Source organism: Saimiri boliviensis, chromosome 3, assembly GCF_048565385.1.
Source record: "Saimiri boliviensis isolate mSaiBol1 chromosome 3, mSaiBol1.pri, whole genome shotgun sequence".
Classification (NCBI taxonomy): Eukaryota; Metazoa; Chordata; class Mammalia; order Primates; family Cebidae; genus Saimiri; species Saimiri boliviensis.
In genome coordinates this window covers 81535047-81639302 of record NC_133451.1, presented here as the reverse complement: position 1 = coordinate 81639302, position 104256 = coordinate 81535047, and the positions used below count along the sequence as shown (strand labels likewise).

Below are 104256 nucleotides of genomic sequence, written 5' to 3'. Positions count from 1 at the left end.
CTACTGCTTTGTTTTGGAAAGGGCAGATTCAAGCATTGGAATCTCCTTTGGGACTATCAATGAATCTGTAGTGAAGATTTGCCTTTTCTAAGATTCATTCTCAGAGAAATTTAGAATTACATTTCAAACCAGTACAGAGGTGACAGGGTAAAGGGAAGCTCTGAACTGCTTAGGTCACCATCCTATCATCTATCCCAGAATTCCAGATGTCAAAGTAGGCAAACAGTCCATGCTTCTTGGGTCCCTAGTGACACTGACTCGTAGCAGTGTAAATAAATGATTATATTGTGCATATTTCTAATTTCAGATTTTCAATATTCAGTTAAAATGTCATCTAATCAAGAGATCAAGCTATATAATGACTGGAATAGTGGCTGGATTCTAAACTCGATGAGCTTTATGTTCCATGTGCACACAAAGAATTTTTCTTTTTTTCTGAGACGGAGTCTCGCTCTTATTGCCCAGGCTGGAGTGCAATGGCATGATCTTAGCTCACTGCAACCTTTGCCTCCTAGGTTCAAGCAATTATCCTGCCTCAGCCTCCTGAGTAGCTAGGATTACAGACATGCACCACCTTGCCTGGCTAATTTTGTATTTTTAGTAGAGACGGGGTTTCTCCATGTTGGTCAGGCTGGTCTCAAACTCCCAACCTCAGGTAATCCTCCTGCCTTGGCCTCCCAAAGTGCTGGGATTACAGGTGTGAGCCACCACGCCCAGCCAAGGATGTATTTAAATGACTGATGAGCAAGCCAATTTTTTTTCTCCTCCAAATGGCTATGGATTTTCTTTTTCTCAGTGAACACTGATCTTGAATATGCTCAGAGATGTTAAAACCCAGCTGTTTCTCTTTGTGAATAAAAAGCATCTTAATTACTTTTTATAACACATACATGCCTTTCACTTTAGAAAAGTGCAACACTCAACAAATAACATTTTAATTAAAATCCAGTGAATGCTTTTTCCTCTTCTTTTTCTCTGTGTATTGTTTTGCTCCATAGTTTCTGCAGCTGATACACAAGGGAAAAGCATCTTTTAGCAGGTTTCTGATTATGGATGGAACGGTGGACTCAGACAGTTCACAGTCTTCATCTACCAACAGGATAGTAAAAAAAAATCCTTTAAAACAATAATAATTAATGGCCAATTATTTGGGATTATAGTTGGAGAAGGCAAACTGGGCTGTAAAGTTTCCGTGGGTTGTATAACAGCATTGATTGCTCTGAAGTCTGTTAATATTCTTCATTTCCCTGATTTTTTATGACAAAAACAGGAGAATTCCACGGTGAAAATGTGGGAGCAATATGTATGTCCTTCTTCTAATTGTTCAGTAACTAAATTCTCTAAAGCCTCCAGTTTTTCTTTTGTTAGCAGCCGTTGCTCTAACCATATAGGTTTGTTTGTCATCCATTTCAAGGCAATAGGCTCTGGAGGCTTAACAATGGCCACCATCAAAAATAATAGCCCAAGTCCTGGAGAGAATTTGGTCCTTTAATTTCTAAAGATTCCCTTGGGCTCTGCAAATTTTCTTCCAATCCCATCCCAGGCACATAGTCCTTATCCTGCATCATCTGGTGGCTTGGGGGACTATATGATTGTTCAGGCATTAAATCCTGAGCTCCTAATTGCCGTAACAAATCTCTTCCCCATAAATTAATGGGGATTTGTATCATAACAGGCTGAATAGTTCCAGGTTGTCCCTTAGTCCCCTCGCAGGTTAAAATGCGACTGCTTTGATAGACTTCAGAGGCCTGCCCTGCTCCAAGCACATTGACTTGAGCACTTTCCATGGGCTGAGAAAGTGGCCAGTGTTGGAAAACAGTAATAAAAACATCTGTTCCAGTATCTACCAATCCTTTAACTTTCTTTCCCTGGATCATAATTTCACATGTAGGACATTTACCAGTAATTTCATTTACCCAATACACTGCTCTGTCTTGTTTGTTTGTACCTCCAAATCCTCTTGTTCTTTTAATTTCACTTTTTCCTATTTTTTCATATGATGTAACTAAAAGCTGTGCTATGCATTCCCCAGGCTCAGCATTCCAAGGAATGGAGGAAGACACTACAATTTGAATTTCCCCTATAAAGTCTGCATCAGTACCTCCTGTATGAATTCTAACTCCTTGAGCAGTAAGACTAGATCTTCCTAGAAGTAAACCCACAGTTCTGGGAAGTGAAGGGCCACAATCTCCTGTAGGTATTTTTTATGATGGCTCTGTTGGTAAAATGCTTACTCTTTGAGAGCTGCACAAAACTACTGCTGCACTCCCAGCTGTGGTGGGGAACAAGCATCGTATAGGGATGAGGGAATCATTCATACTGGATAGGCCCCAGTTGGGATCAGGCCGAAGCAGGCCCCTCAACCTGTTTCCTGAAATCGGATTTTCTTCCTTTTCTACATCTGGGACATACTCCAGGCTCAGTACCCTTTTGCTTAAAAAAAGGTAAATGCCTGCTTTTTGTCCTTTTCTACCTTTCTTTTAGATTTTTTTTTTCCCAAAATTATAACAAGCTCCAGGGAAAACCGCATCCCCTTTAAGTCCAGCCATAGCTTGTGCCAGCAAAGTAGCTGTATGCAAACTTGTCCCTATTCCATCACACACTTTAATGTGATCTACTAAGTGAGCTTTCCCTTTAAGTGGCCATAAAACAGCCTGGCATTCAGAATTAGCATTATCAAATGCTAGTAAGTGTAAAACAATATCCTGAGCCTGTGTCTGATATGGCCTTTCTTACAACTTCTTGCAATTGAGCTATAAAGTTGGCATATGGCTCTTTTGGCCCCTGCTTAATGGCACCAAAGGAAGGATTTTTTTCACTTCCTGATATGATTTTTCTCCCAAGCTCTTAAACACCTTTCCTAATCTGCTCTATGACCAAATCAGCCATGATAGCTTGTGCCTGCAAGAAGCCCATGCACCAGTTCCAGTGATGATGAGGTTTTTTTCATATGTTTGTTGGCTGAATAAATGTCTTATTTTGAGAAGTGTCTGTTCATATCCTTTGCCCACTTTTTGATGGGGTCGTTTGTTTTTGTCTTGTAAATCTGTTTAAGTTCTCCATAGATTCTGGATAGTAGCCCTTTGTCAGACGGGTAGATTGTAAAAAATTTTTCCCATTCTGTTGGTTGTGGTTCACTCTATTGATAGTTTCTTTTGCTGTGCAGAAGCTCTTACATTTAGTTAGATTCCATTTGTCTGTTTCGGCTTTTGTTGCCATTGCTTTTGGTGCTTTAGTCATGAAGTCTTTGCCCAGGCCTATGTCCTGAATGGTATTGCCTAGGTTTTCTTCTAGGGTTTTAATGGTGTTAGGCCTCATGTTTAAATCTTTAATCCATCTAGAGTTAATTTTTTTAGAATGTGTAAGGAAGGGATCCAGTTTTAACTTTCTGCATATGGCTAACCAGTTTTCCCAACACCATTTATTAAATAGGGAATCCTTTCCCCATTGCTTGTTTTTGTCAGGTTTGTCAAAGGTTGGATGGTTGTAGATGTGTGAGGCCTCTGTTCTGTTCTGTTAGTCTATATCTTTGTTTTGATACCAGTACCATGCTGTTTTGATTACTGTAGCCTTGTAATATAGTTTGAAGTCAGGTAGCCTGATGCCTCCAGCTTGTTTTTGTTTTTTGTTTTTGTTTTTGTTTTTTTTGCTTAGGATTGTCTTGGCTATGAGGGCTCTTTTTTGGTTCCATATGAAGTTTAAGGTGGTTTTTTTCCAATTCTGTGAAGAAAGTCATTGGTAGCTTGATGGGAATAGCATTGAATGTATAAATTACTTTGGGCAGTATGGCCTAAATGAGCGAATTATCTTTAAAGGATCTATCATAGTTCCTGGCATAGGACTCTGAATTATTAGTTCCCTTTCCTCTCTGCTTCTTTCTCTTCCACTGACTACATTAATAAGACATATGGTTTAAAGTAAAGTATGAAGGAATGCATTTATATAAAGGAACAAATTTCCTGACAGTGTGCATTTTCTAAGATTAAAATAGGTATATAAAAAAACAATAAACAGGTAAACTAAGGAATTTAGGGCTTAAGGAATTTCTCATTTCCTTCAGTAGCGATGCATTTTTTAGAGGCAGTCCATAGATGGGAGAGAATTAAGTGAAGTCTTATTGGAGTGAGGGGAGAATAGAAGAGGAGTCTCATGATTAGGACTTTCCATTTTAAAAAGCTTAGCTCATGTCTAGAAGCATGACTTCTCATGTTCCAGTATCTGATTTATAAGCTACAAGAGTGGAAAGAGAACAGGCTAGGGAGGCAGTAGTGTGCATCCTGGCCATGTGTGAACTGGGATGTATTATTTCACTTCTTTGAGACTCACTTTACTCCATTTATAAGTCAAAGATAATACTTGTCTGCCAAGTTTGTAATTAATTACATGAGATAACATAGGCATAGTGCATCATGCTCAATAAACAAATAAGGTTTCAATAAATCTCAACTGTCCTTCCCACCCTCTTCAGGGTGTCTTTCCTTATTTCTGTGCTGCACCCAGGTACTGTAATCTCTCACCTGGTTTCCTTAGCTCTTGTAAAGGTATTTTTTATGAATAGATAGTTGTTCAAATTGATGTTTCTGTGAGAGGATGAGGCTGGTCCATCCTATTCTTCTATCTTGCTAGCATCACTCCTAATGGGAATATTTTAAAGACTGAACAGCTAAGGAAAATAAAATCAACTCTAGCAATAATTTATGAGTTTATAATATGGAACATAGTCCATATTCAAAAATAAATTTTTTTTTGAGGCAGGATCTCACTCTGTCACCTAGGCTGGAGTGCAATGGCACAGTCATGGCTCACTGCAGCCTCAACTTCCTGGGCTAAGCCTCAGCCTCACTAGTAGCTGGGACCATAGTTAAGTGCCACCACACTTGGCTAACCTTTGTATTTGTTGTAGAGATAGGTTTTTGCTATGTTGTCCATGCTGGTCTCAAACTCCTGTACTCAAGCAATCCACCTTCCTTGGCCTCCTAAGGTGCTAGTATTACAGGTGCGAGCCATTGTACCCATCCCAAAAATGGTTTTTGGGATAAATCAATAAATATAATTATGACATGTCTGTTCTGGGTCTGCTGTTTAACTGAGAGCCTAAAACCCTCTGGGGGTTTTTAGATCAACAAAAAGTTTTTTTTTAAAAAGCAAGTATAATTGAAAATAAAAGAGTAAATAAAATTCCAGTTTTATATATCTAGTTACTTTAACTATATCCTTCATTTACTTGTTCAACGAATTTTTGATTGGAAATTGGAGAAATGAACAAGACAAAAATCTCTATCATTAAAGAATTATGTGGGAGAAAGACTAGAAAAGCAACCATTGCAACACAGTAGATGTGGGGACAAGGGGCAAACTGTGTGGGGCATGAAGTGCATTTGAGAGGATGAGAGGATATGTTTCTCAAAGAATGATCTGGTGTTAGAAATATTAATAGTGACAAAGGCAGATAAATCCTAGGCAGACAGAAGTGGATCTCCAGTGAAACCCCACCATCAAGCCAAAAACAGCTTGAAACCTGAGACCTGAAGTGAGAACTTCTTTTCTTGTTTGCCTGTTCTTTCCCAATTGGTTCTTTCTGAATAATGCTTTTTAACCAATCAAATATTACTTTTTCCAATGCTACCTATGGCCCACCCCTCCCCATTCTGTGCCCATAAAAGCCCCAGACCCTACCACACTGGAGAGAGAAACCACCCAACTTTGGGTGGTTGACTATCCATGTGTCCTCTCTCTGCTAAGAGCTGTTTTGTTGCTGAATAAAATTCTTCTCCACCTGTCTCACTCATTGAGTGTCAGTATATCCTCATTCTTCCTGGACATGGGACAAGAGCTTGGAACCCACCAAATGTGGGTACAGAGAAGATTGCAACATCATGCCCACTGGTGGAGGACAGCCACCCCAAGCAACAGAAGCAGTGGTAGGGCCAAGCCAGCTCTGGAGCTGCAGGCCAGGGCAGAACAATGGGCTGACAGAGCTGTTAACATGCTGCCATCCATCAGGCTGCAGACAGCAGCACTAAAAAGCTAATCAGCATGCTGTTACATCCCCTCTGGGGCTTAAGGGGCATGGGCACCCTGCCTGGGCATCACCATGTTCCTGTTGTCTGGATGCTGGAGTCCAACACAGGAGTGGCTTGCAATGCACCTGGTCCAGCCTCAAGCACCACATGGAGCCCACTTCTGTGCCAGCACTTAGAATGTCCAACCAGGCCCTGCACTCATTTGCTCACACAATCCCTCCTGCCAGGGGCTGAGCACAGAGTTGTGGCAACTTCTGGATCTGTGCCAGGGTGCCACTGGGCACAGCATGGTAGGTGGAGTGGATGGGGCATCCCCTGTGATGAACTGAGCCCAAGAAAATCCTGGGCAAGGGCATTGCTGGCCAGGGGTCACTGGCTGACAAATGACAGAGAAAAATTCTGTGTCAGTTGTAGAGTAGGGGAAAGAGAGTACCAGCACAGCTAACTCTAGAGAACAAGACACTTTTGGAGTAAAGCATGTGACTGCAATGAGTATGAGTCATAGTGAATGATGAGACTAGAAAGGGAAAGGCTTTCCATCCTGAAAAGGCTTTCATCCAAGGGCTTTCCAATCCTAAAATCCCTTGGATGCTTTGCTAGAATTGGACATTATTCTTAATATAATAAGACTACACAAAATGATTTTTAAGCCATTCAATGAAATGATCAGTTCTATTCTATATTTATATACATATATATACTTGTATACATGCACACACACACACACACACACACACACACACACACACACCCCTATATAAATATATCAGTGCTGGCAATATAAAGAATGAATTTCCACCAAAAACATTTGGTGACAGAGGTTGTTTTAGGAATCTAGATGATTAGTAAAAACCTAAGTTAATACAAGGTAGCGGTGATTAAGAAGAGACTTATATTAGTGAAATTTAGCAGGTAAATTTGATTGTATTTATGACTACTTATTGAGTCCATGTGATGAGCCAGGCTAACTACTAAGGAGATAGAAAAGAAAATAACAGCTCTTAACATTAAGTAACTTCTATTCCAGTGATGGATGCAAACAGTTAAACCACTACAAGTCAATAGGGAAATCATTATGATAGAGGTATAATCAGATACTATGGTTGCCTAGCAAAGATGTGATTAACTCAAACTAGGAAAGAAAGGTAAAGGAATGAAAAGATAAGGTAGGGAGTGGAGACAAAAAAAAAAAGAGGTGGGTGCTTTGAGATGAAGTGAATCTGGAAGGGCTACGTGGAGGAAGGGGGAGATGCATGGTCATTTTGCAAAACTGCAAATAGCTTGCTATATGTAATATAAGGTACACGAGAGCATGTGGTGAGAAATAATGCTGAAGAAACTAAGATAAGAATAGAAAAGATCCCAGTGCTTCGGGAAGCCAAGGCAGGAGAATTGTTTAAGGACGGGATTTTTAGACCAGCCTGGGCTGAACAGAGTGAGACTCTCACACTACTGAAAAAAAAAAAAAATACAAAGGGCTGGGTGCCATGCAGAGAAATTTGAAATTACTTTGAAAGCTGAAGAATCATGGCAGACAGGCAACAGGATCTAATTGGTGTCTGAGGAAGATGGAGGTGGTGATAGAGTAGAAGATAGATTGGAGAAGTAGAAGGTAGTAGAAGATAGATTGGAGAAGCCGGATCAGTAATAATAATAGATCTGAATGCAAGTAAGGGATTAAATGAAGGCTAGGATAAAGAGGTAGAATTTATAGGACTTGTGGCTGGTCTGTTGGAGAGGTTTTAAAAAAGGAGGTAGCTGTTACCACAGTGATTATTTTCACTTAATAGGCTCTCATAAATGCTGATAGAATGTAAATAAATAGCTTTTTTTCTTTGAATGGATTTGTTTCCACCAAGAAATTCTTTCAAAATAAGAGTATTTGTTCCTTTTAATGCTGCTAAAGAGTGTGGTTTTAGAGCTATTAGGGTTTACTTCCATTTTATTCATGTCTTAATCCATTATTAAAATGTTTGCACAAAGTTTTTGGACAGCTAATATTCAAAATGATTGCTTTGCACAAAGGCACTTGGGGTTTAGCAGCTCCAGGACATCTCCTATGTAATACGGTTGCTCCTACCTGGGATGCTTCATTTTTCACTGAGGGATATGGGAGAATGGCAAGATGTTTGATGAGGCTAGAAAGATTTTACATATCATGCCAAGGAGTTATTCTAGAAAGCAAACATCAATAAAGCAAAAACAACTGTGGGTCCTTTGTCATACTTTTGCAGCTTCCAACATCATCAATTTCAAAGCTCCTTTAACTCTTCTTCTGATGCCTCTCCCAAAATCCAACCCAATTATCAATTCAAAATAAGAGTATTTGTTTGAAATATTTGTTGAAAATTATGTGCTACCAAGACAGAGCCTCTTGTCGCTTAGTAGAATTGGTATTGCCAGGATACCATTTTAAATCCTTAGGAGATGTTTGCCATTAACAAGGTTTCTTCCTAACGGTCTTATTTTTGAAGAATTTATTAAGCACCACATGGCCATTTTAACAATTTCATTATTACCCCCTATTACCCCTTACCAAATATTTCTCATAAATAGGAATCTGTTAGCAAATACTAATTGCATTTCTAACAGCATAGGTTTATTAAAGGCAAGGATCCTAAGGTTCTCCTATTTTCCTACTTAATTGTTTTCATGAATTTCATCCTTTACTAACACCAAAATAATTTTCATTCTCTTTTCCCATGTTATTATTTTAAGAGTTCAGGACACTTGAGAAAAATATTATTGTCAAATGTGACAAGTTTATGCTGAGTGTTTTTAGTTATTTCATTTACTCTGTTTCAACAACTCTGTTGTTTACAAGCAACAAAGACCCTTTCAAGTTAGCATATGTGGAGGAATAAGCAGACCAGGAATTCATGGAAGTTCAAGAACTGACGCTGGATATTGGTTTTGGACTCAAACTTATTCTAGAAACCTTAGATGCAGGAGTTAAAGAATCTTTCCTCACAAACTCTGCTGTTAGTGTCACTCAGCTCTATGCTGTGTGTCTACTATTTTGTGCTAATAAACTCCTATCTACTTATAATTTCTATTTTTTCATAATTATATTACATGTGGTCCATTATGGACTCTCAATCTTGGGTTCTGTCTTATAGATTTTTAGCTAAAGCATTCACCAGTAATAGACAAATTCACTTTTGTTCCTTAGGTCCAATTCATTAGGAAAATTCATTTGGTCAAGTTAATTTTTTTTGAATCTGGCCTTAGAGGGTAAAGATTACTCTCTCACCTAAAGATGAGCTGTTCCTGAGACAGATGGTTAATCCAGTCCAATAGATGTGGTTGGAGGGTAGGGAAAGAGGGAAGACGTCACTACATACCAAATATGGCTTCTGAAACAACAGGGCCCATTAGCAGGTCAGTTTCCCTTGGGGGATGTTATGGACAGAGCAAGCACACAAAAAAGGTGTCCAGTAATTACAGATGAGACAAAATGTAACCCTATTCTTTGTTTAATGCTTATCTCTATTTCATCAGATTTTATTATGCTGTTGTGTATTAAGTAACAAAACTGTTTAAGAGAAGAATGTAACAACTATAAATTCTTTAAAAGATTATTTACAGTGTCTGTGAAAAATCCCTAGCTAACATCATCCTTAATGGTGAAAAACAATGTCATTCTCCTAAGATCCGGAACAAGACAGAATGTTTGTTCTTGTCATTTTTGTGCACATTGTTCTGAAGGTTCTAGAAAGGGAAATCAGGCAAGAAAATAGAATAAAAGGCATCTAAATTGGAAATGAAGAAACTATCTCATTTGAAGATGATATGATTTTCATATAGAAAATACTGAGAAATCTAGTAAAAAAACCAAACAAACCAATGCACAAGTTCTGCAAGATTTCAGGATACAAGATCTATGTGTAAAAATCAGTTCTATTTCTACATAGTAGCAATACAGAAATTGAAAATGAAATAAAAAAAAATCCATCTACAATGGCATCAAAAAGAATAACATACGAAAAGAAAAAATTTAACAAAAAGTGTAGAACTCATACTGTAAAAACTACAAATCATTGTTAGAGAAATTTTATAAGACCTAGATAAATGGGAAGACATCCACTGCCCATGGATCAGAGGACTTCATATTATAAAAATGGGAATTCTCTCTACCAAAAGTCCAGTGGGCTTCTTTTCAAAAATTGACAAGATCCTAAAATTCATATGAAATTTAAAGGGACCAAGAGTAGCCAAAACAAGGTCATAGAAAAAAAGAACAAAATGAGAGGACTCACACTTTCCAAATTCAAAACTTACTATAAAGCTACAGTATTGAAGACAATGTGGTACCAGCATATGTATACATATATGGATCAATGGAATATATTTGAGAGTCCAGAATAAACTCTCACATTTGCAGTCAACTGGTTTTCAACTAGGATCCCAGCACTATGTATTAGTAATAAAGTAAAGGATAATCTTTTTAATAAATGGTGCTAGCATATACAAAAATTAACTGAAGGTGGATTAAAGATTTAAAAACGTAAGACCTCAAACTGTAAAAGTCCTAGAAGGAAACCTAGGAAAAACTTCTGGACATTGGCCTAGGCAAAAAAACACATGAGTAAGATCTCAAAAGCAAATGCAGTGAAACAAAAATTGAGAAATGGTACTTAATTAAACCAAAGAGCTTCTGCACAGCAAAAGAAATAATCACCGAAGTAAACAGACAACCTACAAAATGAGAGGAAATATTTGCAGACTATACATCTGATGGAGGACTAATATCCAGAATCTATAGGAAACTTAAAGAAATCAACAAGCAAAAAGCAAATAACCACATTAAAAGGCTGGCAAAATACATGAACAGACACTTCTCAAAAGAAGACGTTCAGGCAGCCAACAAACATGAAAAACTCCCCATCACCAATCATCATAGAAATGCAAATTGAAGCCACAATGAGATACCATCTCACATCAGTTAGAATGGCTACTAAAAAGTCAAGAAATGACAGATATTGACAAGGATGCAGATAAAAGGGAATGATTATACACTATTAATGGTAATGTAAATTAGTTCAGCCCCTGTGAAGAGCCATTTGGAGATTTCTCAAAGAACTAAAAATTACTCTTCAACCCAGCAACCACACTACTAGGTACCTACCCAAAGTAAAAGAAATCATTCTATCAAAAAGACACCTGAACTTATATGTTTATTGCAACACTATTCACAATGGCAAAGCCATGGAATCAACCTAAGTGCCTATCAATAGTGAATTGGATAAAGAAAATGTGAGCCGGGCGTGGTGGCCCATGCCTGTAACCCCAGCACTTTGGGAGGCCAAGGTGGGCAAATCACTTGAGGTCAGGAATTCAAGACCAGCCTGGATAACCTAGCAAAACCCCATCTCTACTAAAATACAAAAATTAGCCGGGCATGGTGGTGCATGCCTGTAATCCCAGCTACTAGGGAGGCTGAGTGTGGGAAACAAATTCACTCATCGAAACCCAAAGAATGGACTCAGAGACACAAAGAACAACGGAAAGGAGACATTTAATGGCAGTCTTGCAAGATAGGATGTCTGCTAGACAGGCACATCCAGAGCAGTCACAGTAGGTAATTTACCTCCTAGTACACAAGTCCCTCCCCTAGTTCCTCATTGGTCAAGTACTATGGGGTTATAATCTTCCCAGAGGTGACCTAAGGTTCATTGTCCCCTTATAAGATCATACCCCGTTCCCCTTTCCCGCTTAAGTTTCAATTTCCCAATAAGGAAACTTTCTCCCCTACTCCTTTTTTTTTTTTTTTTTTTTTTTTTTTTAGAGGGAGTTTCTGCTCTTGTTGCCCAGGCTGGCGTGCAATGGTGCAATCTCGGCTCACCACAACCTCCGCCTCCCGGATTCAAGCAATTCTCCCGCTTCAGCCTCCCAAGCAGCTAGGATCACAGGCATGCACCACTACTACGCCCAGCTAATTTTTTGTATTTTTAATAGAGACGGGGTTTCTCCATATTGGTCAGGCCAGTCTCAAATTCCCTACCTCAGGTGATCTGCCCGCCTCAGCTTCCCAAAGTGATGGGATTACAGGTGTGAGCCACGAGGCCCTGCCTCTTCCCTTTTATGGGTTGACTCATCCTCTACATCCTGTTTGTGAATCCTGTCTAGGTGCATGAGCCATGAGGTTGGGCACATCCACAGGCTGGCTGCCAGTACTTAGATTTCTATGCCTTGAAAATGGACCATTTAAAATGTTTTCTCACACTGAGGTAGGATAATCACTGGAACCTCGAGGTGGATATTTCAGTGAGCTGAGATCAGGATACTACACTCCAGTCTGGGCGACAGTGGGAGACTTCATCTCAAAAAAAAAAAAAAAAAAAGTGGTACATATGCACCATGGAATCATGGAATACTGCATAGCCATAAAAGAGAAAGAAATCATGTCCTTTGCATCAACATGGATGCAACTGGAGGCCATTATCCTAAGTGAATTAATGCAGAAACAGAAAATCAAATACCACACGCACTCACTTATATGTGGGAAACAGACAATGGGTTCACAGGGACATAAAGATGAAAACAATGTGCATTTGGGGACTCCATAAAGGGGAAAGCAGGAAGAAGAGGAACGGCTGAAAAACTACCTGTTGGGTACTATGTTCAATATTTGGGTGACAGGTTCAATAGAAGTTCAAACCCCAGCATGCATTATGCAATATTCCCATGCAGCAAACCTGTATATATACTCCATGAATCTAAAATACTGCTTTTTTTTAAAAAAGATACTATTAAGTTAAAAAGTAAGGAATATGTAAGATTTATAATATAATGCAATTTATTAAAATTAAACATGCCCCACAAAAATGGTGCTAGGACAAATTTCATCCATATGCAAGAGAATAAGATTTTATTTCTATCTTACTGCATGTAAAAAACTTCACTGACCATGGTTCTAAGGACTAAATGTAAGAGATAAAACCATGAAACTCTTAAAAGAAAATATAGGCATAAATATTTGTGAATTTGGATTAAGCAATAGTCTCTTAGATATGAAACCAAAAGCACAAGCAACTAAAGAAAATAATAGAAAAACTGTGCTGCAAAGAACACCATTAAGAAAGTGAAAAGAGCCACAGAATTAGAGAAAATACTTGCAAATCATATATCTGATAGTGGAATTGTATCCAGAATATACAGAACTCAATAATAACCCTTAGAACTCAATAATAAAAAGACAACCCAATTGAAAAATGTGCAGAGGATTTGAACAGACACTTTTCCAAAGAAGATAGACAAATGGCCAATAAACAGATGAATAAAAGATGCTCAATATCTTTGGCTCTCAGGGAAATGCAAATTAAAAGCACAGGAGATACCATATCATACACACTGAGATGACCATAATCAAAGAGACAAGATAATAACAAGTCCTTGCAAAAATGTGGAAGAATTAAAAATCCTCATATATTTCTGGTAGAGGTAAAATGGTGCAGCTGCTTTGGAAAACAATCTGGCAATTTCTTAAAACATTAAACACAGAGTTATACGGTCACCAATTCTAATCCTAGGTATATATTCAGGTGAAATAAAAACATGTACATATATAAAAAAATTTGTTCACAAATGTTCATAATAACATTATTCATAATAGGCAAAAATTGGAAACAACCCAAATATCTATCAACTGATCACTGGATGAATAAAATATGGAATATCTACACAATGGGATATTATTTGGCAATAAAAAGGAATGAAGTACTGATACATGCTAAAACATGTATAAAACTTTAAAATATTATGCTAAATGTGGCTGGACACGGTGGCTCATACCTGTAATACCAGCACTTTGGGAGGCTGAGGCAGGCAGATCATCTGAGGCCAGGAAATCTAGACCAGTCTGGCAAACATGGTGAAACCCCATCTCTATTAAAACCATAAAAATTAGCCAGACATGGTGGTGTGTGCCTATAGTCCCAGCTACTCGGGAGGCTGAATGGCTTGAACCCTAGGGGTGGAGGTTGCAGTTAGCCAAGAACATACAACTGAATTCCAGCCTGATTGACAGACTCCATCTCAAAAAACAAAGCAAAACAAACAAACATTAAGCTAAATGAAAGAAGTCAGTCACAAAAGATCACATACTGTCTGATTTCATGTATAGGAAATATCCAGAATAGGCAAATCAGTAGAGAGAAAGTAGATTTGTGGTTGCCTAGGGCTGGGAATGAAGTGAGATTGGGGAAATGGGTAGTAAGTGCTAATAGGTATGGGATTTCTTTTTGAGATAATGAAAATGTTCCAAAGTGAATCCTAGTGATGACTGTGCAACTCTGAATATACTAAAAACCATTAAATCTTACATTGTAAGCGGGTGAATTACATGGTGTGTCAGTTTACCCTAATAAAGCTATTCAAACAAATTTATAAGTATAAATCCCTTTGATATTTGTTATGATAATGCAGTGATTAGCTACTTGTTATACTCTCTATCCAAAAAATTGTAAGACAATTCTTATACCAATACCCTAGTAAAGAGTAAAAATTAAGAACTGGAATTTCACTAGAGTAGTGACATTTTATCTGATAAGACCAACTAGTTTAATAAAATTGTCTATCATTTCATTATTAAACATTGTCTTAATAGTGTCTTAAACATTGCATTATATTATATATTGTATTATATAAGTTTGGGATGAAAGAAAGAAAAGAAGGTAAAGGAACTACTGAAACATGGTTTCTTCAATGTCTGTTGCAGAATTTCAATTACAGACTAAGAAACAGTTTTTAAAAATCACCTTAGCCTAGCAACTATGTCACATGTGCTAGGAGAATGTGACATGTTATTGAAGAATAATAACCCCGGGAGCCTATTATTTTAATAATAACAAGGTCCAAAACTTATTTTTGAAATTTGATGACAGAGACTATTTAAATACATTAGATTCATCTGGCGTTAACAATTCCCAATGAGTTTCAATTTGTATAGTGCATGAAAACAAAAATAAAAACAATCACCTGCACAATTGAGCCATATTATTTTATTAAAACAGGTTACACATGCATGAAAGGACTAGATTAGCCAGGCATGGTGGTGCACGTCTGAAGCGGGAGAATCACTTAAACCCAAGAGGTAGAGGCTGCAGTGAGCCATGATTGTGCCACTGGACGGCTTGAACCCTAGGGGTGGAGGTTGCAGTTAGCCAAGATCATGCCACTGGATTCCAGTCTGGGTGACAGAGCGAGACTTTGTTTCAAAAAAAAAAGTCGAGTTATCTTCAAGCATAGGAAAAGAGAAAGAGAGAAACCAGCCTGAGTGACAGACCAAGACCTTGTCTTTAAAAAAGGAAAGAAAGAGCTGGGCGTGGTGGCTCACGCCTGTAATCCCAGCACTTTGGGAGGCCCAGGCAGGTGGATCACCTGAGGTCGGGAGTTCAAGACCAGTCTGACCAACATGGAGAAAGCCTGTCTCTACTAAAACTAAAAAATAACAAAATTTTTAAAAATTAGCCAGGCGTGGTGGTGCATGCCTGTAATCCCAGCTTCTCGGGAGGCTAAGGCAGGAGAATCGCTTGAACCTGGGAGGTGGAGGTTATGGTGAGCCAAGATCACACCATTGCACTCCAGCCTGGGCAACAAGAATGAAACTCCATCTCAAAAAAAAAAGAAGAAGAAGAAAGAAGAAGAAGAAAAAGAAGAAGGAGGAGGAGGAGGAGGAGGAGGAGGAGGAGGAGGAGGAGGAGGAAGGGAGGGAGGGAGGGAGAGAGGGAGGGGGGAGAGAGGAAACAAAGGGCTAGAAAAAGCATATAAAAGAATGATTATTACTGAGTGACATTGACATAAACACTACTAGATTTGGTAGTCAATAATATTCAAGTTCTCCTTTTTCCTGGCATATGGATAGCACTATCCTACCTCACTGAAGTTAGATACAGCCTTATAACTTTTTTTGACCAATAAAAGTGCAGTGTTAAATGACATGTGTACTTCTTAAGTTTCTTTCCTTCTGCCAAGGTAACCAGCAATATCCTAGCTGGTGGAACCTCTGTTAGACTGTGCTTCTCAGTACAGACAACATAGAGCAGAGGCCCTAATCATTCTGTGATTGATATGGATTACATCAATCCAGATGAATTTGCAGTATCTCTAGTTAAAAAATTGTGAAAAACTGGAAATTTCAAGTAATTCAACCTAACAGCATAAACATGAAATACGCCTGTTCTTTTAAGCCACTAAGAATTAGTAACTTTTTTTTTATTGTAGTGTACCTAGTCTATACTATTAATAAGTGATTTTTTCCCCTAAAGAGCAGTGAAGTCTCTTCTAAAATATTTGGTTGAGATTCACATTTATACCACTATTAAGGAGGATAGAAATATAAAGAGCACTTGAATAATCACATCTTCATATTAGGATAATTTTACATTGAATTTTAGTTTAGAATTATTCCTGAAAAACATTTTTTTAGTTCAGATTTAAAAGCTCTTTATAGTCGAGTTATCTTCAAGCATATGAAAAGAGAAAAAATATATTTTTCTTGGAGCCATCATTACTTTACAAATGAAACAGATGTGATGGTGTATATCTTTAGTCCCAGATATTCAGGAGGCTAAGTTAGAAAGATCCTTTGAGCCCAGGAGTTTGAGACCAGCCTGGGCAACATAGTGAGACCCTTTCTCTAAAAAAGAAAAAAAAAATTATCACACATAATTCCCTAATCATTAAGAATTCTTGAAATGCTGAGGTGATAGGATCACTTGGGCCCAGGAGGGTGAGGCTGCAGTGAGCTGTGATTGTGCCACTACACTTCAGCCTGGGCAACAGATCAAGAACATATTTCCAAAAAAAAAAGAAAAAAAAATTCTCAAAAGGAATGGTTTCCTTTAAATAATTAAACAAATTTAAGTATGTGCTGTAAAGTCTATTAAGGAGCGTATGAAACCTCTCTTTAAATCCTTGTAAATTTGGTAGAATAACCAAAACGTTTTTTATTTTATTTAGAAAAAAATTTTCTTTTTAATTTTTGTGGGTACATAGTAGGTGCATATATTTATGACTGGGATACATGAGCTGTTTCAATACAGGCATGTAATGTGAAACAACAACAACAACAACAACAACAACAACAACAACAACAACAAAAACGTTTTATACCAAGCCAGTGGAGCTGGAAGAGTAGTGGTATGGATGGGACTGTCCCCCACTACCATTCATATATTGCAGTCCTAACCCTCAGTGCCTCAGAGTATGACTCTATTTGGAGATAGGACTTTTGAAGAGGTAAGAAATGAACTTAAAATGAGGTTGTATGGGTGGAACCTGATTCAATATGACAGGTGTCTTCATAAAAAGAGGAAATTGGGACACAGACATGTACAGAGAGATCACCATGTGAAGTCAACAGAGAGAGAGACAGCCATCTATGTATAAGCCAAGGAGAGAGGCCTTAAAAGAAATCAACCCTGCCAACACATTGATACCTAGCCTCAAGAATTGTGAGAAAACAAATGTCTGTTGTTCAAGCCATCCAGTCTGTGGTACTTTGTTATAGCAGCCCTAGCAAACTAATAGGCAGCTATCGCCACCATACTCCATGGTGTACAGTGCCATCTCAAAGAGCATCACAGTGTGAAAGGGGTCTTTAGTAGCTGGATCTAGTGAGGGAAGGAAATGTACTTGAACTGCACAGTTCCTTTACTATGATGCAGAATGATTTGAAAGAATAGTTTAAGAACATCCCATTGATTGTGTTAGATTTCTAACTCCACAAAACAAGTAAATATCCATCCAATCACCTGTACCATTTCAATATAGTTCTCCCGTAAAGGACATGTGGGTTGAACAAAGAAGCTGAGAGTCAGGACTCACAGCTTTAACACCAACATAAGCCTATTCTTTGATTGTAAAGTATGACTAATAACAAAGGACATTATCTTCCTGTCAGAGGGTTTTTGAAGAGTGATCTTGCTGTGAGCCAAATGCACAATGTCGCAGAAACATTTCTGCTGCTATTCGAGCTTCATCCCCCTGAGGAGCTAAATGCAGATCTCCCATCTACTTAAGGCTTTAATATTCAGCACTATGGATTTCAGAGCTACATCTTGTTTTTATAAATAATTTTGCAGCTAAAGCACTAAAAATGTCAGAAGATCACCATTTTAAAGTCTTTCAATTTTTATATGTAATTTTTAAGAAGGCCAAATAACAGAACTACACAATTTCAATTTAGACCACAGAGGAACACTTGGTCTCTCTTTTATTTAGCCTTCAATAAAATCTCATCCCTGCATGCCACTTATTAATTACATGGAGGAAAACAGTAATTTACAGTAGTGACAACTTACAGGCACCACTTTAATAAAAGGATCAGAGTTAGCATAATCAGTAATACCTCTTGGTAGGATGCATATTGTATGAATAATATTGTATGAATATTAATTTCCCAATTTTGATAACTGTCCTGTGGTGAGGTAAGAGAATATATTTTGTTTTTGTTTTTGTTTTGTTTTGAAGTGCTGAAGTGTAAAAGAACCTCATGTCTGCAAGTTACTGTCAGTTTTTTAAAATCTAGCTACAAAAAGCTATTAAGAAATCCAGATGAAAGTATATAAGAATTCTTGGTTGTATTTTTATAACTTTAGTTTATGTTTTAAAAATATATAATCTCAGGCAAAAAAGAATTTAGAAGGCAGATCTGATAGAGTACTCCTTCTAGCACCTCCACTCTAACTTACATTACTCAAAATTATAATCAGATTGGGAAAGAGTTTATATGTTCTGAATTTCTCTAAATTGAAAAAGAAATATTCATTATGCTTTTCTTTTCACAGGTAGCTAGATTTCCAGCAGATTCTATGACTGTGTGATATTTTTTTCCTGTTGGCAAGTTAAAAGGAACATTTTATGCTAGACATATTACGTTAATATTACAAATGTTTATTAAATATTTACTATGTGCCAGTCACTGTGCTAGATTTAGGGATATAGAAATAAAATACACACAGCAAGTGACCTAAAGGATCTTCTAGATTAGTATAGGAGATAGACATATAAATGAATACTTGTAAAGAAGTAGTAAGTGTTATAATACAAGTGAGTGAGTGAGTGTGTGTGTTGCCGGGCGGCGGGGGCGCGTAGCTTACTATTGTATACGAGGGATTGATGGGCAATTCCCAAGAAGCAAGGAAAAGAGAAAAATTCTAAGATTTTTCTCTTAGAAAAATCTTCCTAAGAGACTGTGTTTGAATTGGGTCTTAAAAGTTAAATAGTGGTTTAGATGGAAAAATGAAGTAGAGATATTATGGGCAGTTGAAATGGCATGAACAAAGGACATGGAGCTATGAAACAGGCTATTATGGGGACAGTAAATAACTCAGAGTGGCTGAATTCAAGATGGGAAGTGACCACAGTGAGAGAAGATGCTGGAGATAGGCAGAGACCAGTTTTTGGAGGGCCTAATAGGCCATTGTGCCAGAAGCTTTTGCACAATCCTAGATAAATCATCTGGGAGCTCTTGGCCACTTGAGTGCATCTGTGAATAATTAATTTGTTAAACTATCACATGCAAAGCAAGCTACACTGAGGTAAGTCATCCTAGTCCCATGAGATGATTTGTGTTTATTATAATAAGGGAATGGAACCAAGAATGGGATACTCTCCGATATTTATATCTTATATTAGACATAAGAAACATTTGCATTCTTTCTACTCTGTAATATTTCTGTAAGATATTTCAGTAGTGCTGTGGTTTGAATATGTTCTCCAAATTTCTTGTATTGGAAACTTAACTGCCAAGTTCATATGTTGATCGGAGGTGGGGCCTTTGAGAGGTAATTGGGATTAGATAAGGTCATTAGAGTAGGAACTCCATGATGGGACTGGTGGCTTTATAAGAAGAGGAAGAGAGACCTGAGCTGACACACTTGCTCCTGTCCTCCTGCCATGGGATGCCCTTCATCATGTGATTGGATGTGACTGAAAAAATAAAGTCTACCATGACTTCAGACCTGGGCCCAGATGATTCAGTGTATGGTGGTGTCATTTACTAAGTTTAATAAAGAGGAAGGAGAGTTTACTGGGGAAGTGTAGGTGAGTGGATAGTAAGTTTAAGAGGATCGTTCTGATTTAGTCACCTTATATAACATTTTAAAGTTTGTGAATTCTCTAAGTTGGTAACTAAAGTACTTTTCAGTAAGATCTTTATCTTAAAAGAAAATTTCCCCAGTGACTAGACCAAACTCAAACTGCTCAAATATTTCCATTGCAATGAAATCAAGAAGAAAGCAGTGCAGAGTGGGAATCCCAGGGCAGTGCCCCAGGTGCTGGCAGGCCAGGTGTAAGTTCAAGATTGGGCTCTGAGTCAGCCAAAGATGCCTGCCTGACAGGCTTAGAAAACTAGGAAAAGCAAAATTTCAAAAACTTGGAATTGTGACCACAGTTTCAGTAAAAATACTAAGGACTCAATTTACTTTCATCTAGTCATAATTCTGGTAAAAATCATCCCATTTTTTAACATGCAATAACTGTTGTGTAAGCTACATTGCTGGAGAGTCAAATCAAGTTGTAGTTGTCAAATTCCTGACTCTCCTCAACTATGGAAAACACAGCTTTCTATAATAAAAGACCTTTTAAAATAGCCACCATCTTCCTCATCTGAATTTAAAAAATACTTATTTTAGAGGTTCATTTCCTTTTACACTATGGACTAGTTGATTGCTCCAATCTGAAGAGTCATTGAAAACACACACAAAGTAAAACACCATTGATTACTATTTTGAGAATCACTTCAATTGTTTTCTAAGGCACCATAATACACTAGCTTAAACATGGATAATAAAAAAGTCATATAGGATCACACATTTCAAGGATGTAAACTTGCTGTCTTGATTTTTTAATCATTTTCTGAGAGTATTGACAGTATGAGGCTTTTTTTTTTTTCCTTTGGAGACATAGTTTCACTCTGTCACCCAGGCTGGAGTACAGTGGTGTGATCTTGGCTCACTGCAACCTCCACCTCCCAGGTTGGAGCAATTCTCCTGCCTCAGCCTCCCAAGTAGCTGGGATTACAGGCCCACGCCACCATGCCCGGCTAATTTTTTTGTATTTTTAGTATAGATGGGGTTTCGCCGTGTTGGTCAGGCTGATCTCAAACTCCTGACCTCGTGATCCATCCTCCTCCGCCTCCCAAAGCACTGGGATTACAGGCATAAGCCACTGTGCCCAGATGAGTATGAGGCTTTCAAAATCATGTTAATGCCATGAAAAACTCCATTCATAACTTTGATTTAATAAATTGGAAAAGGAGGGTGGAGAGAGATCCAAGATGGCTGATTACTAGCAGCTCAGGATTGTAGCTCCCAGTGAAACTGCAGAGAACGAGAGGACGCCACACTTTCAGATGAATTTTTGTTACTCACGGACCAGAAGATTCCTAGCAGAGGAGCCCCACGGGTTGCCAGGGCGACCCTTGTGGCCAGCACGGAGGTTTTGCCAGCACCCTGGCACGGCGGTTCTTGGTACAGAGTAAATGGGACTGGGTCCCCTTTTGGTTGACATTTGGAGCTCCAGGAAGGCAGAGTCGCCTATTCAGCTAATTGAAAAAGGGACTCAAGAAGGAGGTCAGACCGGAGATTCCCGGGCAGAAAAGCACCACAAATCTTAATGCTGCTGTTTTGGCTGGTGCAGTGGGTTGCTCAGATTCCGGGGCTGCAAATCAACAAGTTGGACATCCACTCTGAGACTAATTTGAAAGGACAGGTGGATAAATTTACAACGATGGGAAGAAACCAGTGTAAAAAGGCTAGGAATACCCAAAATCAGAATGCCTCTCCCTCTACAGGGGATCACAGTTCCTCATCAACAAGGGAACAAGGCCTGATGGAGAACGAGTGCGTTCATTCACAGATTTAGGCTTCAGAAGGTGGATAATAAGAAACTTCTGTGAGTTAAAAGAACATGTTCTAGCCCAATGTAAAGAAACTGAGAACCTTGAAAAAAGGTTTGACGAAATTCTAACTAGAATAGACAATCTAGCGAAGAATATAAGTGAATTAATGGAGCTGAAGAATACAATACGAGAACTCCGCGAAGTATGCACAGGTTTTAACAGTCGAATTGATGAAGCAGAAGAAAGGATATCACAAGTCGAAGACCAACGTAATGAAATGAAACAAGAAGACAAGGTTAGAGAAGAGTAAAAAGGAATGAGCAAAGTCTCCAAGAAATATGGGACTATGTGAAAAGACCTAATTTATATTTGATAGTTGTACCTGAATGTCATGAAGAGAATGAATCCAAGCTGCAAAATATTCTTCAGGATATTATTCAAGAAAACTTTCCTAACCTAGTAAGGTAGGAAAATACTCAACTTCAGGTAATACAGAGAACACCACAAAGATATTCCTCAAGAAGAGGAACCCCAAGACACATAATCGTTAGATTCACCAGGGTTGAGATAAAGGAGAAAATTCTAAGGACAGCTAGAGAGAAAAGTCAGGTTACCCATAAACAGAAGCCTATCAGACTTACAGCAGAGCTCTCAGCTGAAACCCTACAAACTAGAAGAGAGTGGGGGTCAATATTCAATATCCTCAAAGAAAAGAACTTTCTACCCAGAATCTCATATCCAGCCAAATTAAGCTTCATAAATGAAGGAAAAATAAAATTTTTCATGAACAAGCAAGCACTCAGAGATTTCATCACCACCAGGCCTGCTTTGCAAGAGCTTCTGAAAGAAGCAGTATACACAGAAAGGAACAAGCAGTATCAGTCATCCCAAAAACTTACCAAAACGTAAAGACTATCTCCATAATGAAGGATCCATGTCAACTAATGGGCAAAATAGCCAGCTAGCATTAAATGACAATATTAAACTCACAAATATCAATATTAATCCTAAATTTAAATGGATTAAATGCCCCAATCAAAGACACAGGCAAATTGAATAAAAAGTCAAAACCCATTGGTTTGCTGTATCCAGATCCATCTCATAAGCAAGGACACACAAAGACTCAAACCAAAGTGTTGGTGGAAGACTTACCAATCAAATGGAGAGAAAAAAGAAAAAAAAAGAAAACAGGAGTTGTAACTTTCGTCTCTGACAAAATAGACTTTAATAGTAACAAAGACTTAAGGAAACAAAGAAGGACATTACATAATAGTAAAAGGATCAATGCAACAACAGGAGTCAATGATCATAAATATATATGCACCCAATATAGGAACACCCAAATACATAAGCCAAGTTCTTAATGACTTATAAAGAGACTTGGACTCCCACACAATAATAGCGGGAGACTTTGACACCACATTGTTTATATTTGACGGATCAACGAGATAAAAAATTAACAGGGACATCTAGGATTTGAACTCAGACCTGGAACAAGTAAACTCAGTGAATAACACAAAGACTCAGAACAAAGGGATGGGGAAAGATTTACCAACCAAATGGAGAGCAAAATAATAATAATAATAATAAAAAGCAAGAGTTGCAATTCTCGCCTCTGATAAAATAGACTTTAAGGCAACAAAGATCAAAAGAGCAAAGAAGGACATTACATAATGGTAAAAGGATCAATGCAACAGGAAGAGCTAAAGATCCTAAATATATACGCACCCAATACAGGAGCTCCCAGATACATAAGACAAGTTCTTAATGACTTATAAAGAGACTTAGACTCCCACACAATAATAGTGGGAGACTTTAACATCACATTGTCAATATTAGACAGATCGACGAGACAGAAAATTAACAAGGATATCTAGAACTTGAACTCAGACCTGGAACAAGTAAACTTAATAAACATTTATAGAACTCTCCACCCCAAATCCACAAAACATACCTTCTTATCAATACCACATCACACCTACTAAATAAATAAATAAATAAATAGGAAAAGGAAATGGTAGACTTTTGGGGAAAAAAAGTTTTGCAATATGAGATCATTTTAGTCACAAGAACTAAGAGAGGGAAGAGGACTGGGAAGTTTCTTTCTAGAAAAAAGAAAACAAAACTGTTAGACTCTTAGAAGATGCCACTGGGTACTTGCAGTGTTTAAGATCATTCTAGAACAGGATTTTTCAGCCTGGTCACTGTTGACATTTTGGGCCAGGTAATTCTTTGTGGTGAGGGGCTGTTCTGTGCATGGTAAGATGCTTGGTGGCATCCCTGGCCTCTGTCCAGGAGCACCACCCCAGTTGTAACCATCAAAAATCCATTTACACATTGCCAAGTATTCTGGGGTCCAAAATCATTCCTGTTCAAAAACCAGTGTTCTGGAGGCTTGCTACTAAAAATGTGGTCTGCAATTCAGCAGCAGCAGCCGGAAGCTATTAAGAAATAAGAATTTCAAGCCTCCTATTCAGTATGATCCTAGTCATAATGAGTCAGAATTTGCTTTTTAACAAGATTCCCAGGTGATTCATATGCATATTCAAGTTTGAAAAGCACTGTCAGATGATATGGATCATATTTATCCATTAGCAGAAGGGTAGTAGGGAAGAAGGAGGAATGGGAGGTGGAAAGAGGGAGGAAGGGAGTTAAAAAAAAATAGAAGCTAAGAAACCTCATTGATATAGGAGATACATAGCACTTTAAAACCAAGCGTAAATAACTTGTTTTTGTGAAATTTTGGACAAAGCTGCAGTGAGAATGATAAAGAAGAAACTTTTATTATTGGGATTTTAAAGGGAAAACATCAGAAAATTAGAGATAAAGAAGTTAGGACTGTATATAGTTAGCCACAACTTGAAATCACTGAGGCCTAGATTAGAATTGTGACTATTAAGATCAAAGCGCTGAAAGCCAGAAGACTTACGAAGAAACAAATTGTAAGAAATGATGACCAGCCGGATGTGAAAGAGAAATCACAAAGGCTTTAGGCACGCTGTTTCTCACATGGTCATCTTCCAAGCTAGTCTGCATCAGGCCAAGGAAAAACTTGAGAAATGGCAGGGGATAGTACTATGAGTACCATCGAATCACTCACATAGGTCTCCCATCACATGGTTTTGCCTCCTTTTATCCCTTCAATTTTATTTATAAAATCTGAATTTTCTATGGTATGATGGTTAATAATGTGTCAACTTGACTGAATTGAAGGATGCAAAGCATTGTTCCTGGGTGTGTCTGTAAGGGTGTTGCCAAAGGAGATTAACATTTCAGTCAGTGGACTGGCAGAGGCAGACTCATCCTCAACGTGGGTGGGTACCATCCAATCAGCTGCTAGCATGGGTAGAATAAAGCAGGCAGAAGAAGGTAGAATGAGCAGGCATACTGAGTTTTCCAGACTTCATCTTTCCACCATGTTGATGCATCCTGCCCTTGAACATCAGACTCCAAGTTCTTTGTCTTTTGGACTCTTGGACTCACATCAGTGCTTTTGCTAGGGACTCTCAGGCCTTTGGCCACAGACTGAAGGCTGCACTGTCGGCTTCCCTAATTTTGAGGTTTTGGGTCTCAGATTGGCTTCCTGGCTCCTCAGCCTGTTGTTGGACTTCACCCTGTGATTGTGTGAGTCAATTCTCCTTAATAAATTAGCTTTCATATATTCATCTATCCTATTAGTTCTGTCCCTCTAAAGAACCCTAATACATATGGTATTAGTACAAGAGGTAAGTTATCTTGCCTCTTCATCAAGCTCTCCTTCGAATCCTTACAAAAAGAAAACTCCCCACATTGTTTATCTAAATATTACAACTCCAGCAGATGATTGCTTTCCTGAGTGCTTCTTAGTACTTCTACTCTTTATTGTTTTCAGTAATTCGGATCAGGATCTTTTATTTTCTATTATAATGGGCCAATGTGATGGTTAATTTTATGTGACATCTTGACTGAGCTGAGGGATACCCAGTTAGTAGCTGGTAGTACATTATTTGTGTGTGTGTCTGTGAGGGTGTTTCTGGAAGAGATTAGCATTTTAATTTATAGATTGAGTAAAGAAGATTTGCCCTTACTTAATGTGAATGGACATCATCCAATCCTATGAGGGACTGAAGAGAACAAAAAGGTGGAAGAAGGGTGCATTTGCTTCCCATTTGAGCTGCGACAGCCATATATACTCCCTACCCTCAGACACTGGTGCTCTGGGTTCTAGAACCTTTGAGCTCTGATCTGGACCTACACCAATGGCTCCCCTGTTTCTCAGGACTTTAGACTCAAACTGAGTTACATTACCAGCTTTATCCAGCTGGTTTTCCAGCTTGCAAAGGGCATATTATGGGACTTCAAGGCCTCTGTAATTTTGTAAGTCAATTCCTGTAATCTCCCATTTTATAAATATATCTATATAGATATTTCTTATTGGAACTGTTCCAGGCCACTATTCTTTACTATATATAAATCACTATTCTAAGTGATTTACATATTTTATTCAATGCTCACATCTACACTCTGGAGTAGTTTACCACTCAGGGTTCAGTGTAGCAAAAAGAAATTATTCTAGGTATTTCTAGGATATAGGAATTTTAATATACAGAAGTATATGTTTATAAATTCATTAAAATGGCCGGAAGAGCAGAAACAGGGGCTGCTTCTGGAGTTTTGGTGTTAAGCTCATGCCCTCATATTTATGACCAAGAAAGCTACTGCAACCACTGCTGTGGTTGTGCTGCCCTGTGCTAAGAAGACACTGTCCCTTGCATAGAGTGCAGCATTCAACCAACCCATTTAAACCCTGTGTCTGTCAGAGCCTGCATGTCAACTCCCCCTGCTGCAGGAAACTCATCTCTGCCTCCCTTTCAAATTTCACATGTGTGTATCTAACTGGCAGAGTCTATTTCATAGCCAGAACCCTATCTATAAGGGAGTCTGGAAAATGTACCTGTTTGTTTTCCAGCTTCTTCAAATAGGAGGGTTGAGCAAGCAACAGCTCATCTTCAGATGGAGGTTGAGAGAGCAACAGCTGCCCCAGATTTCAAACTGAGTTGGAAAGAAGTGTAATTTTTTCTTGATTTCATTAGTTATAAATAGACAAATTAATATCACATGGAGTGGCTTATCTGGATATTTTCTTGTGATATATTCATAGTTTTAGTGACCTCTTTTCTTGTTTTTAAAGTTTATATTTCAAAATATGTATGAATAGGATATTTTAAAGAACAAAATAGTGGTGATGACTCCCATTAGGAAATACTATTGGCTGCACATGGTGGCTCATGCCTATAATCCCAAAACTTTGGGAGGCTGAGGTGGGAGAACAGCTTGAGGCCAGTTCATCTAACCTCAACATAGCACGACCCCTGTCTCTACCAAAAAATTTTAAAAAAATACTATTCCTTCCATGCCTTTAATCCCAGTACTTTAGGGGGCTGAGGAGGGCAGATTACCTGAGGTGAGGAGTTTAAGACCAGCCTGGCCAACATGGTGAAACCCCATCTCCATCAAAAATACCAAAAAATTTAGCTGGGCACCGTGGTGCATGCCTGTGGTCCTAGCTATTTGGGAAGCTGAGGCCAGGAGAATTGCTTGAACCAGGGAGGTGGAGGTTGCAGTGAGCCAAGATCGTGCCACTGCACTCCAGCCTGGGCAACAGAGTGAAACTCTGTCTCAAAAAGAATAATAAAAAAAATACTGTTCCTATTTCCATATATTCATATCTTGATCATGTTGAACTTTCAGGCTTAATTTCAAATCTGGCCATTTTTGTGATCAGTTTTGAAATATTACAGAAGCCATTTAAAATGCATATTAATATGCAGCCCTACAATATCAACTCAAGTACATATCATTCACTTTACCTGAGCAAACTTTTATAGTCTGCCTAGCAAACTCTTACATTCTACTTGCAAAGTTAAAGTTGTTTTTGTGGATTAAAAAAAGATTATAAAAGGAGATAAAATGGGTGTCTCCTGAGGTCTCAGTAAATAATTTGTTGAGGCTATCAGACCCATACTGACACTCCCTTAACCTTTCCTTAGGCCTTAGGCACAGCCTTCTTTGTGAGCTTCATGCACAGTATAAGTTCAACAAATGTTGAATGAATACACAAAATAATGTAAATCTGAATTTTTTATTTAACTGTATCCTGTGCTGTTTACCCCACTTAAGATTATAAACATCTTGAAAATAGAGATAGTATTTTTTTCGTTTTGTTTTTGGAGACAGAGTCTTGCTCTGTTGCCCAGGCTGGAGTGCAGTGGCAGGATCTCGGCTCACTGCAACCTCCACCTCCCGGGTTTAAGCAATTCTCTTGCCTCAGCCTCCCGAGTGAATAGGGTTACAGGCTCCACTACCATGCCCAGCTAATTTTTTGTATTTTTAGTAGAGATGGGGTTTCACCACGTTGGCCAGGCCAGGATGGTCTTGAACTCCTCTGGTGGTCCACCCACCTTGGCCTCCCAAAGTGCTGGGAATACAGGTGTGAGCCACCATGCTCAGCCAAAATAGCATCTTATATGCCTTTATACCCCTCTTTTTCACCTCCTAAAATAACATGAGAATACAGGAAATAATTAATATTTACTGAACTGAATCAATAGTTTTGATATAAAGTATACTTTTATCAATTTTGAACTGGTAATGTTTATATTTTTAAACTACTTTATTAAAGAAAAAATTTTAAATAGAGAAACACTTAAATAACAATTCAGCAACATTTCAACCAGCTAAAGAGAACGAACTTTTCTTTTCTTTTTTTTTAATAGAGACAGCTTCTTGCTCTGTTGCCCAGGCTGGAGTGCAGTGGTGCCTTCATACATTCCTATAACCTCAAACTCGTGGACTCAAGTGATCTTCCTTCCTCAGCCTCCTGAATAGCTAGTACTACAGGCACTATCACAGCCAGATAATTTTTTTATTTTGTGTAGAAACAGGGTCTTGCTAAGTTGCTCAGGCTGGTATTGAACTCCTGGCCTTAGGCAATCCTCCTGCCTTGTGCAGTATTATAGGTATAAGCCACAGCAGTCAGCCAACATTTTGGTTGTTATTTGTTTTTCTCCCCTATGCCAAAGTTCTTGGTTTAAAAATATAATTATAATCATTGTCCATTCGCTTTTTGTGTCCTGCTTGTTTTTCACTTATTATAATTTTGTTATAAGTTTTTATTTTTAAATGTTTATAATGGTGCATGCCTGCCACATAGTGGGCAGTCAATAAATTAATAAATGAATTAAATTTTTAAAATATTTACTTTTTTGATAGATGTGAAATGGAAACTTCTTCGATTTTTTAAAAAATTAACTTCACTTTTATTTATTGAAGAGTAAAATAGTATACTACCAAAACCTTATCTAATAGAGAGAGAACACCAGAAGTCTTGTGAATGTGATTATCAGCTAAGTGACTGGTTGAAGATAGGATATAAATCACTGGATAATTTTTTGTGGAAAGACAGAAAAAATTGATAAGGCCCTTTAATAAAGGTATGGAAATGAAGCATTACCCTTTGGAGAAAGAGCACTCTGCAATTCCTGTAGCCACCACCCTTTGTCAAAGAGAAACAGGGTTGTGACAAGGGTCCCATGAGCCTGGACATAGAACTCCCTTCAGCTTGTCTCTTGCTTCACTTTGGAGAGCAGACTGGGCATGACATAGAGGCCACAGACAAATTTGACAATAGGAATATGCACAAATTCACATCCTGGCCCCACTCTTTGATCTCAAGCCATTAGTTCCACAGTTTCTCTTGGCCTCTCATTTTTAAAAAGATGTCCAAGTATTACTGTTACCACCTTGAGAGACGTGGCTGCTGGCATCAGTAGGTGAAAGTTTGTCTTGCTGACTGAGATGGAAAGTCCCTGGCCAACACCTTCTTTTCTGGTTGTAGAGGACAGCATCCCAAAAAGCAAAGGGATGGGGGGAAGATAGTCCAGCAGGTGACCATTTAGAAGCTCATGCTATGAATAGTTTTGGATTTCCAGAGATGGAATGAGTCTCCCCCAGCACAGGGCAGTTGCAGGTCACACCCCCAGGGCCTGACCGGTTTTATCAATCTGGCTGTTTGGGGTCAGTGCAAAGGACACCCTCACCATCTGGATTGCACATATACATGGATGGTGAAGATTCTGCTATATAGCAATTGGAGTGAAACTACAGTCTTGCTTTTGCATAGCAACATTTCGCTTTTGGCTCTGAGGGGCAAGATGCTTGTTGGCCGCTGGTCCAATCACTCGTGCCTTTTATACCACAACAGTGCAGAAACGACTGGATGGAGTCCCACATCACCGTGGTGCTATCATCCCAGTGGTAATGGTAAATGCTACCAGTCAGGCCCTCAGCTACAAACACATTCAGCTTCTGTTCCTAAACAAAGTGCAGGATGGATGACGTCACCTCAGCAAGGAGGATAATCAGCAGCAGAATGAACAAGGACATAAAGAGGCACCTGTTTATCTTGATAGAGCCTATGCAGCTCAGGAAGACAACCACCGTGATAACAAAGCCCATGATGAAAGCACATTGCCCAGCGTGAGGAAGGGGAGCTTATGGAAGAGCACTCCCTAGCTGTTGCGGATCAGTGGGCACATCCCCCAAAATGTAGCAGCCACAGAACCAAAAGAGAAAGTTGTGTACGGCTACATATGGTGGCTCATGCCTGGAGTCCCAGCACTTTGGGAGGCTGAGACAGAAGGACTGCTTGAGCCCAGGAGTTCAAGACCAGCCTGAGCAACATAGTGAAACCCTGACGCTACAAAACATTTCTTAAAAATTAGCCAGTTGTGCCTATAGTCCCAGCTCCTTGGGAGGCTGAGGTGGGAGGATTGTTTGAGGCCAGAAGGTCAAGGCTGCAGTGGCCTATGATGTAGCCACTTCACTTCAGCCTGGGAGACAGAGCAAGATCTATCTAGAAAGCATGAGAGAGAAAGAGAGAGAGAGAGAGAGAGAGAGAGAGAGAGAGAGAGACAGAGAGAGAGAGACAGAGACAGAGAAACAAAGGAAAGGAAAGAAAAGAAACAACAGGACATACTTCCGCAATTTGAAGCTGCTTGTGCCCATGGTGGGATATTCTGGCCTTTGCAGGCACTGGTCCTCAGTCCTTCAGACAGAATTTGTGATTATCCTGCAGATAGCCAAAACAAGGCTGGTAACATTCGTGTCTAGGGTTATTTTGAAACTTCGATTTTTGAAACTAGCATTACTACTTTACTAATGAGGATAATTTTTTAATGTGTTTATTGATCAACTGCATTTTCTCTTTCGTGAATTTTTCTTTTGAAATATTTTGTCCATTTATCTATTGGAAACTTGGTTTTAATAAGCTCATTATAATTACAATAAGACTTTCATAATTTTTATTTTTAAAATAAGTGTTGGACTGGGCACAGTGGCTCATGCCTGTAATCCCAGCACTTGGTGAGACATTGATCACTATCTGTGGAGGTCTGACCTGCAGACCCTGACTCAACGACGGATGAATGAATGCACTCTCACACCTATTTCAGTGATTCAAGTGAGCTAGGGATGGTTGTCAGCTGCTTTCAGAAGGCAAACTGCAGCCAAGCAACAAAGACTCCCTCTCCATCCTCACACTTATTCAGTATGAATTTCATAGCAGAGGTTTTAAGTCAACATGCTTGTGGATGATTAACATGGTTAAGAGTGGTTTTATGAATGATAAAAGCTTTAAGTTCTGGGGCCCAGAATAAACACCATTAACGAGTAATTCCCCTTTGACCTCCCTTGAGAAGGTCATCCAGCACAAAGTTTACATGAGTAAACAGAGTAGAGACAAAGTGATGTGGGGTAAGCAGATTTAAACTGGGAAAGCCTCTTATTGTCCCTATCTTTTCCCTAACGTAATGGACTGGCCGCCTTCAGCCTGTTCCAATAAAAACTTTCAGCCTTCCAAAAGGTTTGAGAATGTAATTTATAATTTTCACTAATATTTCCCTAATAGTTTGCCAGCCACTCCAAGTGAATCGCAACACTTTGGGAGGGCAAGGTGGGTGAATTGCTTGAGTGCAGCCTGGGCAACATGGAACACTATCTCTACAAAAAAAAAAAAAAAATACAAAAATTAGCTGGGCATGGTGTCATGAACCATAGTCCTAGCTACCCAGGAGGCTGAGGTGCAAGGATTGCTGGAGCCTGGGAGGTGGAGGCTGCAGTCGCTCACAACTGCACCATTATACTCCACCTTGGGTGACACAGAGATAATCTGTCTAAATAAAATAAGTGTCGTCAAATTAAGAAAACAATTGGCAAAACAAAAGTAAATATTTGTGATCACATAGAGAAAAGACTGAGCAGAGATAAACGTTAATTCAAATACTAAATGATGCCATCTAGTGGAAAATTTATTTTGACTCATTTCTCTGAATTATAGGTTCACAAATTTTAATGCCCCTAAATTTGGAATTTATGGGTTGTGTTAAAATACATAGTCCAGCCCCTCTAACTCCACGTGCGTGATAATCCAAGAACTGTGTTTCAATAGTATCCATATTGGAATTAGGAAAATTCCCTTTCAGTTAAAAAGAATGTCCCAGAAGTACCTTGTGCTTTCCCTTTTTATCAGAATGTTTACCGGTTTCACCATAATAAATAATTTTATTGCTAACAACATTCTTTTAATCTGTTAGCCCCTGTGCTAATTGTTTTACTTATATTGTTTTATTTAGCCTGCTCAAATGCCATAAGTTAGATATTATTATTACTGTATTTCGCAAGTGAGAAGGCTGAGGGGGAGAACTTAAATACCTTCTCCAAGGTCACACAGCTAAAACTGTACCTGAGCCCAGAAACCATCAGGTTATTGTTCACAGGCCTATGTGACAGGAAAGGTCATAGTCATATGAATAGTGAAAAGGGACTAACTTTTAAAAAGACTAGTTCCAGTCCCATGAGCCTATATACTGTCACCTACATTTAGCTTAGTATACTACAGGCAGAAATGAATCGTTATTTCTTCATTACCAAGGGCTAATATTTAGGGGCATTTTGCTTTGATATATTGCAACTTAATATGCACACGGTAAGACAGTCACACATTCAGATGTTCCTTAAATATTGGTGTTATAAATTTGGGATGTTTTCAATACTTTGTTGTTACGCTCTATTCTTCCCCTAAACAAGATAAACCGAACTGCTTCAAATCCTCTATATGGAGGCAAACTGAAACTAATTTATTTATAACTGGTTAGAAAACCCAGCTGATAGAGATCTGCAGCCAAGCTAGCTGAGGCTTAAACATAGGTGCCTTCCCCTACCCCGCAAGGGCCAAGGGTTGGGCCCACTCAGGCTGGCAGAAGTCAAGTGCTGTTTCCCCTTAAGCAGAAACTTATCTTTCCTACAGCTCATCCCCTCCCTTGAGCCCAAAGTATCGACTGACTTCGACTGAAAAATTAATTCCTGCTACTGCCCTACTCAGAAATAGCGTGAAGGAGACCTAGGAACTTTGAGGGTATGTCCCTGATAACTGCCCTATTCTCTAGTCCATTAGTGACTCTAATATGGAAAGTCATAACTTCAAAATATTTCTTTGTGCGGGAAGAAAGGCTTGGTAACCAGAGATTTTCATTATCTTTTAAATATCTACCCAGTAGAAGTGTTTCTTTTTTGGTATCCTATAAGCTACATTAGTCTTAGAAATCTTCAGAGTGTTAGTGAACGAAGAACACCAAAGAATGAACTTAAAAAAAAAAAAAAGGATGGCCCAAAAAACAAATATGTAAACAAAAAATCAGGATGAACACAAAAATTTCTCAATTTATTTTTAGATTGGAGTGGAAAATAAATTTGAAAATGTAAAAATATTTTTGTATTCTTTACTTCCACCCCCAGGAACTCAAAGTGTTAAATGATAATGCCCCATGATGCAAAAAAAGTTGAGGTTGATATTCAGCAGAACGGAGGGAAAAAATTTATGACTAACAAAGAATCTTGGAGTCTTCTCACATGGAAAAACTAGATGAAATAAAACTAAAAATAGACAACGTGAATGGAGCATTTTAATTTGTGCCGGGCACTTTTCTAAATGTTCCTTGAATGCACAATCCCATTTATCCCCTACCTTGAGGGGAACTCACAAGGTAGGTACAATTATTAATCTTATTATACAAATGAGAAAAATGAGCAGTTAAGTCTTTTGCTGAAGTCATCAGCTACTAAATTGTGGACGGGGAACCGAGCTGTCGGGCCCCAGATCCCAAGTTCCCACCTACTAGGCGGTAAGAAAGACCTAACATGGCGTCACTTCCTCAGAGAGTCGGAAGCAAACCCGGGATACAAATTAACTGAATGGATCACCCATTTGACTAACAGACATCCGCCTGATGACACAGGTTTTTAGACTCCTTGCGGCCTTCAAGTTCATTTATAGAGGTAAATTAGTTGTGCTTTATTACGCAAATACTTTACAATGACTGGGTCTTGGGCGGGAAGAATTTACATAATTTGGAGGGTCAGAGACCCAGGCCATTCCTTTCAGGTTCCCAGTTTTTTTAATGAGAGAGAAAAAGCCAAACAAGATTACAGAAACTAATGGTATAGTAAATATGTACCTGAAACAAATGAACGCTTTCAATACAGCCAATATGATAGTGTGTTTGAAAAGTCACCTGGCTGTAACCGCGTAGGTCCAAGCCTAACTCCCCACAACTCTGAGGTCCGGCCACTGGCTTCCTAGCATCCCTGCGACACGACCCCGTGAAAACCCAGATACCTCGACTTAAACACTGGTTTAGTTTGTAGTCGGGTAAGGGGGCGGGGCACCACCCATCTGAGACCTCTGCCCTTGGGGCTGTCGTCCGGACTAGAGACGCCCGCGGGAAAACCAGTCAGGGCAGGAGCATCCTCGGAACCAAAGCGCCCGCCCCGCCTACTCCCCGGCAGCGTTTCCAGGAGCACCAAGGGGCGGGGCCTGGCTGGCGGGGCGGGCCAGGAGGGTAGCCAGGAGCTCGGCCCCAGACGGCGGAGACGCAGGGAGGCCCAATCTCCGGCTGCTTGACCATGCTGAGCGGAGCGCGCGGCAGGGTCTGCTCAGCCCTGCGGGGAACACGCGCGCAGCTGTCCGCAGCCGCCGGTAGGTGCCTGCACGCGTCGAGCTCGCGGCCTTCGGCCGACCAGAACAAGAGGCCGGAAGAGACGCCCCGTACCTTCGATCCGGCGCTGCTGGAGTTCCTGGTGTGCCCGCTTTCCAAGAGGCCGCTCAGGTGACTCGCTGGTTTGGGCCCTTCCTTCGCAGCTTCCCGGTTGGGGGAAAGGGAGCGGTGGGCCGCGGTCTCTCGCAGCCACTGGGGCCTTGTAGGTCAGGCAGGTACTCTCCGCTGCCATTTTCTTGACTCTGGGCCCGCAGGACTGGGAGACCGGAGGCCAGGGGAGCCGCGTCCCACATCTGCCCGAACACATCGCCAGCCTGCGGGAATGGCTTGAAGCGTTTTAGGTTCGCCACCGGCTGCGCATTGCAATCACCCGGGGACCGTTTTTAAAATGCCGATTCCCCGGCAGTCCCCAAGACCGGCAGATTCGGAATGTCCGAGGGATGAGACCTGAACATTTGTATTTCCTTTTTCTTTTTCTTTTTTTTTTTTTTTTTGCTATTAAGAGACAGGGTGCTCCCTACGTTGCCCAGGCTGGCCTAGAACTCCCGCTTCAGCCTCCTAAGGTGCTGGGGGATACAGGCGCCACCCCCACTGCCACGTATTTGTGTGTTCTTAAACGACCCCGAAATGATTTCTATGAACCACTGCGATTCAGGACAAGGCCAAAGCCTGGTTTTTAAGCCAAGATTATGAAAAGTATTGTTTTACCCTCCAGATTCTTGGGAAAGTGTCGTGTACAGCTGGTGCTTGACAGTCTTAAGCATTTCACTTGTGTATGCTGCCCAGTGGCTCTTAGTGGTGGACCAGCAGGTTTCGTAGAAGCGTCTTTAACCTAGTTTTTGGGAAAACAGCTCTACACTTTCCAAGCTACCAGAATTGAATATCGACAACACTAACACTAGTATTACAAATCGCATAAACAAAACACCAAAATGTTATCAGTGATTATCTTTGAATGGTAGATTGCCAGCAGTTTTTTCATATTTTTTTTCCCATAATAAGCATGTTATTCAATTTTCTCAAACCTTGAAATTATTTGATTTACCTTTATAACTAGCTCACTGCAGACTCACTGCTTTCCGGTGTTTTCTCATTTCTGTCCTCTCACCTTTTCCAGTTACTTCCTTCTAATGGATTAGTTAAGTTTCTCTATTTAGCATTTATTCTAAAATGAAAAAGTTGATTTTTCTCTAGTGTTTGTTCCAGTAGTAAATTAACACAGATGGTTTGAGGGTTGACCAAAGTAATGAAGGAATATTTGGATAAGAGGGGGATCTTTTTTGACTACTATAAAAACAAAAATAAGGAATAACTTGTGAATAAGGTGAAAAAGAGAATATGAGAGAAACTGACTAAAATGGGAATAATTATAGATTCTAAGAGTTTTTTTTTTAAGATAAAAGGTTGAATTGGCTATTGTTGCTTTTAGAATTGAAGCAGACTACTCTGGGATTAACTAACTGTATACCAAGAATTGGATAAATGGTGGTATTTGTTGAAAATCAGGCTCTTCAAGCGTTTTATTTTTCACAATCCATTTTGTTCTTTTTTTTTCAACCTCAGATATGAAGCATCAACAAATGAATTGATTAATGAAGAATTGGGAATAGCTTATCCAATCATTGATGGGATTCCTAATATGATACCACAGGCAGCTAGGATGACGCATCAAAGTAAGAAGCAAGAAGAACTGGAGCAGCACTAGTTCATACTTTAAAAAAATAAAAAACCCAACGGCTAACTTTTCTTAATACCGTATACCTTTTAAAACATAGTGGAGGGTAATAAGTGGAAGAGAAGAATGTTTCTGTCTCTTCCTACCTTGACTGTTCTTATTCCACTGGTTTCTTTAGCAGGACTGTTTTACTCAGCCTCTGTGGAAGAAAACTTCCCACAGGGCTGCACTAGCACAGCCAGCCTTTGCTTTTACAGTCTGCTCTTGCCTATTACCATACCAGTGTATGTGTTCTTCCACCTTTGGACTTGGATGGGTATTAAACTCTTTAGGCATAATTGATGCAACTAGAGCCAATATGCTATATTTATTAATGATAGCTCTTGAGCATCTATCTGTGAAAATTCAACTGGATGGAAGTTTGCAGGAAGGAGGCTTTGCTTTGTGTATATCGGGCTTAGGGCTGTGGAAGACTTAAGTTGCAGATGCTTCTGTTATTGTACTCTTGCTCTGCCCTTGTGTTTTGAAGGCTCTGACTTAAAACTGCTATATCAGAGGAAACATTTTGACAGTGTCTTGTTGGAGATGAACATCCCCAATTGTCATGTCATGACTATTTCTTATTCTATTTATCTAAAAGTCATTGAAATTTTGTTTTGCTTGTTTCTTAAGTTTAAGGTCTTTGGTAAAGTCACATGTTAGGAATGACTGAAATAATTCTAAAGGAGTGATGCTGAAATACTCTCTCTAAGGGAGACAAATGCATTTGAACAAGTATGATATAAAACCATGTAATCAAACAGAAATTTCAGGTACTTACAGAAATTGAGTTTGTAATATTGCCTTCATTTCTTTGACATTAAATGCTTATATTAGCAATAAAGATGTTGACACTTTACCATAAAAGATAAAATAAACCAGTTTGCAGTAGTCATTTGTTTGGTCACAGAAGTGTGATTGATACCGAGGGAAGTTGTAAAACTGCACTAAATGTAGGCATATTTAGAGAGGTACTTAATAGAATCATTTCCCAGGAAAGTGAGGGGTGGGAAGACTTGCAAGTAGCTGATTGTACCCTGTTGAGCTTACAGCCATATTTTGAGCCACATTTCAGTTTATTTTCCCAGGAGACCGAATAACACTACTACGGGCATGAGCATCAGCATGAATAGCTCCTGATTTTCCAGAACTTTCAACAAGACTGATGGAGCATAGTACAATACTTTTGAAGTATAGTGTTAAGTGTTTCAGTAGTTAACCCAAAGAAACCTAAAAACCGAATACAAACTGTATTTTTATTGGAATCTTATTTTAACAGAAATCTTAAACAGTTTTTCTAACATGTTAGATCTGTTTTCTGTTGAATTAATTCAAAGTGTACTATAGTAGAGATGTTTTAAAATTACCCTATGGCAACATGCAGATAACCTGGAAGACTACAGGTTCCCAGTTATTTCCTGAAGAGTTGTTCTTTTCAGTTAACCCTAAATCTCACACTTAACCTTAAGTCAGTGAAAATGAAATAATTCTTAAAAACAAGTAGATACTATGTCTCAAGAAATCGATTTGATTTCAGCTTTTTGAAGTTTGGCACTTTACTTGACAAGCATGCCCTGGGGGAGTTTAGTATTTAACACCATCCTCTCACTAATAGAATTTATTTAGCAATTAGTTGTATAGTACAAACATATACCAGATACAATTATGAGCACAGTGCTGGTGTCTTCCTTAATCTTATTACCCTAAGGAGTAGATAATACTAGCATCATTTTACAGATAAGGAAATAAGCACAGAGAAATTAAGTGACTTACCCAAGGTAACATAACTAATAATTGGACTGAAATATAAACTAGCCATCCGGCTTCAGTCTTTTCTTAACTACTATGCTATGTACCGCTTTATTTTGTGCTATTTGGCCCTTTCTATTTACAAGAAAAACAGGAATTAAAATGCTTAGTTTCTAATTCTTATTCAAGACTAGACTAGGTGACCCTGCCCCCCCCCAATTTTTTTTTTTTTTTTGAGACAGGGTTTACTCTGTTGCCCAGGCTGGAGTGCAGTGGCATGGTATGATCATGGCTCACTGTAGCTTCAACCTCCTGGGTTCAAGCGATTTTCCCACCTCCGCCTCCCAAGTAGCTGGGACACATGCCACCATGCCTGGCTAATTTTTTTTTTTTTTTGTAGATGTAGTTTCACCATATTGTCTAGGCTGGTCTCAACTCCTGGGCTCAAGCGATCCACCCGCCTCAGCCTCTCAAAGTACTGGGATTACAGAAGTGAGCCACTGCACCCAGCCAGTGCCCTTCTTTTTGCTTAGGGCACCATACGCTTTATTCTAGCACTTAACCTTGTGCTGCAGTTGCCTGGTGTTTGTCTCCTGTCTATACAGTAAGTGCTGAACATTTTAAATCTAATGTTTAGCACAGAGTAGGCAGTAAGTACCTCCTGAGTGAGCATATGGCTCTGATAAGCCTTATAACTTCAGCCAAGTTACTTGGCATTCTTGGCCTCATTTTTAGGGCTAGAAATCTTTATCCTTGTTTCATAAAATTGTGAGGATCAAATACAATTTTATATGTGAAGGTAAGAACTAATAAGTGATACTTCTAGAGACCATGTGAGGAACTTTGTGGACCCATCTGCCAGTGAAACAAGCCTAACTAGTGAAAAATATAAACAAAACAACCATTTATACAGTCTGGAAATTGTCCTAAGGGCATACAGCTCATTAAATGAAGAAACATTCAAGGAAGTCTACTAAGACAGTAAGAACAGCAAGTTTGTGGCATTTGACCTACAAACTACTTACATTCTCCCTCTCAGCTGGGCAATGGCCACTCCAGGAGCCTGTAACATGTGACATATTTAGTATTAATATCACAAAGGAAATTGAGGTAAGCAAAGCTGTATTTGCAGTACGAAGATGATACCATATAGTAACTTGAATTCATAGGAATACATGAAGAGAACCAGAAGAGATAAATAAGATTAATGTAATGAATGCTATAATATATACTTGCTCTCCTTTCATTTCTCAGTTTAAGATACAACAGATTATATAAAATAATTATAACTAAGTATTGGGTTTGTAACATGCAGATGTGATTGCAGAACAGTAGCACAGCAAGAGAGAAAAGGGAATTGAGCAGTTGATACGTGGCTATATAAAAGTGATACTTCTATATCTTATCAACACTTTGTTTTTTGAGATGGAGTCTCACTCTGTCTCTCAGGCTGGAGTGCAGTGGCACGATCTCTGCTCACTGCAACCTCTGCCTCCTGGGTTCAAGTGATTATCCTACCTTAGCCTCCCCAGTAGCTGGGATTACAGAGGTGCACCACCACACCTGGCTAATTTTTGTATTTTTAGAAGAGATGGTGTTTCACCATGTTGGCCAGGCTGGTCCCAAACTCCTGACCTCAAGTGATCCACCCTCCTCGGCCTCCCAAAATGCTGGGATTACAGGTGTTAGCCACCACGCCCACACTCTTATGAAGGGATCAGCAGTTTTAAGAGACCTCTTAAGCCTTCATACACTGCTGGTGAGAATATAAAATACTGCAGCTTCTTTGGAAAACAGCAAGACCTCAAAAGGTCAAATGTAGAGTTGCCACATGACCCAGCAATTTCACTCCTAGGTATATTACTCAAGAGAAGTGAGAACTTAAGTACTCACAACAGCTTCTATGCAAATGTTCATAGCAGCATCATTAAGAATAGCCAAAAAGTAGAAACAACCCAAACATCCATAAACTGATAAATAGATAGATAAAATGTGATATGAAGATAATGAAATAATATTTGGCAATATAAAGTAATAAAATACTAATATTTGTTAGACTATGGATGAACCTTGCATACTAAGTCACAAAAGCCAGTTACAGAAGGTCATATAGTTTGATTTCATTTACATGAAATGTTTGTAATAATCAAATCTCTAGAGACAGACAGTAGATTAGTAGCTGCATAGAGCTGGAGAAGAGGGGGAGATTGTGCAGCTGTGGCTAAAGGGTACCAGGTTTCTCTTTGGGGTGATAAATATGTTCTAAAATTGACTATGGTGGCACTTCGGGAGGCCAAGATGGGAGGATTGCTTGAGTCCAGGAGTTTGAGACCAGCCTGAGCAACATAGGGAGACCCTGTCTCTACAAAAAATAAAAAAATTTAGCTTCTCATGGTCGTGTATGCCTGTGGTCCCAGCTACTCAGGAGGCTGAGATGGGAGGACCCAGCCCAGGAGGTCAAGGATGTAGTGAGTCATGATCATGCCACTGTACTCCAACCTGGGAAAAGAACGAGACCTTGTCTCAAAAAAAAAAAAAAAAAACCCACAAAACACAACAAAAACAGAAAAATTGACTATGGTGATGCACAATTCTGTGAAGATACTAAAAAACACTGAGTTGTATACCATATATGACTGAGTTACATGCTATGTGAATTATATCTCAATGAAGTTATTACAGGAAAAAATTTAAAAAGCAGTATCTCAGTGTCCAGCCTAAGGCTCAATGATTCCAGGTCACTTGCTGGAGGTCAAATGCTGGTTAGAGGCATGGCCAAAAGTGAATGCAGGTCTTACACCTTCTAAATTTTGTCCACCACATTCTGCTACTTCTAGTGGCCCTATGAAATACAACACCTGTATTGGGAATTCAACAGGTTTCTAGTGTTCTTCCCCAAGCTTCTCACTAGCAAATCATTCTGGCTTTCTGTCTGTTCATAGGGACAAAAGCTGCCCATTATGTACCTCATGTTGCACGCCATGGCTTTGACCCCACCACTTCCATTTGTTGCCCTGTAAACCCACTATGAGGAACACTTATTCCTACACTGATGAAATTTTTCCTCACTTTTCCTCCTCGATAATTCACTGACTTGACAATGCCAGGGGACCTACTTCTTCCTTAGAGACACTTAACAAGATTCTCTTTTTAAATGCCCTCAATTGCATCACTAACAAATCATCTTTAACTACCCTGTTAATGAGATCCTTCCCACCAGCTCTAAATGAGAAATTCCCATCATGAGGGAGCAAAAACTTGCCTATTGTGACCTACTCTTTATTTGCTGCCAATCCTGAAAAGGGGATTTTAAGGAGTCCCCTCTGAACTTGAGACTGCATCTAAAAGATGAAAATGATGATACCTACTTCAAGACCAAGTGAGAGTTTTAAGTTACATAGAAAATGTGAAAATATCTAGGAGAGCCAAGAGCTACAGTAGATTCTCCCTACTGTGTGTAGCGGTGGAGAAAGGCCTGTCTAGTATTCCAAGTTTTGTCCCTCTTAATGAAATGCTCCATTTGGAGGCGATTGTTGTTGTCTCCTTTTGCCACTAGATGGCACTTTTGGTTAACTCATGGGAGTTAACCACTGGCAATTGAGCCCCTGGAAGCAGAAAGAGAATAGGTAGCTTCCACCAGAATAAATGCAATGACAGCTGAAGTGAATCCTGAAAAATGAATAGGAATAACCAAGACAGAGGAGGAGGCAGAATTGAAGAGAGGAGGTAAGGAAGAGGGAGAGAGAGTGGTGCAATGGGCAGAAGGTTCCAGGCAAAAGAAAAAGCATATGTGAAAACACAGAAAAGAGACTGGCCCATTCAGGGAACTGAAATAGAATCATGGACTGCTTAATGTTTCTGTTAACAACAGACCATATATACAATGGTAGTCCCATAAGATTATAATATTAGGAGCTGAAAATTCTCATCTAGTAGCATCATAGCTGTCACAATATTGTAAAGCAATTGCTTTATTTTTTAAATAAATTAATGTAGCCTGAGTGTACAGTGTTGATAAAGTCTACAATGGCATAATACCCTAAGTCTTCACATTCACTTACCACTTACCTCGCTGACTCGCTCAGAGCAACTTCCAGTCCAGCAAGCTCCATTCATGGTACCATTTTTTATCTTTCATATCATGTTTTTACTATACCTTTTCTATTTTTAGATACACAAATATTGACCATTGTGTTACAACTGCCTACAGTGTTCCGTATAGTAACATGCTGTACAGGTTTGTAGCACTGTGCAAACAACACAGAATGTACTTATAAACACGGTAAGTATACTCTGATGTTTGCGCAGTAACAAAATCGCCTGAAACAGTGGGAGATGAGGCTGGAGCTGTACACAGGGCACATCAAGAAGGATGTGGGAGGTGTAATAATAGTGTCAGTAAAATCAGACTTTATTGCCTGACTTTTTAATTGCTTGGATTTGTGCAAGACTCCTTACATGGAGTCAGAGCAATAGTAGGTAATAATTGTCCAATGTGAAGAATAAAGGAGGAAGCAAAAAGGCTCCAGTCAGTTGAAAAGATCCCTTTAAAAAGCCTCCTCAGGAGTTTTGTGTGGGGCTGTGTCTCTGTGGAGAGGGATTGGAAGCTGGGGCAGTGAGCAGAATAAACACCACACATGACCAGAATGGCTGCTCCAGTAATAGAGAACCCCTTTTGGGGTGTAGTGATGCACATGGAGGGACTTGGAGCTTGCTATTGGTGGAGTTTTCTGGGACGAACAGCAAATGAAAGACAACTTGTAAAAGTCAAAGCTGAGATTCACAGTTGTATAAGCTGTCACCTGGAATGCCTTAGAAACTGTGAGGTGGCTGTATGAACAGGTAGACCTCATCTATCAGCTTAAAGAGGAGACACTTCAGGCCCAGCTGCTCTATTGGTTATTAGGCCAGTTCAATGGTCTTATTCATTAACTGAAGTGCACCCAAAACAAAGATCTAGCCAATCAAGTCTTTGTGCCTGGAGGGACTGGACTGTTTGACCCTTAAGTTGGAAGATTCAACTGTCCTGCTCTTCAAAGCAGACACACTGCTCTACATGACTATCACCACATTGGGGTTTCTCAAAACCATTCAAATTCCTAAGCACTTCATGCCTCATGCTAGTTCATCAAGTATCAGGCCCTTCATGGAGAAGAGAGGCTATATGCTAATGCCAGAGCAGAAGTCAGCATCTAGCATCACAGATGTCCCTCTCAGCCAATGGCTCCTTGGAAGCAACCATACCAGCGGTCTTCAGGAACATACCCAGGAACAACCCCCCAGGACGAACCCAAAAGCAGACCTTGGAGAACAGACTTCTTCCAGAGCCTGAAATTTCTTCGGTAATGTCTGGGGCAACCTAATGGGCTTAGAAAACTTGCTCCTAAAGAGTCAGCAACAGGAAGTTTCTGAAAAACCAAGGTATTCAAAGTGACGCCATTTTACCACCAGTTCTTTCTCCATTGAATTGAAAAGGTAGACGATCTAGAGCTTTCTGATCAAGATGAGATGGATCTATCTGGCTGGCTGGTGACTCCCCAGGAATCCTATAAGCTGGAGAAGCCTGAGAATGGTAGTTGTGAAACCAGTGAGAAATGTAGTAAGTTCTTGTTCCCGTCCTACAATGTGAATGATTGGCTTGTCAAAACCAACTCCTATACCAACTGTCAGGGCAAACAGCCCAGTGGCATGGAGACTGAAAAACCTGGGCAATGTGAAGTGCCTCTGTGACTACTTGGAGTCCAAGAAACTGTCTACCCTCAGCATTGTTTCTGACGATTGACTTGTCCAGAACCATCAGGATACATGTAAAATAGAAGACACATGCAGAGCCAATGAGCCCTGCACAAGCTTTGCAGTGTGTGTGTATGAGAATTGAGAAGGAAGCTCTGTGTAAGTGGCTTCTAAAGAAAGATGGACAAAAAAATGGGATGCCTGTGGAACCCAAATCTGAGCCTAAGAAGCATCAAGATTCCCTGAATATGTGGCCCTGTCCTTCCAGAAAAGAACAAGCTAAGGCACCAAAGGCAATGGCTCCTTCTAGAATTGCTAATTCCTTCCAAGTCATAAACAACAGTCCCTTGTCAGAGTGGCTCATCAGGCCCCCATAAAAGGAAGGAAGTCCCAAGGAAGTGCCTAGTACTGAGGACAGGGCTGGCCAACAAAAGCTTAAAAGCCCCACAGTCCTTTCCTGGTGTCCCTTTAATACAAGTGACTAGGTCCTGCCAGGAAAGATGGGTACCCTCAGCCAGTGATCCTCTGTAGAAAACGAGTGGCTACTTCAGAAGAAGGGCTCAGGAAGTATTACTTAATCCACCCCTACGGAAGGAACACAACTTCCTTCAAGACCATGATAGCTACCCTGCAGTTTGTGATCTCTTTACCTGTATGAAGCTTAAAGTCGATAAAGAGAAGTAGTTCTATCAAACTCCTCTACAGATGTGAAGGAACAGACAAGAATTCAGCAGCTGTTCTGCAGATTATCACATATCCACGAGCTGAGTGACTGTGGCTTGCCAAACCATTGTGTTTCTGGGTCTGATCAATTAGCTTTCCTGCCTAATTTTGAACTAGTGATGCAAAATAAGTCATCACGTTATTATGAGTTACTATTTAAAAGAAAAATGCGATTTGATGCTGAGGTGATTCTGTTCCTTCCTTTTTACAGAAGTATTAATTCAGTCCCACACTAGAAATGTAGCATGTTGGTGGAGCTTTTCACAAGCCTCTCAGGCTCCTTAAATTGGGTTATTACTAAAAGTACATTAAAACACTGTAGTTTTAAAAAGGAAGTATTTCTGTAATTGAAGTGTATTGTATTCTAAAGCTAGTAAACTTCCCTAACTTTTAATTGCCCTTTAGCAGCTTCTCTTGCTGTGGGTTTTCTTCTATTAGGGGCTCAAACAATTTTTCCCTTCTATTAACACATAATATATTTTATACACAAAAAAATCTTGCCAGTAGTGATTACCAAAACATGTACAAATAATCTTGGTAATTTTTGACATTAATTACCAAACATTTTAGCCTACATGTTAATTTTACAGTCTTTTTCTTCACTTGAGAGAAACTGAGCTACTACAAATTTTGTCTTTATTTCTTTTTCTAAATCAAGCTTGTCCTACCCACAGCCCACAGGCCCTAGGACGGCTTTGAATTCGGCCCAACATAAATTTGTAAATTTTCTTAAAACACAAGATGATTTTTTTGCGATTCTTTTTTTTTTCTTTTTTTTTTAGTTCATTAGCTATTATTAGTGTATTTTATATGTGGCCCAAGCCAGTTCTTCTTCCCATGTGGCCCAGGGAAGCAAAAAGATTGGACACCCCTGCTCTAAATGTTATTAGAGTATCCAGTGAGCTCTTTTAGAAGGGCTCTGTATTAACACCATTTTCAAGGTAGTTTTAGTAGACTCTTGCAAAATATTCTATAGATATATATATGGTTTAAAAGTGCCCCAGTGCTGACTAAGAGCAAATAAGCAAGACATGTTGGAAATGTAGTATGGTACTTGAACCACTCACTATCCTAGGGATTACTGGTACATCCTCTGTAAATGGAAGCTGAGCTTGATCCCTGGTGTTTTTAACTAGGGATAAAGGTGTCCTCTCACTGCAAGCACAGCATACCTGTACCTCAAGTACAATGCAATGACATCTTAGTTATCAGGCTGCTTTCAACACTGGCACCTTGCTTTCAACACTGGGTATTCATTGAAGCTTTATGAAAATTACTGACGTTTTCTCAGTATCCTCAAACTCATGTCCATGCTTTAAAAAGTCTGCAGGAGAGAAATGGGGTTTATGTTTTAAAATTCTCTAAGATATCTTTACCACTTTCCAGACTTTGAAACTATGAAGCTTTTAAACTGCCTATGTTATAGAAAATACTTTTGGGAAAATGTCATTGTCATATAGCTTCACTACATTTCTTTGAATCACAGCTGAAAAGAGCTTTGTATTATTCTTTACACTCCACCCAGATATCATTTAGAACTATTACAATAATAAGGTGATGGGTAAAAACAACTTAAGAGCCTTTCCAGTATCTTCAGTTGAAGCTAACTTTGTAGTTTCTTTCTGGAGCCTAAGACACTATATTTTATGTTATCAAAACGTAATTTACATAAATCACTATGTTAATGAGCATATAAAACATTCTTTTGCATGGATGGATTTTGTACCTAACTCCATTAAAAGCATAACAGCCATTTAAATAAAAAAGCTTCCTCAGAAGCTACTCCCAGTGACTTTCACCATTGCCACCTGTCCCTTGAAGAGAGGCTCGGCAATGTATGATTTTAAAAGACTGAGCACAATACCACTATCATATAGGGAATCTGTACCAAAAGAAGGGGAGAATAGATATTAGGTAGATAATTACAACTTCAAAAAAATACTTCTAAGCTAAAGGGTCATTTAAACATCTGTGTGAGAGACACAGCTTAATCTATATTATAATTGATACAGCTTACACGCAATGACAGTAATTCCAAAAGAGCTGGTAAACACATTGAGTAGCAAATAACACTTTTATGTTAATTTTTGAATTATTTTATTTTTGAAAAATATTTCCCAAAAGAGGTAAGGAATATGATGTAGGCACAGGGGTGTCCAAGGAAGAGAATACAGTCATGGGTTCTTAGTTTCTGTTTCTGGTTAGGCAAGTAAAGCCTCTTTTTCATCTCTCCTTCCCATATATCACTAGAGACAGAAACAAAAAACCATGGCTTCAGGCTGTTAAAAGCCTGAAATAAAACAAAGCAGAGTAACAATAACAACAATAACAACAACAAAATAAGGACAAGCTCGCTGGTCAGCCAAATCCTCTGTTGTTGTTGATGGCTACTTCAAGTGCTTCTTCTACCCTTTCCATTGTAGAATACTTAGGGAGGAAGAGAACACTGAAACATGTCAGTGCTCTCATAGGGTCTCTTTCATTCCAGTTTTCAGGACAGCAAAATGTTATTTTCATATTCTTTAAATCTTTCATTTGTATTCTATCAGTTCCTGTAAGAAATACTAAAAGAGAAATAAAATAAGGCAATCTGTTTTACATAGAGACCAAAATCTCTTTACAGAGAAAAAAGAATCTATTTGCAAAACTATTGTGAGCCCATGTGCAGTGTCCTACATTTGACAGTGCATTGGAAATTATATTATGACAATGTCTGTCACATAGTCACTGCCCTCAAGCAGCTTAAAGTCTGACTGGGAATATTAGATTCTTGTGAAGAAAAAGACACATAATAGCAAGAGAAAAGCTGTAAGGTATACGACAGCCCAGTCAATGCTGTGCTTGAGAACAGGGAGAGAAAGCCAGGTGGGATGACTGAGGGGACTTCCAAGATTTCACAATTATGCCAGACCTTTAAGTATGGAAAGGTTCAGAAAGGCAACAAGGAGGTAGGTGAGGTTCAAGGCAGGAGAAAGAACCTTAGAGAAAGGCCTGGAGGTGGGCAGATGCAAGGTAAGCTCAGGAGTGTTCAGACAATAGGATTGTTTGGTTGAAACAAAAATTTCCTCTAAGAGTTAAGACTAGAAAGGTAGGCTGGGCTTCTGTTAAGTCTATATATCTTGTAACAAACATGTTATCTACAAAAATAAAAATAGAAGATAAATGTTTCTCAAAAGTAAGGAAGTAGAAAATGAGAAAGTCATTAAGCCTAGAGTTAAAGATACAAGTAAAATAGCTTGTGTACAGTAATAGCAAACACAGTATTAATAATATAGCAACAGTAAAAATTAGCCAAATAAACTATCTTAGTTAATTCCACAAAGGGTGAATAAGTGAATAATGACAGGGCTACAGAAAAAAGGCTTGATATTTTAGCTTAGATGAAGAAACAAAAATTTTAAAAGCATTAAGAAGGGATGAAATCACAGGAGAAAACATTGCTTATATATATTAACATTTGTTTTTTGATATTGGGACAGAGAGGATGTTCAATTGGACTAGGTATATCTCTGACACTCTCATTTATTACAAATGGTATCTATCATAAAGGAAATTTTTATCCCATTAAAAAAACCCACAACTACAGATCTATTCCTTGATATAATACTTACCAAGGAATTTTTTCTTTTCCTCCAGAGTCAATTTGTGGAAAGCCTCCCAAAACATCACTATGGTGGGATGTGAACTGTCATATTCTGGTTTATAATGTGCATTCTAGAGAAAATACAAAAAGAAAAGTTACTGAGGAAATAGGAAGAAAAACTGAATTTAATTAACTTAGACTTTATGATGTACCTTTTCAAATGTTTTCCAATCATAATCTGTATTTCCAACAATAACATCCTTCAGTTCTTCAGGATGAAATAATTTGATAATGTCCTCTTCACACATTTTGTAAAATCCTCTCCGAAATTCTTCATAAACCACCTTTACAGAGTCATTGAAAATGTAATCTATATACTTAGAAACATAGTCTCTCCTATAATAAAACAAAATGTTATTTCCACTTAATGCAGTATCCTGAACAAAACAGGGGCTAAAAATAAAAGCTACACCACCTAACAGTTTTTGAGTACTTACCATGTGCCATGGACTGTCATAGTTACTACTTAGAGATTATCTAATGTAATTTTTATAAAAACTCCATCATATGCTGCTTATAACATATATAACTTAAATGTGGAAACATAAAAAGATTAAAGTCAAAGAAGGGAAAAAGATATACTATGCAAACACCAACCAAAATGAATCTGGTGTAGCTATACTAAAATCAGACAAACATGACTAGGAAAGAAAAGTACATTTCCTAATGACAACCAGGGCATATATCAGGAAGGTAAAAAAATTCTAAAATTTGTTACATGCTTAGTAAAACAACTTCAACATATACGAATTAGTAACTTAACAAAACTTAAAGAAACAGTCATATCCACATGTATAGTATAGATGCTAATATACCTCTTCTAGTAACTAGCAGAAAAGTTGCTGGAAGTGGTGGCTCACGCCTTTAATCCCAGCACTTTGGGAGGCCGAGGTGGGCTGATCATGAGGTCAAGAGATGGAGAACATCCTGGCCAGCATGGTAAAACCCTGTCTCTACTAAGAATAGAAAAATTAGCTGGGCGTGGTGGCTCCTGCCTGTAGTCCCAGCTACTCGGGAGGCTGAGGCAGGAGAATCGCCTGAACTGGGGAGGCACAGGTTCCAGTGAACTGGGATTGCACCACTGCACTCCAGCCTGGTGACAGAGTGAGACACTGCCTCAAAAAAAAAAAAAAAAAAAAAAAAAAAAAAGAAAAAAAAGAAAAGCAGACAAAAAATTTTAAGGCCCTAGAAGATTCAAAAACAATAAATGATCCAAGAAAGTTATTTAGAATACTGTAGCAAAATCTCTACATAGAAAACTAGATAACATTTTTTTCAAGAGTGACTAAAGACAAGCTAAACAAATGGAGATTCTATATTTATAGATTAAAGACTCATTATTTTAAGATGTTGCCAGGTGTGATGGCTGGTACCTGTAATCTCAGCACTTTGGGAGGCCAAAGCAGGCAAATCACCTGAGGTCAGGAGTTTGAGACCAACCTCGCTAACATGGTAAAACCCCATTTCTACTAAAAATACAAAAAATTAACTGGACATAGCGGTGTGCGCCTGTAATCCCAGCTATTCTGGAGGCTGACGCAGGAGAATTGCCTGAACCCGGGAGGCAGAGGCTGCAGTGAGCAGAGATTGTGCCATTGCACTCCAGCTTGAGCAACAAGAGTGAAACTCCATCTCGGGAAAAAAAAAAAAAAAAAAAAAAGTCAACTTTCCCAAAATTGATCTATATAGGTTTAATACAATCGCAGTTGTTTTTTTTTTTGAGATGGAGTCTTGCTCGGTCACTGGGGTGGAGTGCAATGGCACAATCTCAGCTCACTGCCACCTCCACCTCCTGGGTTCAAGCGATTCTCCTGCCTCAGCTTCCCTAGAAGCTGGGACTATAGGTGCGTGCCACCACGCCCAGTTAAGTCTTGTATTTTTAGTAGAGATGGGGTTTCACCACGTTGGCCAGGATAGTCTTGAGCTCTTGACCTTGTGATCTGCCCACCTGGGCCTCCCAAAGTGCTAGGATTACAGGTGAGAGCCACCACACCTGGCACAATCACAGTTAAATGAAAAAATAAAACCTGATCCATATCTTGCATCTTACTAAAAAATCAATTAAAGTGGATTGTAGATCTAAATATGAGAAATAAAATAAGCTTCTAGAAGAAAATATAGGGCAATATACTCATAGCCATAGGATAGGGAAGTATTCAGAAAATAGAAAACGGAAAAACACTAAGCATTAAGGAAAATATTGATTAAAGTAGACTACATTACAACTTCAAATTTTGGTTAATCAAAAGACACATTTAAAAAGTGAAAAGACAAGCTACAGTATATAAGAAGATATTTGCAGTACATATAACCAACAAAATACGTGCATCTAGAACTCCCATAAACTGACAAGAAAAAAAAAAAAAAGCAACAGAAAAATAGACTAAAGATGTGGAATAATTATTTCTGAAAAGAGGATATTCAAACAACCAATAAGCATATAAAGTGCTTAGCATTAGTAATCAGAGAAATGGAGATTAAAACCACAATGAAATACTACTATATACCCACCAGAATGGCTAATTTAAAAAAGACTAGTAATACTAAGCATTAGAGTGGATATGGAGCAATTAGAACTGTCAAACCCTACTGGTGAAAGTCTGCCTCCGTTTTTTGTTTGCTTATTGACAGCTTTCAAGTCCCACTCCTCCTCCTTTTTCCTCTTTTGCCTACACATCTGCACAACACAGGCTTGCTCCCTGGGCACCTACTGATGGCTGTATGGCTTAAACTTCCTCACGCATGCTCTGGGTTGCACGGGAACCCTGACCCTGGCCCCATGCCTGAACCACCATAAAAACTAAAGCCACCTGCCTCTCTCTTCACTTAAGCCAAACAGACCAACTTGGATGCCTGCCCAGCTCTCCTCAGAAGACCCTATTATGTACTAAACATTTTCAAACTCTCTGGCATACATATGGCATCATCCATATCAATATCCAAACGAATTTCAGGTAGGAGGGTTGATCCTGCTCTGCATGGGGCAAGGGGCAACCACAAGGCACTGAGCACTTCTCCCAGTTACATACCAACAGAAATGCTTGCACATAAACAACACACATGTACAAGAATGTTCACCATGGCATTATGCATAATAGTACAAAACTTGAAATACTACAGATATATAAACTGTGATGTATTCATACAATATACAACTATACAGATGGAAATGTTCTATTTCTTGATCTGGCTAGTAATTACGAAGGCATGTTTGCTTTGTGAAATTCACTAAACTGCACATTTATGATTGGTGCAATTTTCTGTTTTACAGATTACACTTCAATACAAAGTTTTTAAAAAAGATTAGGAAATCATGGAAAAAGATGTAGGCCAGCATGCTTCCTAGTGATCTCTTTGCTACTCTGACCAACTATCAAGGAAAAGTTCTATAACCCCAACTCCATGGCTTTCAATGGCATTCTGTAAGATATTGGGAAGTCAGAATACCATAGTAATGTTTTCAACAAATACTTACTACGTGCCTGCAATGTACCAGGCACCACTGTAGACTACTCTAGGTACTGAATCTACAGTGATAAAGAATACAGACCAAGCCCCTAACACATTCACTATCATGGGGAAAAAAAAGGAGAAATAAATAAGCAAATAAACTCTAAGGGTAGGTGATATGTGATATGAAAAGAAAAAGTAAAGCAGAGTGAAAGGATGATGAGGGATAGATGTTGGTGTTATAATTTTGGAAAGGAAGAAAAGGAAAGGTCTCTATGAGAAAGCCATTTCCATTCTTTACCACAATATAAACTCCATGATATGTATGTAAAAACACATATAACACACACCAAATTCTCTGCCTTGGTGAAAAATGATTAATGAGAATGAAAAATTACAAGAGCTAAAAGGAATTTTTAGAGCTCAGTGAAATAAAAATAGTATATATAAACCAAATATTTTATTTATTTGTACCTACTTGTTAGTCTGGTTGACAATTATGTTACTTCCATTAGGAATTAAGTCGGTGTCATTTCTGTCCCAGTGTACCTGTAACCACAAATGAACTCAGATAATATCTCCAACATAATTTTGAACAATCTGTCATCAACAAAAACACTTTGGATCAACAAAAACCTTTTCTAAAGAATTTTTTAAAATGTTTATTTTTGTCACAAAAGATAGCATGGAATATACAAACAAAAAATTATACCCTATCATACTGAATAAAAATGAATTTTTTCAAAACTTGAGTTCTCTTATTGTAACTGATCAAATTAAACAAATTGGAAAACTGCCATATCTCAGTACTCACTTCATACTGTGTAGACCCAGTATGGTAGATTTACAAAAATGGCCACAAATTCTTCCCATCCTGGTTCTCCTGCCCTTTTGCCTAGTGACTTGCAACACTTCCAATCAAGTGGGGAGGCTATCTCTTCAGCCACTGAATCTGGGCATGGCCATGTGAAGTACTTTAGCCAATGGAACCTAACAGAAGCAGAAGCTTGTGTGCTGGAGCTTGCTATCTCTTCCTCTCTGTAACCCTAAGGCCACCATGTGAAGAACAAACTGCAGTCTTGCTTCAAAAGCCTCAGCTAGCTTATTGGAGAATGAAAGACCACAGGGAACCGAGACAAGCTGTTCCAGTTGATACCCTTTAACCCAACCAGCCTCTGCCAGCTACTAGGCATGTGAATGACACCACTGTAGAACATCCAGCCCAGTTAAGTTGGCCCAGTTTGGAAACTCACAAAACTGTATTTGTTGTTTAGGCCACTAGGTTTTAGGGTTGGCTGTTATATAGTAAATCTAACTGATGCACCCAGATCATGATGAAGAACAATACCTTTCTCACTAATTCGGGTTTTTAAAGTAAAAGTTGACATGTTTGGTTAAATATGTTGAGGATTTATCAGATTAAAATTAATCTGTTATCTGCTTTTATTGTTACTCACATTAAAATGGATGTAAAATACTTCTTCAAAGTTATCACCTTCATCATCCAGAATTGTTTGCAAATTCCTAAGGAAAAAATAATCTTGCCTTTAAAAAGGTAATAACTGTGATCACTAGATATATCATCTAAAATAAAGAATGTATAGCACTCTGAAGGTAGGAGGTCACATATAGTTCACAGCACCTCTTTCTCTGCATACTGATAGTCTAAACAGGGCCAGACCTCAACTAAACTTGTCAAATTTAGGAAGTTTATCTTCAATCTGCAGGCTGACTGCCTACTTTACAGCTCTCTTCCCTTTACCCTAAATTCCTTACCTAATGATTGTAGGTTTCTATTCAGAAAAAGATTCATAACATGTTCACGGATACTGAAAACTCATTCAAACTGGTGTTACCTTTCTACAGAATAGGTCTCATATTAAATATCAGGTATCAGTAACTCTGAGGAGTAGGTGGGCCAAATGACCTTCTCTGCATCTCTTGTCCCAATATCATCAAGCTTAAGAAACACCTGAAATTAGACTGCCTTAATAGTTTCAGGGCATTTGTGAGAATAGAGGTCACATCAAAATGGACAGTAACCAATCTTTAAATATTTCCATCCTGTCATTCTATGATGCTTTATACATGCATTGAAGTAACATGTCTTGTATTTGCTCATTCACTCAAATATTTATTCAACAAACATTTAAGTAACCCCTATTGTAGGGGGCACAGGGGATGTAAAGTTGAGACTAAGATATTACTGCCAATAAACTCTAGAACTTGAAGGTTAGGTATGCTGATGGGAGTTCCACCTACAATACAGTGAGGTATGTGGGCAGAGAACTATGGAAATCACACAGGTATAGGCTTAAAAGAGCACAGTCCACTAAGGCAGTACCTAGTAGAGTCATGGGGGTGAGGCTGCTCTAGAGACCCCAGAAGAGCCCCCAGTGTGCAATTCTTGCCTGAGGGAGAACCACAAGCACTCAACACTAATGTGTAAGAGCTTCCAGGTGAGCTGTGCCCAACAAAGCCATGGGGATTGGGCAGCCTGGAAACTTAGGAGCCCAACCCCAACCCTAGTATGTCCTGAAGGTGAGACATTGAGTCAAAGATTGTTCTCAAGTCTTAAGATTTAATGTTGCATGCCATGTTGGGTTTTAGACTTTGTTGGGACCTATTACCCCTTTATTCTTTCCTATTACTCCCTTTAGAATTGGGAATGTCTATCCTCTGCCTTTTCCATCATTATATTTTATTTAATTTATTTATTTTGAGACAGAGTCTCACTCTGTGGCCCAGGTTAGAGTGCAGAGGTATGATCTGGGCTAACTGCAATCTTCACCTCCCAAGTTCAAGCGATGCTCATGCTTCAGCCTCCTAACTGGAATCACAGGCACATGCCAAATCTTTAAGTTCGGTTTCTTTTCTAATAATAAATTCCACTTTAAATAATTCTCCCTGCTTGCATTTTGGTATAAGCAGTCAAGGAAAGCCATAGTGCTCCTTTACTACTTCGCTTAGAGATTTCTTCTGCCAAATATCCTGTTTTGTTGTTAAGAATCTTACTTTCCACAAAACACTAGGATACAACACAATTCAGCCATATTCTTTGCCACTTTGTAATAACAAAGTTCACCTCTCTTCCAGTTTCCAATGTGTTCCTCACTTCCATCTGAGACCTCTTCAGAATTGCCTTTATCGTCTGTGTTTCTACTAACGTGCTGATCACGACCACTTAGGTAATCTTTAAGAAGACTGGGGATTTCCCTACAGGTCTTCTCTTCTTCTGAGCCCTTGCCAGAACTGCTCTATAGGGCAATACAGGATTTTTCTAGCATGTATCTCAAAACTTTCACTACTTACTCATTACCCAGTTCCAAAGTTGCTTCCAACATCCCACTTCTTGGTACCAATTTCTTAGTCCATTTAGGCTGCTATAACAAAATACCTTAGACTGAGTAATTTATAAATAGAAATGTATTGCTCACAGTTCTGGAGGCTTGGAAATCCAAAATCAAAGTGCCAGCAGGTTTGGTGTCTGAATCTAAAGAAAATGGGTGACGACCCATTCCTTTTCAATGGTGCCTTCTATGTGTCCTCTCATGGTGGAAGGGGCAAACAGGCGCCCTTGAGCCTTGGACCTCTTTCATAAGGGAATGAATTCCACTCAGAAGGGCTCCACATTGGGGATTAGGCTTCAAAATATGAATTTTGGGGGAATATATTCAGACCCCCATAGCACCTTGTCTTTTGCATTTTTCTAATACCCTCTTGATGAAAAGAGAAGTTCTTTAATCTTTTCATAAATTTATTTTTTCTTTAGTGCTGGTGCACTGCAAGTATTTAAGAAATATCAAAAGATAAATCTTATATATTTTCATGATTCTTGCATTTAATATCTAAATCCTTCATCTACATGGAGTTGACTATCGTATATGGCATAAGACAAGGATCCACTTTTATTTTTTCCCTAGGTAGATATCATTTTTTTCCAGCTCCATTTATTAAGTAGTACTCCTATTCCCCTTGATCAAATATGTCACTTCTAATAAAGTTCCATATAGGCATGAATCCATTTCTGAGATTTCTCTTCTGTTCTATTGGAAAACCTGCACCAATATCACACTGTCCTAATTAATACAGCTTTCTAATAATTCTTGATAGCTGACAGACCAAGTTCTCCATCTTTATTTGTGTTAAAAATTATTCCTGGCTATTCTTGGCCCTTTGTTGTCTGTCCATATAAATTTTAGAACCAGGTTGTCAAGTTTAATAAAAAGCCTCCTGGGATTAAAATTGGAGTTTTACTGAATACAGAGAACAGTGGATCTGAGCCAATCCAGTAATTCTTGGGAATCCTTGGGCCTTTATAGTTAATGAGGTCAAAACTATTTTTATAACATCATTAAGATGTTCTTTGCCTCTTTCCACATTCTGTTCTGACAAGAAAAGAGTTTTCTGCCGGGTGCGGTGGCTCACACCTGTAATCCCAGCACTTTGGGAGACTGAAGGGGTGGATCACAAGGTCAGGAGTTCAAGACCAGCCTGGCCAAGATGGTGAAACCTTCTTTCTACTAAGAATACAAAAAAAAAAAAAAAATTAGCAGAGCATATGGTGGGCTCTTGTAATCCCAGCTACTTGGGAGGCTCAGGCAGAGAATTGCTTGAACCCGGGAGGTGGAGGATGCAGTGAGCAGAGATTGCACCACTGCACTCCAGCCTGGGAGACAGAGCGAGACTCCGTCTCAAAATTATACATACATACATACATAAAAATAAGAGTTTTCAAGAGGCTATATGATACTGTGGAATGCTCTGATAGCTAACAGAATGAATATTTGTATATTCCCGTGTTTAAAATATTTAATTTCTAATCTTGTATATATTGACAGATGTAACCAAGCTAAGTAAAAGCCCTTTGGAGTCCTCAATAATTTTTAAGAGCATATTAAGACCTAAAAGTTTGAGAAACAATGATATAAATTTAAAGATCTTTTAGTTCATGTATATTGTTATTAAGTTTATTAAGTCTTCTGAGGCATAAGCATTATTTATGTTATCTTCAATGTTTCCAGTAAAATAATGACTAACTTACCTTTTTCTTTCTAAATCCTGTACTTTTGATATTTTTTCCTTTTGTCTTATTAGAATAGTTAGTGTAATGATTAACAGATTTTGCAGCCAGACTGTGTTTAAATCATGGTTCTGCCATTATGGGGCCTTGAGCAAGTTACCTAACCTCTCTGTGTTTTACTTTCTGAATCTGTAAAAGTGGGATGATAATAATACTAAAATCATATTACTGTTCTTATTCTTCTCTTAAAATGGAGACAGGGTCTTCTTCTGTTGTCCAGGCTGGAGTGCAGTGGTATAATCATGGCTCACTGCAGCTTCGACCTCCAGGGCTCAATCTATCCACCCACCTCAGCCTCCTGAGTAGCTGGGACCACAGGCATGTGCCACCATGCCTGGCTAGTTTTTTTTTTTTGTAGAGATGAGTTCTCGCTATGTTGGCCAGGCTGGTCTCCTCAAACTCCTGGGCTCAAGTAAACCATCTACCTCAGCCTCCCAAAGTGCTAGGATTACAGGGATAAGTCATCATACCTGACCTGTTCTTACTCTTTAAAAAAAAAATCTCTGTAGTATTCCATTGCATAAGTATACCAAAAAGATATCATTCACTTATTGAAGGACATTTAGGGAGTCTTTATATTATAAACGATAAATACAGTGTATATTAGCATACACCAATCCTTGCATGGCTGTATATTTCTGGAAGTTAAATGTCTAGAAGTAGAACTGTTGAATCAACAAGGCAAACACATTTTGATTTTGATAAATCCTGCCACACTGTTCTCTGAAAAGGAGTACCAATTTATATTTCCACTAATAATACTTGAAATTAGAATGAAACTTTTCAAGCCCTTGCTAATACCACATAGCATCAACACTTCAAACCACTGTCAATTTCAAGTATAAATTAGCTTCTCATTTTAATATGCATTCTATGAGCACTGGTGAGATTGAAGACATTTTTATTTAGGAGGCATTGCTATTGCTTCTTTCCCAAGTTGCCTTCTTCGATACTTTATCAAGATTTCTTATGGATGTGTAGGAATGCTATACACAGCAGGGATATTAAAACTCTTCTGTTGCCATTTTTTTGTGAGGTGGTGGCTTCTCTTTTAACTTAGAAATGAGTTTCCATTTTAAAGGTGATAACATGAAACAGCATTTAATACAACCATCACTAGCAGATTCTGCACCAAGGTGCAACCCATGCTCTGTGCATGACTGCTTCTACACAGAAAAAGTTGAAAGATTAGTGCAAACATTGAAGACTAGTTATGGAAATAATCAACACTTCTTAATAGAAAATGAAACTGTTATCCAACAATTCTTGTCAAAGTTAAAACTGGACTAAAGTACCTAAAATGCTGCTGTTGAACATGAAAATATTATGAAGTGTGTGAATTTAAATATTTGCCTAAATATATGTTAGATAGGGTCCTTTCTCAGGAACTACATTTACTTACTTTCCCAAATCAGGACTGAGTTCTTTTAAATCTTCCAATGATGGCATTTGGTCCAAAAGTTTCTTAAACAGTGCCAGTGGGAAAGGGAGGTTGGCAACACTGCAATTGAACAGGGAAAGTCCACATAGCACCCCAAAGAAGAAGTATCTTTTCTTCTCAAATTTAGGCTGAAAAGCAAAAAAAAAAAAAAAAAAAAAAAGGTCTTAAAGTATTATGAGTTTTTATCAGCACAATAAAAAATTTATATTAAATAAATCTTTGTTCCTGTTTCATAAAATCAAATCTCAAATTGAAAAATTTTAAGCTCAAGATAGGAATGTTTAGGGTTTATATTAGGTTGGTGTAAAAGCAATTGTAGTTTTTGCCATTAAAAGTAAAGGCAAGGCCTGGTGTGGTGGCTCATGCCTGTAATCCCAGCACTTTGGGAGGCTGAGGCAGGCAGATGACCTGAGGTTGACAGTTTGAGACCAACCTCACCAACATGGAGAAACCCTGTCTCTACTAAAAATACAAAAATTGGCCAGGCATGGTGGTGCATGGATTCTAGCCCTTGGGAGGCTGAGGCAGGAGAATTGCTTAAACTTGGGAGGCAGAGGTTGCAGTGAGCAGAGATCGTGCCACTGCACCCTAGCCTGGGCAACAGACCAAGACTCTGTCTCAAAAAAAAAAAAGGTAAAACAAAAAACTGCAGTTAATTTTGCACCAACCTAATATTTGGCCATTAAGTCAATTTAAATCCCTGCCACTTTCATGCTTGTAATCCCAGCACTTTAGGGGCTGAGGTGAGTAGATCACCTGAGGTCAGGAGTTTGAGACCAGCCTGGCCAAAGTGGTGAAACCTCATCTCTACTAAAAATAAAAAAAAAAAATCAGCCAGGTGTGGTGGCAGAAGCCTGTAATCCCAGCTACTGTAATCCTGCCAGGCTGAGGTGGGAGAAGCCTGGGAGGTGGAGGTTCCAGTGAGCTAAGATCATACCACTGACCTCCAGCCTGGGTGACAGTGAGATTCCTTCATACACATACACACACAAAAGAAGATGTTTGAACTGGGCAGAGCCCACCACAGCTCAGCAAGGCTGCTGCAGGCAGACTGCCACACTAGATTCCCTCCTCACTGGGCAGGGCATCTCTGAGAAAAGGCAGCAGCCCGTCAGGGACTTACAAATAAAGCCCCACATTCCTGGGACAGAGCACCTGGGAAAAGGGGTGGCTGTGGGCACAACTTCAGCAGACTTAAACACTCCTGCCTGGCTGCTCTGAAGACAGCAGTGGATCTCCCAGCACAGCATTTGAGCTCTGATAAAGGACAGACTGCCTCTTCAAAGGGATCCCTGACCCTGTGGTATCCTGACTGTGAGACACTTCCCAGTATGGGCCAACAGACACCTCATACAGGAGAGCTCTGGCTGGCATCTAGTGAGTACCCCTCTGGGACAAAGCTACCAGAGGAAGAACATGCAGCAATATTTGCTGTTCTGCTGTCTCCCCCACCAGTGATACCCATGTAAGCGGGGTCTAGAATGGACTTCCAGCAACTCCAGCAGACCTGCAGCAGAGAGGCCTGACTGTCAGAAGGTGAACTAACAACAACAACAAAAAGAAATAGTTTCAACATCAACAAAAAGGACATCCATTAAGAGACCCCATCCAAAGGTCACCAACTTCAGAGACCAAAGATAGATAAATCCACTGGGAGAAACCAGTGCAAAAAGGTTGAAAATTCCAAACACCAGAATGCCTCTTCTCCTCCAAGGGATAACAACTCCTCTCCAGCAAGGGAACAAAACTGGATGGGGAATGAATTTGACAAATTGACAGAAATAGGCTTCAGAAGGTAGGTAATAACAAACTCCTCCGAGCTAAAGGAGCATGTTCTACCCAATGCAAGGAAGCTAAGAACCCTGAAAAAACGGTTAGATGAATTGCTAACTAGAATAGCCAGTTTAGAGAAGAACATAAACGACCTGATGGAACTGAAAAGCATAGCACAAGAACTTCAAGAAGCATAGACAAGTTTCAATAGCTGAATTGATAAAGCAGAAGAAAGGATATCAGAAACTGAAGATCAACTTAATGAAATAAAGTGAGAAAACAAGATTAGAGTAAAAAGAGAAAAGAAACGAACAAAGCCTCCAAGGAATATGGAATTATGTGAAAAGACCAAATCTACATTTGATCCGTGTACCTGAAAGCAATGGGGAGAATGAAACCAAGTTGGAAAACACTCTTCAGGATATCACCCAGGGGAACTTCCCCAACATAGAAAGGCAGGCCAACATTCAAATTCAGGAAATACAAAGAACACCACAAAGATACTCCTCAAGAAGAGCAACCCTAAGATACATAATCGTCAGATTCACCAGGGTTGAAATGAAGGAAAAAATGCTAAGGGCAGCCAGAGGGAAAGGTCGGGTCACCCACAAAGGGAAGCCCATCAGACTCACAGCAGATCTCTCAGTAGAAACCCTACAAGCCAGAAAAGAGTGGGGGCCAATATTCGACATTCTTAAAGAAAAAAATTTTCAGCCCAGAATTTCATATCCAGCCAAACTAAGCTTCATAAGCAAAGGAGAAATAAAATCCTTTACAGACAAGCAAATGCTGAAAGATTTTGTCACCACCAGGCCTGCCCTACAAGAGCTCCTGAAGGAAGCACTAAACATGAAAAAGAACGACCAGTACCAGCCACTGCAAAAACATAGCAAATTGTAAAGACCATCAATGCTATGAAGAAACTGCATCAACTAACGGGCAAAATAACCAGTTAGTATCATAATGGTAGGATCAAAGTCGCACTTAACAGTATTAACCTTAAATGTAAATGGGCTAAATGCCCCAGTGAAAAAACACAGATTGGCAAATTGGATAAAGAGCCCATCGGTGTGCTGTATTCAACTCACATGCAAAGACACACATACACTCAAAATAAAGGGATGGAGGAATATTTACCAAGCAAATGGAAAGCAAAACAAAAACAAAAACAAAAAAAAAACAGGGGTTGCAATCCTAGTCTCTGATAAAACAGACTTTAAACTAACATAGATCAAAAGAGACAGGCCGGGCGCAGTGGCTCAAGCCTGTAATCCCAGCACTTTGGGAGACTGAGGCGGGTGGATCATGAGGTCAAATGATCGAGACCATCCTGGTCAACATGGTGAAACCCTGTCTCTACTAAAAATACAAAAAATTAGCTGGGCATGGTGGTGCGTGCCTGTAGTCCCAGCTACTCGGGAGGCTGAGTCAGGAGAATTGCCTGAGCCCAGGAGGCAGAGGTTGCAGTGAGCCGAGATCACGCCATTGCACTCTAGCCTGGGTAACAAGAGCGAAACTCCATCTTTAAAAAAAAAAAAAAGAGAGAGAGAGACACAAGGGTATTACATGATGGTAAAGGGATCAATGCAACAAGAAAAGCTAACTATCCTAAATACATATGCACCCAATACAGGAGCACCCAGATTCATAAAAGCAAGTTCTTAGAGACCTACGAAGAGACTTAGACTCCCACACAGTAATAGCGGGGGACTATAACACCCCACTGTCAATATTAGACAGCTCACCAAGACAGAAAATTAACAAGGATATCCAGGACTTGAACTCAGCTCTGGACCAAGTGGACCTAATAAACATCTAGAGTACTCTCTACCCCAAATCAACAGAATATACATTCTTCTCACCACCACATCACCTTTATTCTAAAATTAACCACATAATTGGAAGTAAAACATTCCTCAGCAAATGCAAAAGAATGGAAATCATAACCCACAGTCTCTCAGACCACAGTGCAATCAAATCAGATATCAGGATTAAGAAACTCACTCAAAACCACACAGCTACATAGAAACTGAACAACCTGCTCCTGAATGACTACTGGATAAATAATGAAATGAGGGCAGAAATATAGATGTTCTTTGAAACCAATGATAATGAAGACACAACATACCAGAATCTCTGGGACACATTTAAAGCAGTGTGTACAGGGAAACTTATAGCACTAACTGCCCATAAGAGAAAGCAGGAAAGATCTAAAATCAACACCTTAAGATCACAATTAAAAGAACTAGAGAAGAGGAAACAAATTCAAAAGCTAGCAGAAGACAAGAAATAACCAAGATCAGAGCAGAACTGAAGAAGATAGAGACATGAAAAGCCATTCAAAAAACGAATCCAGGAGCTGGTTTTTTGAAAAGATCAACAAAATAGACTACTAGCCAGACTAATAAAGAAGAAGACAGAGAAGAATCAAATAGATGCAATAAAAAATAATAAAGGAGATACCACCACTGATCCCACAGAAATACAAACTACCATCAGAGAATACTATAAACACCTTTACTCAAATGAACCAGAAAATCTAAAAGAAATGGACAAATTCCTGAATACTTACACCCTCCCAAGACTAAACCAGGAAGAAGCCAAATCTTTGAAGAGACCAATAACAAGTTCTAAAATTAAGGTAGCAATTAACAGCCTACAACCAAAAAAAGTCCAGGACCAGATGGTTTCACAGCCGAACTCTACCAGAGGTACAAAGAAGAGCTAGTACTGAAACTATTCCAAACAACAGAAAAAGAAGGAAACCTTCCTAATTCAATTTTGTTCGGCCAACATCATCCTGATACCAAATCCTGGCAGAGACACAACAAAAAAAGGGAATTTCAGGCCAGTATCCTTGATGAACATCAATGTGAAAATCCTCAGTAAAATACTGGCAAACTGAATCCAGCAGCACATCAAAAAGCTTATCCACTATGATCAAGTCAGCTTGACCCCTGGGATGCACGACTGGTCCAACATACACAAATCAATAAACATATCCATCACATAAACAGAACCAAAGACAAACACTACATGATTATCTCAATAGATGCAGAGAAGGGCTTCGACAAAATTCAACAGCCCTTCATGCTAAAGACTCATAATAAACTAGGTATTGATGGACTGTGTCTCAAAATAATAAGAGCTATTTATGACAAACCTACAGCCAATATCATACTGAATGGGCAAAAACTGGAAGCATTCCCTTTGAAAACCAGCACAAGGATGTCCTCTCTCACCACTCCTATTCAACACAGTATTGGAAGTCCTGGCCAGGGCAATGAGGCAAGAGAAAAAAAGGGTATTCAATAAGGAAATGAAGAAGTCAAATTGTCTCTATTTGCAGATGACATGATTGTATATTTAGAAAACCCCATCGTTTCAGCCTAAAATATCCTTAAACTGATAAGGAACTTCAGCAAAGTCTCAGGATACAAAATCAACGTGCCAAACTCACAAGCATTCCTATACACCAATAAGAGATTTAAAGAGAGCCACATCAAGAATGAACTGCCATTCATGATTGCTACAAAGAGAATAAAATACCTAGGAATACAACTAACAAGGATGTGAAGGACCTCTTCAAGAAGAACCACAAACCACTGCTCAAGGAAATGAGAGGACACAAATGGAAAAACATTCCATGCTTATGGTTAGGAATAATTAATATTGTGAAAATGGCCATACTGTCCAAAGTAATTTATACATTCAGTGCTATCCCTATCAAGCTACCTACTTTCTTCACAGAATCAGGAAAAAAACTACTTTAAATTTCATATAGAACCAAAAGAGAGCCTGCATAGTCAAGACAATCCTAAGCAAAAAGAACAAAGCTGGAGGCATCATGCTACCTGACTTCAAACTACACTACAAGGCTACAGTAATAAAAACAGCATGGTACTGGTACCAAAACAGAGATATAGACCAATGGAACAGAAAAGAGGCCTCAGAAATAATTCCACACATCTACAACTATCTGATCTTTGACAAACCTGACAAAAACAAGCAATAGGGAAAGGATTCCCTATTTAATAGATGGTGCTGGGAAAACTGGTTAGCCATATGAGGAAAACTGGTTAGCCATATGCTGAAAGCTGAAACTGGATCCCTTCCTTACACCTTATACAAAAATTAACTCAAGATGGATTAAAAACTTAAACATAAGACCTAAAACCATAAAAACCCTAGAACAAAACCTAGGCAATACCATTCAGGACACAGGCATGGGCAAAGACTTCAAATTAAAATACCAAAAGCATTGGCAACAAAAGTCAAAATAGTCAAATGGGATCTAATTAAACTAAAGAGCTTCTGCACAGCAAAAGAAACTATCATCAGTGTGAACTGGCAACCTACAGAATGGGAGAGACTTTTTGCAATTTCTCCATCTGACAAAGGGCTAATATCCAGAATCTACAAAAAACTTAATCAAATTTACAAGAAAAAAACAAACCACCCCATCAGAAAGTAGGAAAAGAATATGAACAGACATTTCTCCAAAGGAGACATTTATGCAGCCAATAAACATATGAAAAAAAAGATCACCATCACTGGTCATTACAGAAATGCAAATCAAAACCATAATGAGATATCATCTCATGTCAGTTAGAATGGTGATCATTAAAAAGTCAGAGACAACAGATGCTGGAGAGGATGTGGAGAAACAGGAATGTTTTACACTGTTGGTGGGAGTGTAAATTTGTTCAACCACTGTAGAAGACAGTGTGGCAATTCCTCAAGGATCTAGAATGAGAAATACCATTTGACCAATCCCATTACTGGGTATATACCCAAAGGAGTATAAATCATTATATTATAAAGACACATGCACACGTTAAGTTTACTGAGGCACTGTTCACAATAGCAAAGACCTGGAACCAATCCAAATGTCCATCAATGACAGACCGGATAAAGAAAATGTGGCACATATATACCATAGAATACTACGCAGCCATCAAAAAGGATGAATTTGCAGGGACATCATGTCCTTTGCAGGGACATCATGTCCTTTGAAGGGACATGGATGAAGCTGGAAACCATCATTCTCAGCAAACTAACACAAGAACAGAAAACTAAACACCTCATGTTCTCACTTACAAGTGGGAGTTCAACAGTGAGAACACATGGACACAGGTAGGGTAACATCACACACTGGGGCGTGTCGGGGGGTGGGGGTCTCTAAGGGAGGGAGAGCATTAGGAGAAACACCTAATGTAAAGGATGAGGTGATGGATGCAGCAAACCACCATGGCACGTGTACACCTATGTAACAAACCTGCACATTCTGCACATGTACCCCAGAACTAAAGTACAATTAAAAAAAAAAAACAAATAAATTCCTGCCACAGTTTTGCTTCCTAAAAGTGTACCAGCAATAAAAACACATTAGGTTCAGTAATCCTTATAAACAGTTTTTACAATTTCTTTCTACAGCCTTTGTCTTCAAATTCATTGGGAAAAGAGAACTGACATGAAGAATGAGTACCTAAAAAAGACAGTGTTTCTTTTTATCCTTGAATCACATAAATGATCAAAAAAATACACTGCTTGAGTTTTATGTAGACAGATATGGGAATCTAGGAAAAGAAAACTCCATTTTAAAGAAAATAGTCACCTTATTAGAATTAAAGATTATCTCCACAATTATATCAATAACTCCTCTCCTAACATGAAAGTCTAGACAATCTAATTTTCTATGGTATATAATGTACTTTTTCTGTCACAAAATACCTTAAGTGAAGAAAAGGAAACTTACCTTGACAGGAAACCACATGCAGGAAGCCCCTTCAGGATACATGAACAACCCATATTCTGGCTGGGTCATTTCTTCAAACAGACAGTAGAAGAACTCTGTCTTGACTCCTCCGAGGTCATATCCAATTTCTCCACTAAATGAAACCTGAGGAAACAGCAAATAATACATCACTTGCAAGGCTCCATACTGCTATGCATGAAGTCTCATTTAATAATAGTAAACAGCTAATATTAATTGTGGACCCAAATATTTGGTAGGCACTGAGGTAAGTATCTTACATTATCATATTTAACCTCTACATTAATTCTATGAGATAATGAGGCCTTGAGAATTTAAACAACTTTTCTAAGTTTATACAACAGCTAGATGGTGCAACCTAGTTTTTTTGTTTGTTTGTTTGTTTTGTTTTTTGAGATGAGAGTCCTACTTTGTTGTCCAGGCTGGAGTACAATGGCCTGATCTCGGCTCACTACAACCTCCACCTCCTGGGTTTAAGTGACCCTCCTGCCTTAGCCTCCCAAGTAGCTGGGGTTACAGATGTATACCACCAAGCCCAGCTAATTTTTTTGTATTTTAAGTAGAGACAGAATTTCAGTGTGTTGGCTAGGGTGATAACTCCTGACCTCAAGTGATCTGCCCACCTCGGACTCCCAAAGTGCTGGGATTAAAGGCATGAGCCACCTTGACCTGCCTGCAGCTTAGATTTAATCCTATGTCAGTCAAATCCCAGAGCCTAAAGCTTTTACCACTAAATTGACCTCAACTGTCATTACTATTACAGTTACCAGATCCAAGTATAATGAAAATAAACAGAAAGAAGTCATAAAAATCTGCGGGGTGTGGTGGCTCACACTTGTAATCCTAGCACTTTAGGAGGCTGTGGTGGACAAATTATGTGAGATTAGGAGTTCATGACCAGTCTGGCCAACACGGTGAAACCCTGTCTCTACTAAAAATGCAAAAATTATCTGGGTGTGGTGGTGCATATCTATAATCCCAGCTACTTGGGAGGCTGAGGCAGGATAATCACTTGAAACTGGGAGATGAAGGTTGCAGTAGCCAAGGTCACACCACTGCACTTCAGCCTGGGCGACAGAGTAAGACTGTCTCAAAAAAAGAAAAAAAAAAAAAAAAGGCAAAGAAAAGAAATCATAAAAACCAGGATGTGCAAAAAACCAGAGCACACATAAGTGTTTTCTGAAGTGGCTATTTGCTCCCTGAGGAGGCTGCATCCCTACTGCTGACACCAATCCCTCCCAAGAGGATGCTACTATAACCCTTCAGTTACCCCTCCATTCCTGCCTTTCCTTGGAATTCTTCACTTCTGTTTATAAATATGTTAAGGTCCCCCTTATTCTGAAAAGGAAAAAAAACCCCAACACATTGTCTCCAATACAGACACATAGCTCCTTCTACTCAGCCAAAATGCAGAGATACACGCCAAACTTCCGAACCCACTTCTCCACTTAAATGGTTCTCTCCAACAGGACCAAGAAATGTAAATCCCCAAGCTCCAAGGATTTTCTCTTATATCTCATCTTGATGTCGTTAACTCATTTGCCACTTCTAATCATGTCCTTTTTATTGACACACTTTTCTCCCTTGCTTTCTCGTATGAGGCACTCTTTACAGTTGTATTTCTCTCTTTTGCCTGCTGGTTTAGTTTCTAGAAACAGACTTGCAGACAGTTCTGTCCTGGCACTTCTGTCCTTTATCTGTTTTTTCCCTGGATGCTCATTTTCTCCTTACCACTTGTAAGTATATAACCTTCAGATCCAGTGCATTTTCTCTCCTGATTGACAGTCACTTCCAAAGGCCTGTTCAACATTTCTACCCAGATGTTCCACTAGCATCCCCACAAAGCTCCTATCAGCTTCTTTATTTAGATGCATGCCTCTTCCATTCCTTGCAGTGAAATAGTGAAGTATTTAAAATCTCTGTAGCAAGATCACGTGTCAAACCCTTCCCCCTCTTACTATGGAAAAGCTGTCTGATCTCATAAAGCCTCAGTTTTCCTACAAGATTATCAGAAAGATTACAGGGGTCACACATGTAAAATGCCTCACACAGTACCTGCAAATGGTAAATGCTCACTTAGTGTTACTTGAATTTAAAAACTGGATGAATGATATATAAAAGTGGAACTCAAATAACTGAGTGGACTGATTGACTGGTGAAGGACAGAATCACATAACAAGTTCTCTAATGAAAATTTCACCTCCTTCAGATGGAATCTCACTCTGTTGCCCAGGCTGGAGTGCAGTGGTGCAATCTTGGCTCACTGCAACCTCCTCCACCTCCCCAGTTCAAGCGATTCTCATGCCTTGGCTTCCCAAGTAGCTGGGATTACAGGTGCCTGCCACCATGCCCAGCTAAGTTTTGTATTTTTAGTACAGATAGGGTTTTCTTATGTTGGTTAGGTTGGTTTTGAACTCCTGACCTCTGGTGATGTGCCCACCTCGGCCTCCTAAAGTGCTAGGATTACAGGCATGAGCCACTGCATCTGGCTGCAATATGCTTTTAAATCAGTATCTTGAAACTTAGTAGAAAGAAAGACTTAAAGATTGACTTAAAGAAAGTCAATCTTTCTTTAATCTGAGTAGAAGAAGTGATAAACTAGGGTCTCCAATACAAAGTATTCTATTTACAAAATATTATCAGGCCAATCTTTATCTGTCTTGATTAAGCGGGAAGGCTAGTGTCTGATGGCTGTGCCCATCCTGGCTCTGACGCTTATCAGTTGGGGTAGTCTTGGCTAAGTTACCTAATAGTTCTGTACCTCAGTTTCCCCATCTGTAAAATGAGGGAAAAACAGAACCTACCCCATAGTGTTGTTGAAAGAGTTAAACAAATATGTATAAAGGAGTTACAACAGTTCTTGGCACAGGACAGCACTCAAAATATCTACTGGTCATTATTATTTGGTATCAAATATTTACTAATAAGACAAATTATATAGTAATTAAACCAAAAACCATTTAAGGGGCTTCTAAACATGGTCAAATCTACAATTAGACCCCCAAAATAACCATAGGAATTAAAGAGAAAGTTCTCTCTTCTACAAAGCAATTTAGGTTATTATTATTATTATTATTATTTGAGACAGAGTCTCACTCTGTCACCCAGGCTGGAGTGCAGTGGCATGATCTCAGCTCACTGCAACCTCTGCTTCCTGGGTTGAAGTGATTCTCAATGTCTCAGCCTCCTGAGTAGATGAGATTACAGGCATCCGCCACCACACATGGCTAATTTTTGTATTTTTAGTAGAGACAGGGATTCATCATGTCAACCAGGCTGGTCTTGAACTCCTGACCTCAGGTGATCCATCCATTTTGGCCTCCCAAAGTGCTGAGATTACAGGTGTGAGCTACTATGTCTGGCCCAAATTAGGTTATTGCATAAGAATAGAAACAACTCCTTAATTCTCTAGGCTAACCCCATCTTGCTAAAACCCTTCAAGGGTAGTGCTAGCCAGGCTAGGCCAGACCTTAGAATGGACTGGACCTCTTAGGGCCAACACTGAACTATCTACCTGAGCAGGGTCGGGGGAGAACAACCAATTTGTTTGCTGCTCCTTAGCCCAAACACACTGAGTGAGTGCCAAAAGCTACCACCCAAAACTCAAAGGTAACCAGGGAATTAGAGGAACCCCAAAATAAATAACATCTGTGGCAAAGGAAGATAACTTCATCTCTATGAAACCCTTTGTTACATCCTTTTGTTTTTCTTTTCTTAGTAGCAAAAATATTAAGTAAGAATTATACTTTACCCATAACTCTTTCCTCAGGTCTTCATTCTCAAATTGACTTAGCTGATTCAAAACATCCTCAATCAAGTGATTTCTTCTGACTGTTAGATCAAACGTGGGCAGCAAAGCAAATTCAGACTCTCTTTCTTCCTCAACTGCTGCCCATCTAAAATAAGCTTTATGTTTTTTACCCTAAGAAAAGAGAAATATTACATTTCATTTTACCATTGGCCCTAAGTAAAAATTTGTAAAGCAGAATACAGTGGTTCTGCTTATAAGTACAGGTCACATTTATGAAAAGAACCTTATATCCACCACTAAAGATAAATGATAACATCATTATTCAGTCTCAGTGAGCAGAGAAAACAAGAGGCCTGAAGAACCAGTGCCTTTGTGGAGCCAATCTGGATGAACAAGTAAGTTACCAATTAGAGGTTTTATCAGACCACTTTCTTGTATACACACAATTATTAATGCTTAAGATACCAAAGCTACTTATCATTAACAGGCTAAGAGATTTATTGGTATGCACTGAAACAGTGCACTGCAACATGATGCTCTCATTCAGAAGAGAAGTTCAGATGTTTAGAAAGCAAACAGTCTGCAGGAAAAATCCAGGTATGAGAGACCTCTCCAAAGAGCCTATTCCAGGGGTAAAAACCTAGACAAGAGATTTTAAGGGAGAATTTACCTAAGAAGTTAATCAAACAGAGACAGTGTTGGGGGTGGGGGTGGAGAGGGAGAGAAAGAGAGATATAATGTTCATTCTGAAACCAAATGGCAATTTTTAGGTCATTAAAGTCTATGGTTCTTAGCAGAAAAAGGAGTAGTTAAATATTACTTCTATGAAATTATCTCTGGAACCTTGTTTTAAAATCAGGAGAGAATAGGTTATAAGAGTTGAAGCAAAACCAAGTTCTTTTATCTTTTTTCTTTGATTTCCCTTTGTTAAATATTCTATTACAGTCATACTCAGAACTCATAAATCAATTTCCCATTTTATTATGGTAAATGCATTATATAAACTATCTGTTTTAAGGACATATATCTGAATGTTATACAAATATATAACACATGATTGCATATGTAAAAGTGATAATAATATCCAACCCTTTGGGTACTTTGTGTTAGGCAGTTTTAAATGCTTTACCAATATTAAGAAATATAATCCTCATAAAAATGCAATGACACAGGAGTAATCTGATACAATTCCTTGGGAATTTTCAATTGCCTAATTTTACTACTTTGGTGGTATAAATATTTTGTAAATATTCGATAAAATATTCAACCACTTTGCTGGATATATCTGCAAACATAACCACCGCAGCTAGTAACAATATCATACACAGAAAAGGGGAGAATCTATTCAGACCTTTATTATGGCACCATCACAGAGTAGTAGCAATTTATTGGGTTCCTAATTTCAGGAATCCTCTGCCACCTCTATTCCTTCTACTGTATCTTTTCATCAGATTGAGCCTCCTTACATATTGGTGCTACTCCTAATCAAGCCCGTTTATTATGCCTCTTTGAATACTACCCGGAATACTACAGGCTGCCACTGTCAACTTCAATTGTCAGGTAAAAATCTGACAACTGGGCCAGTTGTCCAAGCTCCATCCCTTGCTACCAAGGCCCTAATTTGCCTCAAGATAAAGATGATCCAAATTACGAAACTCTGCCTTGCCTTCTTCATTAGAGTGTAAGCTCCTTGAATGCCACAACCATTGGTTTCACTGGTGGGTGGCTCTCTTATTACCCCCAAAATACATGATTAAGAGGGCACTTAGCATGTGATTTATGCTAATGAAGACAAATAGGCATACATACCTGTATTTTCACAAGTGTGTCTGTACGTAGTAGTTTAATTTTTGACAGATTATTAAAGATAAATGGAAAGTGACTGAATATGACACAGCATCCTACGTTTTCTAAAGTATCCTAAAAATGGAAATGACAATATTTCTGATGAGTTAAACGACAGAAAAACCTTATACTTTACCTTATAGCCCTACACCCCTAATGGTTTAAGGTCTCAGTACTTCCAGTGAAAGCAATCCAAATTACCAGTCCATAGTTTTAGTAGAAAATGTATTTTATATGTATCAACGAAAGGTATATAAACAGAATGTTCAGTGTCCATTTAATTTAGCAATTAATTATAAACTTCAGATGCTTTCCCAAAGTCTGTTCTGCTGAAACCTGAGTTTCTGTTGTGTGAATTGGAATTCTGCTATGTGGTTGCATTTGGTAAATGGGAAATGATATAACGTGGGTAGCTGGTTAGCTAATACATGAATTTTGCTGGGCAAGAATTGATGTGCTAGAAGGAGAATTATAACCTTCACCTTCAGAGAAAGGAAAAGACTTCAGATCAGCTGCTACCTTGGCAGCAGGAGCCCTTCAACTGTATTTTCAGAAATAAAGGAGTGCTTACGCCCAAGACATCCTTCCCACAGGGTCTTGGCTCTTGGCTCCTGATGAGTCTCATTGCCTTCCATGGCCACTTTAAGGGTATCAGAGTTCCACTAGTCCTTCTCTAATTACAGTGTAGATAGATTTCTACCCTTTCGTTTTTGTGCATTTCTCATACTCCCAATAGTCATCCCCCAAGGTGTCAATCACTTTTTTGCTGGAACTCTGACCACAAAATTGCATAGATTTTGAGGATTCTTAACATTTCCCACAAGCAATGCTATTTCTATTGTGCAATTTTGCAGAGGACAAAAAATGCCTGTATTAACTCACTGATTATCAATTTCCCCATTTAAACATGTTATACTTACCACAGTCATTTTCCACAAGTACCTTCTGCATACTTCTACAAAAAAATCGAGACGGTACAAGAGTTCATCTACTTGGAAAATACTTTCAGGCAGAAGACATTTCATCTGGTTTACCTTAAATAAAATATGACTTGTGAGAAAGTGTCATATTTAAAGACAATTTTGCTTAATGGCAGTTAATTAGATTATCGGATTAAATTGTAAATGAAACACTCTTATAATGACCAAAAAATATTCTATCCAATTCCTCCATTTGCCAAAGCCCCAAATTTTCATGGACATAAAGAGTATCTAAATTTTAATAGTAGTGATTGATAACAGAATGATAAACTTCTAGTTATTTTTATTTCATAGGAAAATGTTAAAGAACTTTCAATGCAAAGAAAAAAAAAACAGTGCAATATCATAAAGTACTCTGAGGTCCAGGTTTTCATGTCTTAGTCTTCAGAACTTAGCAATACAACTTACAGATGTTCACTCTGCTGAGGCATTTGTGGAACATTCCCCTGCTGAGAGGAAATTTTCCAACCATCTATCCAATGATATGATCAGGGTTATTATGACACACACATGAATGCCCTGACATGTCAGTGAAGACAATGAATAATAATGACACTAGACACTTTGGACATTTGTGACTTAGTATTTGACCTGGATGGGTATTATCCTTGAATAAATTACTCTCAGGTGGTTTTCTAAAAACTCATCTTGGTTGTATGCACTGAAACCATGTGTCTAGAATGTTCTTTTTTTTTTTTTTTTTTTTTTTTTGAGACGGAGTTTCGCTCTTGTTACCCAGGCTGGAGTGCAATGGCGCGATCTCGGCTCACCGCAACCTCCACCTCCTGGGCTCAGGCAATTCTCCTGCCTCAGCCTCCTAAGTAGCTGGGATTACAGGCATGCACCACCACGCCCAGCTAGTTTTTTTGTGTTTTTAGTAGAGACGGGGTTTCACCATGTTGACCAGGATGGTCTCGATCTTTCGACCTCGTGATCCACCCGCCTCGGCCTCCCAAAGTGCTGGGATTACAGGCTTGAGCCACCGCGCCCGGCTAGAATGTTCTTATTGACTCTCATCCAAACTTCAACTGTTCCGGGCTTCCCAGTACAGGTTTCTCACCCGAAGCCTAGTGAGACTGTTTCACCCTGTAACTATGGCCCTCTAGACCCGATGATCTTGGCCTTGCATCATCATTATTAGCCTCAAGGTCCCCAGAGTCACAGAGAAAGTGGGTGCTTCATCTTCATGGTTCCTGGTGACCCCCTGCTGAGGTGGAGGCCTGACAAATACCAAATATTCTGATGTCACCTGTTAAGGTCAAAGGACAAAGCAGGATCCCCTGAAGATTTCTTTTGTTGCTGCTTCAGTATTTCTTATGATTCTCTTTGTAAGTGGCAAAAACTTTTAGAATACACCTTCTCAGAGCTCTTCAATAAATTTCTCAATTTTTCCAGTTATGTTAAGGTCAATGGTAGCTTGATGGGGATAGCACTGAATCTATAAATTGCTTTGGGCAGTATGGCCATTTTCACAATACTGATTCTTCCTAACTATGAGCATGAAATGTTTTTCCACCTGTTTGTGTCCTTTCTTATTTCCTTGAGCAGTGGTTTGTAGTTCTCCCTGAAGAGGTTCTTCACATCCTTTGTTAGTTGTATTCCTAGGTATTTTATTCTCTTTGTGGGAATTCTGAATGGGAGTTCGCTCATGATTTGGCTCTCTGTCTGTTATTGGTGTATAGGAATGCTTGTGATTTTTGCACATTGACTTTGTATCCTGAGGCTTTGCTGAAGTTACTTATCATCTTAAGGAGATTTTGGGCTGAGACGATGGGGACTTCTAAATATACAATCGTGTCATCTGCAAAGAGAGACAACTTGACTTCCTCTTTTCGTAATTGGATACCCTTTATTATGGAACCAAAAAAGAGCCTGCATAGCCAAGACAATCCTAAGTAAAAACAACAAAGCTAGAGACATCACACTACCTGACTTCAAACTATACTACAAGGCTACAGCAATAAAAACAGCATGGTACTGGTACCAAAACAGAGATACAGACCAATGGAACAGAACAGAGGCCTCAGAAGAAACACCACACATCTACAACCATCTGATATTTGACAAACCTGACAAAAACAAGCAATGGGGAAAGGATTCCCTGTTTAATAAACAGTGTTGGGAAAACTGGCTAGCCATGTGCAGAAAGCTGAAACTGGACCCCTTTCTTACATCTTATACAAAAATTAACTCCAGATGGATTAAAGATTTAAATGTAAGACCTAACACTATAGGTGAGGTGCGGTGACTCATGCCTGTAATCCCAGACTTTGGGAGGCTGAGGGAGGTGGATCACCTGAGGTCAGGAGTTCAGAAACAGCCTGGGCAACATGGTGAGATCCTGTCTCTATAAAAAAAAAATAATTAATAAAAATAAATAATAATAATAAAAAGACCTAACACCGTAAAAACCCTAGAAGAAAACCTAGGCAATACCATTCAGGATATAGGCATAGGCAAGGACTTCATGACTAAAATACCAAAAGCAATGGGAACAAAAGCCAAAACAGACAAATGGGATCTAATTAAACTTAAGAGCTTCTACACAGCAAAAGAAATAAGCATTAGAGTGAACTAGCAACCAACAGAATGGGAAAAAATTTTTGCAATCTACCCATCTGACAAAAGGCTAATATCCAGAATCTGCAAAGAACTAAAACCAATTTTCAAGTGAAAAACAACCCCATTAAAGAGTGGGCGAAGGATATAAACAGACACTTTTCAAAAGAAGACACTTATGCGGCCAAGAAACATATGAAAAAATGCTCATCATCACTAGTCATTAGAGAAATGCAAATCAAAACAACATTGAGATACCATCTCATGCCAGTTAGAATGGTGATCTTTAAAAAGCTGGAGACAACAGATGCTGGAGAGGATGCAGAGAAATAGGAATGCTTTTACACTGTTGGTGGGAGTGTAAATTAGTTCAACCATTGTGGAAGACAGTATGGCGATTCCTCAAGGATCTAGAATGACAAATACCATTTGACCCAGCAACCCCATTACTGGGTATATACCCAAAGGATTATAAATCATTCTATTATAAAGACACATGCACAGGTATGTTCATTGTGGCACTGTCTACAATAGCAAAGACCTGGAACCAACCCAAATGCCCATCAATTATGGACTGGACAAAGAAAATGTGGCACATATACACCATGGAATACTATGCAGCAATCAAAAGGGATGAGTTCGTGTCCTTTGCAGGTACATGGATAAATCTGGAAACCATCATTCTCAGTAAACTAACACAATAACAAAAAAACCAAACACCACATGTTCTCACTCATGGGTGGGTGCTAAACAATGAGAACACACAGACATTGGGAAGGGAACATCACACACTGGGGTCTGTTGGGGGGTGAGGGGCTGGGGTGGGACAGCAGGGATGGGGAGACTGGGGAGGTATATAACACTGGGAGAAATACCTAATGTAGGTAATGGGGGGATGGAGGCAGCAAACCACCATGGCATGTGTATACCTGTGTAACAATCCTGCAAGATCTGCCATGTACCCCAGAACTTAAAGTATAATTTAAAAATTCTCAATTTTTCAAAACACAAGTTATTTTCCACTAACCTTTCCCTTTTGTAAAAAACCTTTTAAAATAGTTGAAAATACCCATTGTTTTTAATAATGTGGCAGATTTTTTTCTTCAGCAGTATGATATATTAGGTACCCTGATCCACTGAAAAGACCTAGAAATATAGAAAAAGCTGTAACAAACATTTTTAAAGGAATTACTGATTTTTAGGTAAATATGGAATCATCAGGTCGATAACTAAGTAAAGTGGCATTTGTCTTAAGAGTATCTGCCCTACCTGGTGAACATGAACTTCAATTTTCAATGGCTGGGGCTTTAGGGAAAGGAGACAAATCCCAGATTTTTCAAATTAGGGAAAGCTTATTTATTTCTAGTTCATCCTCACCTGAAGTTATCCCCATAAGTCTGAGATCCAAAAGGGTTAAACCTTCAGTGAGGATGGACTAGAAATAAACAAGCTCTTTCCTCCCCCACTATATTGATCACTCCACCTCCACCTTGATCCCAGGACCATAAGGCAAACTGTTCCAAGTTCAAATGGTGCTGAGCTGGGGAAAAATTATCCCCCACAGAATCTGTAATTACAAAAGAGCTCTCCTTCAACTTTGCCACCAAATTCGTATCACCTAAAGATCTAAAAAGCTTCAAGCAAAAAATTTAAAGTACTACCAAACTGGTGGCATCTCCAGGAGCCTGGCAGAAGAAAATTCTCCATGAAGAAACCCAGCCCTCAGAAAATTCCAAAATATAAATTCCAAGGAAAATGGACAGCTCTCACACATACACAAATCACAAAATATGTGATAATAAAGATACCAGGAGGAAAACTCAGCAGAAATTAACCTGTAAAGACTTCAGATACCTGATTTACAAGGCATATATATTCAGATAAACAAAAGGAAAGGGTGAAAAGAATGAAGAAATTATAAATAATGAGCAAGAAACTAAAGAACAAATCAGAGCATGTAAAAATGAAAAACATTAATATTTGAAATAAAAACTTAAAAGGCAGGCCGGGCATGGTGACTCATGACTGTACTCCCAGCACTTTGGGAGGCTGAGACGGGTGGATCATTTAGATTTAAAATGTGGAACAACTTCTAAAAGGAGGTAATATCCTTAACCTACAAAGATTATTTTCAAAAACCTAATAGAAGGCCATGTGCAGTGGCTCATACCTATAATCCCAGCACTTTGGGAGACCGAGGAGGGAAAATCACTAGAGGTCAGGAGTCGGAGACCAGCCTGGGCAACAGGGTGAAACCTCATCTCTACTAAAAACACAGAAATTTGCCAGGCAGGGTAGCACATGCCTATATTCCTAGCTACTCAGGAAGCTGAGGCACAATGATAGCTTGAACCCAGGAGGCACAAGCTGCAGTAAGCCAAGATCATGCCACTGTACTCCAGTCTAAGCAACAGGGTAAGACTCTGTCTCCAAAAAAAAAAAAAAAAAAAAAAAAGAAAGAAAAAAAGAAAGCCTATAGGGCCACTGTGGTAGTTCACCTGAGTAATCCTCACACTTCGGGAGACCAAGGCCAAGGCAGGAGAATCACTTGAGGCCAGGAGCTCAAGACCAGCTTGGACAACATAGTTAGGCCCTGTCTCTCCAAAAATGAAAAAATTAGCTGGGCATGGTGGAGCATGTCTGTAGTCCCAGCTACTCAGAAGGCTGAGGTAGGAGAATCACTTGAGGCCAAGAGTTCAAGGCTGCAGTGAGTCATGATTGTACCACTGCACTCCAGCATGGGCACAGGGTGAGACTCCCACTGAAAAAACTAACAACAACAACCGCCCACCCGGCAAGTAAATGATACTAAAAGCATTTCCTTTGGAAACTAAGAATACTACCTGAAAAAAAATTTCCTTTAAAATCACAAACAAGTACCCACTGTTACCCTACTTCTATTTAACATAACATTAGAAACCCTAGTTAGAGCAAGATAAAAAAAAAAAAAGTAATAAAATGTATATGGACTGGAAAGAGAAAACATTATCAAAAATTCAAAAGAATCTATAGGTAAATACTAGATATAACATGAGGATTTGGCAAGTTTGATGAATATAAGAATCAATATTCAGGCCAAGTGCAGTGGCTCATGTCTGTAATCCCAGCACTTTGGGAGGCAGAGGCAGGCAGATCACTTGAGGCCAGGAGTTTGAGACCAGCCTGGTCAACATGGAGAAACCTTGTTTCTATTAAAAATACAAAAATTAGCCAGGTGTGGTGGTGCGCACCTGTAATCCCAGCTACTTGGAAGGCTGAGGCAGGAGAATTGCTTGAACCCAGGAGGTGGAGGTTGCAGTGAGCAGAGATCACACCACTGCAGTCCAGCCTGGGCAACAGAGGGCAACACTATCTCAAAAAAAAAAAATCAATATTCAAAAATCAATGCATTCCTATACACCAATAACAGGATAACATAGTTTTTAAGATACTATAATAGTCTGACAAATGTTAAGACAACTAATAAATGGAGAAACAGATACTATGAAAATTCACAACAGTAAAGATGTCAATATAATAAAAGACAGAAATACAGATAAACAGATAAATATATATTCAATGTAACTCCAGTCAAATTCCCAATAAGATTTTGTGTGTATGTGTCTGTGTATAACTTGACAAGGCAATTTAGAAATATATGTGGTAAATTTTTAGCAAAATTTGTAAGTCAAAAATATTTAAGATGCACTTCAAAAACAAGGCTGGGGTACTTCTCTTACTAGATATGAATGATCAATGTACAGCCATTCAAAAGGACCCATGATACAGCAGAGAGCCCAAAACTGAATCCCACACATCAAACTTGATTCACACCAGTTTGCATTGCCTATCAATGGAGAAAAGGTAGCATTTCAGTAAGTGCTGCTAGGGTAACTTTTTCATATTAAGAATAATAAAAATAAATTTACAGTAAGTTTCCAATTGTATTAAACACTAAATTGTGAAGTGCAAAGCTAAAGTCAGTATTTCCTTTAGACTTGGATAAGCGTGTCCTCTGCCCCAAGACCACGGTTCTTACACTGGTTCTCCTCCAGCCAAGCCTCTTCTCCCAGAATAAGCGGTCTGCAAGGCCAGGAGGACCTGTCTATTTTCAGCCCACACATCCCCTTCCAGACTGGGCTGCGTATACTCAAGACCTGGGATTCCATGTTCAAATGGTTACAAGCCTGCTTCTGGCATAGGCCTCTTCCCCTGCTTGGTCTCTGGAGAGTGGACCCTCCAGCCTCAGGGTTGGCTAAGGAGGGTCTGTGGTGGGAGGTGGGATGGAACTCAGACATATAGGCTGAGGGGTCCACATACAAGCATGTGACACCCCTTGTGGTGTGGGACAAAACGAAAGCAGAAAAAGAAGAGCAGAGAGCTGCATTTATGCCACCACTTTTCAATGCAGAATTTTAGGGAGACTGAGATTTCTAAATTCAAACATGTCCTCCCCTGTCATTATGAAGGTTTACTTGTCAAAGGAGGACAGTATATTTTATTTTATTTTAACAGTTCGTTAGGTTTTTAACCTTTTAAATATTAGACATGTGGTATATAGGCCTCCATTTGTATTCTTCCTCTGGCCTTGGCTATTGTCCTCTTAGAAGACTATCTAGGGCAGCTTTGGAGACCTAATCCAGCCCTCTGCTATTTTTATAGTCTTACTGGAAGATAGCCATGCCCATTCACTTTCGTATTGCCTGTGGCTGCTTTTATGCTACTCCTGAAGAGCCGAGTAACTGCAGTTGTGACAGCAACCACATGCCTAATAAAGCCTAAAATATTTACTATCTGGTCCTTTCCAGAATAAAGCTGCTGACCCATAATTTAGGGTAATAATTTACAACATTTACGGGAGAAAAAAGTTTAAAACAAGACACAAGGAGTAAAATTATATAAAGAAATGGACAAACTTATCTACATTAAAATTAAGACTGTGTTTGCCAAAAAACACCGTAAAGCAAAAGACAAGCTATAACTGAGATACAATATCTGCAACACATATCACTGACAAAGTATAAAATCCAAAATAAAAGTATTTCCTATAAGCAGTAAGAAAAAGTCAAATATTGGCCGGGTACAGTGGCTCGTACCTGTAACACCAGGACTTTAAGAGGCTGAGGTGGGTGAATCATTTGAGCTCAGGAGTTTGAGACCAGCCCAGGCAACATGGTGAAACCCCATCTCTACAAAAAATACAAAAATTAGCCAGGTGTGGTAGCTTGCACACATAGTCCAAGCTACTCTGGAGGCTGAGGTGAGAGGATTACTGGAACCCAGCAGGCAGAGGTTGCAGTGAGCCGAGATTGTGCCACTGCATTCCAGCCTGGATGACTGAGGGAGAACCTGTCTCAAACAAAACAAAACAAAACTCTTTATGGGAGAAAAGAAGTTTAAAACAAGATACAAGGAGTAAAAGTTATAAATAAATGGATTGACAAATTTATCTACAATAAAATTAAGAATGTGAGTTTCTCAAAAGATACCATAAAGCAAAAGACTGGGATACAATATTTGCAACATATATCATTGACAAAGAAGTAGTATCCAAAATAAAAGAATTCTATAATCAGTTAGAAAAAGTGAAACATCATTTAAATGAACATTTAAATGGACAAAAGTGAAGGATAGGCATTCCACAGAAGAGAAAAAAATATTGCAATTATAAACATGAATATACGCTCTAGTGCATTTGAACCAGCAAAATACAATTAAAACCGTAATTTGGTATCACTTCATATCAAAAATATTTTCAAAATCTTAAAGTCAGACATGGAGCAACAGGAATTCCTATCATCTCCTGGAGAAAATTTAAATTGATCCGACTGCTTTTGAAGAGTTTATTACTACCAGTAAAGAACAACACACACATATCTATAACATCAATTCTAGAATTAGGTGTGAAAACCAGAACCAACTCCTGACACAAGAAGACTGAGAGATATGTGCAAAAATGTTTATAGCAGCACTTTTTCTCATAAACCCCTAACAAGACACACACACACACACACACACACACACAAATTGCAAACAGCATATATATATAAATATATTTATCTCCATCAATATTGGAATGGATAAGCAAAGTATGGTATATTCATACAATGAACTATAATGCAGAGTGAAAACAAATGAAATATAGCCATAAGCATTAATCTGAATCAATCTATAAAACAATGTTGAGTATAAGAAGCATGTATTCCATTCACCTAAATTTTGCAAAAGCAAAATTAAACAACATAATTTCTAGAGATACATATACATAGTTCTAAAATAATAAGAGCAAGGGAATGATTTATCCCAAAATCCAGGATCACAGCTACCTCTGGTAGATGGAGGGGCTGTAATCCATGAGGGGTACACAGGCATTTCTAAAGTACTGGTAATGTTTTACTTTTTTAACATGGGTGGTAAGGACACTAATCTTTATTTTATTATATTTATCTGAATTCTACATAGGTATTATATATATTATTATTTCATATGTATGATGTAATTCACAAAAAACAACATTTAAAAAAATAGCAATAGAAACTTTGTATGTCTCATATGAGTCTGCTTAAGATCCAAGCCAGTTGAAAGCAAGGGAATTTTTATTGCTAAAGCCATGGAGGTTTCTAAAGGAACTCTTACCCTGTGCAGCTTCTTCAACATTTCTAGGAGAGCTTGAACATTACCGTTCTCCTCAGCATTCTCATTCCAGTAATCCAACTGGCATATGATGGCTGTTTTAAACATCTGGACCAGTTTGCTGAAAGTGGATTCTTGCAGAGTTGCCCAATACTCTTCTGAGGAATATAAAGAAAGTAATTTTTTTTAAAAACGAGTTTTATTGTGTGTGTGTGTGTGTTTTTTTTTTTTTTTTTTGAGATGGAGTCTTGCCCTGTTGCCTAGGCTAGAGGGCAGTGGCATCTACAATCTCCGCCTCCCAGGTTCAAGGGATTCTCCTGCCTCAGCCACCCAAGTGGCTGGAATTACAGGAACCCACCACCATGCTCGGCTGATTTTTGTATTTTTAGTAGAGACAGGGTTTCACTATGTTGGCCAGGCTGGTCTTATACTCCTGACCTCAGCTTCCCAAAGTGCTGGGATTACAGGCACGAGCCACTGTGCTCCAGCCTATTGTGTATATTTGAGGTCTACAAAAATGTAATGGGATACATATAAATAGTAAAATTGTTACTACAGTGAAGCAAATTAAAATTTTTTTGTAGGCCAGGCTCAAAAAAAATTTTTTTTTGTAGTGGCTCACACCTGTAATCCCAACACTTCAGGAGGCTGAGGCGGGTGGATTGTCTGAGCTCAGGAGTTTGAGGTCTGCCTGGGCAACATGGAGAAACTCAGTCTCTACTAAAAGTACAAAAAATTAGCCGGGCATGGTGGCACATATCTATTGAGGGGGCTGAGGTGGGAGAATCACTTAAGACTGGGAGGTGGAGGCTGCAGTGAGCTGAGATTGTGCCAGTGCACTCCAACCTGGAGTAAGTAAGACCCCGTCTCAAAAAAATATAATTATTTTTGTAACAAGAACAGCTAAAATCTACTTATTTAATAACAACAAAAAAATCCCTAATATAATGTGTTATTAACTATAGTCCTCATCTTGTCTTGCCTATTAGATCTCTAAACTTGTTGATCCTACACATCTGCTTCTTTGTGTACATCTGCTTCCTCTGACCTACATCTCCCCATTTCCTTTCTACCCCCACCCACTAGTAACCACTATTGTATTATCTATCTCTGCATATTTGTCCTTTACAAAGAAGGTAAATTTAATTATCATGTAATTTCACTTAGGTTCTTGAAGGTAAAAAGTAGGCAATATGTTTTGAAACACACAAAATATTTTAGCATATATTATAATTACAAAAGCACAACTGTGATAAACTTTTCACTGAATAAACACAATTACTATTACAAGTTTATAATTTAACTTCCTGGTCACTTGAGCCCAGGAGTTCAAGATTACAGTGAGCTACAATTGTACCACTGCACTCTGGCTAGGTAACAGAGTGAGGCCCTGTTTCTATTAAAAAATACTACTAATGATTTAACATCCTGAAAAAGCTCCTTTACAGCTAACAGAACTACAAACTTGATGTAATTAATTTGAGAAAAAGTATGAACAAAATAAATCATTCTTTGCCCAGATGAAATAGTACATGTGTAAAAAATTAAAAATTGTTCATGATTGCACAACTTTCTTTTTGTGCTCCCAGTCTGAGATTTTTAACTCTTAGAAAACATATTTCGGGATTTTAAGAAAAACAAAAATCATTTTAAAGTAGCTTTTTATCACTTACAATGTTACCTAGATTTAATAAAACACAGAATGGACTTCCTTGAGCTGAATATGTTACGTATGTCACAAATTCCATTAAACTCTTTCCATGCCCCTAGAACTAACTTGCAGTGTACTGGAAATACAGGGATAGGAGGAAACAGACTATCTGGATGTGTGACAGTGGACAGAAGACAACTGACTTTGATTCTTCCTATCTTTTTTTTTTTGAGACAGAGTCTCGCTTTGTCACCAAGCTGGAGTGCAGTGGTGCAGTCATAGATCACTGTAATCTTAAACCCCTGTGCTCAAGCAACTAGGATGTTAAATCTAAACTTGCAATAGCAATTGTATTTTTTCACTGAAAAGTTTATTACAAGTGTGCATTTGCTATTGAATACCCAAGTACCCTTTACCTTAGAGTCAGCAAAAATAACTATGTTGCCATTTGTGCTTTCTGTTTATGTATAGATTATATTGTATTTTAGCTGAACTATTTGAAAATAAGTTGAAGACATGAGATTTCACTCATAATATTTTACCATTCATCTAAGAACATGGAATGTGGCTGGGCACGTGGTATACTGTACTATTCTTTCAACTTCTTATTGCACATGGTATACTGTACTATTCTTTCAACTTCTCTGTGAAATTCCTCACAGTGAAAAGTTGGGGACTAAGGAAATAAATGAAGAAGCCATGTGTGTATCCTTTCCAAGGAATCTAAAAAGGTACTACAATAATCTATTTTAGATAATCATGGTAATTAATTACAGTTATCTTTAGAGTATCTAACAATAAGAACTAAAAAAATGAATGTATTTATAATTATCTGTCTAAGTTTTGCCATAACTTTACTAGCCATGTCTTTTCATTGAGAAGACAGGTAAAGTATCTCCAAATCATCAATCTTACCCAGAACCAGTGAAGACTGATCACTCATTTTACAAACAGCCTTTGCAAATGCAACCACGATGCTCTCCCAGTTGTTAGAATTATGCATCACAGGACATTCTGGGAGAAGGAAGAAAACTTCCAAAGCTTCTTGGTATGGAGAATGAAATGGAAGTCTTTTGAGCAGATTATCTTTGAGGCACGTGGTTATCTGTAGTCAGAAAGGAACAGGGAAAAGGCATTCAAAATTCAGTAGAAACAGGGTGCAACTTATGGTACTAAAACAAAGTGTAGACACTGGAATTTCATTCTACTACTAAATGAGAATAATCATTTAGTTTTTCTAAAACCCCTGTTTACATCCTTTCTAACCTAGCCTTCCAAATATTGGTGGTATTTAGGATATACAACAAGTATTCTTTCCATTCAATTGCTGGGGTTAATGAAGGAGATCAAGAGAAAAATCACGTGTGCAAGAGTTACACTGGATGAACAATGGATTCAGAACTAATAAATAGCCTTCTCAATAATAAATATCATTTTCTACCCTCTGGTTTACACTGTCACACTTTGGGTTTCTTTTTAAAGAGTAAGAATGCATCAGAACCCCAAAAAGCAAAAAAAAAAAAAATAAAAAACAAAGTAAAAGAAAAAAGATAAATCCAACAATTTCAAGAATAAAATTAAACATGATTCTCATTATCTTCCCATAAGAGCAACCGTCTCTACCACAAACTCTAATTTCTAGCCCCTCCAATCTCCTTGTAATTTCCCCAATTCAGAATGTAACTGGTTTAGGAAAAATTGGAATGGAATTCTGAATTTTTGTTATGTGTGCTTAGATCACAGTAATCATTTGTTTAAAATCTCACTATGACGATAAGCTAGTATTTATGGAGTACTTATTACTTGTCAATTATTATGCTAAATTATGCACATATTTTAATTAGGTCATTTAACCCTTATCATTTCTCCACAACATAGATTATATTAATCCCATTTTACAGATGAGAAACATGTGATTCAGAGAAATTAAGTAATTTGCTCAAGGTTACACAGCTAAGTGGGATTTTCTCTAGATCTTTCTGACTCCAAAGCCCAAATTCTTAATCATTATATTATGAGATAGTGGCTAAATGATATCTTTAAATGTACAAATTCTTATAATTATCTATTTTTATATTAAAATATTATATTGGACTCCTACAATGAGGTTCAGTCTCTGGAGTTACATATACCTAATAACTCTGTTTCAACATCTTATTAGTACACGTTTTCTACCTCCTTGCTCATCATCAGACACAATAAGGCTCCTCACCTACTCTAAACCTTTAGAATTACTGTGGTACCCTCAAGACAGTCCTATTGTTTTACATACTGTGCTTTGACATACACTTTCTAGCTGCCTGGAATGCCCTTCTTTGTGTGAGCACCTGGTAAGATCCTAATTCCTCTGGGCAACTTGTTTTGAGTAAACAGAGCTAACCATTCACTGTCCTAATAATGACTCGATTTATCCAAAAATATTATACACAGACTACATTCTGAGCTAGGCACTAGTGAAGACAGTAAACTGTAAAACACACCAGGTCTTTGCACTAATGTATGCATGTATGTATCTGTCTCCCTTACTATACCATGAGCTTCTGAAGGACAGGGGGCATGTCTCTTTCATTTTTCATCGAGAGTCATCAATACAGTGTCCAGCACATATCACATATTCAAATGTTGGCTGAATAAATGAACACATGCCAAAGGTCTGAGAGTCCATATCACAGAACCTCAAGATAGAAAGAAACATTACAGGCCTTCTGTTCTAATTACTTTATTCTTAAACAATGGAGGTCAAGGATGCCCTATGATCATTTCATTTACATACCATATGCCTTTTTTTCTAGCACAATCAAGGTATTAGTAAAGAGGCAGAGTCCTTAATGATGAACTGACGCAATCCCTTCCCTTCACAGATGCACAAAAGGGCTTCTAGTTTTGGTAATCTTTCCATGGTTGTATTCAGTAGCAATGAATGAGAATCTTACAGAAACAAAGTTTAAAATCCTCCCAATAGGAAGATTTTAAAAAACCAAAGAAAATGACCACTAACAAATGATGATGAAACAGTCCACAGCACAGTTCCTGGGTTGTTGATACAGATAGCAGTAAGTGCTGCAGAGTCCCAATAAAGGTACAGAATTAGGGGACCATTTCACATCAGACCCTCAGTGGGGCTGTGGTTCTGCCAAAGTTAAGAGAACTGAACTTTCCATCTTCCCTTGAAAGAAAGGAGTGTATGAGAAAACCTGCAGCTGAAATAGAGAATGCTTGTTGTGGCAGACAGAGCAAGTGTGGGAGCTGAAAGAAGGAAGGGTGAGAGATCAAAGACTGAAAGTGAAAAAGAAGAGAGCTACAAATACAGAGACAGACTAAAAAAAATGGGGAGTGTCTAGAGGGAGGAAGGAAGGGAGAGAGCAAAAAACTACAGTGAGACCCATAGAGAAAAAGATGGAGAGAAGAACAGAAAGTAGTATCCCTGTATCAACCAGTATAACAGGAAAATAATGAAGACTACATTAAGAAAGGCTAAATAAATAAAGGAAGCATGTTTGGAGCACCTGCAAGAAGAAAACCTATAGACAGTAGTAACAGTGCTGAAATGGGAAACAGTCATCTCATAAAGAACAAGAACATTCTAGAACCTATAGAAAAGTGGAATGGAAAAAACAGAGAGAAAGAATCTAGGCACTTCCTGGTGACAGGGATATTCATATCAGAAAAAAATGTTCTCATTTCTATATTTACACTTAAAAGGATTGCATATAAAATGTTTTTGTTCTAGTGTGCCAATCTCAACAAATCCTTAATCATCTTCCTAAAGCCCTGAGTTGAAAAAATTTCCTCTAGGAATGTGTATGCATGTATGTGTATGTGTGTTTGTGTACAGACACATTATTTAGAATATTTGTAACCTGTGTGACTACTATGCCAACTATTTCACCCTAAAAGGGCAAACGCCTAAATGTTATGTGAGTTTAACTTAATCTGAATATGCTACAAGGTCTTGGAGAATCCCTTAACACAAAACATTTCTTCTGAAATTTTGAGTTCTTATAAGAAATATTCTGGTATATTTTCTTTCTCCACTTAACAATCTGAAGATACCGTGTTAGTAATCCAGTCCTTTTGGGTTAACTCCTTGAAGATGGTCCTTGCTTTACTTAAGTCCAAATAAACAGGCATCATTTCTGTAGTTCTTCTGTAGAAGACAAATTTAATATTTTGTTAGATTATCTCTCTAGATGTAAAGCTGCTTCTAGAGCTTGCCTCATTTCAATAAAATTACCTTTTTTCCCAAGTGTATAATAACTATAATAAATTGTCTAAATACAAATGCAATTTAAAATGTAGTAGACAACATGATTTTTTCTAAAATACCAAAAAAAAAAAAAAAACAAGGCTGCATTAACTATAAATACTATAAGACTTTAACTCAGATGCTATCTGTAATAGATAAAAAAATAAATATTTCCCAGTTTTAAAAAACAGCCACAGAGGGAGGCTGAGACAGGAGGATCACTTGAGCCTGTAAGGTCAAGGCTGCAGTGAGTTGTGAACATGCCACTGTACTCCAGCCTGGGTGACAGAGCAAGACCCTGAGAAAAGGAGAGGGAAGAAGAGGGGAGAGGGACGGAAAGGGGAGGGGAGGGGGAGGGGAAGGGAAAAGAAAGAGAGAAAGGGAGGGAGGTAGGAAGAAAGGCAGGGAGGAAGGAAGGAAGAGAAGGAGAAAGGAAGGAAGGGAGGGAAGGGGTAAGGAAGGGAGGGAATGGGGAAGGAAGTGGGGGAAGGAAGGGAGAGAGAAAAAAAGAGAAAAGGAAAGGAAAGGAAAAAGGAAAGGAAGGGAAGGGACGGGAAAGGGGAAGGGGAAGGGGAAGGGGAAGGGGAAGGGGAAGGGGAAGGGAAAGGGAAAGGGCCACAGAAAAAAGATAAAGGTTTTTCCCATTTCTGAAAAAATACATCAGTTTCTTCCAGTTACATGGACTGAAAAGTAGGGACCAAAAGAGGAGGCTTCTAAGCAATAATTTCTTAGTACTTCCATATAAAGTTATTAATGAAATGTTTAATTATCTTCTCATGGAAGACCTCCTAATCGAATGTCATGTAGCAATTAAAATTATATTACTAGCTGGGTGCGGTAGCTCACACCTATAATCTCAACACTTTGGGAGGCTGAGGTGGGAGGATTGCTTGAGGCCAAGAAGTTCAAGACCAGCCTGGGCAACATAGCAAAGTTGCTGTCCCTACAAAAGTTAAAAAAATTAGCAGGAGGTGGTGACAAGTGGCCACAGTTCCAGCTATGTGGAAGAGTAAGGTGGGAGCACTGCTTGAGCCCAAGAGTTTGAGGCTGCAGTGAATCATGATACTGTAACTCCAGCCTGGGTGACAGAGTGAGAACTTAACTCAAAAAAATTACCAAAAAAGATAGAGTAAAATGCAAAATGGGCAAACATTAAGTAGAAAACAATATGACCCAGCTGGGCATGGTGGCTTACACCTGAAATTCCAGAACCTGGGGAGGCTGAGGCTGGTAGATTGCCTGACTTTAGGAGTTTAAGACCAGGCTGGCCTTGAAATTGTGTGAATTTTCTAGAGCAACATGGTAAAACTCCAGCTCTACAAAAAATACAAAAATTAGCTGGGTGTAGTGTCATGTGTCTGAAGTCCCGCTACTCAGGAGGCTGAGGTGGGACGATTGCTTAAGGCTGGGAGGTGGAGGTTGCAATGAGCCAAGATCCCACCACTACACTCCAGCATGGGCAACAATAGGACAAGACCCTGTCTCAAGAAAACAAAAACAAAAAACCAGTAGGATCTCAATTTTTGTAAAAGAATACATTTGCATGAAAAAATATATACATATACATAAATGCTAGCTATTATTCAAGTAATGGATTATGAAGATTTCAACTTTCTTTTTATTGTGTATACTTTTGACATTTTCTACAGCAAGCATATACTTGCTTTTGTTAAAAAACAATTTTTAAAGAGAGATGAACACACAGCTAATTATTTTACCCTCCAATCATTTTTCATCCTCTTTTATGGTACTCTTAATAGAATTTTAATTTATTAAATATGTTACCTTTTCCTCAAAAAACTTCCAGATAGACAAGCAGGAGATGAAAATATCTCTTGGATTTCCCTATATTAGTAATAAGACACTGGTTAAACCAAATCACATGGTATACAGACATACAGACTCTTTATAGCATAAGACACAATAAATACAACATCTTACAATTATCCTTCCAATCTCTCCATTTGTCTCCTATCTGTAAGCATATTATCTTGGCATCTAAAAGTCCATTTTGTTTAGTAAATCTCAAAATTTCAGCAGCAAACATGGAAAATAAAAAAGTTTATACATACTCAGAGATGCCTTAGATAAAGAGAAAAGGCTTGATTTATGGTCAGTACTTTCTTGGACAAATAAAACAATTCCACCCCACCAACTATGCAAGCCCTATTTATCTCTATTCCATTGAAGTAGAAACAAAATAAATTACCAGAAATTAAATGATGGAAGGAGTATTCTCAGTTTAATCTTAGAATCAGTTGTACAAATAGTTCTTAATTATTTGTGCCCTGAAAATTATGATGCAACTATTTTGTACAACTACTTTCCAGAATTAGAAAGCCATATCTAAAAATATCTCTAAAAGACGCTGTTTGTAAGAACAGGCATAATCACCGGGCATGGTGGATCATGTCTGTAATCCCAGCACTTTGGGAAGGCAAGGTGGGCAGATCACGAGGTCAGGAGTTTGAAACCAGTCTGACCAACATGGTGAAACCCGTCTCTATTAAAAATACAAAAAGTAGCTGGGCATGGTGGTGGGTGCTTGTAATCCCAGCTACTCAGGAGGCTGAGGCAGGAGAATTGCTTGAACCCAAGAGGAAGAGGTTGCAGTGAGCTGAGAAAGCACCAATGCACTCCAGCATGGGCAACAGAATGAGACTCCATCTCAAAAAAAAAAAAAAAAAAAAAAAAGAATAGGTACAATCTTAACAGACTGTAGGAGTGCTATGGTTTAGAGAAGAATGATAGAAATTGTTCAGCAAAGAATAGGAGGTACACAAACCAATGGCTCCAGGATCAAATGGAACTGGGAAACACTATAGACTGTATTTTCTGGTCAGAGAGTCACAATATACATGAACAGAGGCCTGGAGAAGCCCTACAGTAAAGAAAGCTGTCCTCATGGAGCTTACATGCTAGTTGTGATGGTTAGTTTTATATGTCTACTTGGTTAGGCTATGGTACTAAGGTATTTGGTCAAACATTATTCTATATGTTTCTGTGAAGGTATATTTTTAGATGAGATTAACATTTAAAACAGTAAACTGAGTAAAGCACTTGAACAAATGAATAAAAAGAAAGTACCTTTTATAATGTGGGTAGGCCTCCTCCAGCTGAAGGTCTTAAGAGAAAAGGCTGAGGTTGCCCAAGGAAGAGGGAATTCTGCTTTTAGACTGCTTTCAGACTTGAGCTACAACATCAACTCTTCCCCAAGTCTCCAGCCTGCTAGCCTGCCCTACAGATTTTGGACTTGCCAACCCTATAATCTCATGAGTCAATGCCTTAAAATAATCTCCCTCTCTCTGTCCTCTCTCTCTCTCCTCCACAGATAGATGGATAGACAGACATGATAGAGATGAAATACACACATATCTTATTGGTTTGTTTCTCTGGAAAACCCTGACTACAAAATCTTATATTGCTGTGCAGAACTAGTTTGAGAAATGACACTTGAGAGTGATTTATATGCAGACTATCAGACCATGGGGTTTACCTTTTGGTGCTCTGCCACCGTTTAGTCTCCACATCAGCAATCCATCTCTTTACAGTCCCTTCATTCAGTGTCAAAATTGTCCTCCTCAGATTAACATAAGAATTCTGTAAACAAACAGGAAAGTAAATAATTTAGACACATCAGGGATAGGTATCCAACTTTTAGGTATACTCTAGAGCAGGCGTCCCCAAACTATGGCCCACAGGGCACATGTGGCTCCCTGAGGCCATTTATCCGGCCCCCGCCACACTTCAGAAAGGGGCATCTCTTTCATTGGTGGTCAGTGAGAGGAGCACAGTATGTGGTGGCCCTCCAACAGTCTGAGGTACAGTGAACTGGCCCCCTGTGTAAAAAGTTTGGGGATGCCTGCTCTAGAGGGTAAAACTGACTTTTAAACATGGGTAGTACAGTCCTGGGACAATCATAAAGTGATACTCAACCAAAAAGTAATCAATCATTTGCCTGGTTGCCACTTTCTTGTCCAAGGGGGCTTAGACTGAAAGTAAATTTCTCTGAGGGTCTCAATACTCAGCACTTTATACATATACAATCAAATTAAACTGAACATTAGACAGCCTTGAATGGAAAGGAAGATCCTGAAAGAACTGTGTGCAGAAGTAGGAGGAACTCAATTTCTCTTGGTGAAGTAGGGAAGGAAAGTTATGGACTTTTTATTTGCAGGCCCATGAACCTTGGGTTTTTCTTAGGACTGGCCTGCAAAGCCATTTTCAGAATCTGTCACTCTGTGGTTTGCAAAGATACTGACCAAATATCATTGGCAAGTAGCACCCAAAAGGTAAGCAGAGTCTACAGAAATCACACTGATTAGACATTCACCATGAACAAATCTGCTGGTTTGTGTGGGAAAATATTGAATTAGTTTAGACAATAAAGGATCAATAATGTCCAGCTATTCCCCAAAAAATCAGCCTAGTCATCTGATGATTTCGGCATTCACCAAGCCTGGATGCTAGAACCCTTGATTTTGCTTAAAATACCAAGTTATAGAACACCTGGAGATCTATTTTTACCTCTTTTTTTATCCATAGCAAAATGCTTTGATTCTCTCCAGCAATCATTATTAGCTCCTTTTCTGAGGTATGGCTTTCTGAAAGGGATGCACAAAAAGTAAGAGTTTAGAAAGTCATTTGGCACAAACATGCATATTCAATTTAAGTAACTTCAGATTCTTCTTTTTGTTTTGTTTTGAGACGGAGTCTTGCTCTGTCTGACTCACTGGTCCAAGCGATTCTCCTGCCTTAGCCTCCCGAGTAGCTAGAATTAACAGCCACATGCCACCTCACCTGGCTAATTTTTGTATTTTTAGTAGAGACAGTGTTTCACCATGTTGGCCAGGCTGGTCTTGAACTCCTGACCTCGTGATCCACCAGCCTCGGCCTCCCAAAGTGCTGGGATTACAAGTGTGAGCTACTGCACCCAGCCCAGATTCTCCTTAAACATAGTCATTTTATCTTCTTAATAGACAAAACGTAGTGCATTTTCCACCAAGTAAGAAACTGAAATACATACATTTTGGAGTAAAGTCTAGTTAGCAAACATAGGTAATTCACAAGGTGAACATGTAACATCAGTTTAATATAAATGTTTATATATAAAATCCAAATACTTGATTTGCTAAATGCCACCAGTTTAATTCAACTCCCATTACTAAAAACCATGTTTTCAAGATTTAACCAGTGACTGCTGGCTGTAAAGAATATAGGTACTTTAAGCCCATGTAACTGATTATAAGGAATCAAAGATAATACATGCTGCTTAGGGAAATAACTCTACTGTTCGTTTTCCCACAAGAAATGAGTAAATTTTGTTACTTGAGGTCACGACTAAGCTTTCAGAAACAAGTAACGGACATGCTCCAAGGTGCTTCTATAGTGGAGTGTTTCAGAACTCAGACTCTGAGATCACATAGGGCACAGGTTGAACTCCAGACAAACCACTTACCGGCCATGAGTAAGTGGCTAACACTTTTCTCTACAAGTCTCTTTATCCTCCAGTAAAACAGGAGTGACATAATATTCCTCCCAGAATCGTTAAAAGGATTGGTGAGATAGTATAAGTAAGTGCTGAGCACAGTTCAGTGCCAAGTATATGTTGACTGCTCATCATTCGGAGGGTTTTACATGATTGTGGGTCAACGTAACCAGGGCAACCAGTCACCACAGAATTAGTAAGTCTCTTGCAAACTGGAATGAGAGCTGCATATGCCTCTGAATCCATAGTCTATTTTACTTTGTTATCATTTAAATTCACATTAATCCTAATCTGAAGGAGTAATATAGAATAATTATTTTGTCTTGATAAATTAGACTGACTCTTGAATTGTTTACCAGTAAAAAAAAAACAAACGAGTATTTAGAGAAACTCCCTTCATAGTCATATACTGCTTCCTTTGCCACATTACCCGGTTAGAAAAATCATTTTCTCTAAAAAGAAACTATGCGAAATCCTATGTTCCTATACAATTTACCAAATTTGAGGTCTTCATTTGATGATACTTTCATGGGAAGGGGTATCAGCTGGTCACGTGTTCCACCATTTCCCAGTTGTCCTTCTTTTCCAGAACCAAAGGAAAAGACCTTTCCCAAATCAGAAACATAGGCAAGTGTGTGCCACCTATTAAATAAAAGCACATATTGTCAATTCTTAATTACACACTATGATGAGAGTGTATGTTACCCAGTGAGAGTGAAACTAAACATCTCTTAAAGGATAAAAACTATCTGGAAACCAAGAAATCAACATGTACCCGAAAAGACTTTGGAACCCAAAGGCCACTCATGACCATGTCATACTTTGGCAAATGGTGTCCCTTTGTTGGGATAAAGCACCTCCCCCTGCCCTCTGCTCATTTTTCAAAACTCACTTTGAGCCATCACCTCTTGAAAGCCATCTCTCCTGGAAGACAGAGTTGAGCTTCCACTTAATTTCTCAATTACCACACTGACTTTCCTATTGATTTGCTTGTTGGTATCTCCCACTATACTGGTGTGTAGCAAGAAATCTGGCCTTGCTCAGAGGTGTCTGGCCAGTGCCCACTTCCTGGGAGGTAACCTCTAAACCCACAGAATTTCCCAAGTGATAGAGGAGAGTCTTTCTTATGCATGGCAGGGTCCTGGGAGAGAGCTCCCGTGGCCTGTGATGTAAACGAGACCCACAGGAGGGCAGTGCTGGAGATCAAGTTCAACTACCCATGCAATGATTTAACCAGCCATGCCTAAGCAATATTAACTCCCAATAAAAACCCTCAATTTAGGCTGGGTGTCGTGACTCATGCCTATAATCCCAGCACTTTGGAAGGCCAAGGCAGTAACATACTTTGAGCCCAGAAGTTTAAGACCAGCCTGGCCAATGTAAGGAGACCCTACCTCTACAACAAATTTAAAAATTAGCTGGTCATGGTGGCACCTGTGGTCCCAGCTACTCAGGAAGCTGAGGCAGGAGGACTGCTTAAGCCTGGGAGGTCAAGGTTGTAGTAAGCTAAGATCGCACCACTGCAGTCCAGCCTGTGCAACAGAGTGAGACCCTGTCTCAGAAAAACAAAAACAAATCTCCACTTGGGTGAATTTCTCTGACTGGATGGCAAATTCTGTGTGTCCTGTCACATTATCAGGTCAGAAGAGGTAACACCATCCACCTGCTCCAAGGGGAGATGACAGCCACAAGCTCAGCATTTGGAGTCCTCTTAGACTCTGCCATTATGTTTCTTCCTTTGACTGGTACTAATTTGTATCCTTTTCTTGTAATAAATGTGACTGTGAGTATAATAGCTTTCATAAGTTCATGCGTCTTTCCAGTGAATTGTCCTGTTAGTAGGGGTGTTGCCCTGATGTGCCTTAAGACAGATCTCCAACTCACCTCCTTCTCTTGTAATAGATGCTACTCAAAGGATTGTGTGTAATGAAGAATCCAAAGAGGTGATAAGGCTGGTCTGGTTGAGAGATACTGAATGAGGTATCGATATTGAAGAGAACATTTCTTTGGTGAAGAGACTCATATTCTGATAATTTGGGCTACCTTAATATTACCCATTTATCTAATTTTACTCCAAGATCATAAAAAATGCCTACAGACTGAAAGTACATAGGCTAGTTTTTTATAAGAATGGTTTCAGTAAACTAAAAAATGAATCCAATATTCAGATACAGTCTGAATTTTGTTCCATGTTTAGTGAGGAAAAAAAATGCCCCCAAAATAAGTACATATGGGGGAAGATATTTTTTAACCCCACCAACTCCCAACATCCCACTGGAAAGAAGTGGACTCATATATCTGATGATCAAAAAAATTAAATAGTGATGTGGTGGCTCACCCCTGTAATCCCAACATTTTGGGAGGCCACAGTGAGCAGACCACCTGAGGTCAGGAGTTCAAGACCAGCCTGGCCAACACAGTAAAACCTCATCTCTACTAAAAATATAAAAATTAGCTGGTTGTGACAGTGTGTGCCTGTAATCCCAGCTACTCAAGAGGCTGAGGCAGGAGAATCACCTGAGTCTGGAAGGCAGAGGTTGCAGTGAGCTGAGATTGCATCACTGCATTCCAGCCTGGGTGACAGAGCAAGACGCCATCTCAAAAACAAAAAAAACAAAACCTTTAAATAAAACAAGGAATTTGAGCAAGACGTTTTACCTTTATTTTTTAAAAAAACAGCTGTGAAAATTAAACCTCTTAGGAATATTTCACTCAAACCACCACTGACTCTGTCTTATAGTTGACTGTGATCAGGGCAGGCTACAATGAAAGTACTCTGGTAATTACAAAGTATGTTGGCTGCAAGGCATTGTCAGAGAGGATGCTTACATTAATGAATAATCCTTTGTGATTTGCACTTATTTTTCCCAAATAAACAATTAATGACTTATTTATCTTAAAGACAAAAGTGTACCTAAATAGTTACAAAAGTATTTCGCTAAGGAGACAACAGACAGTAAATTGTATTTGCTCTTTATGAAAAAAAATAAATAAATAAAAACTCAAAGAAAACAACCATATACAGTTAAAGACGTATTAGGTTTCTAATAATATAAATTAAGCATTTTCACTGATTTGAAAATGTTTGATTCTTGTATCTCAGAGAAATTGATAGAAATTTTATTAAATTACTATCTAGTTTATTTTTTGCATTCATTTTATCAATTTCATTGACACTTTACAACTTACCTTCCACATGCTATCTGAGTCACTCTATTCCCAGCAAGCTCAGCCACCAAACAGGGTCTTAGCTCATTCTGTGTTGAATTGTGACCAAGTTGCCCATGTTTTCCAGCACCAAAAGTAAATAGCAGCCCATCCTAAGGAAAGAGAATGTCAAATCAGATGCTAGAGAAATATAATAAAAAAGTAGTATTCACTGATGCAAAGTGAATAATAAAAAGCACTGTCAAAGTAAAAGCTCCTAAATATCAGAAGGACAGTGCTACATGTAGGAAGTGATGATGTTTCTTCCCTGGGAAACACTAACTTCCAAACAAAACAGGTGTATTCTAAAAATACAGCCAAAAAGAGACAAGGGTACACCCACCTGTGTGAGCAGGGCAGTGTGAGAGCCACCACAGGCAAGAAATTCAACTTTCTGATTGTCTAGTGCTTCAATAAGGGAAGGTGAATCTTTACCTATGTAAGGAAAAGAACAGCTAAAGTGACCAAAATGAAATGCTGAGTTTCACACTGGAGTTACCTGGACTGCTGCTTCTCAGTCCAGCAACAACAGTTCTCATGATATTCTGACAAGAAAGGCTCTACATTGCTATGTTTAGGACCAAGTTCTACACCTCAGGGTGAAGGTGGGACAGTGGTCAAAATGGTCACACTTATGGGCACCTGGCCCCGGTGAAAGGGTCAAACCACTTCCCAAAGTGGTTTCTCAATTCTACCTGACTTGATTCGCTTTATAATTGCAGCACACTAGATATTTCCAATCCCCATCTAGAATTACTTTTAATGAACACAGCAATTCTTTTTTTCTTTCAAATTATCTGCTACAGTGTCACCACCTCATACTACCTCTTTTTTCCTTTATGATTATTTTCCTATCAAAGCACTCAAGAGATTCAGCCAAAGTAGTTTAATGGCCCCATTATTCTCTCCTCTCCTTTGAATATTTTTCTAACACTGACTTATGGGCTAGTCTGTGTAATGAGCATTGCACTGTGTCAGGGACAAACGAGTATCTAACCTGTGATCCAGGGTAATGCATAGATTACCACAGCTGGGCAAAGCAGCAGAATTTGTTACATCTGAAAAATCAGTTTTGGAGCTCAAGAGAAATTTTGCCATCAGCTTTGTTCAATAATGGAAATTACATGTTTCTTCATGGGTGCTTTTGTGTGTATACGGACAAAACTGATACCTTATAGAATAAGATCAGGATATATGATTTCTTAAATAGGATTTTAGTATTCTTTTGTAATAACACACTAACAGAGTTTAAGTGCAAAAGCTTTGAAGGTCATTTCATCCAAACTTGTCACTTTACAAAAAAAGAAAATGAGGGCTGGGTGGGGTGGCTTACATCTGTAATCCCAGCAATTTTGGAGGCTGAGGCAGGTGGATCACGAAGTCAGGAGTTCAAGACCAGCCTGCCCAACATGACAAAACCCCATCTCTACTAAAATACAAAACATTAGCCAGGCATGATGGCAGCCACCTGCAATCTCAGTTACTGGGTAGGCTGAGGCAGGATAATCGCTTGAACCTGGGAGGCAGAGGTTGCAGTGAGCCAAGAGCATGCCACTGCAGCACTCCAGCCTGGGCAACAAGAGCAAAATTCCATCTAAAGAAAAAAAAGGGCCTAGAGAAAAGTTTAGTGAGTAGGCAAGGCTTGCAGTTAGTAAACTACAAAGCGGGAATCAGAATCCAAGTTCTCATCCCTAATTCAATGCCCTTTTCCATCTCACACACAGCCCTGAAACATTTATAGTAACAGCCCTGACTCAATTATAGTAACAACTTCCACACTATGTATGTCTCTTGGACTTATTCTGCCCTGAAGACAGAGAGGTAGTCAGGAAGAGCTGTGCAAATGAAAGTGAAGATGTGAACCATTTTTGACAGGGAGATCCGTTAAATTAATCCCTTATCTAACAAGGATATTTGTTGATAACAGGAATATGAGAATGTGTTCCATACTCTCAGTGTGGTCCAGGCCTAGTTGTCCAAATTCATTTTTTCCCCATGAATAAATGTTGCCAGACATGGATAAGGCCATGCTGTGCGCTTCTCCAGCAGAAATCTGAGCCAAGGGTATTCCTGAGAGGTGCTCCACAATCTGCGGTGTGGTAGTTGAGGGAAATTTCCTTCCAACTCCGAGCTGCCCATGTAGGTTCTGTCCCCAGGCAAAAAGCTCACCACCTTGACACAAACAAAGCAAATGCAGTTTTATTCAGTTTAAAACACAGCAGACATTACCCTAGAGCATTATGTATACTCTACACAGTATAGTATCACAATATTGTACCTTTGCACTGATGGGACTCTCTGATCCCCTATGTCTGACTCAGAAAAATATAGAATCTTTTCTTTAGCAGTGACAGTTACACTTCTTTATCCCTCACCTCAAAGGGTAGAATGAAGCTATATGAACATATTAAAACCAAATTCAAGAAATACTTACTTTAAAACACCCACTGGGTCCATGAAAAACAGAAGCAATCTACCTCTGAAAAAATAAAACCCAGAACTGCTATTTTCTCTATCTCCCTACCTTTCATATGCCTAAAGAGCTCAAACAACTGTAAAATTCATTTGAAATTACAAGATCCCAAATAAACTGTAAAATTCATTTGAAATTGCAGTATCTTAAATGAGTCAGTTTCTTCTTCTATTAACTGAATATGTGGAGCACATTTTTTAGGAAGAGTTCTTAGATGTTATTTGATAGAGCTGATGATATCTAATAGAGTCTAAAAAAGTACACCAGAGAATTAAGGTTTACTGAGCATCTCTTTGCAAGATACTGTGTTGGATCTGGTGGGAAGCAGAGCCTCTCATTCACACAGAATTTTCATGCACCTGTCAACCACCAGGAATATAATGAGCATGACCAGTTTCTTTTCTTGTTTCCCCAACCTTTATTCTTTCTGTACTGTGATTTACTAGTAATAAACTCTGAATATCCCTTTACCCTTGTACATACGTGCCTCTAGACCCTGGGTTTCTTAAAAGCAGGGTGTGTGTGTTTCATCAAACACAGTAGATAAAATGAAATATTTGTTAACGAATGAATGAAGTCAAATTATCCATTTTTTCCAATATAAGTTCATACTATCAAATCTCAACATGTCTTGCAGTGAAGGTCAAATACTAATTATTAACTTCCCTTGAATCCCAGCTTCTATCCAGTTTATGAACATGTTTGTATCTGTCCTATCTATATAGCAAAAATTCCCTTGATTCTGAATTCCCCCTTTATCACCCTACTTCTATTTTAATTATTCCTTTCACAGTAAGTTTCTTTTTTCTTTTTTTCAGACAGGTTCTCACTCAGTTACCCAGCCTGTAGTGCAATGGCATGATTATGGCTCACTGCAGCCTCAAACTCCTGAGCTCAAGGGATCCTCCTGCCTCAGCCTCCCAAGCAGCTGGGACTACAGGTGCATACCACCATGCCCAGCTAATTTTTAAGTTTTTTTTTTTTGTAAAGATGAGGTCTCCTTATGTTGTCCAAGCTGATTTCAAATTCCTATAAGTGATCCTCCTGCCTCAGCATCCCAAAGTGCTGGGATTACAGGCATGAGCCCCCACCCTAGCCTCACAGTCAAATGTCTTTAGGATATAATTCATATTCACTGCTTCCATTTCCCACCATGACAGTGTCTGATAGAAAATGAGAAATACTACAGGACTAGGGAGAATCCTTGAATTCAAAAGGCAGTGTTAAAACATATCAGAGGCCTGCAACCTGGCCACAAAATTGGACCCAGGAGATTCTGAGCCAGAAGAGTGGAAGCTGGAAGAGTATTAGGAAAAGGGAAGAAGTTTCTGGGAAAGGGTGGCCCCAGGCCTGGACCAGATTCCAGAGAAAATAGTTTTGATTATTCAGAAAATTTTCACCATTTTGTACTTGAAAAATAAAAACATAAAACCAAATTTAGAAATAGTAATTATGGAAACCTGAACATTTTATAGATCCAAGAATTCTCTCATTTTGTATTTGTTTTAAGAATAGTACTTAGAACCATGTCAAATTCAAAACTATATTTCTGTCCTGTTACAAAGTGAAGTATAGGCATTCTACTGGCTCCACATATAAGCACATGTATTACTTCTAAAAACTATTGTTATTCTAGAAAAATACCTTTTGAGAGTGCAAGAGAATGATAATCTCCACATGTGATCTGGATTATTTTTTTTTCTTGTAAAATGCTTTCAAACCTGATGAAAGAAAATAAATTTTATGTTAATCACCATAATGAAAGTAACAATATGGATTTTAGAATTATTAATGGTATTTAATTAGAAATGAAGGTCAAGAAAAAACTTTAAATTTGGTGTATCACATTCAGCACATCTAAAATTATTTTTTAAATACTATATGTTTTAATTAATGGTTTAAGAAAAAATAATATGCATTACATAATTACAATAAAATGACGAAAATATTCTATGCAAACAATGATTTTATGATGCAGGAATAAATGCAAGACAAAAATGAGTTCAAATTCATATAATCTACTAGGGAAAAATCTTACAAATCATTTCATGATAATATGTATTTTCTTCTAGGTTAAAAAACTTCTATTTCTGGAAATTTAACTTATAGGATTATTGTGAGGATCATATGAGTTAACGAATGTGAAAATCCAACTTAGGGCTAGACAGACTATTTAATCATTATCTTTAAATGCCAAAACAACACATTATACTTGTCCTGGGAAACATGGATTTTACTAGTCAGTTCAGAATTTATCATTTACTTAAGATGCTACTATATAAAGCAGGGACAAGAATCAGATATGGTAACATTTTCCTACAAAAATTACTGTCTTTTATTTTAAAATTAAAATAACTAATAAAATTAATAAAAAAGTTCCCTACCTTAGATGTTTCATGCTATAGTTGTCATACTCAAATGGTTTTCCACCTGATGAGAGAATCAGCATGTGGTCTGCTCCCAGGTCCATGGAATGTATCTTCATGTTTTTTCCTAACTTGATGCACTCTACAGAGCAAATTCAATCAGGAACTATGATTATTTTGATTATTACGCACTGTATTACTGATTTCATTATAATACACTTAAAACATCTGGGAAAAATTTCAACTAGACAAGGTTTGACTTCCCATGAATTTCTCTTAAGAATTAATTCAGGTAGGCAAAGCATATTAGGAATGACAATTGTCTTGATATAGATTTTTTTTAATTTGAAAAAATATTTATTTATACTTTGTTTTAAATGGAACATGCCCTTAAAGTATCCAATTAAATATCTGCTTTTAGATTCTTGTTTATTAAGTGAAAACAAACTAAATTTGAAATGACACAGATGAAAAGGTCTATAAAAATATAACTTTAGGACACCGTAACTCATTTCAAGAACAATACATTGTGTATTCTGAAACATACATTCCTTTCTCCCAAAAAGCAAATAAGCAGTAATAAACACCACCCAAAAGTTTCCAGTAGAAGCCAATGCCTATATTCTTAAAAGGAAAGATTATGTTTGGGGGATTATTTTTAAAGGGGATGTGGTTGAAAACAGTTTTCATTAGCCTTAGTGTACATTTGGCCCTTTCTAAAAGTTAAGAGATTTTAAACTGTCCTCTAGTTAAAATGTACTCTTATTTAATTTGTTCACAAAAATTAAACTAGGTAGTTTTGGGAACTCGTTTCATCTTCAGTGCCAATGAAATACAATCTATTCACGTAAAAATCTCACTGCACAAACCATATTACAAGTGCTAGCAGAACCAAAACAGTTTGGTAATAAGAAATCGCCCAACAGACTTTCTTTTAAAGAGACTCAGCATTTCGAATCAGTTAAAAAAAAAAAATAGGAGGTAGTAAGAAATGGTAATGGGACATTGGCTGGGCATTTGGAAAAACAAATATATCTAGTCCCCTTCCTACCTCAGTACTTAAATTCCAACCGTACAAAAAAATTTAACTTAAAAAATAAAATCTTAAAATTACTATAAAAATGAGTACTTTTAAAAAAAATCTTGGGAGCGTAGGTAGCTTTCCAACCTAACATAAAATCCGTAAGCCTACATAACAGAAAAAAATCGACAACTACCCAAAAAAACTGCACAATAAAAAATAACATCCCATGAAAGGCAAAGTGAGAAAAATATTATAACATGTACGAGGAGCAGAAGACTATTCTTATTCAATATTCAAATACCCCTTCCACACCAATAAGAAAAAGATTTAACAACTCAATTTTCAAAAAGCCAGGCAGTTTACTGAAAAAGGAATGCAAATGCTCAGCCGAAAACCGCAAAGATGTCAGACTTCGAGTTAAATGCAAAACAAACCTACAGCAAGATACCAATTTCTTCACTCCACAGATGGACAAAATTTCAAAGAGCATGGGCATTTATTTTCCCCCACCTTGATGAGAATGTGGGAGAAGAGCGACTGAAGGACAAGGTAAAAGCCCATCACTGAAAAGGGCTCCCAAAGTTGGAGCAGTGACTCCTTTCTCAGAGGGAGTTAGTGGGCGATGTGGCGCGCGGGGGGCCAACTTGAGCAGAAACCTGTGGAAAGGCCAGACTGGCTCAAAGGATGAAGATGCTGCCCGCAGGTTCTGCGCCAGCCGCTTCGCCGAGCGCAAGCTTCGCTGGTTGCCAGCATCCCGCGCACCCCGCCCGCGCCCGACGAGAACCGGGATAAAAGACAGCTCAGGTGCGCCGTCGGCGAAACGACCCGAGCCAGGCTCGCGACCGCGGCCTTCTGGGCTCTCTCCCCTGAGGCGCGGACCCCGGGTCGCCCGCCCCTCACAGCCCTCACACACCAGCCCCACTCACTCGGCGTTCGGAGGCCGTCGCTCCCCGGGAGCAGCTGATGAACCTGGACGCCCGCCCCGCCGCGCTCCAGGAACGCCAGGCGCCCTGACGAGCAGCAAATCTGACGCGTCGCCTCGACCCTCCGGAGCAGAGTGCGGCGGAGGCCCGCGGTGCTGGGAAAGAGCCAGAGCTGCGCGCCCGGAGATTTCGCGGGCTGGGACGCGGCGGCCCGGCCCGCGACCGAGCGCCTGTCGTGCCGCGACTTTCTCCGCGACCTCCGCTCCATCGCTGCTTTGCGGGGTCCTCGGCCAGGAGGCGAGAGAAGAGAACGCGACGTCCCGGGACTGGGCGCGCCCACTGCTCTGGGCGTCGCGCGGCGGAGCGGGAACCGGTTGCACGCAGCTGCGTGGCGTCGGGGAACCGCAGCCTCCGCTACTGCGCCCCTGCTGTTTGGGGGCGTGGCCTGCAGCTCGATTCGGAAACGAAACAGTTTGTTGCTGTTTTTAGGGGGCGGAATCGAAAAGGAAAAGGAAACTTGAGATGAGAGTCACTGGGCAGGCGGCCAAAGGCAACAGGTCGCTGGGTAGAGTAAAGGCCGTTGGCTGAACTGAGAAAGTATCCCGGGCGGGCAACGGGCACCTGAACTCCTGGACGGAATGGCTTTCAAGGAAATGCTGCAGTTCCACTAGGAGGCACCCTGACTCACGCATTTCCAGAGGAAGTGATAACGGAGGCCAAAGTTTGTTAAGCGTTGTGCGCCAGGCTCAAACCGGGATAAATTAGGGAGAACTGTGTAGTCAGAAGCACTTCCCCCGCCCTCCCCGACCCGCCCCGACCCCTCGCCCCTCGCCCCTCGCCCCTCGCCGCCCCCGCCCCCTCGCCGCCCCCGCCCCCTCGCCCCCTCGCCCCCTCGCCCCCTCGCCCCCTCGCCCCCGCCGTCCCCGACCCCGCCCCCAACCCCTCCCCCCTCCCAACCCCTCCCCCCCTCCCCCTCCCCCCTCCCAACCCCTCCCCCCTCCCCCTCCCCCCTCCCGCCGCGACCCCTCACCCCGCCCCGCCCCCGGCCCCTCGCCCCCACCGTCCCCGACCCCTCCCCGCTCCCG

General features: G+C 39.0%; 3 protein-coding genes, 1 long non-coding RNA gene and 1 pseudogene across 4 annotated transcripts; 3 read left to right on the top strand and 2 right to left on the bottom strand.

Moving 5' to 3' along the window:
• Positions 1-33603: 33603 nt before the first annotated feature.
• On the bottom strand, positions 33604-34759 carry LOC120363657 (uncharacterized). Its single transcript, XR_005579122.1, has 2 exons — positions 34633-34759; positions 33604-33825 (listed from the first exon to the last, which is right to left on the bottom strand). It is a non-coding gene; the product is annotated as an uncharacterized LOC120363657 (long non-coding RNA).
• Positions 34760-34773: 14 nt separating this feature from the next.
• PYURF (PIGY upstream open reading frame) lies at positions 34774-37566 on the top strand. Its single transcript, XM_039468500.2, has 2 exons — positions 34774-35072; positions 36525-37566. The coding sequence occupies exons 1-2, from the start codon at positions 34870-34872 to the stop codon at positions 36664-36666; spliced, it is 345 nt and encodes a 114-aa protein (XP_039324434.1). The 5' UTR covers positions 34774-34869; the 3' UTR covers positions 36667-37566.
• PIGY (phosphatidylinositol glycan anchor biosynthesis class Y) lies at positions 36763-37566 on the top strand. Its single transcript, XM_074396425.1, has one exon. It carries the CDS (start codon positions 36763-36765, stop codon positions 36976-36978), a length of 216 nt encoding a protein of 71 aa, XP_074252526.1. The 3' UTR covers positions 36979-37566.
• Positions 37567-42961: 5395 nt separating this feature from the next.
• LOC101047118 (nuclear receptor coactivator 4 pseudogene) lies at positions 42962-44868 on the top strand (annotated as a pseudogene).
• Positions 44869-46953: 2085 nt separating this feature from the next.
• Positions 46954-103591, bottom strand: HERC5 (HECT and RLD domain containing E3 ubiquitin protein ligase 5). Its single transcript, XM_003924006.3, has 23 exons — positions 103175-103591; positions 101243-101366; positions 100503-100579; positions 98336-98557; positions 96729-96820; positions 96368-96498; positions 93675-93820; positions 92218-92294; positions 91187-91290; positions 89476-89535; positions 87498-87591; positions 84360-84549; positions 81797-81951; positions 72563-72676; positions 71607-71717; positions 69798-69968; positions 66029-66172; positions 58459-58625; positions 53431-53497; positions 52452-52522; positions 48676-48859; positions 48492-48594; positions 46954-47444 (listed from the first exon to the last, which is right to left on the bottom strand). Exons 1-23 carry the CDS (start codon positions 103437-103439, stop codon positions 47239-47241), a joined length of 3075 nt encoding a protein of 1024 aa, XP_003924055.1. The 5' UTR covers positions 103440-103591; the 3' UTR covers positions 46954-47238.
• Positions 103592-104256: the final 665 nt, after the last annotated feature.

Excerpts from the sequence above, each read along its gene's own strand:
- PYURF (XM_039468500.2), top strand. The coding sequence starts at position 34,870 with ATGCTGAGCGGAGCGCGCGGCAGGGTCTGCTCAGCCCTGCGGGGAACA. Across the intron at positions 35,073-36,524 it reads CTTTCCAAGAGGCCGCTCAG|ATATGAAGCATCAACAAATG; the intron begins GTGACTCGCTGG and ends TTTCAACCTCAG.
- HERC5 (XM_003924006.3), bottom strand. The coding sequence starts at position 103,439 with ATGGAGCGGAGGTCGCGGAGAAAGTCGCGGCACGACAGGCGCTCGGTC. Across the intron at positions 93,821-96,367 it reads ACTCAGATAGCATGTGGAAG|GTGGCACACACTTGCCTATG; the intron begins GTAAGTTGTAAA and ends TTTATTTAATAG. Across the intron at positions 92,295-93,674 it reads AAATGAAGACCTCAAATTTG|AAAGCCATACCTCAGAAAAG; the intron begins GTAAATTGTATA and ends CATCCCTTTCAG.
- PIGY (XM_074396425.1), top strand. The coding sequence starts at position 36,763 with ATGTTTCTGTCTCTTCCTACCTTGACTGTTCTTATTCCACTGGTTTCT.